The sequence below is a fragment of the Pinus tabuliformis genome, chromosome 7, assembly GCF_031772625.1.
Source record: "Pinus tabuliformis cultivar Carrire ecotype Pingquan chromosome 7, CPIR1, whole genome shotgun sequence".
Lineage (NCBI taxonomy): Eukaryota > Viridiplantae > Streptophyta > Pinopsida > Pinales > Pinaceae > Pinus > Pinus tabuliformis.
In genome coordinates this window covers 157691422-157835600 of record NC_142293.1, presented here as the reverse complement: position 1 = coordinate 157835600, position 144179 = coordinate 157691422, and positions in this window count along the sequence as shown.

The following is a 144179-nucleotide window of genomic DNA, read 5'->3' as shown; positions in this document are numbered from 1 at the left end:
ATATTGTCGTTGTATGTAGATAACATGCTTGTTGCAGGTTCTAACATGCAAGAAATAAATGTGCTCAAAAGAAAATTGGCAAACTCATTTGCAATGAAGGATTTGGGTGCTGCAAAACAAATCCTTGGTATGGGAATAACTAGAGACAGGAAGAATTGCAAACTAACATTGTCTCAAAGTGAGTACATAGAAAAGGTGTTGAGAAGGTTTAATATGCAGAATGCAAAACCAGTTAGTATACCTTTGGCTAGCCATTTCAAATTAAGTAAGGAGGAATGTCCCAAGAATCAAGAAGAAATGGCTCATATGTCTAAAGTTCCATATGCATTAGCAGTTGGAAGCTTAATGTATGCAATGGTCTGCACAAGGCCTGATATTGCACATGTAGTGGGAGTTGTAAGCAGGTACATGAATAATCCAGGGAATGAAAATTGGATGGTGGTGAAGTGGATTCTCAGGTATTTGAGAGGTACCACAAATCAAGCATTATGCTTTGGTGGTTCAAACGTTTCTCTACAGGGATATGTTGATGTAGATATGGCAGGTGATAGAGATAACAAGAGAAGCACAACAGGGTATGTGTTTACCGTAGGTGGAACAACTATCAGTTGGGTCTCAAAACTGCAAAGTGTTGTTGCACTCTCAACAATAGAAGCAGAGTATGTTGCTGCTATAGAGGATAGTAAAGAAATGATTTGGTTACAAAGGTTTCTGGATGAATTGGGTAAGATGTAGGAGTTGGGCAAGTTATACAGTGATAGCCAGAGTGCCATACATCTTGCAAAGAACTCTGCATTTCATTCCAAGACTAAACATATACAGATCAAGTACCATTTCATATGGTCAGTGTTGGAAGATGGACAGTTGAAGCTAGAAAATATACACACTTGCCAGAATCCTGCAGATATGTTAACAAAAGTTGTAACCAGGGAGAAACTGAGAATTTGATTAGTTTCAATTAGTCTTCAAGTATGAGGAAGAAAATGAGAAACAACCAGGTCCAAAGTGGAGTCATTGTCCAGCAAATGAAGCAGCGGTGAAGTTGCTATAATCAGTCTCCAAGTGGGAGATTGTTGGGTGTGGAGCCTGATTATCTTTTGTATTCAAAGGTATCACCGCATTGGACCCCAATTCATAATGGGGCGGCAACGCCACCCATAAAATATTCGCTGTAGGGGGGGGCAACTATGACCTTTGGGAGCCCCCCCTGGTGGGGGGATTGGGGGCGCTACCCCTGAAGCTAAGAATAGATGTAAAATTGCCTTGTAAAATGTTGTAATTTCGTAGTCAATCTGGGTTGTTCATTAGGTTGAGATATGACGGTAGAAGTTATGTTTAATTAGGGTTTGTTGCCCTATAAGGCAACCCCTCGCTATATATGAGGGAATTGTATTACGTTTATGTATATCTGTATTCTAAGTGAGGAAGAGAGAGGAGATTGAGAGCAGAGGGAATTACAGTGGATCTACTGTAGGTTGTATCTCTTCAGTTTGTTGGATAATATAAAAAGAAGGTCTGGATGTTTCCCTGTGGACGTAGCCCAAACTGGGTGAACCACGTATATCTGTGTCTCTCTTGTTTTATGTGTTTTCTGTGTTTATATTTCTGCAATATTTTATGTGTTCCATTGCTCTATAATATATAATTATCTAACAGGAAAGGGTGTGTTCCAATTACTTTGAGATGGATGTGCATAACCTCGAAATTGTGAATTAGGTTATTGCATCATACTAGGTTGACTAGGCTACCATGGTCCTCTTGGAGCTACATAACATAGCTACTTTGGTGACTGACTTGCTCCACTATCTTCTTGGTAAAATTCCTTCAACCTTGGTAATGATGGACAATATTTAGCAACATGTGATTCTACATGGATACCACAATTATCAACATCTTCTTTTTTCTCATTTTGCATTCTTAACATTTCTACTTTTTCACTTAGATTGCTAAGAATTTTATTTTAAAATTATCAAGCAAATATCCAAGTTCATCTTGACTTACCAATCTTGATTCTAATTTTCTTACCCTTTCCCTTCCTCTTGAAATGTGCTTGCATGTTTCAAAAATTTCTTCAAATGATAATTGGTATACATCACCTCTATTCATGAGATTAAGGGGATCAATCCACTCATCCATAATTATTCTAAGTAAGAGGGTTTTTAGTGTGACAGATCCTAAATGATGTAATTTTTCCCTCTTAGCATTAAACATAAATCTGTCTATTAGATCCTCAACGCTATGTTTGCAATGATTTGGTCTGACCCAGGTTCGCTCTATACTACACATCAAGAAAACTATGAATCACTGGCCCTTTCGGCAACAACCTGCAAGCAGATCGAAGTCTCACTCGAAGTGACTATGGGAGTATGTAGAACCAGGTTTCTGCAGCCTTGAGGGAGGTGGAGATGTGGTATTATTCTATGTTCTTACACTTAATATTCATAAATCACTTCGCTGCATTCATTTAATCACATAAACATATCATATAAACCCATAATCATCACTATGTTGTAATAAAATGCAATTGTAAGCAAATATACACATAAAGACACCAATTTTACTGTGTTTCACCGAATGTTAGACTATGTCCACAAGAACTGTTGCTTATAGTAATAATTCCTACAAAACAAACAGTTCTTGACCTACACACTAAGCTGCAGGTCATCTGCACACTCAGCTACAGAGCCTTGCCTTCTCTTCCAAACATAGATCACAAGAATACAACCATTCAATTCATTCCTAGATTATCAAATCATTGTCGTCTTTATTATTGACCCTATATGTTCTTTGTGTTTATATTTATTTTCACTCATTATTTTTGCAACTCATGTATTTATTGTGTATGAGTAAAAAATACATCTATATCAGCCTTGGTGCAACATTTATTGATAATCTTTCAGCCACCTTAGCATGAGAACATTAATGCAATGACATGCATATCGTGATTCGAGGGATGGACCAACCATGAATGGGTTGCTATATTCCATTTATTACAACGATGTATTTACCATTGTTTCATTATTTCACATTGGTATTGGGTCCACTCATTAGTAAGTTGATTCATTATGGTGATAGGCATGTTATTGAGGAGTCTCATGAGTCATTTTGCAGTCATATTTGTGGGCTAATGTTGATATAACAACCATGATGTGTCATATTTTTTTGTCGTTGGTCCATAGGAGATTATCATAGCAGCCATGTAATTCATTGATAAATCCATGTAAAATTCTCATGAAGACATGTACTTGTATTGTATTGATCATTGGGTCATTTATTCATTAGTCATGAGGTCAAGTTATGGTCATATGAGAATATGTATGCGGTCTTATGTTGCTACTGCATCCATGTATTTATCAATGTATATTTCATTTAGTCATGTTCATTTGGAGTCTTGGTTCACCTTATGCTTCTTTCCTTTGACAAGGAAGCAATGTTGTAGCGGAAGTGGTTCACTTCAGGATGGATTAATGTTAGATATGACATGTGTTCAGGGGGGGGAATCTATTTTCTCTTGTCAGTTTTAGCCATACATTGTTTGAATTATGATTCGCTTGGACGTGTCATGATGTGCTTCATGCTATGCTATGACAGTTGGGGTTCTTGGCCTCATGTTATGTTCAGATATGTTTGGTAGTTGTTGTTATGTAGTTGTCATGGAGAGTTGGATTATTTCCTCATGTGCATATTGTGATTGATGTTGCTTATGGTTGCCTCATGGTAGCATATTCTTGTTTCTACTAGAGGTTATTGGTTGGACATGTTGCTCTCTATGCTGCTTGCTTCATATGCTTCTGGTGCTCCAGTGCTTCAGTACTTGTGTTCTTGCTACCTTATCAGATGGATTTGACCCTTTGCCATTGATGTCAAGGGGGGAGTGATAAAGAATGTTGGTCTGGATATTCAGTGTGGTTTCCAACAATTCCAAAGGAGGAGATTGTTGGAATTATGGTGTGCATGGTTCCAACTAGCTAATGTTGCCATTGGTTCATGATGGAAGCTAGCTCATGTTGGCATTGTTTTCAACCCTATGGTAGCCTAGTTAATGTGTTCATGCCATTCTTTTAGCATGGTTACATCTAATTAACTTGACATTTGGATGGTTGTGTTGGAATTGATGTCAAATGTATGATGTCACACTCATCATGGTCTAATGATGGCATTGGTGTGGTAGATTGTTGTTCTTGTACTAGTGGTGTTTATGCTTATGTCATAACCTAGTGCAGGAATTGGAGGCTGAGTAAACATGGTTGCAGGACATGTTATGATGATGTGTTGATGCTACTACATATAGATGTTATTGCTACAGGTGTTGGAGATTGTTGATCATGTTGTTGAGTTTCCACACTTGATGATTTGGCATGATAGGTCTTCGTCTAGGTCTTCAAGCTTATGGTCATGAGGATGACTTGTTGAAGTGATGGTTTGGTCTTATGATGATGATGGATATGTGCTATAGCATGTTGCGGGTCTGTCAGAGGTGTTACAACTTGTGCAGATGTTTGTTGGAGAGTGGAGGAATTGTTGGCATTCTTGCCAACCTTGTTTGTTGGATCTTTAGATCAATTTGGTAATGGAATTTAGGACAAGTTTTACCCATTTGCAGAGGTATCAAAGGACTTGGAAGAGCTTTGGAGGTGAGTTTAGAAGCTAGAAACATAGTTACCGATCAAATGGGAACTATTAACTCAAAACAGGTACTCGAGCCCAAAAATCCCAAAAAAACATGAAAAAATAACCCAAAAAATAAAAAGTGTTGATTTTGCATCACCATTTTTTTCAAAGTAAATTTTCAATATTTTTTAAAAATAATAGTAGAAAACAATAAAATCCATTTTGTTTGGTGTAAAAAACACCTTGAAATCGAAAAGTGTTGATGCCTGAATGACATCTTTTTTTCAGGGTACATTTTCAACATTTTTTAATAATGACGTTAAAAATAAATATTGTCACTTTGAAAAAATTTAAATTTCCAACGATTTTCAAGCATAACATTACTGATAAAATATCATGTCTTTGAAAAGCCATAAAATTCCAAATATTTTTAAGCATGGCATTAAATTTAAAATATCAGTTCTTTGAAAAACCTTAAAATTCCAACAATTTTCAAGCATGGCGCTGAGAAAAAATACTTATAATTGTTTTCAACCATAACATTAAAGATAAAATATCATGACTTAGAAAACATTAAAATCTTGATAGTTTTTCAATAATTGAATTAAAACCAAAGATTATGACTACAAAACAATCTTAAATTTTCAAAATATTTCAAGCATGACATTTTGGAAAAATTTTATGATTAAAAAAACTTAAAAAATGAACACCTAAATGAAAAGGTTATTATACCGAGAGTAATTTTTTTCAAATGCTAAATGTATAGCTTTTTTGAAATCTTAGCCTAAGACAACTTGATACATTACAAAATAAAAATAAAAATCAATTATCAAATTGACACGCAGTGTAGGTGAGCTCCATCCATTGTAATGAAAACTTAAAGACCAACCATGAACTTAACACATTGTGGGGAAGACTTGATTCATTATAACAAACAATTTAAAATCAACTATCAAATTGCACATAATGGGATCAGGTTGCTAGACAAGCATCGGCATAGACCCTACAATATATATATATATATATATATATATATATGTGTGTGTGTGTGTGTGTGTGTGTGAAAGATACATAAGAAAACAAAAATTCAAGTATTGAAAAAAAAAAATTAAAACATAATAACAAGTAATAAAACATAAACATCAAAACAAAAAATCAAATATAAAAAATATATAGAAATGCAAAAATTCAAATATTGAAAAAAATAAATAAATAAAAAACACAAAAATACAAAAGAAAACAAAAATTCAAATATTAAAAAAATAATGAAAAAATATTAAGTAATAAAACATTAAAAAAGGCCTACGGGGCTTTGGATTGATGGTGAATGGGTGCATTGTTAAGGCATTCCTTGCGATAGGTCACCGGTTCAAATCCCCCGTGGGTGCTTAGATAGTATTATATATATATATATATATATATATATATATATATATAAAACAAATATAAAAAATATATAGTAATGACATATAAAAAACTATAAAATGTAAAAAAATTAACCATGCCATATAAAATTAAAATAAATAAATAAATAATTACAAAAATAAAATACAACATTAAAAAAATTTAAAACTTACAAGAAGAAGAAGAAGAAGAAGAAGAAGAAGAAGAAAAACCTACAAAAATGTAAAAATAAACATAAAACATAAAAATAAAATATAAAACATGACAAAAATAAAAATAATAAAAACATGTTAGTAATAAAACATATATATATATATATAACAAAAATAGAAAAACATAAAACATAAAACATAAAAATAAAAAAAAGGATGACAAAAAAAACACATAAAACATGTTAGTAATAAAACATAAAAATACAAAAAAAAAAAAAAACATGACAAAAAAAATCAAATACAAAATAAATATATAAAAAAAGAAAAAAAGAAAAAACCTATAAAAATGTAAAAAAAACCAAAATTAACTTGTAAAAAAAAAAAGAATAAAAAATTAACGAAAACAACAAAAAAAAATCAAAAAATAAATAAAAAATTGAATATGTTTCAAAAATATATATATATATATATAATTTAAAGAAAAACAAATTGAACCACAAAAAAAAATCTAAAAACATTTTTTGAAGTTAGAGAAACAAATAAAAAATAAAAACTTACAAAAAAAAAAAAATCGAAAAAGAATTAATTAAACTAAAAATTTAAAAGATATTTAAATTAAATAACTTATATAAACAAAAATAAAAATAAAAGATAAAATAAAATAAAAATTTAAGAATTATTTTTTTAAATTAAAATTATAAAAATAAAGAAATAAAATAACAAAAATTTTAAAACTAAATTAAAAAATAAAAAAACAAAATTTCAAAAAAAACCATTAAAAAAAATTCAAAACAATTAAAACAAAATTATATTATAAAAAAAAAAAATTAATTAATTAATTAATTAAAATTAAAAAAACATAAAAAAATAAAAATAAAAACAAATACCCTACCTCGTCGCTCCGCCCCTCCCCTCTCCCCTCCTCACCCTCGGCCCTCCCTGTCACGCCCCCAGGTCTACGGTTAATTTTTTTTCCGTGCCTGGCGGGGTGCGGCACCACCGAACGCTCCCTTTTTAACAAGTTAACGTTTATGGACTACGCCTTAACCAATATAATCAGTGTTAAACCGATATAAACATGTCTTCACTTATAACCATAAGCATTAATCTTCATCAATCTTCATAAACCATTCTTAACATTACCATATGCAATTTAACCGAATAACAATTGCAAAACAACCGAGAAGAATGGGAGGGGCAACTCCCGAAAGTCTGCCCGAATATATTATGATCTTTTCCAAGAATACAAATGTACAAGTGTGTCGGGCCAATCCCACGACCAACCCTTAGAAATAATACAATAAACAAGTGTGGCGGGCAAATCCTCGGCCAACACTTAGAATCTTTTCCAATATATACAACGAGGCATAAGAAGCCTTTTTATATACACCTTCATGTACCTTTTGTCCAAGAGCGGACCCCCACACGGGTCACCAAGACGCTCCTCCAAATCCTACACAAGACTGTGTACAAACTCCCTCAACCGAACCATGAAGATCTCCCTTAGTTGAGACCTTACTCCACATAAGCTAAGCTGAAATATGCGAGACCTTTTACCCTTCATGCGCATGAGGAATGCGCATCCTCTTGGAGACCTTCGCACCTTTTCTTATCACCTATGCGAAGATGTGTTGAGCGAAAGTCGATGGATGAAATGAGGCTCACTTCCATCCATTTATACGTATGCTTCCTTATGTTTACAAGGGGGCTTCACTTTATGACTGACCCCACTCATTAGCATATAAAGCCCACGTATCATGTTATTATATTATATTTTAATCTTATTAATCCACGCATGTTTGTATATGCGTACTCCTCCATATAATATGCCTTCTTTTCATGTTTTAAGGGGTGCTCCACTCACGGCTGCCCCCATTATTACATAAAAGCCCTCACATATTATATTTTAATCTTCTTATTATTCGCTTATATTTATATGTTTCCCAACATATGCGTATAAGCTCTCACAACATGTGCTTATGTGTTTTAATATGCTCGTTCAACACTTGGCTGCATTCGGCCCAAGTGTTACTTCGTCATATCCTTCGTCGCACTACGCTTGCTGTTTTGTCGCACAGTTTCGTCGCACGCTGCCCGCCACCGTCCCGTCATCCGTCGTGTGCCGCCGTCCATCGTGCGCGCCTATGCTGCAACGCACCCGCCCATCGAACCGAGCCCGCGTCCACACAACCGTGTTGTTCATCGCTTGGCTCATCCGTCCACCGGGTGCGGGTCGCCCATGGGTCGTCCGCTACGCGGGTCGCCCATTTCGTCGGGTCCATCCATCGTCGGAGGTTCGCCCATCGCTCGTCGTCATGTCAAAATGCACCCACTGTCGTGCACAAGGGCGCGTGCCCATCGTGCACGCCTGCCCGAGACTCGAGGGCGTCACACTCTCCTCCACCCGAAAACGTTGTCGTCCCGACAACACACCATCTTAGTGACTCTTCACCAAGACTAGTATCGACCATGATGTAGACCCCTCCATATAAGGCAACCATCACTGCCACATACATAAGGCCCGTCTCCATCAAGTCACCTCCATGTGCAAACTGCCCATGCATAAGTGCTACACATCTCGGTCATGTGTCAACACCCATAATCCATGCCCAGGTCCATGAAAACTCCATCCATCACATCTGCAACATGCTGTCCACGAAGTGTTGGTGTCAATGTGTCATAAGTGATCAGCCACACCTATCCCCAACATCATCATGTGTGTAAAGTGGTTGAGTCTCGGCTCAACCCATGCCCAAGTACGTCCACCAAGGCATCATCATCATCATCGTGACCCCATCACCTCAAAGTGTCCCATATCGGTCCTCCTCATCAAGTCACCCTTCCAAGCCATGCCCATACATGTACTTTGGAAGTATGCATCCCATACTACATCAAAGTCTCTCGACCTCGGCTCCTCAATGCATCAGACCTCTAAGTCCACCATGTATGATGTCCCAAAAGTCACAACGATCTCATGTCATCATGAGCTCCTCCACCAAAGGTCCACCAAGACTATCTCTTGGTCTCGGCCATGAGAAGTCCATCTAATCATCATCCAAGTAATCAATCTTCGGTTTAGTGAACTCGGTCACCAACCATATCACCATGTCATCACGAGTCCCTTCTCCATAGCTCCTTCACCAAAGGTTCGGCCATGAGAAGTCCACCCAAGGGTGTGCCCTTCAACCAGTCCATGAGTCATGCCGGGCACTTAGCCATGTGGCTAAAGCATGACCCAAATCATCCATAACGATCATCAAGTTCCACCCTTGTCTCGGGCCCTTGCACCTTCAACCATAAGGTCACAAGTAACCCCAACAAGTCCTTCATCCGGTAACAACCCTTGCTTCTCCATACAAGGTTCTATCATGGTCATCCATGGCATGATCCTCCATGGCATAGGCAAACTGATTTTGCCCTTCACTACACGCGATCCATCTACCAAATGATCAAATGAAACACAAGCATCCATACTTACTTTATCAATATGAGGCTCCTCCACATGAGTGACCTCACCCTTCCATGTCGATAAGCTGCACGATCCTGGTTCAACCTGATCACCTTCAAGTTCTGCCTCCATCGAGTCCTCATCATCATGCTCCATTGTCCAACCAAGTTGAAGAAGCTCTTCTTCAACGTTTTTCTCCAAGGCTTCAAGTTCTTCTCGGATTCGGGGCCTCTCTTCCTTCAACCTTTTCAACCTGCATAAGGTAAGCAAGAGCTTCCCTTCACCTTCTCCCAAACCTGCCATGCCTTGTACCTTGTCATCATGTGGTCCATCCATGTGAGTGTCCGTCCATGCTGCCAACCTGTATGAATCTGGTTCAACTTGATTAAACTCAAGTTCGGCCTCCATCATATCCTCATCATCACATGGTCCTTCCATATGAGTGTCTTCATCGGTCCATGTCCACGAGCTACATGATTCGGGCTTAGCTTGATCATCATCAAGTCTAACCTCCATCATAGTTAAGTCTTCAACATCTTCGGCCATCAAGACTTCCTCTTCTTGGTCTGCAACCTCATCTATTGCCTGACTGATTTGAAGAAGTCCATCTCGTCCAAGCATCACATCAATGCCATCTGTATTTATCACCACGAAGTCCAGCTGACCTCTACATCTTTCCAACTGTACAGGTACATCTCGTATCATGCCCACTGCCAAATTCCATGAGGTTATTTCCCAGTTTTCCATAGTAGATATCAGCCCCACTTCTTCTATCAACCGTGCCGATATAAGGTTATATGAACCACCTGTGTTTGCCAACGCTTGAACATCTTTGCCACAAATCTTCAAGGTTACAAGACCTCGGTTGTTCTCCATGACCTTATCTTCACCTGTCAACTGTCACGAGCAATCTGCTCACCAGCTCTGACCGAGCTCTGATACCACCTTTACTCCGGTAAAGGTGTGTAGCAGCTTCAACACCTAAACGAGCAACCCTGCTCTGATACCACCTGTCACGCCCCCAGGTCTACGGTTAATTTTTTTTCCGTGCCTGGCGGGGTGCGGCACCACCGAACGCTCCCTTTTTAACAAGTTAACGTTTATGGACTACGCCTTAACCAATATAATCAGCTTTAAACCGATATAAACATGTCTTCACTTATAACCATAAGCATTAATCTTCATCAATCTTCATAAACCATTCTTAACATTACCATATGCAATTTAACCGAATAACAATTGCAAAACAACCGAGAAGAATGGGAGGGGCAACTCCCGAAAGTCTGCCCGAATATATTATGATCTTTTCCAAGAATACAAATGTACAAGTGTGTCGGGCCAATCCCACGACCAACACTTAGAAATAATACAATAAACAAGTGTGGCGGGCAAATCCTCGGCCAACACTTAGAATCTTTTCCAATATATACAACGAGGCATAAGAAGCCTTTTTATATACACCTTCATGTACCTTTTGTCCAAGAGAGGACCCCCACACGGGTCACCAAGACGCTCCTCCAAATCCTACACAAGACCGTGTACAAACTCCCTCAACCGAACCATGAAGATCTCCCTTAGTCGAGACCTTACTCCACATAAGCTAAGCTGAAATATGCGAGACCTTTTACCCTTCATGCGCATGAGGAATGCGCATCCTCTTGGAGACCTTCGCACCTTTTCTTATCACCTATGTGAAGATGTGTTGAGCGAAAGTCGATGGATGAAATGAGGCTCACTTCCATCCATTTATACGTATGCTTCCTTATGTTTACAAGGGGGCTTCACTTTATGACCGACCCCACTCATTAGGATATAAAGCCCACGTATCATGTTATTATATTATATTTTAATCTTATTAATCCACGCATGTTTGTATATGCGTACTCCTCCATATAATATGCCTTCTTTTCATGTTTTAAGGGGTGCTCCACTCACGGCTGCCCCCATTATTACATAAAAGCCCTCACATATTATATTTTAATCTTCTTATTATTCGCTTATATTTATATGTTGCCCAACATATGCGTATAAGCTCTCACAACATGCGCTTATGTGTTTTAATATGCTCGTTCAACACTTGGCTGCATTCGGCCCAAGTGTTACTTCGTCATATCCTTCGTCGCACTACGCTCGCTGTTTTGTCGCACAGTTTCGTCGCACGCTGCCCGCCACCGTCCCGTCGTCCGTCGTGTGCCGCCGCCCATCGTGCGCGCCTATGCTGCAACGCACCCGCCCATCGAACCAAGCCCGCGTCCACACAACCGTGTTGTTCATCGCTTGGCTCGTCCGTCCACCGGGTGCGGGTCGCCCATGGGTCGTCCGCTACGCGGGTCGCCCATGGGTCGCCCATTTCGTCGGGTCCACCCATCGTCGGAGGTTCGCCCATCGCTCGTCGTCGTGTCAAAATGCACCCGCTGTCGTGCACGAGGGCGCGCGCCCATCGTGCACGCCTGCCCGAGACTCGAGGGCGTCACACTCCCCCTCTTGACGCCTCCCATCCCCTCTGCCCTCCCCACCCCCTGACCCCCGCCCCCAACCCCCTACCTCACCTCGCTCTACCCTCCCCCCTCCAACCCCCTCTCACCCCCCTCCCCTCCCCCCCCGAGCCCCCAGGCAGCGGCCAAGAGGCTGTAGGGGTTCGGGAGGGAGGGGTCGGGTGGCAGGAGGGAGGGGGAGGGCCGAAGGTGGGAAGGGGAAAGGGCTGAGGGTGGGAAGGGGAAGAGGCTGAGGGAGGGCCGAGGGGGGAGGAGAGAGGGTAGGGGAGGGGGAGGGAGGGGAATGGATGAGGGTGGGGAAGGAAGGAGGCTGAGGGAGGGCCGAGGGTGCAGGGGAGAGGGGTGGTGTCGGTAGGGGGGGGTGTGGGGGGATGATTTAATTTAATTTAATTTTTTATATTTGTTTTGATTTATTTTGATTTTTACTTTTTTAGTTTGTTTTGAATTTTTTTTTGTAATATGTTTTGATTGATTTTTCCTGTCTTTTAATTTTTATATTTTTTTTAATTGTTTTTTCTTTTTTTGAATCTTTTTTTGTAATATGTTTTGAATTATTTTTTTGTAATATGTTTTGATTTTTTTTTTGTCTTTTAATTTTTATAATTTTTTTTTAATTGTCTTTTTTTTTTGATAAAAAAAATGTTATGTTTTGTTATTTCTTTATTGTTATAATTTTAATTAAAAAAAAAAATTCTACTAGCCAGACCCCGGATATTGGATGGAACAAGGAATCACCTTACATGTATTAAATCATCGATTTTGATAAAGAAAACAAAGAGTTTGACAACCCGGTGGATGAAATTACTCTGAACCCAGATCAAAATTTTTATTTTATTTTTATTTTTGTTTATTTAAATTATTTAATTTAAATATTTTTTAATTTTTTTTTTTAATTAATTCTTTTTTTAATTTTGATTTTTTTCTTAATTTTTTATTTTATTTTAATTTGTTTTGATAATTATTTTAAGTTTTTTTTTTTTTTTTTTTTTTTTTTCTTTTCTAGCGAGGTTTTTCTTTTTAAATTTTTTTTCCAACTTAAAAAAAAAGTTTTTAGATTTTTTTTTGTGGTTCAATTTGTTTTTCTTTAAATTATATATATATATATATATATATATATATATATATATATATATATATATATATATATATATATAGATATCATTTATTTATTTATTTTATTTTTTGTTTTTTTTGGTTAATTTTTTATTCAGTTTTTTTATTTTTACAAGTTAATTTTGGTTTTCTTTTTTACATTTTATAGGTTTTTTTTCCCTTTTTTATGTGTTTTTTTGCATTTGATTTTTTTTTTCATGTTTTTTTAATTTATTTTTAGTGTTTTATTACTAACATGTTTTATGTTTTTTTTGTCATATTATTTTTATTTTTATTTTTGTGTGTTATTCTTTTTATTTTTGTTATGTATTTTATATATATATATATATATATATATATATATTTATGTTTTATTGATGATGATGATGACGATGATGGTTAACGTCCACTGAGACCAAACTTTGGTTTGATTTAAGATTTTATTCCTATGCTCAAATAGCTTGGAGAGAAGCCTCCCGAGCTCACTGTAATTTTCACAACGTAAAAGGCTAGGAAGGTCAGTATTGCAACAAAGATTTTGAAACTGAGATCTAATGTGGTTGTACACGGGGCACTCTAAAAGGAAGTGATTTTCATCCTCGATGTTCATATTCTCACAGAGATGGCAGAACCTTTTCATCCATGGTGTTTTAGGAACTGCAAAATGACCCGTTTCACTATGGAGCTCATGAGAGTTCGTTCTAATCTTGGCTATATTAATTTTCTTCTTTGAGCTAGTTAAAACAAAGAGATACTTTTGATTTTCTAAGGTGGGGTTGATGACCTCCTTATAATATCTTAATTTTATTTTAGTTGCTAAATCTTTCTCACACCACATCTTTCTTTGAACTTAGAAGTAACAATATTTTTAATGTTATTAATGTTTTGCAATGCAACATTCTCGTCGATCTCCCAATGGTTTAACTAGGCCTTGGTGTCTTTATACCAACCTCGTTTGAGCCTTAGGTGGTTTTGGCTAGAATTTAAAGGTAGCTTAGGAAGTCTATGGTCTCCTATGTTATTGAGTTTGTGCTTGTACAACAGAAGCCTAGTCATAGCTAGGCTCTTGATAGGGGAAATACCCACTTCTATAAGGAGAATAGGATAGGGTGTGTTGCTTTTAATTTTGAGGTTATATGTTATAAAATGCTTCTGGATTTGCTCAATCTTTCTCCAGGATTCTCTAGAGATGCTACAACCCCAAACTTCACATCCATATAAGATAACTGGAGTGACTAAAGTTTCAAAGAGGAACTTCTTTCTATCCCACATTATGAGGTTTTTCATTTTACAATTATTTTCAAGACAAAAATAAGCTTTCCATCCCCCATTAATCCTTTTCTCAATGCTATAGTTCCAGTTGAGCTTGTGATGAATATCAATTGCTAGGTACTTGTAGGAATACACTTCCTCCAAGTTACTATTGTCATACATAAAATTAGCGTAAGTATCCTTCTTGGATTTGATAATCATAACTTTTGCTTTGTCAGTGTTAACAATCATACCCATGGTAGAGCAAAAATCCTTAAGATGTATAAGTTGCTTATTAAGATCAGATGGGCACCTTGTGAGAATAACGATATCGTCAGCGTAGAGAAGAAGGATGATGACTATCCTAGCTAAGATCGTGCCAACACATCATGCTTCCTCTAAACAACCTTCTAGCTTGTCGATGTAAATGCCAAATAGGGTAGGGGAGAGGGGGAAACCTTGTTTAACTCCAATATTACACTTAATATCTTTCGACCACCCCTCATTTCTCTTTAACTTGGCAATTACATTCTCGTATAACCTTATAGCAGCAACTCTCAACTCAAAAGGAACCTTTAGCTCTTCTAATTTGTTCCAAAGGTTGTTTCTAGGAACCGTATCGAAAGCCTTTCTAAAGTCCACAAAGCAACAAAAGAGATTGGATTTATCATTGCGGCATTCCTCCACAATGATCCTAAGCGTAACAAGGTGGTATATTTTTGAGTGTTGCTTTCTAAAACCCGCTTGGCCTTTAGCCCGCTTACCTTCACTTTCAAGCCATATGCTCAACTTCCTTTCCAAAATAATACCATATAACTTGGCTAGGAGAGGGTTGATCATAATTGCCCGATAATTAGAGGGGTTATTTGTATCCCCACTTTTAAAAATAGGGATAATGAGGCTTTGAGTCCATGGTTTAGGAAACCCTTACTTGACTGCTTGATTAAAAGCTTGTGAATGTGGGGGATGAGATAGGACCTCCAATTTTTAAGATTTCCGCCTGGTACCCTTCAATGTCCTTAGCTTTCCCATTAGCCAAGCGATTAACCCCAAAATCAATGTCTTCTAACGAGAAAAATTCTTTCGTTGTGAGCAGGGTTTCAAAGTTATCCATGAAATTTGGAGATTCATAAAGCTTTTTAAGATAGAAATTCCAGTCGTGTAAAGCAATTTTATTATTATCTTTAGTTTTCCTAGTTAGAATCAGCCTCCAAAATTTCTTAGGAGCTACCTTAGAGAGGTGTACAAGATTCTCTTGTCTTTTACGAATATACTGCCTTTTCTTCCTTTTAGTTAGGGCTTTGTATATTTTTATCTTGCCAATTTTAAGAGATTCATCAACAACTTCCTTAATTGCTCTCCTCGCACTTTTACAGTCTTTGTCATAACATGGTTTGGTTTTGCTATTTCTTTTATTACTTGAAACTTCAATTGAGAACTTGTTAACAGAATATGAGAGGGTTCAGGTTGTAGTAAAATTATGATAGAGATCTTCTATGTTGTCTATACTAGATAAAGGAAGCAACTTAGTTTTTAATTCATTTAGAAAGAGATCTTTTTTATTTCTATCAAATATTAACTTCTTTTGGCTATAAGGATTATCTTCTATGGGATCTTTATGCATGAAAAAATTGAGAGTTATAAGTAAAGGCCTATGATCAGAGTCAGGTTCGTGGTCATTTAAGATGTCAAAATTTGTATTTCGTTGTATAAAGGGAGATCGGAGATAACATGGTCTACCACGTTGCTACCAAGACCATGGATGTAGGTCATTTGGCTAGAATTGGGCCACTTCTTTAGAACGATGCAAATTATGAGATCTTGAGCACTACAGAGCTTGACTAGCTCTAACCCAAACAAATTCTCCCCGAGGTCTTCAGAGCTCCTTTTGTACCAGCTAGCCAGAGGAAGGTCTTTGTCTAACCAAAGAGGATTAGGGTTGGAATGATTGCTTAGAAGAATAGCTTGGTTGCTTGAAGTTCGAGCATTAAAGTCACCCATTAAAAGGATATTGCCTTCATTCCTTAGGCTAGAAATATCATTCTCTAAACCATTGTAAGGACTATTTTTATCTAGATTCTTTTTCTTATAGAAGTTAGAATTTATGGGGGAGAAATGACAGATTGCTATGTAGGTCTTTTTATCATAAATGTCAGTAATTTCTATCCAACTATATTGGTTGTAAGGGTCGTTTTTATAAATCCTAGCATGGGGAGAGATGTTCTTCTTAATGTAACAAGCTATACCCCCAATGCCTCTATGGGAGGATCACTTATTCCAGGTAGACCATAATGTAAAGAAATATATGTTAGGGACCTTAGATTCTTCGTGCTCCCGAGTTTCAAAAAGCAAAATAATATCAACATCATTCGAGATCCAACTTAGCTTGGGGCCTTTGTTCCATGGAAAGCCCCAACAGTTCCAAGAAAGAATCCGGAGCATGTTGAATTGCTATTTATTATTATCTTTTTGGTTTCTATCTCGAATAACGGCTTTTCTATTTCTGATTATTTCCCATTTTCCTTCCTTCCTAGGTCCTTTACCTTTTGAACCTCCTTTCTCAATTCTGCTTGATCTTCTGGTATGAGATCTTCATTTATAAATATTCCCATTCCTTTTAGACTTGAGGTTTTATTAAGTATGTCATACTTATGGTCAATAGATCTCACCTTTATTCGGATCAGCCTTCCTTTATTGTTAGTTAGTTTCCCCAACCTTGTTGCTTCTGTGAGACACGTTGTTTCAATTTGTAATCTGTTATTACTAACATGTTTCTACTATTTTTTTATTTTTTTTTAAACATGAAAATCACCAATATTTAAAAAAAATATCTACACTTAATTCATTAGAAAATTTAAAGTGTAAAAAATTGGGCTGGGCTGGGCGGGGCGGGGCGGGGAGGGGAGGGTAGGGGTCGGGTGGTGGGAGGGAGGGGGACGGTCAAGGGTGGGGAGGGGAGGCGGGTGAGGGAGGGCCGAGGTAGGAGGGGAGTGGAGAAGGGAGGGGAGGGGTCGGGTTGGGGGAGGGTTGAGGGTGTGGAAGGGAGTGGCGTGAGGGAGGGCCGGGGGGCAGGGGAAAGGGGAGGAGGGAGGGGGAGGAGGGTTGAGGGAGGGTGAGGAGGGAGGGTAGGGTATTTGTTTCTTTTTACTTGTCTTTTTTTTAATTTATTTCTTACTTGTTTTTTTTAAGTTGTTGTTGTTATTGTTGTTTTTTTTTTTTTTTTTTTTTTATTTAATTTTTTTAATTTTTTAATTTGTTTTGATTTTTTTTATTTTAATTTTATTTTAATTTGTTTTGAATTTTATTTTGAATTTTATTTTTTTTTATTTTTTTCATAATTATTTTAAGTTTATTTTTTTCTAATGAGGTTTTTCTTTTTTATTTGTTTTCTTGACTTAAATAAATGTTTTTAGATTTTTTTTGTGGTTCCATTTTATTTTCTTTATTTTTTTTTTTGAAAAAAAAATCTTTTATTTATTTATTTATTGATATTTTTTATTAATGTTTTGTTTTTTTTTTCGTTGATTTTTTATCATTTTTTTTTCTTACGAGTTAATTTTGGTTTTCTTTTTTTTGACATTTTTATAGGTTTTTTTTCCTTTTTTATATATTTTTTTGTATTTTGATTTTTTTTGTGTTATGTTTTTTTATTTTTATTTTTATGTTTTATTACTTACATGTTTTTATTATTTTTAATTTTTTTCATGTTTTATGTTTTATGTTTTATGTTTTATATTTTATGTTTTTTTTTTTTACATTTTTATAGGTTTTTTGTTTTTCTTTTTTTATATATTTTTTTGTATTTGATTTTTTTTGTCATGTTTTTTTTATTATTTTTATGTTTTATTTCTAACATGAAAATCACCAACATTTAAAAAAATTTATCCACACTTAATTCATTAGAAAATTTAAAGTGTAAAAACTAAGCCCTTTAAACAAAAAGGGTTGATGCTCATCAACACTTTTCAAAATCAAGATGAAAATCACTAACAAAAAAAATGTTCACACTTGATACATAAAAAAATTTAAAGTGTCAAAAATAAGCCCTCTAAAAAAATGTGTTGATGTTGCATCAACACTTTTCAAAATCAGCATGAAAATCACTAACATTTAAAAAAATTGTTCATACTTGATACATAAAAAAATTTAAAGTGGAAAAAATATGCTCCAAAAAATAAGGTGTATTATGAATCATGATTTTTCAAAATCAAGTGATTTTTTGCTACCTCAAAAAAAGGGTACTAGGTCATTTTCTCATTTGATCGATAACTATGTTTAGAGAAGATGTCCAAATAGTTGGCATATGCTCTGAACTGAAGGTCCATTGATTTTCCTTATGCTCTACCCCAGTGGCTCCCATGTAGGCTTATGCATGTGGCTGAAAGGCTCCAGTCACTAGAAACTTGTCTTATCCATGTGACCATAGTCGATATTAGCTAGTTTTCTGCCTGTGAATGTGGCCTAAAGCAATTTTTTCTCTACATTCCTCATGCAAATCAGATGAAAATTGGCATGGAAATTCCTAGAGACTTCTAAATGAAGTTGTAAAGGTCGAGAATGGTTTGAAAAGGTCCTCCAGTGATGTGAATACCATTAGTGAACAAGTAATGGTGTTACTGGATTGATTTTGTCAAGTTTATGCACCTTTGATCCCAATCCAAAAGTGCAATTCACCCTACATGTTTTATATTCTACATTTTGGAGCTCATGGATGGTTGGTTGAGGTAGTAGAGCGAGTTAGAACATTGGAGAGGTTGTAGAATTCTTCAAACCAAGTTGTGAGAAGGATTTCTTTCATATGTGGTTTCTAATCATAGTCAATGGAGCAGATTGTTAAAGCAATGCATCAGTTTTCAGATCAGATTGAGGTTGTTGTAGCATAGATTGTTTTAGAGAGTTTTGCATGCTACTGGATAATGTTTTTGTTGCCGATTTGATGCATTGATATGGGCCACTATTTTTCTTGTGTTGAGAACATGTTTAAGGTGGTACTTTGTTTTTTTTATTGAGGGTGTCTTTTTCCTAGAGATTGTGTTGCAGAGCTGAGTCTAGTTGAGAAAATCGTCTTGTATCTAGTTTGAAGATAGATGAAATGAGGTCTACATAGTGTAGAGGAGAAATGACTTCATGAGAGTGGAGCAGTGATACTAACTTTTCAGCAAAAGGAATAGTTTCTCCATCCAATCGGAGTTGGATAGTCCAATCGGAGTTGGGTGAGGATCGTTGATCGTGGTGGCTTTCAATGGATGGTAGATTGTAGATCTATGTGAGAACAAAGTTTCGAGCTGATTAGTAGTATCGAGTCTCCTAGCTGATTGGTGTTGGCCTATTGTATTGAGAGCAAAGAAGCAATAGAAAGGGTGGTTTTTTTCTCGGAAGGGTTTCCACCAGAAATCTTGTGCCTCATGTGTGATGATGATTTTTGTGGTTATGCTTTAATGGTTTTCTTTCAGTTCATGATTCTCATACGTTTACATGCTTATCATTTACTTGTTGATGATCTATGTGAAGATGCTAACAAGTGTGTGATTCAGATTTTTAATAGGTAAAATTGTAAAGAACACACTACGCATTCACCCTCCTCCCCCCCAAGTAGTGCTCAAAGGTTTCCAACAACACACACACACACACACATACACACTTTTATATGAATTATCTCGGTTGATCCTACCTACTCTGCAATTCAATTAAAACACAACTTTGCAAAAAAAGAACTTATAATAATTAAACACACGATGTATAGGAAATAAATGCAACATAGGACCTTACTCAAGTGGTCTTGACTTGGGGTTTGGCACCTAAGAACTCACAAATTCACCAACACAACTTCAGTAAACAAGCCAACATATCCACGAGAAAAAATGTATTAAGAGTAATCAAAATTATGATATATTTCACACTCTATATATATATATCAATACTTAAGAGTACATATATTTATATGATGGAGGGGAATCTAAGTCCCATTATACCATTTGAAATTACAGGTCCCTTAACCAAAATGGTTGACCACATGATACATCAATTGTCTAGGTAAAGAATAAACATAACAAAGAAATCCCATGAGTAAGAATTCATTTTCCCTTGGCACTATATCGACTACTATGTGTCACTACATCTCAGACAATCATTAGTCATTTAACGCAAAAACTTGCTAAACATAAAATGACCTTCTCGGACTTGGATAAAATTCATAGAAAATACCGGCTTGTGATTAGTATTATCCACAATGTTCATGGAATGATATGCAGGTGGCTACACCTATGTGTTCATATTCCTTGTAGATGCTTCAACTAAGTTGTTTCTTCTTTATAACATGTGGTTAAACCTATAAGTGCCATTTGTTATGTTTACTACATGCCTGTTAATTTCATAATACTAGTTACACACTTTTAAAATTTTAAGTTAGCACCACCTCATTTGTTCTATGCATGTAACATATATATATTGAAGTACTCTTTTAACACCCTATAGTTATAATTTATAATGTGATAAGAAAAATAGTAAATGCATATTTCACATACCTTAAGTTGCCCATGGTGTATGTACAATATTTAATGATAAATTTGAGGGAAAATGAGGTGGATAAGTAAAAAAAAGAGTAGGTAATTTCGCAGCAAAAACCTTAATTCTGTAGCTTGTCGCCATGCTCGTATGATCATAGTGTTGTTAAAATTCATCATGTCTTTATTGTACTCCTATAAATTCTTAGGAGATTTTCTTCAAAGGGATTATCAATATTCATTTTCTGTGCTGACTAATGAGTACTTCTGGTCAATAGTTTTCTATTGAATATTCACTTGGGCAACTTTGGTATTTGGGAATCTTGTAGCCTGTTAGGCCATTTCTATCTCTTCAAAACCCTTGTATCTTTCTCTACAATTTCTGTGGGATTGTGTACCTAAATGAATTTGTTTTGGTATACCATTATATTCTACCCAGAATTATCTTTCTTTTGATTTGTTATGGGTCAAATTCTGAGTTCCAAGCACAAAGATATGGCCCTACAAATCCTGGCCTCTGTTTTTCCCAATCCTTTAATGTTTTCAACCTGTGTTTATTTATTTATTTATCTATTTTTTAATAATTCGGTGTTGGTGTTGGTGGGCCCACAAAATTATTTACTATCCTCAAATCATTGGTATATTTATCCACATCGGCTACCACATGGTTGACATGACCTTCACCTTAACATCGATTACACAACCCAAGGTCCACCACACTCCCCAACCCAAACCAAAACCAAAATAAGAATAAAATATGTGGAGAGATCCCCTGAGTGAGTCATATTTTATTTAATAACAAATTTTATAATACATCATATATATAAACCACACCAAAGTTCACCATCAATCAGTGACAAAGTCCTCAAAAATTATTGAACAGAGAGGCTCATTCTACACCCTAGTATGAGGGGATGTGTAATGAATGTGTAAGTTTGTCTGTCCATACATCCTCCTTTAAAAGAAAAATAAAAAAATACAAATTATGTTATAAATACAAAAATAATGTTGTCTATAATAATAATAAAAAATGAATAGAAGTAAAACAATGTATGAGTAAAATGTTTAAATCTTATACTTTTCAAAAATATCTCGAAAAGAGATTTAAATAAACTATCTGAAGATCTATATTAACTAATTTATGAGGATGGATGATGGATCCCTGTTGGGATTTGAAACGTTGGAAAAATATGGCTATTACAGTGGATAGTCTAAAGCATAACTCAACAGAAATGAACCGTAGATGTCTAAAATCCAGATTTATGAGGATATCAACTTCATATATATCTATATATATAGAAAAAAAATGGTTAAAAAAAATATTTTAATGTTGTATATAAAAAAAATATTCAATGTGAACTACCAAAAATATTTTGGTAAAAATTACTATTGACATATACTCACAAATATATTAATAATAAAAAACCATTTTAATTGTAAAATATTTTAATATAAAGTATATATTATATATCATTTAAAAAAATTATTTAGTCTTATACATATTATATTTAGCATTGAAAAATACAATTTAAACAATGAAAAATAACATATTATATTTTGCACTCTAAAAAAATGGGTGAAGAAATTGGACACCTCTCCACTCATGTTAGATTCGTATTTAAAGATAGATTTATGTTGGATATACACACTTGCCAGCCGGGCATCCATTGCACACATATTATTTAACCATTTAGCTACCATATCCCATGTGGGCGTTTCCACTCGCTTCGTGGCCCGTGGCCTGCCACTATGGCCCATTGCATCTTACACTCATAGTTTACAAAATTTGTGGCCCTACCATAATCCAGTGGTCCTGTCGAGGATTCCTTCATACGATGCCTCCAACGCACTCAATGCTGAACAAAACCTTTCCTTCATACGATGCTTCCAATGCACTCAGTCTTGAACAAAACCTTATGGCCTTCGACAAAACCTTTCCACATAGCTACAAGCATACATATATTCCGATAGGCCTGCTCAACGTCGCCCATGGATACCACCTTTATAACCTGTGTTTGTATTTGACCTGAAGACTGTATAAAATGATAGGCTTTGTCCCACAACATGCTTAAAATGAAACATCATAATCTAATAAAATATCAATATGCCTAGCAAACAATACCCCAAACATATTCAACCATGTCTTCATCATCAAAGTTGTATGACTTAGTGAGGAAATCCCCATCATTCGAACTTAGTCCTCTCGTCAAACTTTATGGACTATTGCATTCAACATGTGATCGTAATTCTTGTCGGATGATATATCTTCTCAATGGTAAGCAAGGTAACATTATAAAATCAACTCCGCACACCAAAACAAAAAGCAATGAAAATGTCTGCTACATATTTTGATTGGGAAATAAAAATGCAATTTTCTGTTTGCTTCACTTCTATGCCCAAAAAATACCTTAACAACCCCAATTCAGTCATTTCAAATTCATTCTTCATGAATTCTTTGAAATCAGTGATGAGGATATCATCATTGCCTGTAAAAATCAAATCATCTACATATAGGACAAACAATAAGAATCTTACCTTTAATCTCTTTGATGTAGAGAATAGGATCACCATCACATTTGTCGAAACCATTGTCCAACAAGTAAGCATCTATCTTGCTATGCCATGCATGCAGTGCTTGCTTCATCCTATAAAGAGCTTTCCTCAACCGATGCACTTTGTCTTCTTGGCCTTCTACCTCATAACTAGGTGGTTGCACAATATACGCTTCCTCTTTCAGTGCTCCATTCAAGAACGATGATTTTACATCCATTTGATACACTTTCCATTTATGTTGTACAACAGTCCCCACCACTGTATGCACTATCTCCATCCTCGTGACTCGCGCAAACATCTCTGCATAATCTCTTCCATGATTCTTCTTGTATCCTTTGATAACTAGCCTTGCTTTATGCCTTTCAATCTTATTGTCGACATTGCTCTTGGTCTTATAGATCCACTTCACTCCAATAACTTCTTTTCCTTGCAAAAGGTTCACTAACTCCCATGTGTCATTCTTTTCTATTGCTTCTATTTCTTCCTCCATTGCTGCAACCCATTTTTCTTCTTTGACTACATCTTCAAAATGGATTGGGTCATCTACATGACAAAATAATGCAAATAAGGAATTTAGAATAGCACTACTATCAACTTCATCTTGCTCATAAATCTCATTTAAATTTATAAATTTTGGTCATCTTGTGATTTCTGAAGATGGGCTTGACATGTCACTTGGTGTTGCACTTTGCAGCATGCTTAGAGAAGCACTTACTTGACTGCGTGACATTGTCCTATTATTTCTTGACGGTGTTACTTATTGCCTGCTTTGTTGCACTTGGATAGGAGTAGAGGGAGTCATTGTTGATGAATTGATTGATGTTGTCAATTCATCTTTGTCCTCATGTGGTATACATGATTTGACATTGACTGTCTTATCTAAAATTCCATCCCATGCTTCCTCTTCTATGAACTGCACATCTCTATTGATCATGACCTTCTTGGTTGATGGATTGTAGAAATTGTATGCCTTGGGTTCATCACTGTATCCAACAAATATGAATTTCTCCCCCTTGATGTCTAACTTCTTCCTCAACTCATCCTGGACATGTGCATATGCCACACATCCAAAGACTCTCATGTGAGTGACACTAGGCTTTCTTCCACTCCATGCCTCTTCAGGAACCAAGTTTTGGAAACTTTTGGTTGGACATCTATTCATGATATATGTTACACAAGCGACAGCTTCAACCCAATAATCATTTGACAAATACTTTGCCTTCAACATACTCCTTGCCATTTCCATAATGGTCATATTCTTCCTTTCCGTGACACAATTTTTATGAGGTGTATACCTTGTTGTAAATTTCTTGTGAATTCCATGCTCCCTACAAAATTGAAGGAATTCATTTGAGATGTACTCCTCACCTCTGTCAGTCCTAAGGACTTTGATGTAGTGTCCACTTTTCTTCTCAACAAGAGACTTGTATTGACGAAAGTGCTCAAACACTTCACTTTTATGTTTTAGGAGATAGAACCATGTCTTCCTTCTGTAGTCATCTATGAAGGTCAATAAATAATGGCTTCCACCAATTGATGGTGTTTGCATTTGTCCACATAAATCTGAATGCACAATCTCCAAAGTTGCCTTTTCCCTTACTCACTTTCCTACTATAAATGTCTCTCTATGTTGTTTGCCCAAGATACATCCTTTGCATAGGCTGTCCGAATTTTCTATGAGTGGCAATCCCTTCACCATGTCTTTCCTATGCATCAAATTCAAACCTTCAAAGTTGAGATGACAAATATCAAGTGTCGTAACCAATTTTCATCTTTGATCGCTGCTTGATAGTTCACTTGTGTAACAATTGGAACTTTTCTTTCATTCTCTTGTGAGTTCATTGATATTTGTGCTTGTGCACCCTCTTCCTTCAAATCTGATCTTATCTTTAGGGGAACATTCTATTGAGGCTTATCCAAAATTGTGCACTCACCATTTATGAAAAACACATTGTAGCCCTTTTGCATGAGTTGTCCAATGCTTATGAGGTTATTCCTCAAACCAGGGACAAAGTAAACATATGAGATGTATTTTTTCTCCACCTTCTTTGTTATGATATTAACTCTTCCTTTGCCCATGACAGAGACTTTTCTATCAGTCCCTAATGTCACTTCAAATTTCACACTTTCATCTAGATTGGAAAACATTTCTATGTTCCCTGACATGTGGTTGCTACACCCTGAATCTAGATACCATATAACACTTTGTTTTTCTTGTGCTACATTACAAGCTAAAAGCATGCTATCATGGTTCTAATTTTCTTTTGTGAGATTTACACTTGGTTTGTTACTAATGTCATATAGCTTATTTCTACATTCATTTGCATAATGACCATACTTATTACAGTAATGACATTGGACTTGAGATTTATCATACCTCTGACCTTGTGCTTTATTTTGGCTTGGGACTTGACTTGGATTTTGATTGTTTTCCCTTCCACTTGAGCTTGAAGGGCTACTTCTTCCACCTCTATGTAGGCTTCTTCCTCTTCCTCTAGCATATGATCTTCCTCTGCCTCGACCTTGACCAAATGAAACTTGTGTCTTGAAGGCATGCTCCAATGAGGAGCTTGTTGCTCTATTCAATCTATGTTCATGAGAAATCAGTGATGCATGAAGCTCATCCACTGAGAACTGTGAGAGATCCTTTGTCTCTTCTATGGCCACAACAATGGCATCAAACCTTGTTGGCAGACTTCTCAAAACTTTCTCAACTATTCTCCTTTCCTCAAGTGTCTCACCATGAGACCCGATTTGAGTAACCAGTCCAATTAGATTTGTAAAAAATGATTCTACATTCTTAGACTCTTTCATACAAAGTGTCTCAAAGTCTCTCCTTAGCATTTGTAGCTTTGTTGTCTTCACTTTTTCCATACCTTGGTAGGTTGTCTGGAGGGTGTCCCATGCTTGTTGGACTTTATTGCTGCTACAATCCTTGGGAAAATACTTTCATGAACTGCTTGAAAAATGTACAAGATAGCTTTTGTATCCTTCTTCCTGTTTTCCCTCAACAAATCCCTTTCTGCATATGAAAAGACATTGTACATTGTTGCATCTGCTCGTTCTTGAAAACCATTCACCACCAAATCCCAAATATCTTGAGACGAAAAGAGGACCTTCATTGTAATAGCCCAATAATCATAATTTTTTCCATTAACTTGAGGTATCTGAGGATTAGTCAAGCTTGCGCTTGATGTTTCCATTTTTTAGTGTAAAAAAAACTTTCTACCTCCTAGTAAATACGCTCCAAAGGAAAAAACAATCTGCCCTAAAAAAAAAAATTAATTGGTAGTAAAAGCACTTGTTTTTACACTAACAAAGTTTAATCTGCTCTGTACCGTGTTAGAAAAATTTTACAGGGACAAAGAAGAGGGGTCTCGCTTAGAAATCAGTTGTGCAAGTCAAAACTTTAGTTGCCGCATTCACATCGCAATTGAAACAGAAATTAAATGCACAACAAAACAGAGTAAAAACCAAATGGTTGTGGTAAATCTACTCATGAAGGTTTAAGGCCACATTGCAACAAACCAAACTTTGGATTATATTATAAAGCATATGTAAATACATTCGCATGACAAATTGGAGGCTACTTCTCCAAGTAAAAACACAAAAAACTTACTGCGATTTACGCTTCACTAGGGTTGCGGAGTAACAATCTGTAAAACTCCATAAAACTTGTTTTCACTCGCCCACCAATATTTCTTCCACGATTTTCTCCTCACTACCTCTCAGAATTACACACTCGACTCCTCTCAACTTGCTCAACCATACAAATGACTTCCACATTCATATTTATCAAAACATACATTTTTTTTTTTACATTAATACATGACAAAGAAAATCATTTAAGACATAGGTTGGGCGATTTTACATAATAAATGGTTTTCTGAACTTGTAGGTGTTGTGGATTGGATATAATAGTCGTGGAGTGAATGTTTGCCCATACATATTTACCAAAATTCATTAAGTTCCTTAAACTCTCTGTTGTGTTGCGTAATAGTCAGCATTGTACTTCTGCTCAGACTTTAGTCCTTCCGCCTACAAACAAAATCGCAACCCTGCAGTAGTTGACTCGAAAAGCATGGTATTTGTTAGTGTGTTTAAGGGGGTGGTTAGGATTAATATTTCCAACACCCACGCCAAAACAAAAAGAAATGAAAATAAAAACTATTATGGTATCTCGAGATCACATTAAATGCCTATATACTTTGTTCCAATTCTTCAATATACTCTTTGTGGAATCATATTGAAGAATAAGCGTTGGAGCACCAATCCGATAAGGGTCGTTAATGCAGTGAGAAATATGCTAGTCTTTGCATCTAGTATATTGAATTTATAATGCATATCTAGTATATTGAATGTATAATGCATATTTGCAGTAAGAAACAAGAAGGAACAAGGACGTGGTTATACAACTCTGAAATACAGCCAAGTGTGGAATATTATTATGAAGACATTGGTCTACGAAAACAAGAACCTCAACATGTGTTGATGGTATGCGCAATTGAATATGAACTCATCGGTGATGATAAGAATCGGTGATGTGTATCACTTATATTATTTATTCAGCCATCGTCGGACCGATTCATGGTTCCAACTATAAAGGGTAGGTTGAACACTGCATACAAAGGACTCTGGTTTATCAAGGTGGTATTTAATATTTAATTATTTTCCTGACCGATTTGTGGTTCCTCCTTAGGTAAATAGTAAGCTCTCCTTTTGATCCAGTTTTTATGCGAATCATTTGGAAAGAGACATAGACCATTGGCCCTCGCTGCAAAGAGGGAGGAATATGTACTACTTTTGAAGTCATCGGTCATCAGCATCACCGAGAGGTAGTCATCGGGCATTATCATCACCGAGCAGGCAGACCGTTTCACTTGGAATGGCCCCATGGTTAACGGGCAGCACATCGTCAAAGGAATTTATGCATATTTGACACGGGGACAGTCATGTGACTCAACTTTTGGTTGGTTTCGAGCATGTGGAAGTGGGACATCCTACTGAAATTGACTTGTTTTGTATGGTTGGTGATCCACGACAAAATCCTAAGATGGACAAATTCGCTTAAGAGACGATATATGGGGACTGGTAGATGCCCTTTATGGAGGGTATCATTGGAGGATACTAGCCACTTGTTTTTACAGCGCTCCTTTGCAACCGCAGTTTGGAAGGAGGTTCTTACAATTCTACAGATCTACACTGTGTGGGAGCAAGCAATCTATACTGTGTGGGAGCAAGCAATCAACAGGGGGCAATTTTTTTTTATCTATGTGGCTTAGGGAGAACAAGGAATCAGTAGTATTTAGGGGATAGAATTTGGGTTTGAGGAGATTTTTTTTTTTGGGTTTAAAGGATATTTTGTTGTTCTATCTAGATGTTTATTATATAGGTGTATGTAGATGTTTATTATATAGGTGTATGTAGAGTTATGGTCATTTTAGTATAGTTAAAAATGATGATCGTCTTATGGTCACTTTATTAAAGTCCTATTCTATTTGTAAATTTTTCATTATCAATGGAAAATTAGTTTTTTCTATGATAAAAAAAAACTCTCACATTTTTGTTGGAAATACATAAAATCCACACACAAATAATACGAGTTGAGACTTTTCTATTGATCACACAAAAACTTGATTACAATGAACCCATCATGGGGTATTTATCCTATAGCGGTTTACTCAAAATAATTTCAACATGTAAACACACACTATATTTGACTTTATCAATTATAAGATTGAACTCGAACTAACTCACAGTTGACTCGGTTAACTCACTCTCTAAATTTAGACGACTTTACATGCCATAGTAATTACAATTTACAATACTCCACTTTAATTAAAACCATATGACTCAACATAACTCAAACATGACTCAATTATGTGTGCTAGACTTGCAATAGAAATTAACTCAATCATCACTTAAACATGCATATTAGTCTAAGTCTCAGTGAGGCTTACAATGACTCAAAACTTTTACAATTTTGGATTTTCTTTTTCATTTCTTCCAAATTGTATATCCTTGAAATTGCTTCAGTCTCTGTTGCACATTCTTGTTGTAGATTCCATATTTCTTTACTTGTTGTTGTTGCAACGTTTCTTTGACTTGTCTTGAATTTGTGTTGAAAATTAATCTAATCCTATCTTCTACAACTTCCTCTTCAAAGATTCATTCAACTATGTATTTTTGCCACAACTCTCCGTCTTCAAATTGTCTTCTTTTCTCTGCTTCTTGTGCTTCATATCCATGACTTTATTTCTAACATATTTCTAATTAATAGTAGAATCTTATCTCTTCTTGAATCCATTGCCAAAAAATGGTTTTAATGCATTCTTCCTTGTTTTCATAAACTTCCATGTCTTTCTATTCACTTTTATCATCAGGTGTTGTTGTTTTTTGCATGTAGTCTGCACACTCAAGATCATCATTAGGCTTACATGTAAAATCATAATCATACTCCTTTTTCTCGTTCACCACTTCATTTAATTCTTTTATTCCAAGTCCTGCTTTAAGATTATCATGAATTTGTTTAATTGGCTTCTGAATCCATTCTTTAATAAGCTTCAAATATGCATCAACATATTATTAACTTTTGTTTTAACTTCCTCTCCCATGCTATTTTGAACAACTGCATATGCAAAAACAATGTTAAAAACATCTTTGTTATGCTCTTCAGTGAGAGCTTCCTTCTCTACCTTCTTTGCCATTGCATGAAGGTTGTTTTCCACTATTATGTTGTGAGTGGATATTCTCATCAAAATATTTTTAATCACTTTATCCTCTTCTTAATCATCATCTACTATTAGATTGCATATTCATGAGAAATTCCAACTACTCCATATCTTATTGCTATAGTGACATCTTCAACCTTCAATTTTTCATCAAACACTATTTCAAAAAAGAAACCAATCAATCCCTATTTCAAAAAACAAGCCACACATATCATCAACATAATGCTCATCCACCTTATGGTGGGATATCTAAGCATGCATGTGCTCATTCACAGTTTCAACTTCACCAAATCCGTTAACTTCGATTAGATTCACCAATTCACAACTCACTTTGCAGTCACCATCCATGTGTTTTTTCACTGTATGGTTCACCATCATCTGCACCGTCTAGATTACAGTGGATTCCCTGAGCATTTATATTCTCTTTCTCTTCTTCACACACAAAGAATTCAACTTCTCTCTGCAATATTTACTACATATTTTTCATCCATATGTTTATCTGCATCATGGGTTTCACTTTTATAGTCTTAATGACCATGATCCACTCTTGAGCGAGATTCTCTAAGCTATGTTGTCTTCCCAGAGTCTTTCTCATCTACTCTCACATCTATGGTTGAATTTTATATTGATTCTTCAACAAATTGCGACACATTTTGGTGTTGCAAGTCACTTTCTTTTGTACCAAATTCTTCTTCCAAGATCTTCCATGCTTCCTTGGAAGATGTAGCTTTTGCTACCTTGCACATAATTGTTTCATCCATTTCTCGTTGAATGAAACTCATTGTCAAGGCATCAATAAACATAGGAGGTGGTAGAAGATCCATGCTACACCAATCAACCTCGATTTCTTCTCTATCTTCTGCTAGACTTCTCAATTCCCCGACTCTAAATATGTCAACAATCTTTGCCTCTTCTTTTCGATTCATTTTCTTAATCTACTTCAGTAGTGCTTTATGACCCATTGCTATTGTTTTTCTTGTCTTATGGATGTTTCCCTTATTACACCATGTTTCTCTCCATATTACCACAAAAAAATATTATTTTTAATTAAGACACAATCTTCAACCAAAAAATTGTCATATCCAGCAAAATAAAAAAATATTCTACAAACAAATACAATTTTACAAAACTTTAAACTCTCCTTGAAATAAATAAATAAAACTAAAAACCACTCAAACAAAAAAAATTCCAAAACACTAGTTCAATATTCTTTTTCCTTCCTTCCTTAATCACCCTTTTAAGATGATAACTCAAAATAACTTTTAAATAAAACTTCTAAAAGTTATCACTCCAAATATATATCATAACCAACCCTTTTGCCCTTCTATAAATCTTTTCATAAAAACAATCATTTTCAAAAAGGTTGTCACGAATTAAAAAAAACCACTTTAATATAACTTTAAGAAATAACCTTTTGTGACTTCGAAAACTTTTGTTGACTTTTGACACTAACGGGCCGTGGAGTTCACTAAGGTCTCGTGTTAACGCTATCCACGATGGGGAACACCTGCCTTAATGCTCTAACGCTTTCGTGATTGCATATTGGACCTGTAACGCGGTTAGCTGTCGAGCCCTCCTGCCTTATAACGTTTTGAATACCGCTGGTAGGAGGTGTTATGTTTTCAATGAAGAGAATACCATAAAATTCACACACAATTAACGCGAGCTTGGACTCTTTTATTGAGCACACAAAAATTTGATTTGATTGCAATGAACCCATTGTAAAGTATTTATTGTTTTTTTATCAATAATTTACTTGAAATAACTTCAATATGCACATTGCAAACCTACTCTATTTCACTTTACCGATTATAAAACTGAACTCAACCTAACTCACAGTTGACTGGGTGAACTCACTCTAAATACAATCTCTTACAATTTTGATGATCTAATAACTTGATCCATAATATTCATTCATTCAAGTTGAAGGGGGCACATGCAACATTGCAAGAGTAGTCTTGACCAACTCAAAAACAAAACTAGCTGAGATGCACTGAATTGGAAGCGGATTCGATAGGAATGCAAGAATACTGCCAAGTTTTGTAAAGTACATGGGATACCATAGAAGAAATTGTTATAGCAAAGTTTTGCAGAACCAAAATGGCTAAAACGTTCTCTAACCTAACTCCAAGGCACCATTTGACATGACCTGATGTCAATGAAATGGAGCAGATCAATGTCAAATTTGAAACCATTCAGGGGCTGCCAAACTACGGTGGTGCTATTGATGCCGCACTCATTATCATGACTTTGCCTTCTATTGATTCCTGCATGGAGTGGCATCTTTGCCACCGTGTTTTCAATTGAGGAGACCGTTGCTACTAGACTGCGAACCCAAAACCCACTATACATTTTCTAAATCTAAGACAGCTTTTTTATATATATGCTAAATTACGGCTTTGGAACAGATCCCAATTAAAACAAAATCTCCTTTCTATGTGATTTTCACAGAAGATTTTCCAAAAAAATTGATATGAATCACAGACGTCTCAATTCAATAAGAAAATCTATTATTAATCTCTCATACAATACCATTATATCCCAAAAAAAAAATTAAATAAAGGGACATCTGTTACAATTTGCAGGATCATAAAAGCCAAGGCTCATCAATCAACAGTGGAAGCTGCCATTGCAGATTTCTATAGGAAGGCTAATAAAGCTGTTGATTATTTTATGCCTAATATGTTAATCAAGAATACACCCCAGGTGGTAGCATATGTAAAAAAAGAAAGACCACCTGGCGTGAATAAGGCAATGATGGTTTTTTAGTCAACTTGAAGAATCCCCTCTTACTGATATACATAGGTGCTTTCAAGCCTTTGAAGATTCTTCGGTGGCATATATCAATGAAATTTTCACACCACATGTGTTGTACCACGCCATCTAACGAGTGATCCTCGCTGGTGATTAACCAAGAGAAACAACTCGGTCTATACATCCATGTTGGTTGGCCTTTGTACAGAAGATATGGACATGCTTTGAGGCATCTAAGGTGATAGCTACAGATCCAGATTCAGTGATAGGCCATCTTGCAAATATACATTCTGTGCCAAAGCAAAGCTTAATACAAAAGAAAAAAAGCACATGAATGCAAGGAAATTAAAGGTGCGTTGGTCTGAACCGAACCGTTTATTAAACAAGAAAGAAATGAAACTAAATAACTGATTGAAAATCAAAAGAATGACACAAGTAAGTAAACACAGGATTTTAGGTAGTAAAATTTTCACAGTAGGTCACCGAAACATTCACCGGAAAAGATTAAATTTTTTATTTGATGAAGAATAATTCTTTATGATTATAATAGTTTGGGCATTCATCAGTTTTATAATAACTTATACTTTTTCTATAAAATTAACTTGAAAATAACTAATACAATTTTTACACATATTTACATAGTTAATTGTAAAATTTCAAACAATAACTTATACTTTTTCTATAAAATTAACTTGAAAATAACTAATACAATTTTTACACATATTTACATAATTAATTGTGAAATTTCAAACAACGTGTAAGACACCTGCTGAAGAGAAGCAAACTCAGTCTAATTGGTCTCTGTTAGAATGTTTGTAGGTCAAATTAGGGTCTGGCAGTCATGTATTGCATGCCATGCTACTAGTGTGCATTGTAGGCGACTCTTATTTCAGACCCTATAGCATTTTAAATGCGGCCTGAAGAGAAGCAAACTCAGTCTAATTGGTCTCTGTTAGAATGTTTGTAGGTCAAATTAGGGTCTGGCAGTCATGTATTGCATGCCATGCTACTAGTGTGCATTGTAGGCGACTCTTATTTCAGACCCTATAGCATTTTAAATGCGGCCTGACGTGGCAGCTCGATACCCAGAGCATATTGATCTCCATTTCTTTTTCAATGGCAGTGACATGGCAGCCTGTTATAGCGGCTATGTCAGGCTGCATTTAAAATGCTATAGGGTCTGAAATAGGAGTCGCCATGGCATGCAATGAGACTAGTGAAATAAAACGATGCAAACTGTTGAATAAATAAATACTCAGCATCATTGTTCAAGCAGTACCCGGCTAATATTGGTATCCCACATTCAATTATTTCCTTTTATTCGTGCAGAAAATGTGTTCAGCTTCGGCATAGCCCTCATGGAGTTGTTAACAAGGAGAAGAGCCACCAGTATCATTGACTCGTTCGAAATGGGTTTCGATGAAATGAGAGCAACTAGTTTCCAAGAATGGGTAGAAAATAGTGTCAATAATGGAAGCCTAGTTACCGTTATTGATCCTGCTCTATTGCCTACAGAAGAATAGGAAATTATGGCAGAGAGCTTATTTGAAGATGTCGTTGCTGTGTACAAAACCAATTCACTGTATTTAATAACCAAAACTCGTTTGTATATGGTGAAGCAATTAATGGCTCAAGAGGTCGATGCAATGAGATCTACAGTAGGCGGTACCTCCAGGCTCGTCAAAGTTTAACGTGGGGGTCGTGCGTTAAATGGTTTGCCAAAACCACCATTGTACAAGATTGATGGTCGTGATTGAACGTGGGGGTTAGCCCATTATTTGCAAAACCACAAGCAGGTACCATAATACCACTTTTGGTTTTTGTGCCCATGGGGCCCGCAAGATTCTCCACTTTAGGTTAAATATTGTTTTATACATATTTTTAATATATTGTAATTTTTTTTATAGAGGGGCGGGACATTATAAAAGGAGATTTTTAATATTAAATATTTGGTTATAGATATAACATTAAATACATTGAATTGTAATTTTATTTGTAAAGAAGAAATAGTTTTATCACCGTTAACTGAATCAATCTTATAATTGATGAAGAGAGTTAATCTGGCCCAAAAATAAAAGATAAAAAAAAAATGCAGAGGGGTTCAAAGATTTTGGGTCAATTTTGGTCTATGGTGGTAATGTTTCGTTTTTTTTGGGAGATTAATAAATACGACTGATTTCCGAATATGTTTTTACTCTGTTTATTTTCAAAATTGGTTTTGCTCCTATCAGTTAATGTACTATGCAACAAGTTTTTATAAGAGAAGTGTAGATTTATTAATGTTATAGTTTGTGATAGAAAATACCTGTTTTTTTTAATAAGTTTTAAAAAGTTTTCCTTTATCTTTAATACACTTAATTTTTTTTGTTTTTATATATTTACTATTTCTTACTCAGAGTTCAAGCATTGGATTCTTTTAGTCTAAGTAAAAGCCTTGCTCACCTTCCTTAGGATGGAAAAGCAGAGGAGGAAAACAACAATTTACAGACACAATATAAATTTATATTTATAAAAATTTCGCACATAAACAATTACTGCCTTGCAATTCTTGGCTCTTACCTCATACATCTCACAATGACCCAATCACAAGTATATAGGGACCACACTTACTAAATATTGAATCATGCAATCTCTAACTAGAGTTGACTCAACTCAAACTGACTTGTTCATGCAAACTCATACTCAACTTCTAATATTGGACTCACCTTAATTCAACTGATCTCTTCATGCATTACATGTATACGTGAGAATTTTATTATTTCTAACACTCCACCTTAATTATGACTGTATGACTCAACATAACTCAAACATGATTGAACCTTAACTTAATCATGACTCTACTATGCTTGTTAGGCTTACAATAAATATTGACTCAATCATAACATAAACATGTTTGTTGGTCTAAGTCTCAGCTAGGATTACAATGACCAAAAAAAAAATAAAAAAAATACAGTTTTGAATTTTCTTTTTTTGTTTCTTCCAAATTCTATACCCTCGAAATTGTTTCATTCTTTGCTACACTTTCTTGTTGTAGGTTCCATATTTCTTCGCTTGTTGCTGCTACATTTTTTCTTTGATTGCTCATGTATTTGGTCTAAGTTTGTCTTCTACAACTTCCTCTTCAACAATTATTTAATTCATGGATTGTTTCCATTTACGCACACTATCATCAAACTTATAACCAAAATTCAATTTATCATTATCATACACTTGATAACTCGATTGCTGCCATAATATTAGTTCAAAGTAAAATTCAATTTCTTCAAAGATCCAAAATTGAAATATTTCTTCAACATTTTTTTCTTCTTCTCCAAAAATTGTCATGTCTTTCTCTTCACTTTCGTCATTAGGTATTGCTACTTGTCAATCCTGATCAACCTTGTTAGTTGTGGGTAACAATCATCAACCATCCTCAACAAATGTTAACCTTCTTCAACCATCATGAAGCATGGTCATCCATAGTCAACACCGGTCAACTTTAATCAACCTTAGTTAGTAATAGTCAACCATCATACACCAAAGGTAACTTGTGAAACCATGGTTAATTAAGGTCAAATGTGCTCCGTCCATTTTCAATAATTGTCTTCATGGTTAGTATGGTTAATAGTTCTCACCCATGGAAAACATGGTTGAACATGGTGGACCATATTCAATCATGTTTCACTAGCTCAGTTATGGTCAAACATAGTTAAACAAACTCAATCATGGTCATACATGGTCAGACATTGTCCCTCATTATCTCCCATGTTCAACAATACACAACCTTAGTTACTCATAGTCAACCATGGTCAACCATACTAAACCATGGTCACCATTGGTCACCCATGATCAACCATAGTCAGCGTAGAAAAACTAATGTTATACCCATTCCTAATGGCCAACGATGGTTATCCATAGTCAAAATGGTCAAACATGGTCAACCAAATTTTCTATGTTTGAATATGGTCAGCCATTGTGAACATGGACAACAATAATTAATCATATAAAAGTATAATCAACCATGGCCAAATATGTCAAACCATGGTCATCATGTCGAACCATAGTTAACCATTATCAAGCATGAACAATGGTCAACCATGGTCAACCATTTTCAATCATATTCTATCATAATAAATTGTCAACCATGGTCAAACTTTTCAAATGATGTTACCATGGTTGACCATGGTCAACCATGGTTGGCAATGGTCAACTAAGGTCAACCATGGAAAACCAACATCAACCATACCAACCATAATCAATCAAGATCACCTATAATCCTTCCTCTTTATCCTTCATTAACCATGAAAATCATAATCAACCATAATCGACCAAGATCATCCTCAATCCACCATGCGTTAATGAGGTTTACCTGTTGGAAAGGCAGAGAAGTTGTTGGGATGGGGTCTCCTAGGCTCAATTTTGGGGCAAAAGCCCAGGTTTTGTTGTACAAAGATGTAAAGTCTCTGCAAGTTGTGGTCACAGAGCGTGTAGATGATTAAAGAATCATAAAGGGTTTTACCCATATTTTATGTAAGTTGAGTCAGCTTTTGAAGATCTATCCATAGTGTGCAGGCCATGGGATTGTATAAATAGGTGTGTTTTAGGATGTCTAAAGTAGAAGAAGAGAAATAATGAAGTTTGGGTTATGAGAGAAGTCTAAAGAGTATCGAAGAATAGTAGGAAGAAAGGCTCTGTAACTGTGTGCGCAGAGGCCCTAGAGTAGAGTCCGTAGCTGAGTGCACAGGGAAATCTTGAGTCTGTAAGAAGAATTGAGTATTAATAAAGAAGATTGTTGCAGAGATACTTGTGTTGATCTCTTTACTTATGTTTATATGAATGTGCCTTATGTTATAATGGGTTTATCAAATAATGATGTATTGATGCGCGATTTTACACGACTTATACTGTTATATGAACACAATTACTGTTAACTCTTTATGCAAAAATTATCTTGTTGTATGTTGAAGTCATCAAACACTTAAATCGATCTGAGTCATTACAGGGTTATAAGTAATATTTGATGCACTTAAGTAGTGGATTTTCCTATTCAGGGTCCATGAAAGACAGTCATAGACCTTTGCGGAGGTCTAAAGGCTAATTAAAAGAAGTTACATTGATAAGCCTTAAAGGCTTATTGATCTAAACGAAGACAAATTTAGGGCATAAAATGACATTACACTGATCTCTCAGTGTGGAAACTTGGTTCCAACATCCCCCCATACTGCTTTAGGTAATACTTTAGTCCACGCTTTGCGGATTGATGTCGAAAGGGCCAGTAGTGTAGGGATTTGTTTGGTGAAACTAACTATGAACCTGGGTCAGAGCCACTAAGCCAAAAAATGGTTCCGTTGTCATGACCAGGATCTGCATAAAGAGATGTGTGGTGTTGCATCACTGGAATCTGACCAAAAAGGAAATTGAGAATTGGTTGGATAGAAAGATCCACGAATTCGAGGCACAAGAAAACAGAAATCCACACCTGACGAAAGAACAATGGTTGGACAAATACCTATACACAGAGATACATGAAATATTCTTCTGCACCTTCCCGATCGAACTATATGAGTGGATCGCTAAATTGGTAGATGACCAAAGAAGGTGGAGGCTTGATGATCCAATAGTGTGGACCTTGGAGCTAGTACGGAGGTTGGAAGCTTCTAAAAATAAGATCGCATGTTTTATTGATCACTGGCTTGATCGAGTCATAGGAGGATTCGTGACATAATTCACGGTCGATACTTCAGTCAGTTACAACGAACCAGAGTGACGATTTTTCAAGGGATTGCAAGGTAAGTATTTAAGATCATTGAATACTTAGATTAAGATTCTCTTGTGTGAAAAGCGGTTTATGCCATTACCTTAATTTTTGGAGCTACGCGGAGTGGAAAGTTCTTGTGGGATAGAGGGAGAACATGCCCTGAATATAGCCCTCTGATCGAGCCTCCTCTGAGTGATGACGAGGGAGAAGCACAAGCTTCACCACAGAGCATTGTCTAGTTATAAGGCAAGGGTTTCCGCGATACCTCATCCTTCCACACCACCTCCACCTTCACCTCCATAACATAAACCTTCACCCACACCACCACCACGTCCACCATTGTTCAATATGTCAAATACAATGAAATTTCTCATTTTCAAGGGCTTGGGAAATGAGGACCCAGACCAGTTTTGGTTTGTTGTGAAGGTCGTGTGGAAAAAACAGAATATTATAGATGATCATATAAAGAAAGCACAGTTGGTTATTGCTCTACAAGATCGAGCGTTGACATGGTACATTAATTACTGCACTGATAATCTGGTGGGATCATTAGTGGACACTCAGAATGCTCTGAATAAGGAGTTCAGTAGGCCTAAGTCTGAAACACAATTGGTAGTGGGGTTCAAGTAAATTGCAATGAGAATCAGTGAAATGCCCTGGGAGCTAGATCAGAGACTGAAGTATGAAATCCATGAAGCCAATATGAATCTCACAGATAGTTAGCACCACGATTGGTTTATAGTTGCTCTCGTGCCTCACTTGAGGATTGCTTTGTCACAACAAAAGATAGGAACTCAAGCAAAATCACTGGAGATTGCAATTAGATTACATGAGACATCTATCTAGGATATGACATTGGGAGTTCAACAGATTCATGCTGAGTTGCAGAACCTCTGCTTAGAGTTTCAGAGCTTGACAAAGGAGAAAGCGGCTTGGCCAGAGGTGCACGAAGAAGTTTGGTGCCTAAAGTGTAAGAACCAAGGGCATGAAAAGGATCGTTGCCCTGTTTTCACAAATTATATGGCAAGAGAAGGGCTCGTGCCTCTAAGGTAGGAAGCCCCAGCAGGACCAAGTATAGGATCTGCATTGTGGTGCGCTATCTGTCATGTAGAAAGAAAACATGTAATAGACAATTGCCACTTACTGCAAAAATTTGTACAAATGCCACAACAATTATTATGAAACTTCTTTAAATCGGTAGGCCATGATGAGCGTAACTGCCATAGCTATGAATTAATGATGGAAAGAATTCCCACGTATCGGATGCAAATAGAAACTTAGCCTTTGGATCAAGGTGTTGGGGGAGCACACATAGGATATCAGGGACGTGGACGGGGCCAAGGAGGAGGAGGATCTAGGAGAGGTCGAGGGAAAGTTATTTTCTATAATTGTGGAGTGCCATGACACTACGGAGGGAGTGTACGAGCCATACACGCCCATCATTATGGTATTGTACTCAGTTTTACCACACAATAGAAGAATACCCTATATTGATAGTGAAAATGTAGGAGAAGAAGGCGCAGCCTCAGAAGCCTACTCAAAAACTTTTTATGATGAGGGTAGAGCCTGGTGAAGAGAATCCCAATGTCAATATCGTGCTGCGAAGTGGTATGGCGACTGGTGGCGATAAGGGAAAACAACCTAAAGAAGATGGATGGGTCTGGAAGGCTCCAAAAAAGAAGTTGGGTTTGATCTGGATCAGGCAAAGGAAATCTTCATGGAAGCAAAGAAAAGCTTCGTTGACACCTCTACCTCAGGAAGTCAAGATAGGCTATCTAAAGAAGTTGACTTTTCCATGCTTACTACTTTCTTGGAGACTTTCATGAAAATACTGCGCGACAACAGGGTTGTGAAAGGATTACAGGAGTTGATAAACAAATGTGCTGGTAGGGATAATGCTTCTGATGGGCACTGTGTGGTTAGAAAGATCGGCAGACATAAGACAAGAATAAGACGCGAGATGAGGCTCACCACGCAAATAGGAGAATACGAGATGGATCAAGTTATTTTGGATCTAGGGTCAGATGCAAATGTTTTTCCTAAACAGACTTGGGAAAAAATGGGGAGGCATGCACTGTAATGGTCTCCGATTCAATTAAGAATGGAAAATCAACAGAAGATTATCCCTATGGGGAGATTGCATGGGGTAACTGTAGATATAGAAGGTACAAGCACGTTGGTTGACTTTGAAGTAATAGAGATTGTTGATGATAGTAATCCATATCTCGCACTCCTTCGAATTTATTGGGCCATTGACATGGATGGGGTAATCAATTTGAAGAAGCGGACAATGTCGTTTGAAAGGAAAAAGGTCTACATGGTGGTACCATTGGACCCTACAGAAAGACCGCGCTATACTGAACCGGTCTGCGACTATGAGGAAAGGGGATGATGATTGGACCAAATCTATAAGATAACAGAATGAGACCAAGATTGGGTTAATCCGACAGTTGATGGATGAATTTCATGGGACTGCGAAAGCTCCTGTACATCAGATTGGATGAAGAATTGGAGCACTGGCAGAATAGGTTACATGTAGTATCTACGCTGCGATGTAATATGATGACTAAATCGTTTTGTTGTGTATCATCTAAGGTAAGAATTTTTCCTTATTATTATGGTCTAACTGATGTAGATAAATTTCTGGATTCATTTGAAAGGGAAGTTCCTGAGAAGCATCGCTTCCAAGCCCTAGATTTGGCGTTGCGCGCTATGCCTGCCCAGTGGTGGGGTACGCATAAAGATAGCGTTGACTGATGGCGCGACTATAGGAGGATGATGAGGATGCGACTTGGTCACCCCAAGTTACGGCTGACTGAGAAGTGTGATGGGAGAAATGATCCATGCAATCATTTGGAAAAGTAGACTAAGGTTTATGGAACCGAGCTTTAGCTATAGTGGGTGCATATTTTCTATCACACTTTGGACATCAACCCTATGAACTGGTATTTGGAGACAGAGCTCCGCCATAGCACTATGGAATGGGATATCTTAAGAGAGGGGTTCATGAGGATGTTCAGCTTTGAATATGGATTTGAAAGTATTGATGAAGTGTTGCAGGAGGTTAAGGCAACAATCTTCATAATTCCACAGGATCCCTTGGAATTGATTCAACCGGATTGGAGCACCTAGCTATGCCATGCACTGGAATGCTAAAATTTGACTATCGAAGGAGAGGATGAGGACCCAAGGAATATTAACATCCCCAAAGCAGAAGGCCACCATGAAGTAGAGGGACCGCGGATAGAGAACCCTGACATCAATGCGCCACTGAAAACTAAGCAAGTGAACATTGGTACAGAAGCAGAACCGAAGTTTTCAAAGATAAGGGATTTCTGGGATGATGCTACAGTGGACAAAGTCGTTGAGTTTCTTCGCAAATATCAAGATTTATTTCCTACCAAATTATCGGACTTGAAAGGCATCATAGGCGATTTGGGAGTGATGAAAATAACTTCGAAACTAGATGTGAAGCCTGTTAAGCAGAGGCCATATCACCTTAATCCCAAATACAAGGAAAAGGTCTGCTTGGAGTTGGACAAGATGCTTGCAGTGGGTATTATTGAAACAATGGAGGAATCTGGCTGGGTGAGTCCAATGGTCGTTCAGTAAAAGAAGTAGAAGGATGAAATAAGGATTTGCATAGATCTGAGGAAACTCAACTATGCTTGCGTTCATGATCCTTTTCCAACTCCATTCACAGATGACTTACTGGATAATGTTGGCGGGTAGGAAGCCTATTCATTCACTGATGGGTTCTCTAGATACCATCAAATAAATATCACGGCAAAAGACAGGAGTAAGACCACCTTCACGACAGAGTGGGGGCGTTTCTAGTATACAATGATTCTTTTTGGACTTAAGAATTCATTGGCGATTTTCTCCCGTGTGGTTATCGCGACATTCAAAGAGTTCATTCACAAGTTCTTGGAAGTTTATTTTGATGATTGGACAATGTTTTGGCTACTTAAATGCCATTTAGACAATCTGTGCTTAATGTTGGATACATGCCGAAGGTATCAAAATGTGCTAAACCTGAAGAAATTCTTGTTTCGTGTCCATTTTGGGATCTTGCTGGGTCATGTGGTATGTAGACAAGGACTTATGGTGGACCCTGCTAAGATCTCTGTAATAATCAATTTGGAATCCCCAAGGAGTGTTAAATAGTTGTGCGCTACACTGGGCCATACTAGATATTATCGGAATTTCATCAAAAGTTATGCTCAGATTACCATGCCTATGGAAAAGCTACTGAAGAAGGATGTTACATTCTGTTGGGATGAAGAGTATCAGCGCAGTCTAGATGTACTGAAGGATAAAATGGTCACCATGTCAATCCTAGTCTTCTAGGATTGGAAGAAAGAGTTCCATGTGCATGTAGATGCCTCATGTATTGTGCTAGGAGTAGGGCTGACATAGGCTGGCGAGGGAGAGCTGGATCACCCTATAGCATTTGTGGGCAGGAATTTGTCTAAGCCTGAAAAGAATTATTCGATGACAGAGTGTGAAGGCTTGGAAATGGTGTGCACGTTCAAGAAGTTCAGACATTACCTGCTAGGTGGACATTTCAAGATGTACATAAACCATTCTGCATTGAAATACCTAGTCAATAAGCCTGTGCTGGAGGGGGGGGGGAATATGCTGATGGTTGTTGTTGTTTCAGGAATATTATTTCGAGGTGATTGTGAAGCCAGGAAGGTTGAATGCAGGTCCAGACCATTTGTCGAGCATTAACATGTGGGAGGAGCCTACCAATTTGGAGGAAGAGTTGCCTGACACGCAACTCTTCATGGTGTGCATAGCGGATAATCACTTTGTGGAAATTATCCACTTTCTGACCACAAGGATGGCTCCAGAGGGATTCACCAGTCAAGAGAAGAAAGAATTGGTGGTGCACGCGACACACTTTTCAATTATTGCAAGCCATTTGTATAATATGGGATTGGATGAAATACTTCAATGCTATGTGCTCGACTTTGAAAGAAATAGTATCCTCACTGAAGCTCATGGAGGAGCTGTGGGAGGGCATTATGTAGGAAAAGTGAGAGTGTAGAAGATTTTGCGTGCTAGGTTGTGGTGGCCAACGCTACATAAGGATTCTAAATCATATTGCAGGGCATGCGATGCATAGCAGAGAATGGGTAGGCCATCACGAAGGGATGAGATTCCTCTAAATCTGCAAGTTTCATTGTAGCCATTTGAGAAATGAGCAATTGACTTTGTAGGACTAATTTGGCCTCCAGGCAAGAAAACAAGTGCTCGATATATCATCACCGTGACCAAATATTTGATCAGATGGGCGGAGGCACAACCTTTGAAGGATTGTATAGTGGAAACAATAGTGAAATTTATTCGAATATGTGTTGACCAGGTTTGGTTTCCTGAAGGTTTTGATGAGTGACCATGGTACGCATTTTCTCAATCAAACGATCAGCGTGCTGACAGAGGAGTTCCAAGTTTACTCGCAGAAGAGTACGTCATACCATCCTCAGGCCAATGGAATGGTTGAGGCTTTTAATAAGATATTTGAGAATTCACTGATGAAGGTTTGCAACTTGCAGGAGAATGATTGGGACGTGTGCGTACCAACAATGTTATTGGCTTAAAGAGCTACTTGTAAGAATCTTACTAGTTAGACACCTTTTCGGTTGGTCTATGGTGTAGAAGCTGTAATGCCTATGCAATACATTGTGCCTAGTCTATGCATAGTAGATTTCACAGGAATGGTGAACCTTGGAGCCTTAGAAGAAAGGCTCGTGCAGCTAAGAGAGCTCGAGGAAAATAGGTTTTCGGCTGGATTCCATCAGCAGGTTCAGAAGGGACGTGAAAAATATTGGCACAATCGGCACATCAAACACACACCTTCAAGGTAAATGATTTAGTTTTATTATATGACAATAATTTTGATAAGTTTCTAGGAAAATTTCAGATACACTGGCTGGGGCCATATGTTATCAAAGAGATTAGATATGGTAGACAAGTTCAGCTCGTGAAGTTGAATGGAGATCCATTTCCGGGAAGGGTAAATGGAAGTCGACTAAAGCCATACACTAGAGATTGGGCCTAATGACTACATGACGATAGCACAGTCTTAGCGCTCCAGGAAGCTACAAGGAGGCGCGAGACTCTAAAATACACTGCCCAGTTGATAGAGCTGCACGACAGGGGGTCTGCGTGAAAATGAATGTTGTCACAGTACCAAAAGAAGCATGAAGGGAGTTGTGCTATAGGGGGAGAGACCACATAGCACAACCAGAAAGTAACCATTACAGTCACTGTTCATGATTTTACTACCAGGAGATGGTTAAGAGGAGCAGGGGGCGACATTTAAAGCTGAATTTAAGAGTGAAATCTTTGGAAATATGCTACCAATTCAACATTTATGGACGGATTTTGGGGTTAACGATTGAATTTGAATTTGAATTCACTTATAAATTACACATGGCTGTCCAACGAAAAACACTTTGCATCCTTAGAATTTATGTGTTGAGTTGTCAACTGTTTATGAATCCATAGTTTTTCGTTGATTTGCTTCTGTATTTGATAAGTTACCCGAGGATACCCAGTGGTTCATTCTTAGCACCATGTCTGGACCAGGAGAAACTACTAGTATTGGGGAAGTTGTCGCCTCTGAGGGAGCTGCTCTAGAGTTGATGAGCATGGAGGCCCTAACTAGAGTGCCTATGGTGCTGAGGTCGCCTAGGCCGAAGTTGACGCCGGTGAGGGAAGTCCCCAAACCTAAGAAGGAGAGACAGAAGAATCCCATGCCAGTGTGTGAGTCACCAAGGAAGCATGGAGCCACCCAGGCTTAGAAAAGAGACAAACCAAACGCGAAAGAGAAGGGGAAAGTGGTGGATTTGGAGGCTGAAGAGGGCGCGAAGGAAATCGAGACCGAGGGGGTGGATCCAATATCCAATTTTCTGGATTACATCCCTCCATGCAAGGGGAAAGTGAAGGTCCCTAAGGACCCAGATGTAGGAAAATTCCTCCTTAATACACCCCTACTACCAAAAAACATCACTTTCTAAGGTCCGTACTTGTCGCGGATTCCCCATCTCAAGCTGGAAGAATGGGATTTGGTGAACCATGAGAGGTTCCCCCACTTGGCCACAGAAAATTACATGAAGAGGGTGTTTTACAAAGAATCAGGTGTCACCACACTAGAGTTGGTGGAGTGGATTCACGGAGTGAATCAGTCGGGGTTGCTGAACCTGTTATGGGTGCCCCACTACCAACACTCCAACATCAATCTGATTGTGATCAAGTAGTTCCTAACCCGTGTGCATGACAATTATTTGTGGCTGAGCGCGCCAATCCCCATCACTGATATGTTGATCCGTTGGATCATGTTGTTTTCTCATGTAGGGTTGAATCCGACCAAGGAGTTAGGTGGAAAGACGAGTGAGCGCGACCTCTCTGCTAAAATGAAAGATAAATTCAAGCTCAAGAAGAAGTCGCGTGGGTACTCTATAACCTCAATCATTGACCCCGCGATGAAGGTTTCCACATAGATTCTTGCAGGAAAAGTTATGAGGAAATGTCGTGCGGATGAGGTTCCGTCGCCAGTGATTTATTTGGCTACCCAGTGTGCGGAGGGTGTATAGTTCAACTGGGCATGCTAGCTTTGTAGCGATTTCCTCGCAAACTATGAGGAGGTGCAAGAAGAGAGTATAAAATTCCACTATTCGTGGTTTTTTATCTTTATTGTGCTCATCAATTGGGATCTGTTGGAAGACAGTCAGTTTCTTCCTGTGGATAAGGATTTTCTGGAGGCTACAAAGTTTGCAACTCTCTAGGCCACAAAAGATGTTGCATGGGTCACAAGGACCAAATTATTTTGTGTGCTGATGGAGGTGAGCATTCGCATGGCCATCAACCAAAAGCCGCGGTTGTCACCAACCATGTTTGAACAACGTTCAGGTATGCAGAGTTCAAATATGACTTCCACCACGTATACATCGGGAGCAGAATTCAGAGCACGGGAGCAGTGCGTGCTCAGCCTCATCAACAAGTATAAAGTGAAAAAACACTGAGAAGTTAGAGGCGCTGGAGGCACAAAAAAAAATCCAAGTGCAGAATGAACAGCTTGCAGCTGCATTGGTAGAAGCCTGCAGAACAGTGCTCGAACTACATATACCAGAGGAAGCGTCATTGGAGGTGAAGATTAGAAAGCTAGCTATAGGTGTGCACGATGCCAAGATAGAAGTGGCTAGAGTTCAGTTTGAGCTGAACTTGAAGATCATAAAATTAGAGTTGAAGTCACAACCTTCAACTCTTCCATATGTAAGGGAACAACGCGAAGCTGCTGTGAAGGATGGAGTCGTGATAATGGATGCTGCGGTGGTAGACTGCACCATGCTTTTCGAGCAGACAATGGAGGTAGTCACATCTCTACAGAAAGATCCCACCCTGAAGGCCTCGAATACATAATCTTATGAACTCCAACAATAGTATGATGAAGTAAGGGAAACAATGCATACCGTTGCTGCCACACAATGCCTTTCTAAGCTGTAGAAGGCAAGGCAGCTGCATGTACATGTGGAAGCAGCATATAGCAAAGAGGCAGTCCTAAAGGTCAGATTGGGGCCTTGGTTGGATGAGGACTACATCATCTCCACCAACATTCAAGAGAAATTGGTGAACTTGTGAAGTATGCATCAGAAAATATATCAGGACAGTGCAGTACCAACCACAGAGCAGCTAGTGGAACATATCAAGTAAGAAGCCACGTAGAGCATGGATAAAGTTGCAATGGTAAGAGTGGAGTTGGGGGATCTTCACGGTAAGATCTCCGTACCAGAAGAGTGACTCAAGGGTGAGTCACGATCTTTGTGTTGGGGGCTTGTTCGAATGGGGTCCCCTAGGGTCAATTTTGGGGCAAAGGCGCAAGTTTTGGGAGAGTACGAAATGGACCAAGTTATTCTGGATCTTGGGTAATATGCAAATGTTTTGATGAAACAAACATGGGAGAGAATGGGGAGACCTATGCTACAATGGTCTCCTATTCAATTGAGGATGGCGAATCAGCAAAATATTATCACCATGGGAAGACTGCAGGGAGTGACAATCGATATTGAAGGCATAGCACATTGGTGAATTTCAAAGTAATAGAGATTTTCAATGACAGAAATTCCTACCCTGTGTTCCTTGGGATTGACTAGGATATCGACATGAACAGGGTGATCAATTTGAAGAAGTAGATGATGTCATTTGAAAGAAAATCTCTCTGCGTAATAGTACCATTGGACCCTGCAAAAGGACTGCGCTATACTGAACTGATCCATGACTATGAAAGTGACAATGATTTAGACAATATTTATAAGATAAAAATGTGAGATCAAGATTGGGTGAATCTAACAGCTGATGGACGTATTGCATAGGACTATGAATGTTCCTACACATCAGATTCAGAGGAGGAGTTGTAACACTGGCAAAATCGATTGCACGAAGTGTCTATGCTATGTTGTAACATGATGACCAAATTGCTACACTGTGTATCATCAGAGGTAAGAAGTCTGCATTATTATTATGGTTTAACTAACATTGATAAATTTTTGGATGCATATGAAAGGGAAGTGCCAGAGAAGCATCACTTCCAAGGCTTGGATTTGGCACTGCGCCATATGCCCGCAAGATGGTGGGGTATGCATAAAGAAAATTTTGATGGATGGCGTGGCTACAGAAGATTGATGAGGGTGTGGTTTGGTCACCCAAAGGTGCGATTAATAGAGAAATACAATGGAAGGAGTGATGTGCGCGATCAATTGGAAAAATGGATTGATGCTTATGGAGCAGAACCGCAACCGGAGTGGGTGCATTTGTTCTGTCACACTTTAGACGTGATACCAATGAATTGGTACTTGGAAACAGAGCTCTGCCATGGCACGGATGAATGGGATATTTTGAGACAGGGATTCTTGATGACATTCAACTTTGAATATGGATTCGAGTGCATTGATGAAGTGTTGCAGGAGGTCAAAGCAACAATCTTCAAAATCCCACAGGATCCCTTGGATTTGATTCAACCAGATTGGACCACCTAGCTGCGCCATGGGATGGAGAGCTACAATGTGACTATTGAAGAAGAGGAGAATCCAAGGAACATTAATATATTAGAGGCAGAATGTCACCACGAAGTTGAGGGGCTGTAGATCAAGAATCCAGATATCACTGTGTCATTGAAAACTTGACAAGTGAACATTAGGACAGAGGCGGAGCCGATTTTTTCGAAGATAGGGAACTACTAGGATGATGCTACAGTGGATAAGGTCACCGAGTTGCTCTGTGAATACCAGGATTTTTTCCCTACAAAATTTTCAGACCTGAAAGGGATAATAGGCGATTTAGGAGTAATGAAGATAACATTGAAACTAGATGCGAAGCCTATGAAGCAGAAGCCATATCGCCTTAATCCTAAGTATAAGGAAAGGGTCCATTTAGAGTTGGATAAGATGTTGGTAGCAAGTATCATTGAACCAGTGGAGGAGTCTGACTGGGTAAGTCCAATGGTCGTTCAGGAAAAGAAGTAGAAGGATGAAATAAGGATATGCGTAGATCTCAGGAAGCTAAACGATGCTTGTGTGCATGACCCCTTTCCAAATCCATTCACCGATGAAGTGTTGGATAATGTAGGAGGACATGAAGCATATTCATTCACTGATGGGTTCTCAGGATACCATCAGATCAAGATTGCACCGAAATATAGGAGTAAGACAACCTTCGTGACCAAGTGGGGATGCTTCCAGCATATAGTAATGCCTTTTGGACTGAAGAATGCGCTGGCAATATTTTCACGCATAGTCATTGCGATGTTCAAAGAGTTCATTCACAAGTTTTTGGAGGTATACTTTGACGATTGGATGGTGTTTGGGCTAGTAAAACGCCATGTAGCTAGTTTTCGCTTGATGTTTGATACATGCGGAGGTATCAGATCACGCTAAACTTGAAGAAGGTCTATTTTGCGTCACTTTCAGAATCTTGCTGGGTCATGTAGTATACAGACAAGGATTAATGGTGGATCTAGCTAAAAGCATGGTTATAATTGATTTGGAGGCACCAAGAAGTGTTAAACAACTACGCGCAACGGTAGGGCATACTGGTTATTACCAAAAGTTCATCAAGAGTTATGCCCAGATTACCGCGCCGATGGAAAAATGTTGAAGAAGGATGCTACGTTCTGTTGAAATGAAGAATGCCATTGGAGCCTAGATGTGTTAAAGGAGAAGATGGTCACCGTGTTGATCCTAGTATTCCGGAATTGGAAGAAGGAATTTCATCTGCATGTGGATGTGTCATGTATTGCGCTGGGAGAAGTACTGACACAAGCTAGTGAGGGAGAGTTGGATCACCCTATCATGTTTGCAAGTAGGAAGTTGTCTAAGGTTGAGAAGAACTATTCGACGACAAAGCGTGAAGGTTTGGTTATGGTGTACGCGCTCTAGAAGTTCAGACATTACTTGCTAGGTGGACATTTTAAGATGTATACAAAACATTTTTGCATTAAAATACCTGGTAAACAAGCCTGTGTTGGGGGGGAAATATGTTGATATCTATTGTTGTTTTAGGAATATGATTTCGAAGTCATTGTGAAGCCAGGGTGATTGAATGCAGGACCGAATCATCTGTCACACATTGAAATAGGGGAGGCACCTACCAATTTAGAAGAGGGTCTTCCCGATGCGTAGCTCTTTGCAGTACGCATAGCAGACACTCATTTTTTAGACATCATACACGGTCCGACTACAGGAACGACTCCAGAAGGGTACAACAGCCAACAAAACAAGGAATTGGTCGTGCGAGTGACAGATGTTTCTCTTATTGCAGGTCACTTGTATAAGATGGGAGCGGATGAGATATTGCAACATTATGTGTGTGAGTTTGAATGAAGAAGCATCCTAGCCGACTCATGGAGGAGCTACAAGAGGACATTATGCAGGAAAAGCAACAGGGTAGAAGATTTTACACGCTGGGTTGTGGTGCTCGACACTACATAAGGATTCCAAAACTGATTTTAGGGCATGTGATGCATGTCAAACAATGGGGAGGCCATTGAGGAGAGATGAGCTACCTTTGAATCCGCAAGTGTCGTTGCAACCATTTTAAAAATGGGCAATTGATTTTGTAGGACTGATTCAGCCTCCAGGAAAGAAGATAGGTGTGCGGTATATCGTCATCGTAATTGAGTATTTGACCAGATGGGCAGAGGCACAACCTGTAAAGGATTATACAAGGGTAATAGTAGCGAAGTTCATTTTCGAATATGTGCTGAATAGGTTTAGTTTCTTGAAGGTGTTGATGAGTGATCGCAGCACACACTTCCTTAATGAATCGATTAGTGCACTAATGGAAGAATTCCAGTTTTATCATCAAAAGAGCATGCCTTATCACCCTTAGGCTAATGGGACAGTGGAAGCATTTAATAAGGTATTGGAGAATGCACTAACAAAGGTTTTCAATGTGCAGAGGAATGATTGGGACATGCGTGTACCAACAGTGTTATGGGCTTATAGAACTACTTGTAAGACGCTGACTAGACAAACACCTTTTCGACTAGTCTATGGCGTAGAAGCTGTGACACCGATGGAGTACATCATGCCTAGTCTACAGATAGAAATGTTCACAAGAATGGCAAACTGTGGAACCTTAGAAGAAAGGCTCACACAGCTAACAGAGTTGGAGGAAGATAGATTATTGGTTGGATTCCATCAACAAGTTCAGAAGGAGCGTGAAAAGGCATGGCATGATCGACACATCAAATTGCACACTTTCAAGGTAAATGATTTATTTTTATTATATGATAGAAATTTTAATAAATTTCGAGGAAAATTTCAAATGTATTGGCTAGGGCCATATGTGATCAAGGAGATTATCGATGGTGGAGTAGTTCAGCTTGTGAAATTGAATGCAGACCCTTTTTCCTAGGAAGGTAAATGGTAGCCGATTGAAGCCATACACCGAGGATCCGACCAAATGACTATATGGCGGTAACACAGTGTTAGCACTCTAGGCAACTGAAAGGAGGTGCAGGACTATAAAATACACTGCTTGGGTTGGAGAGATGTCGATGAGGGTCCTATGTGGAATATAAGGGTGTCACAGTGTCAACAGATGCACGAAGGAAGCTGCGCCATAGGATGAGAGACCCTGCAGCGTGGCTAGAAAGTGACCATTACTGTCACTGTTCATGGTTTGACAGTGAGAAAATGGCTAAGAGGAGTGGGGGGGGGGGGTGGGATTTAAGGCTGAATTTAAGAGCGAGATCTTTGAAAATCTACTGCCAATCTAGCATTTATGAGCGGATTTTGGGGGGAATGGTCAGATTTGAATTCAGTTTTTTTTATAAATTACAGATGGTTTTCTAGTGGGAAACACTTTACATTCTGATATTTTCTGAGTTGTGCCATTTGTTGTGCGTGAACTGTAAGTTCTTTGAGGACTTGGTGGCTAATTCTAAGTTTTCAAGGTTACCTGAGGATACCTAGCAGCTCATCAACAGCTTGATGTCTGCACCCATGGAAACCGCAAGTGCCAAAGGGTCTATTTCCTCTGAGGGAGCTACACCTAAGTTCGTGTCAGGCCAGGTTAGCTCAGAAATTAATGAGCGCAAGAAAGAACTGGATCATTTTATTCATTAGACTATTATTATTTATACATTTACAAAACGGATCAGTTCATCTTCTAGATGACTGTCCGGCTTCACCTCATCCGTTTCGGATTAGGTGTCAACATTCCCCCCCTTAATTTGAAGGGATGTTGGTGAGTCCAAGCATCGTTCTGAATCTTTCAAGATTTTCTCTTCCAATCGCTTTGGTGAAGATGTCTGCAATTTTCTCGTTTGTGGAACAATGACGGAGATGGATTGTTTTGGCCTCAACATGATGTCGGATAAGATGATATTTAGTATTGATGTGCTTAGTACGATCATGGAACTTTGGGTTCTTGGCCAACTTTATTGCAGAGGTGTTATCAATCATGAGTGGAGTAGATTGTATTTGTTTTACTTGAAAATCTTCAAGAATTTTCCTGAGCCACACAATTTCTTTCGTTGCTTCAGCTGCTGCCACGTATTCTGCTTCTGTTGTGGAATCTGCTGGTACTGATTGCTTGCGTGATCTCCAGGAGACAACTCCCAATCCAATACTCATAGCATATCCTGAAGTAGATTCCCCAGTTTCTTTGTCTCCATCGAAGTCTGAATCAGAGTATCCAATCAAGTTGAAGTCGTCCACCTGTGTATACTTGATTCCAAGGTCTTGAGTTCCCTTCAAGTACCTTAGAACTCTTTTTGCAGCAGACCAATGTCCCTCACAAGGCTTTTGCATAAACCTGGAGAGGATTCCAACAGCAAATGAAATGTCTGTTCTGGTAGTAGTGAGGTAGATGAGACTTCCTACAAGCTGTCTATACTTTGTTGCATCCTCAAATTCCTTTCCTTCAATAGATGTGAGCTTCAAGTTTTGTTCCATTGGAGTAGAAAGGGGATTGCACTCTGTCATGCCAAATCTGTTTAACAAATCTCCAATGTATTTCTTTTGAGAAAGAAATATGGACTTTGGATGTTGGGTTACTTCAATGCCAAGATAGTAATGAACATAGCCCAAATCAGTCATTTCAAAAAAATTTCCTAATTCTTTCTTTATGGATGCAATATAGCTTTCATTGTTCCCTGTCATTAAAAGATCATCTACATATACCACAAGATATACAACTGTTTTGCCAACTTTCTTGACAAATAAAGTTGCATCATCAAGATCAAAATGTTTGAAGTTGAGTTTCAGAAGATGCTCAGTTAGTTTTTCATACCAAGCTCGTGGTGCTTGTTTGAGGCCATACAAGGACTTCACAAGTTTGCATACTTTGTGTTCATGTCCTTTCACAACAAATCCTTCAGGCTGGGACATAAAAACATTCTCTTTTAGATCTCCATTCAAGAATGCAGTTTTTACATCCATTTGATGGACTTTCCAACCGTTCTGAGCAGCTAGTGCAAAGAGTGTCCGGATGGTGGCCCATTTTGCTGTGGGAGCAAAAGTTTCCTCATAATCGACCCCTTCCTTCTGTGCAAAACCTTTTTCCACAAGCCTGGCTTTGTGCTTGTCAAGTGAGCCATCAGCTTTGTACTTGTTCTTGTAGACCCACTTACAGCCAATTGGTTTGGTTCCAAATGGAGGATCAACCAGCTTCCAAGTGCCATTCTTTATGAGGGCATCATACTCCTTCTGCATCGCTTCTTTCCATTCATCATGAGAAGCAGCTTCTTTGAAGGAAGTTGGTTCAAAATCTATAGACAAGTTCAATTCACAATCATAAGTAACATCCATATCAACAGGTGAATTAGAGTTATCTACATCACCTCCATCTTGTCGGTTTGAATTTCTGGTTCCTGTTTTTCCAATTTCATCAGGATGAACACTTTCAAGTGTCTTTGTCAGCCACTTTGGGGGACCTTTCTGAGATGGTCCAGGCTGTTCTGTTGATTGAGTTGGGTCTGAATCAAGATTGAGTCTCCCAATTCTATCAATTACATCACTTAAAGCATCATCCGTTGTTGGAGTGTCATGCAGGGGAGATTGTTCTTCAGAAGAAGATTCCACATGTTGATCTAGTATAGGAATCCCCCCTTCAAGATGTGGAATCTGATTATCAAACTCTTGAAATGATTTCGGTTTTGTGAATCTATCCAAGCGATCAAGTTGCCGCTCAACAACACTGTCAGATTTGGATGATTCAAGAAAGATGACATCTCTAGATAAAACAAACTTTTTATTTACTTCATCATAAAGGCGGTATGCTTTATATGTGTTTGAATACCCCAGGAAGATACACTTACGACTTCTAGCACCAAGTTTGTTTCTATGTACCTTTGGTATTAAAGCATAACAGGTGGAACCAAATATCCTGAGATGTTTTACCGAAGGAACATGTCCATACCACAATTCATAAGGAGTCTTGTTTCTTATAGCACTAGATGGACATCTATTCTTTATATATGCAGCACATAGAACAGCATCAACCCAAAACATTGTCTTTACATTTTTGAAGAAAAGCATGGATCGTACCATATTCAAAATTGTTCTGTTCATTCTTTCAGCTACACCATTCTGTTGCGGATTATAAGGCACAATTGTTTGATGTTTAATCCCATGTTGGCGAAGATAGTGTTCAAATTCATTTGATGTATATTCTTTTCCATTATCAGTGCGAATAGACCCAATATGAGATTGTGCATCATTTTCAATCCATTTATGAAAATTCTTGAATGTTTGAAAAGCATCAGATTTGTTCTTCAAAAAATAAACCCAACACATTCTGGTGTAATCATCAATAAATGTCATGATATATTTATTTCCATTTGCAGAAGGAACAAGCATTGGACCACATAAATCTGAATGAATAAGTTCAAGCTTCCTATGTGCTCTTGAATGTGAATCATGAAAATACTGTTTGCTATGCTTTCCTAGAATGCAAGCATCACATTGTTTATGTTTTCTAGGAATTGTAGGCAAACCAGCAACACCATTTTTCTTCAACAAGCGGAGACTATCATAGTTTAAATGTCCAAATCTAGCATGCCATAATAAACTTGATGGAAGTGCACCTTCTTCATGATGAGAAATATATGAGAAATGCTGTGCATGAGCAGAGGTTCCTTGCAGTTTAAGGAGTCTTTCTTCTTCTATACCCCTCATGACAAGTGAGTGGTCAGATGCCTTTCTTACCTCAAGCTTGCCATCAAACATGTGAATGGAGTGACCTTGCTGGCGGATGTGGACCAGGGACAGCAAGTTTCTCTTCAGCTGTGGGAGATATAGAACATGATCCAGAAGAAAGTCTGGAAGACCAGGCAGTTTAAGCCTGATTGTGCCAAGCCCTGATGGCTTGATTTTTGACTGATCTGCAAAGTATACTGCTCCATCAACATTGTCAGTGAAATCTTCAAAGAAATCTCTCCTATAAGTCATATGACAGGTTGCTCCTGAATCAAGCAACCAATCATTTTTCGAAGAAGCAAGTGAAGCATTAAACAAATCTTCATTTACTCCAATGTTACATTGTGCCTCAATATAGTGAGCGGATTCAGGTGCTTTACCTTTGTCTGAGTCATCAGTTTTACCTTTCTGCTGGTTTCTTCTCTGCTCAACCTTGTGCCATGGTAGCTTGCATGTAGAAGCATCATGTGATCCATTTCGTTTGCAGCGAATGCAATGCAGATCTGCCTTTTCTGCTTGGGAATGTCTGCCCCCCCTGCCTCTGAAGTATCTTCCTCTTCCTCTTCGTCCACCTCTTCCTCTTGCAGAATCTTGAGCAGGATGCTTTTCTTTGTGAGCAAGGCAAACAGTCTCTTCAGAAGATTCAGGGACTGTTTTCTTTCCAAAGGCTTTCTCTCTTTTAGCAAACTTTTTCACAAGAGAGTCAAAGGTTATATCTTTAAGGTTTCCATTTGCTTGTAAAGACTCAAGATAATTAGAGTAGGTAGGATAGAGTGCTTTGAGAAAGGCAATAAGAGAGATATCCAGCTCAACCTTAGTGGATTTAATATCATGCACTATAGACTTTATTTCAGATGCAAGAGTAAGAGGATCATTATTTTTCAGTTCAAGAGTGAAGAGTTTAATCCTGAGCTGAACAACTTCAAGTGCAGAATGTGTATTATAGAGTTCTTTCAGCTTTTGTAAAGCTTCAAAGGCAGTGGAATAGGATGAAATATGACGACTTACTTCCTCACTTACGGATGCTGCGATCAATGCAAAGGCTTTGCTGTTCTTGTTTTCCCAAATGGCGAGTTCTTTGTCTGATGTGGGCTGCACAGGGTCTCTGTCTTCTTCTCCGACACACACACCTTTCCACAACTCATTGTAGATGAGGGTGTGTTTTACCATCCGAGACCATTCAGAATAGTTCTCCTTGCCAGTGAGAACTATTCCAACCATTGAAATGATTGAATGCATTCTGTAAAAATATCTCTGCTAAAAAAAAAACTTCTGTTGATAAAAGACTTCTGCTGGAGAAAAAAAAAATTCTTATGCCACAGCAAGACTTCTGCTGAGAAAAAAAAAATCTTATGCCACAGCAAGACTTCTGCTGAAAAAAAAAATCTTATGCCACAGCAACACTTCTGCTGGAAAAAAAAAAATCTTATGTCATAGCCTTATGCATTCTGTAAAAAAAATATATCTCTGCCAAAAAAATCCTTATGCCATAGCCTTATTTTCTTCAAACATACATCATTTCTTATATCACCGCCACAATATTATGTTTTGAAAAAAGGAAGGCGCTCAAGGGATCTCATATATCATTTCAATATATATATTAATGCAAAAACTGTTCAAGAGGACAGCGTAATAAAACTCTGAGATGGTCCAGGCATTTGTATTTGTTTAACAAGATTAAAACTCTTCTCCAAGTATACTATAAACTCCGCTGCTAGCACATTACAAATGGGTTATTCAAAGAAACAACCCTCAAAACACCGTCAGGCACCACACCACAGCCTCGACTTCGTTTGCTTTCCAGATGTGCAGAAGCCACAAAGGTATCGAATACCATGAGATGTCTGTCTTCAAAAAAACGCAGTCCACAGCATTTAAAATGCGCATATACCCACAGCATTCAGTCTTCAAATAAAAATGCAGTTAACCATTTCAAGTTTTAAAAAAACGCAGTCATCTTTTCAGTCTTTAATAAAAACGCAGTCACCATCAATACGCAGTCTTCATGTCATCAATACAACGCAGTCATTCTGATACCTCCATAAAAACTAACACTCTTTTTCAAAACAATTCTTCAAGTTTTTCGAAAAGGGGTACAACACTAACAGTCCCTTGGAAATACGGGCTGCGTCTTGGGAAATCGATACAGCATTTACAGTATTAAGTAGCATACAAAAATGTCAGCCATTCTTCAATACAAAAACAATATCAATGCAGCAGCAGCTTCAATGCAGCTTCTCGGTGGAACCTCCATGTCATATACTCAAGCCACTATTACATAAACGCAGGCCTCAATACCAACTCAAGCCACTATTACATAAACACAGGCCTCAATACAAACAACGCAGGGTTTCCAGCGAAAATACGATGGAAGGAAGAAGAGTTGTTGTAGTAAAAAACGCAATAAAAACGCAGTGAATAAAAGACTGAGCGAATAAAGACTGAGGTAAAAAAACTGAGTGATACCACAGTCACCATTGCAGTTACCATTGAAAAAACGCAGTATTCAACAGCGCATTCCACTCATCAACGCATAGAGCTGGACAGTCATGTCAGTCCAGGGGCGCTCAGATCACCGCCAGAAGCACGCAGTCTCAGGACAGAGGTAGGTTTCATGAGGCAGTAGAAACCTGGAAGAGGCAGGAGCTATTTCTGGGACCTGTGCTCTGATACCATGTCAGGCCAGGTTAGCTCAGAAATTAATGAGCGCAAGAAACAACTGGATCATTTTATTCATTAGACTATTATTATTTATACATTTACAAAACGGATCAGTTCATCTTCTAGATGACTGTCCGGCTTCACCTCATCCGTTTCGGATTAGGTGTCAACAGTTCGTGAGTATGGAGGTTCCCACAGTGGTACCTAAGTCACCGAGGTCACCTAGGCCGAAGCCTACGCTGACAAGAGCGGTTCCCAAGATGAGGAAATATAAACAAAAGAAGATGCTTCTAGTGCATGAGTCACTAAGGAAACATCAGAGAATAGAAAAGCACACCACGCAGGAGAAAGGAAAAGTAGTAGACCTGGAGGCCAAGGAGGGCATAGAGGATATTGATATTGAGTGGGTAGACCCTATTTCAAAGCTTCCAGAGTACATCCCTCCGCGCCAGGGTAAGGTGAAGGTCCCAAAGGACCCAGATGAGGGAAATTTTCTCCTTTATACACCCCTTCTACCAGAGATCAAGTTTGAAGGTCCACGCTTGGCATGTATCCCACATCTGAAGCTTGAAGATTGGGACTTGGGGGACACTAAGCGGTTCCCCCACCTGGCTACCCATACTTTTATGAAGCGCGTGTTCTACAAGGAGTCTGGTGTCACTGCGTTGGAGCTAGTGAAGTGGATTCGTGGGGTGCAAAAGGCAGGATTGTTGAATCTTCTATGGGTGCTGCATTACCACCGTGCCCTGATAAATTTGATTTTTATCAAACAATTGTTGTGCCTAGTGCATGACAGGTGCCTTTGGTTGGGAGAGCCGATCCCTATAACCGACATGGTGATCCATAGGATGACCATAATATCACATTTAGGACTAAATCCAACCAAGGAATTTGGCAAAAAGATGGGCGAGTGCGACCTTGCCGAGAGGATGAAGGACAAGTTTAATCTTGTCAAAAACCCATGAAGGTATTCAATTTCGAGAATTATGGACCCCGTGGTGAAGGTGGCCACCTAGATCTTGTCTGGCTAGGTGATGAGGAAGTGTCACACAGACAAGGTGCTGATGCTAGTGGTTTCACTAGTGGCCCAGTGCGCGAAGGGCGTACAGTTCAACTGGGCGCACTACTTGTGTAGCAAGTTCTTTGTAAACTGCAAAGAAGCATAGGACCAAAACAAGACGTTTCACTACTCACGGCTCTTAATTTCCATTGTGTTGGTCACGTGGGAGTTGTCGAAGGATAGCCAATTTCCTCCGAGTGCTCTAGATTTTTCAGAACCAATGAAGTTTTCTTCGCTATGGGTCACAAAGGACTCTGAACAGGTTCAGGAAAGCAAGGTATTTTGGGTATTGATGGAGATGAGCATTAATATAGTCATCAACCAAAAGCCACGGTTGTCACCAACCGTCTTCGAGCAGTTGTCTGGGTACGCGGAGTTCAATGTGGAATTCCACTGTATCTCCATCCAGGTTCAAAAGGACCCAAAACAGAAGTGGTATGATTTACTATACCTCATGACGGATGATGCCATTACAGTGGTCCTCGAGAGTTGACCAGCAAATTGGCACACAACATCTGATTTGTCCATTGGGTCTAGTTAGTCCACGATAAATCGGAAAAAGGAAGCGGCCCGGTTGAAGGTTCAGAAGTTGGCTGAAAAGAGGAAGAAGGAGACTAAGGAGAAGGCATGCACAAAAGTAGAGCATGCTACCAAGGAATAAGTATAGTAGGAAAAGCACGGCTTTGATAGGAACTAGAAATCCCCTTCAACATAGGCGGAGGAATAAGAGAAATTAGAAAAGGGTGGTAGAGATCTAGAAATAACTTCCTTCCAAGTGAAGTGAAACAAGGAATAGGAAAAATAAGGACCGCGGAAGAAGACCAAGGCCTCTAAGTCATCACTTGAACCAATCACCTTGAAAGAAGGTGACTTAGACGACATTGGTGACAAGGTAAGGGATACGATAGCAAAACTTCTATAGCAGTTTGAGTAGCAGTAGGCGCAGACATTAAGTGACATCCAAATGGGTCTGCGCGAGCTACAAATCCAAACAACTAGATTGCAAGCAGGTGTAGAGAAGAGCAGCGCGACATCAACTAGTTTGGTGTCGGGGACCACTCGAGACGTAGAGTTGGTTTGATCCTTGGATCTCCAGGAATTCACTTTTTTTTACCAGATGGAGCTCTGAGCACAGAGGTGGAAGCTGACAAGGCTACTGTTAGTGTGTTGAGGAATGTCGGCTCAACTTGGCCATGCTCCCTATTGAAGTTCTTCACACCCTACAAGAAGGTGTGAATGAAAAGCTTAAGGCCCAAGATCAATGCTTGTTGAGCATGATCAGTGAGCATAAAATCAATAACAAACATATATTCGTTGAGAAGACAGCTGCGCTAGAAGCCTAGAAGAAGGTTCAAGAGAAGAATGAGCACACCACAGTAGTAGTAAACGAAGCATGCAGAACCGTTCCAAAACTGTATATCCCAGAAGAAGCGCTGATGGAGGCCAACATCAAGATTGCCAAGGTTCAGTTTGAGCTAAACCTAAAAACTACAGAGCTTGAATTGAAGACACAACCTTCAACTCCACCAAAGGTCAAAGAAAAACGTGAAGTTGCTGTTAGGGATGGAGTCACTCCAATAGATGTCACAATGGTAGAATGCATTGTGCTCTTCGAGCAGTCTACGGAGCTAATCATGAGTCTGTAGGAAGATCCTAACCTACAGAGGTTGAATACAAAGGCCCGATAATTTGAGTACCAGCGTGACGAAGCAAAGGAGACAACATGCACCTTCGCTCTCCCGCAAAGACTGGCAAAGCTATAGGAGGCAAAGCAACTGCAAGAACAAGTGGAAGCAGCGTAGTGGAAAGAGGCAGTCCTCAAGGGTAGATTGGGGCCTTGGTTGGAGGAGGCCTATGTGATCTCTGCCACCATTGGGGAGAAGTCGCCGAGCTTATAGAGAACATAGCAGAATATCCAGGAAGATAACGAAGGACTAGCAACCGAGTAGCTGGTGGAGCAGGTCAAGCAGGCAACTACGTAGTGCACAATTGAAGTTGTAGTGGTGCAAGTGGAGCTAGGAGGTCTTTGAAGTAATATCTTTGAGCCAGTAAAGTGACTCGAGGGCGAGTCACGATATTTGTGTTGGGGGCCTGTTGGGACAGGGTCCCCTAAGGTTAATTTTGGGGCAAAATCCCAAGTTTTGGGGCTGAAAGTGCAAATTTTTGTATATAAAGAGTAAAGTCTCTACAAGATGTGGCCATGGAGCACGTAGATGTAAAGTGTCATAAATGGTTTTTACCCTTCTTTTATGTAAGACGTGTCGGCTTTAGAAGATCTACCCATGGTCTGTAGACCATGGGATTGTATAAAAAGGAAAGTCTTAGAAGAGTCTAAGGCATAGGAATTGGTAGAAAAAGATATGAATGTAATGGGTCAGTAGAAGTGATGAGTGAAGAGTCTTAGAGTAGAAGAGAGGCTCTGCATCTGTGTGCATAGAGGCCTAGAGTAGAGTATACAACTGAGTGCATGGACCCCTGCAGCTAAGTGCGTAGGGTAGTTGGAGTCTGTAAGAAGATCTGAATCATTAATAAAGACATTGTTCGATAAATATCTTTGTTTCGTCCTTCTACTTCTATTATGTGTTATGGAAAAAATCTACCTTAGGCTGAGAAAGGTAGGTCTAGGGTAACATCAAACCACGCTTAACCTGGTAGCTAGCCCTACCAGGTTGGGAGAGGGCTGTCTCCTTGTCAATCTCAGGAAAATATGATCAATGAAGCTTGAGATGACTGATATAAAGACTAATTTTAGGCTAGGTATATGCTCAGAGGAGTTTTATTGAATTTAATTTTGGTTTGCTCGCTCAAATGTAAAAGGCAGATTTGGGTCTGGGGAATGGACACAATCTTGTAGATATTTCTGTGGGGCAAGGTAGGCAAATGGTTTAGTACTTTTAAATAAGTGAGATGGAGAGTCTTAAGACTGGTGAGGAGCTGGAGAGGGCATGAAAGTCTCAGGGATCCTCTTCAAACAGTTGAAAACATAAATAACCAAACAAACCCTAGGTAGAGCACTGCAACATCAATGAATTCTACCTTTGTCCTTGATTCATTTAGTTAAGCTGAACATAGAGAGATAATGGCATTCATAAACACATGTAAACTTGAATTACAGAAGGAAAAACAATACCAAATCAACTTGCCACAAGAATCCCACAAAATGCTGCAAACCCTAGTCTATTCCTTTGCCAAATTGTAGAGATGAATGTACATGTTAACACTACTATATGTTTGAGCATTTTTTAGGGTGAAGGATAGCTTAGCCGTGGTGCTTTCTGAAAAGGAAGGGCTGGCAGCAGTTCATTTTTAGCAAAAGCCCACCTAAACCCATGTTCCTCTAACCCCCCGGGCGCTTTTGTTTATAATAATATTAAACCCCTCTACCCTTTATAAATTCCCAAAAACCATTATAACCTGTTCAAAACCCATATATCCCATGTAAACCTCGTTTAAACGCATTTTTGTTTAATCCCTGTCTCTAAGGTTTTAATCCATAACCCCACACATATAATAAAGTTTATAACCCTAAGCTTTAAATAAAGCCCGGGCCCGCCCCTCGATTGTCACATCACCTCAAGACATGTGCGTTAACCGTGCCTTTCCCGTCGGCCGTCCGATTGCACTCCCCATATGATCCAACGATGTTCGCAACCCCTGCTCCCATGAAACTCTCGTCCATTATGTAGCGGGGAAAGCGGTTTCCCCGCCATCGCATCTGCTACACATCTCCATTCCATTGCATTGCTGCCCGCGGTACGATTACCACCGCAGCGCCATAAGCGGTGCGATAAAACCTCTCTCCGCCTTCTTGTATGACTCTCGGCAGTTAATGCTCTTACTCCTTTCACTCTTGATCACTGTCGGATCTGCCGCATCCAGATCTGATGGGCCTAATTCCTTCATCCGCCTATCTTCCGATATCCCCTGTCAATCGTTCTCTGCCATTGATTTTAGCGATCTGATGGCTGCTATTGTTCCCCGCATCCCTGTGTCTTCTATTGCCTCCCGCTATCATATCTGGGCCGTACATTTTACCATCCAATGGACAGTGTTATTCCTCGGCTCTTTTTCCATTTTTTATGTATTTCGCTATGTTTTGAGCCTATTTTTCCCGCACGAAGAAGCAAGAGATGATCCGGTTTTGAGTGCACAAATTCCTCAGCTACCACAGTTAAGTAACAACATGGTCAAGGACTAGAAAGTACTACCTTCAGCAGATAAATAACTTCAACAGTTATGGATATTTATCCATGAAACATTCCACCTGTTCAAGGAGTACACCAGAGTACAGAAAGAGCCATTTTGTTCATTAAAAACATTCAGATTGTAGCAGAAGACCCATATCTAACTGTAAATGTGGCTGGTGGTCAGTTATGACCCCTCCACGCATAGTCTAACAGAGTAGTTTTGTAAGCAGACTCTATATATACTTAAAAAGAAGATGTAATGAGGTTGATGAGTAGTTGATGAATGTTATTTTGTTGCTAGGTTCAACTTCTGGAGATTGTAACTACCTTGTAACCTACAGCTTCGGGTCTGCATTTCCAGCTAATACAAGCTTCTTTTACTGTTGATTGCTCACTCTTCACTGCTTCTTCTTTGTTCCAAGCTGTGCTTGTTCTGCATTATTCATGCGCTGTTAATATTTAGCATTAGAGGGGCTATCATCCCACCTCTGTGTTAGGATTTAGCATGTATCATTGAATTTTCTTGCAGGTTTCTGTTGTTTTAATGCCAGAGAGCTGTCATCCTATCTGTGTATTAGAAAATAGATTTATAGAGCTTTTAACTGGTTGTAGCTAGCCATCACAGGGTTCTGTGCATCTGCTAGTGTGATCAGTATTCTCCATCATCACATTGTCTCTAAAACTATGAGTAATTGGTGGTTAAAAGCCTTGTAGCCTGGAGGTGTTCACCCATGTCTAGGGTCAATCATAGTAGAAGTGGTTATCTGGCTTGAATATGCAGCATTTATTTCATTCATCCACCTATTTTTCCAACATTTTGTTGAATTTGTAATGTTCCCAAGCATCACTGATATACAACCTAGGTGAGTTTCTTGGGGTGATAACATTAATTGGCACCATTGCCGGGGAGAGGAGAGTTGAAGCTAGCTTCCCTGGGAGAATGACACAGCTTCAAGCTTTGATGACAGACAAGGTTTGAACATATTTTCTGGTTGTAATCATCTGTTTGGCGACTCCACTGGAGGAAGACTATCCTTTGGCAACTCCACTTTGAAGTTCTGGCTTAGTTTATGAGACACACTTGAAGAAATCCTCAAAAATTACCAGCTGAACCAGTGCCTGAACCTGAGAGGACTGTAAAATCGAAGAAATCTTCACAGAAAGGGGAATTAGGATCAGGTAAGTCTAAGAAGTTTCATTCATCTCTGAAAGATAAAGTTATTGCTGAAGATTTACAGTTTGAAGAATTAGAACACAACACTATTAATAAGGAAAAGTCTAAGAAGTTTCATTCATCTCTGAAAAATAAAGTTATTGCTGAAGATTTACAGTTTGAAGAATTAGAACACAACATTGTTAATAAGGAAAAGTCCTTAGAGATTAGTGCGGCCCCTTGTACAATTAGTTCCCCTCTGAATCTCAGTCCAAAGAAAGCATCCTATTCAGTCCAAAAAATCCCTTTATCTCTGCCATCCATCACATTACTCCCTACTACTCCATCTGCTAGTATTCTCCCAAATATTCCACTCATGGCAGGACAACAAGCACCTACGAGGATAGAAAGAATTGTAGCTGCCAGATATGGACCATTGGTATTGCCTGTGCCTTTAAATCCTATGCCTGTGGGAGAATATCAGAAATACATGCCTAAATTCACTGGTACAGAGGGAGTAATAGCAGAAGAACACTTAGAATCTTTTTACAGTTATGTTGATAATTTAGATATAAGTGAAAATGATGTGTGGATGATAGTTTTTGTCCAGAGCCTTGATGAAGAGGCTAGAAAGTGGTTTAGATAATTGCCCCAGAGATCTATAACAGATATTGATGCATTAGACGATGTGTTTTTGAAGCAATGGGGAGATAAAAAAGACTTGATGTATTATCATACTGAGTTTGGTAATCTAAAGAGGGAAAATGGTGAATCAATACCTGATTTTAATAAAAGATTCGATCGAATGTATAGTAAGATACCAACTGAGGTAAAACCTACTCCTACCTCTGCCAAACTCACTTATGCCAATGCTTTTGACTCTGATTTCTGCTTGTTATTGAGAGAAAGAATATGTGCTACGCTGGCAGACATGCAGGATGCAGCCTTAGAAGTAGAGTCCAATATCATGGCTGTAGAGAAGCTTAAAAGTCAAGCTGATAGGAGAAGACAGAGAAATCAGGCTTCTACTTCTTCTGCATCATCTTAAGAGCCTAAACTAGATAATATGACCAAGATGATAGAGTCATTGGCTGCTGAAATTTCTAAGCTGAAAGTTGAGCAGAACTTAGGAAAAACAAGGCAACATAACACATTTGCTCTAAGAAACCCCAATCCATTCAGAAGAGCAAATGAGCAGTTACAAATTATGTAGAGGGGTGAAGATTCAAAAGAAGATTAGAAAGTTAAAGCGCCCTTCCAAAATGTAGTCTTGGAGGAGAAACAATTTGAAGAAGATGAGGATGAAATTCACTGCATGGAAGATAAAGGTAGTGCTGAATTTTTGACATTGGCTGAGTATGAACAATCATTGCTGCAGGAACAAAATAGTCAGGAGTGGGATAGAGGAGCTGTTCTACAAACTGGTGAGAAGCAGTAGAGATATAACCTGAGGTCTAGTGCAAAGAATGTCAAGGAGGATGCTGCCCAAGGAGCTGCTGTCCAAACAGAACCACATAATATCAAGCAGAGAAGACCAACAGTTGATCCAGTCATCCTCAAAGATCCAGTTCAAGAGGTAAAAAGCTCTAATAAATCTTCTTCTTCTTTCAGCTTTGAGTTAGAAGTTCAAAAATTGAAAATATCTTTGCCTCTGGTTGAGTTGGTGAAGAGTGAACTATTTAGAAAACCTATCCTTGAAGCCCTTGAGCTAGAAACTAAACAAACCTCCACTGACTCTGTTAATTTGCAAGATGACAAGCCTGCTATTGTGCTTAGCCCTATGATTGAACCTGCTGATAATAATTCTCCATCTTTTTATGTCTCATTGACCATTCATGACAAAATCCTTCACAACTGCCTACTAGACACAGGGGCCAGCCATAATTTGATGCCTAAAGCTATCATGGAAGAGTTAGGCCTTGATATCACGAGACCCTATCATGATTTATTTTCTTTTGATTCAAGGAAGGTGAAATGTCTTGGATTGATTAAGGATCTAGCTATTACCTTAACTCAGCTGCCAATGAAGAGTATGATGATGGATATTGTGGTAGCAGATGTCCCTCCTAAGTTTGGCATGCTGCTGTCTAGAGGTTGGATTAAGAGACTAGGTGAGACATTACAGAATGATTTATCTTATTTCCTGTCCCAGTGTTTGGAGGAGAAAGCAGGAGATTATATAGAGAAGCATAGTTGGCATACATCATCAGTGATGAGAAGAATCCTACAAATCATCCTATCTATGCGGTGGAAACTGATTTTGGAGCATGCATTCTTCAAATAGAAGAATCTCAGAAGGTCGAAATGCAAATCAGGAAACCAATTGTTCAGGCTAAGAAAGAGCAAGAAGGTCAGGGTTGGGAGATGTTCTTTGACGGAGCATGTTCTAGGGAGACTGCAGGAGCAGGGGTGGTGCTAATATCTCCACAACAAGAAAGCATTCAGTTGTCTTTTAAGCTAGTTTTTCAAATGACAAACAATATAGCAGAATATGAAGCACTGTTATTGGGCCTTAATGCAGCAAAAGACAGAGGAATCAAGAAGCTGAAGGTATTTGGAGATGCTGATATGATAATTCAACAAAAAAATAAAACATTTCAAGCAAAGCACCCAAGGCTGAAAGCGTACAGAGATGAGGTATGGAGAGTCAGATATTCTTTTGATTTTTTCTGTATTTCATACATTCCTAGAGCCCAAAATCAACTTGTTGATTCCCTTGTTGTGTCTGCTAGTCTGTTTATACCTCCCATGCCTTTCAAACTAGTGAACAATGTAAATTTGAAACATGAAGTGATTATGTTACCCGTTTTGTACAACTAGCAAAAAAGTGACCCGATTTTGAAAATGGGTGATGCAGAACACATGTTTTTTTTTAGACCATAGTTTTTGGCAATATAAATTTTTTTATGTACATTGAGTTTTAGAATGGTAGTGATTTTGATGTTAATTTAAAAAAGTGGTAATTCTACACCATTACCTTTTTTTAAGAGGCCTTTTTTTTTTTACTTTTAATTTTATAATCCATGAAATGTAAATAATTATTTTGTAAATTTAATAACTTTGGAAGTGGTCTTCTTCTTCATATTTTCTTATTTTTATTTTTATTTTTATTTTTTTTGTAGTGAGGTTTTTATTGTTTTGCATATTTATAGAAGGTTGATATTTTGTATTTTTGATATCCTACATATTTATATATCGTTAATTAATTTTTCAATCCACATGAAATAATTGTCTCTAAAACACATATATATATATAAATATATATAAAAAGAGACAAAAATTAAAAATTAAAAATGTTAAAAAAAAATTATCTCATAAACCATAAAAGAATTTGGGAATATATATATATATATATATATATATATATATATATATATATATAAAATAGAGAAATAAAAAAAAAACATTGGCAAAAACTAGGAAAAATAAAAAAATAAATAACGAAAAAAAAATTAAAAAACTAGTAAAATTAATATTTAAAAAAAACAAAAATTAACTCAAGTTATATAAAAAAAAACCAAAAAAATATGAAAATATTTTAAAAAAACCAAAAAATTCTTAAAATATAAAAAACAAAAAAAATTTAACATTAAATTTTATTTTTTTAAACAATTTCTTTTTATTAAAAAAATTATTATTATTAACCTTTTTTCTAAAACAATTTTTTTTTATTATTTTAAAAAAAATATTCATTAATTTTTTTTATATTTTTTTTAAACTAAATCAAATTTTTAATTTAAAATTTAAAAATTTCAAAAAAATTATTTAAAAAAAAAAATTTAAAAAAACAATTATGGTTTTTTTCAAAACATTTTATTTTTAACTATAAATTTTAAAATATATAATTATAATTAAAAAAAAATTATACATTTAAAAAAATTTAATTAAAAATCTTAAAATATATCATTATTATTTAAAAAAAAAAATTAAACTTATGAAATTTTTTAATTGTCAATTTTAAAATTTATATTTATTATTAAAAAAAAATTAAAAAAAAAATGTGTTTTGCCCACGCCCAGCCGCCCGTGGTGGTGCAGCGGTGGGCGAAGGGTCCTGCACGCAAGCCCTCCGCCGACCACCGTGCTACCATGGGTGGCCGGGGGGGGCAAAAGACAATTTTTTTTTAATTTTTTTTAAAATAATAAATATAAATTTTAAAATTGAAAATTAAAAAAATTCGTACGATTAATTTTTTTTAAATAATAATAATATATTTTAAGTTTTTAAATTAAAAAATTTTAAACGTATACTTTTTTTTTTTAAATAATAGTTATGTGCTTTAAAATTTATAATTAAAAATAAAATGTTTTAAAACAAAAATTTAATATAATACATATTTTGTAAAAAAAAAAAAAAAAAAAATTAAAAAAAAGCCCATAACAAAAATTTAAATTTTAAATTAAAAATTTTAATTCATTTAAAAAAAAAAATTAAAATGTTTTTATTGATTTTTTGTTTTTTTTAAACCAGAAAAAGAATTTGTTTTTAAAAAAAAGTTAACAATAATAATTTTTTTTAATAAAAAAATTGTTTAAAAAAAAAATTTAAATGTTAAAATTTCTTTGGTTTTTTTATATTTTAATATTTTTTTGGTTTTTTTTTTAAATAATTTTCATATTTTTTTGGGTTTTATTTTTTTTAAAACTTGAGTTAATTTTTGTTTTTTTTTTTTTTTATATTAATTTGACTAGTTTTTAAATTTTTTTTTAACTAATTTGTTTTTAATTTTTTTTTTCCTAGTTTTTGCTAATGTTTTTTTTTCAATTTCTCTATTGTTTACTCATATATATGTGCTTTTGTTAAGTTAGCCTTCAGAAGGAAACCATGAAATTCAGTTACTTCTCATGAGCAAGTACCTAAAGAGAATTTTAGACATCTTCCACATGCTTGACACCTAGCCTATGTAGAAGCACCTGCCCAAGCTATAATCATCAACATTCCTACATTCTTGGTGTAGACTTTGGGGTTATAATGACATCTTCAGAAGTTGGTGTCAAGAAGAAATCTATCCATTTTTTCATACCAAGCTTGAGGAGCTTGTTTAAGACCATAGAGAGATTTCTTAAGGTGGAAAACAAGGCTTGAGTCACTCTAAACATAGCCAAGAAGTTGTTCCATTTATATTTCTTCTTGTAGATCCCCATGCAAGAAGGAAGATTTAATATATGTCTGTATATATATATATATATATATATATATATATATATATTCCAAATTCTTTTATGGTTTATGACATAATTTTTTTTTAACATTTTTATTTTTCATTTTTGTCTTTTTTATATATATTTTTATATATTTTTTTTAAGTAATCAACATTTTAATCTTAATTTTAGTAGTTTTTATTTTTTTGGGTTAATTTTTTTTTTTTTTTTTTTTAAATCTAGTTTGTTTTTAATTTTTATTTTTAATTTTTAATTTTATTTTTTTTACCTACATAATTTTTAGTTTATTTTAAATGTTATTTTTTCTTTTCTGTATTTTTGTTTTTTTCTTTTTGCCATTTTTTTTTATGGTTTAGAAGATTTTTTTTTTTTTTTTTTTTACTATTTATTTGTTTATATTGTTGTCTTCTTCTTCTTTTTTTTTTTTAATTCTTATCATTAATTTTGTTTTTTTTTTTACATTTTTATGATTGATTTTTTTTTGTTAATTTTTTTTTTTTATTTTATGTTTTGTTTTTAGTATATATTTTAATTTATGTTTTGTTATTTTTTAAACTTTTTTTTGTTTTGTGTTTTTTCGTTGTTTTAATTTTAATTTTAATTTTTTTTATGTTTTCATTATTTCTTTTATATTTTAATGTTTTTCGAGGTCATGATAAAATACTTTAGGCCATTATTTTGAAATGTTGAAATTTTACTTTTGAAAAAAAAAGTGTTTTCCTAACATTAACACTTTTCGTTTTGAGGGTGTTTTTTGGACAAAAGAAAAAAAAGAAAAGAAAAGAAAAGAAAAAGAAAAAAAATTGTTATTCCAGCATCAACATTTTTCGTTTTTAACACTGTTTTTGATGTTTTTTTGAGGTTTTTTGGCAAGAGTTCCTGTTTCAAAGTTTACATTGTTAGTGTATGAAGTTCAAATAAAATATAGACCTTCCTTACTTGATAATGTCCACCATTGGAAAGTTTTTGAAGATGATGATGAGTTGAATAGATTCCTTCAAGTCATTGATGAATTTTCTGAGATGCAAATTGACAAAGAAAATGATGTCTTGTTAGAAAATCACCAGTCCAAGCTTAGAAATAAAATTGGTAAAGACAACATTGTCCAGCTTCCTAGTAACCATATTCCTAAGGGCCTAATTCCTCTTGAAATATTGTTTGACCAAAATGATGTGCCTTACAAAGCTTCTCAAAAAGAAGACCAATTTGCAGTCTGTAAGCATGATATAGGAAGTTCAGGTCAGCCTAGATATGTAAATCTGTCCACTCATTTGTCTGCTGATCAAAGTGTTAAATACTGCAATTTAATGAGGCAATTTGTTGATGTGTTTGCCTGGAGTATAGTGACATGAAAACATATGACAAGAACATAATTCAGCATAAAATCCCTCTGGAGAAAAACATTGTTCCTGTCAAATAGAAGCTGAGACCAATAAATCCTATGCTTCTTTCACTAATTGAAAAAGAAATTAAAAAATTGTTGGCTGCCAAGATCATTGTTCCTCTCAGATATTAGAAATGGGTAGCCAATCTAGTGGTGGTGAGGAAGAAAAGTGGTGAAATTAGACTGTGTGTTGATTTCCGAAATTTAAATAAATGCTCCAAGAAATACAACTATCCTCTACCAAAGATGGAGCATTTATTGCAGAAAGTCTCACGAGCCAAAGTGATGTCATTTTTGGATGGATTTTCAGGCTTCAATCAAATTGCTGTGCACCCAGATGATCAGGAAAAGACTGCTTTCACCACTCCTTGGGGCACTTTTATGTATGCCAAAATGCCATTTGGACTGATGAATGCTGGAGCTACCTCTCAGAGAGTTATGGATATAGCATTTGTGGGAGAGAAGGACAAGTTTGTGCTTATCTACCTTGACGATATAATAGTTTATTCCAGTAGCCATCAAAATCATTTACAGCACTTGACAAAAGTGTTCTTGAAGTGTAGAAGGTTTGGAATATCAGTCAATCGCAAAAAATCTCAATTTGCTTTAAATGAAGGCAAGTTGTTAGGACATATTGTATCTGCTGCAGGTGTTCAGCTTGACCCAGAAAGAGTCAAAGCAATACAGTCTTTGTCTATCCCCAGATCAAAAAAGGATATCTAGTCCTTTCTGGGCAAAATAAAATTTGTAAGGAGGTTTATACCAAATTTTGCTGAACTAGTTAAGCACGTGACCTTCATGTTAAAGAAAGGAGCAGAGGTAAGATGGACTGATATAGCAAGACAATCATTTGATTCCATCAAAAAGGCTATTATGGAAGCTCCCACACTGACCAACCTAGATTACAACAAGGAGTTCCACATATTTTCTTTTGCCTCTGAAAACACCATTGTAGTTGTTTTATTGCAGCAAGACGAAGAAGGTTCAAAACATCCAATAGCATTTTTCAGCAAGAACTTGAGGGATGTTGAAATGAGATATGATATTATATAAAAACAGGCATATGCTCTTATTAAATCCTTAAAGGCTTTCAAATTTTATATCTTGCATTAAAAAATAATTGCATATGTGCCCTCCACTGCAATAAAAGATGTCTTAACACAACCTGATGCTGATGGAAGAAGGGCAAAAGGGATTGCTAAAATGATTGAATTTAATATAGAACTGAAGCCCACCAAGTCGGTCAGAGGTCAGGGGCTGGACAAGTTATTGGCTGAAGAAAATTGCATGTATTTGGACATTGATTTCCTATGCACAATGGCAGAAAATGGTCAGGTAGAAGAGGAGAAAACAGCTGAAACAGAGAGAAATCAATTAGTGGCCGAAAATCTAGCTTCATGTAATTAGTATGCCGAAATAATTAATTTCTTGCTAATGATAGAAATCCCTTCAGAATTTACTCAAAGTCAAGCCAAAACCTTAAAGCTTAGAGCAGCAAAGTATTGCATTATGGAAATTTTGCTCTACTGGAGGGATCTATCTGGAATATTTCTAAGGTGTCTGGACAAACAACAGTCAGTTGAAGTTATGCAGTAGTTTCATAACAACATGTGTGGAGGGCACCATTATTGGAAGACTACAGCCCACACAATTCTCAGAGCTGGGTACTATTGGCCCACTTTATTTTCTGATGTATTTGCTTTTGTTAAATCTTGTGACAGGTGCCAGAGATTTGAAGGTAAACAGCAGTTGAAATCCCTGCACCTAAAACCTATACTTGCAAGGAGACCTTTTTAGCAATGGGGTTTGGATTTTATTGGTGAAATCAATCCACATTCCAGTGGCCAGCATAGGTGGATATTAGTAGCCACTGATTATTTCACTAAGTTGATTGAAGCAGTCCCTACCAGGAAGGTTGATCATAATGTGGTCATCAAGTTTTTGACAGAGAATATCTTCAGCAGGTTTGGTTGTCCACATAAATTAATAACAGATAATGCAACAACTTTTAGGGCAAAAGAGTTGGTGGAAATATGTGATTCAATGGGTATCAAACTTGTTCATTCCACTTCATATTATCCACAAGGAAATGGTCTAGCAAAATCCTCTAATAAAAGCCTGATCAGGATAATTAGAAAACTGTTAGAGGATAATAAAAAGAATTGGGATTCAAAGCTCAAGTATGCACTGTGGGCTGACCGAGTGAACATTAAAAAATCCACAGGGAATTCTCCTTTCAAGTTTGTATATGGCACTAAGGCTGTATTTCCAATTCAGCTAACTCTCCCTGTGGCAAAATTTCTTCAAACAGAACAGGGTGAGGAAGAAGATATGGTAAAGAGGATCACTGATCTAGCAGAAATCCATCATATTAGAGAACAACTGGTTGAAAAAGTTGTAGCACATCAGAGAAGGATCAAGGAAGCCTTTGACAAGAAGGCAAAAACAGATAACTTTCATATTGGTGACTTGGTTTTGAAGTGGGATGTATTGAAGGAAAAGAAAGGCAATCGTGAGAAATTTGATGCTTTCTGGACAAGGCCTTTCATCATTTCACAGGTTCAAGGGAACAACACCTTCATACTGAAAAGTATGGGAGGAGAGACAGTTTTTGATGGCCCAGTTAATGGGTGGTTTTTGAAAGTTTATGTTGTTTAAGGTCTTTGGCGTTAAAGGTTATAAATATTGTGTTTTTATTAGCTTTGATTCAGATACAGTAGACTCCATACCCAATGGAACACTAGGAATTTTGATTAGTTTGCTTTCATCAGGAAGGCATTGGTCTGCGGGTTCTTGAGACCTCAGAGGGAGGATCTCATCCCCAGAAGGAGCCAAATGTTAGCACTGCTATATGTTTGATCATTTTTTAGGGTCAAGGGCAGCTTGGCCGTGGTGTTTTCTGAAAAGGAAGGGCTGGCAGCAGTTCATTTTTAACAAAATCCCACCTAAACCCATGTTCCTCTAACCCCCCGGGCGCTTTTGTTTATAATAATATTAAACCCCTTTACCCTTTGTAAATTCTCGAAAACCATTATAACCTGTTCAAAACCCATATATCCTGTGTAAACCTCGTTTAAACGCAGTTTTGTTTAATCCCTGTCTCTAAGGTTTTAATCCATAACCCGCACATATAATAAAGTGTATAACCTTAAGCTTTAAATAAAGCCTAGGCCCGCCCCTCGATTGTCACATCACCTCAAGACGTGTGCATTAATTGTGCCTTTCCCATCGGCCGTCCGATTGCACTCCCCGTATGATCCAACGATGTTCGAAACCCCCGCTCCCATGAACCGCTCATCCATTAGGCAGCGGGGAAAGCAGTTTCCCCGCCATCGCATCTGCCACGCATCTCCATTCCATTGCATCGCTGCCCGCGGTACGATTACCACCGCAGCACCATAAGTAGTGCAATAAAACTGCTTTCCGCCTTCCTGTACGACTCCCGGAAGTTAACGCTCTTGCTCCTTTCGCTCCCGATCACCATCGGATCTTCCGCATCCAGATCCGACAGCCCTAATTCCTTCATCCGCCTATCTTTCGATATCCCCTGTCAATCGATCTTTGCCATTTCTTTTAGTGATCTGACCGCTACTATTGTTCCCCACATCCGTGTGTCTTCTATCACCTCCCGCCATCAGATTTGGGTTGTACATTTTGCCATCCAATGGACAGTGTTATTCCTCGGATCTTCGTCCATTTTTTATGTATTTTGCTGTGTTTTGAGCTTGTTTTTCCTGCGTGATGAAGCAAGAGATGATCCGGCTTCTAGTGCATAAATTCCTCAGCTACCGCAGTTAAGTAACAGCACGGTCAAGGACGAGAAAGTACCACCTTCAGCAGATAAATAACTTCAGCAGTTATGGATATTTATCCATGAAACATTCCACTTGTTCAAGGAGTACACCAGAGTACACAAAGAGCCATTTTGTTCATTAAAAACATTCAGATTGTAGCAAAAGACCCATATCTAATTGTAAATGTGATTGGTGGCCAGTTATGACCCCTCCACGCATAGTCTAGCAGAGTACTTTTGTAAGCAGACTCTATATATACTGAAAAAGAAGATGTAATGAGGTTGATGAGTAGTTGATGAATGTTATTCTGTTGCTAGCTTCAACTTCTGGAGATTGTAACTACCTTGTAACTTGCAGCTTCTAGTCTGCATTTCCAGCTAATACAAGCTTCTTTTGTTGTTGATTGCTCACTCTTCACTTCTTCTTCTTTGTTCCAGGCTGTGCCTGTTCTGCATTATTTCATGCGTTGTTAATATTTAGCATTAGAGGGGTTGTCATCCAACCTCTGTGTTAGGATTTAGCATGTATCATTGAATTTTCTTGCAGGTTTCTATTGTTTTAATGCCAGAGAGTTGTCATCCTATCTGTGTATTAGAAAACAAATTTACAGACCTTTTAACTAGTTGCAGCTGGCCATCATAGGGTCCTATGCATTTGCTGGTGTGATCAGTGTTCTCCATCATCACATTGTCTCTAAAAATGTGAGTAATTGGTGGTTAAAAGCCTTGTAGCCTGGGGGTGTTCACCCATGTCTGGGGTCAATCATAGTAGAAGTGGTTATCGGGCTTGAATATGCAGCATTTCTTTCATTCATCCACCTATTTTCCAACATTTTGTTGAGTTTGTAATGTTCCTGAGCATCACTGATATGCAACCTAGGTGAGTTTCTTGGGGTGATAACAGTACAATAATGCTCAAAGCATTCACAAGAGTCCAACCTTTTCTAATGACTGAAAAACTACTAGATATAGGTAACAAACAACTCATGCTAGGCCTTAGGGTTCAAATTCATGAGTTTAGGAGCTGTTTCAACAAAATCTAAACTAAGAACTGAAAAGTAGGCAGTGGAACATCTTGCCTCTAAAACCTAGGAAACCGATTCATTCAGTTTCAAACTACCTTTTCATAATGTATCTACCTCCATGAGTGAAATTTTAACATATTTACATCAAATTCTATCAAGTTACATCAAATTACATCATGATTTTGACTATGAAAGAGAGAAAAGTCAAACTGAGAAAAAACTAGGCAAAAAAACAGGGTTTTTGGGCAAAAAAGTCAATTTTCCATCTTGTGCGCCGTGCCCCTGTCACTGTGTGTCGCACCTTTTTGTAGCTGATTTTGGAGGTCTTCACGTGCACCAAATTTTCTCCAAGTGGGATTGTTGGAAAGATCTGTCTGTCTACTTTCCAGAACAGGTGAAATTTCTAAATTTGGTGTCCATTTCCCCTCCAAAAGTGAGTTCTCCCAACACTGCTTCCTATGTGGCTAAAAAGGGGCAGTGTCACACGGAATGAGTCATTCTTGCATATAAGACCGACCTCCCTAGTATCTAATGATATCTAGTGACAAGCAATCCAATCAAATTCTATCTTTCTCTAAATATGCAATTTATAAACAAAGGCAAACAAGTGTTTTAGGCCTACCATGGGTCCAATGCAAGTTTGTGGAAGCCTTGCTCCTTTGATCCAAATGAACTCCCTTGTAGCGAATATGCAAACACAAACAAGCACACAAATTAAATAGCACCTGAAAAGCCAATATAATAAAGCGTACTTATCATGATGATCAAGGAATTCATGAAACAAATCACATAAGACAATTTGTTGAGAAAAATGAATCTAAATCTTGTATTAATTCAAATCAAAGAATAACTTTACAACCTGTGCCTTAATGTTGTACAAGCTCCTCCCAAAGTCCAACAAGAAGTCTTCTCTACTTTGACAAGTTTCACTCTCTTCCCAATGAAGCCAAAAGGTATGTGATCTCTCCTCTCAAGCTTAACTAGGAAGTCTCAATTCCACCAGCATTTACCCTAAAAAATGTTCAGCTTCTATCCTCTCTAGCAACCAGCCCAATGCCTTAATTTATAGTGCAATGGAGGGAAGTTACTAGGTCCACCTTCAAAGGGATAAAGCCCTCCTTCAAAGGGATAGCTCCTCTCGTCAAGGGATTATCTCCTTCACTTTTGGGATGCATGAACCACCTAGGAGCGAACCATCCATGTCAAAATTCCTTCTAGAATCATCTAGAATTAACCCAAAGTGAGTTTTTAAGAATAAACTTGCAAATTTTTGACTTTCACAGGGGTCCGAACCCACTCCTTTAGAGACAGAGCGGGCAGGTCCGCAGGTAACATGAACAAAGGGTGCGGGACGGTAGGCAATAGTGAGAGAAAGTGCGGAACCAGAGCTTTAATGATTTTTTAAGCTATTTCTCTCATTTTCAAAGCTTGACATGAAGAGCTGAGGTTTGAGACTTGCTTAGGAGGACAGTATGAATGATGATAGACCCGTAGTGACTGCAAATAGTCATGGTGAAAATATTTTGTGTAACGGATTGCCCCCTAAAGTGCGAAGTCTGTAGTAGATGAGGATTTCATTTATCATCTAGGAAGAATGAAGTACTTTATCATTTTGAGGATCATCTTGTGGAGAGCCCGGTTGGAACCTGTAAAAACATTCAATGAAAAATATATATATGAGATCATATCATTGCTGAGGTAGTCATTCCCATACTCAGATCAAAACTGACTAGAAAAATAACTACTGCTTTGATATAGGAATGATCTTGTAATACATCACAAGTATAGACACATGTAGACACAGTATGGACGCAACCATCTGTTTATGAATAGTCCACTATATAATGAATACAAAATTCCTCGCAGCCTGGATGGTAGAAACTAGATCTAGGGTCTTCATTTCTAATTCCCGAAATAGTACGATTCTAACCATGTGAATGAATGTGTCGAAGTCGAACATGGTCAAAACCACTTGATTACCAGTCAATGATGTAAACGGTTAACAAGAGTGAGAGAAACCACCAATAATGTCAATGGCTCTCAAAGTACTCAGTAAAATCCATGAGATGTGAATAGATGTGTTGATGTCGAACATGTCACAGAATCCTTTGATCGAAGGTCAATGATGCAACCTATTATCGAAGGCGAGAAACCTGCCATTGAGGCATGCAGATCCCAAGGTACTGACAATTTCTAGATCATCTTTCTAGATAATGAGCTGAAGTCGATAGAAAGCGATCCGTCATAGGCAAGCCCACAACATGAAATCATAGATCAAGGTTGAAGAAATTTAGTTGCAAGGACTGACTCAGGGATGGTCAAAATGGATGACAAATATTTTGCATATGAATGTCTTATTTGCACTGACCTCTTGAACACATAATGACACAGCAGATGGTTTGGTGACGATTGACCCAAAGTTAATACCCAGAAACTGGCTGAAGACTTTCAATATGGTTTGATCAACTGTTAGGCAAAGAATTTCCCAACCCAGGTGAATAAAAGTGTCGTGTTCAAGAGTGGTTACAAAGTATGACAAACATGCTCATTTTTCTCTCTTTTCCCCCACCATTTCTGGCAAGTACCTATTTATTTTTTACAAGCTTGAGGAGGATAACATTTGCTTGATTATAAGCTCATCCTTTTGATGAGTCCAACTTAGTTTAAATTCGAACCCTAAGAAGGAGTGGTCCGTTCCTGTTTGTAAGTGAACAGGTCCTTTACTGTTAAATTTTAACGAGTCTAGTATAGGAGAAACTCGGCGTTTTTAAATTTTAGAGAGTTTGAAAAAACTTAAGCAGACTCCATGGTTGTCCTTTTTTGTAAATTTGTGTCTCCCAAGCCCGAAAAAAGTATAAAATAATACTTGAGAGAACCGCTTGATCATTACGACCAAGGAGTAATTTTCGTAATTACTACCTCTAATCCGAAAAATTAAAAAATTGATCAATGACACGTCATTTTATAACCAATATCGAATTTGAAACGACAAAAATCCGACAATCTTTTCATTTTTTTACGGTCATAAAAGAGCTGTAAGTGGACCGTCTTTTTAGTTCCGTTTTAACGAGCTTAAAAAGAAAAACTCGGCAATCTTTTCATGTTTTAGGAGTCAAAAAAGAGCTTAAAGGTGACTCTACTGTTTTTTCGTCGAAAATGACCGATTTCACCTGAAAAATCCGTTATCCTAAACAAAAACTCAAACATTACTCATACCTGTTTAAAATGGATAAAAATGCTTCAAAAGTTACCTCTTTAAAGTGAAACATAAGCAAATTAAAAACTCATTTATTCAAAAAACTTATAAAAATGGCTTTTGTAAATTCGTTTTTACCGTTTGAGTTCTGGGTGAGAAAATAGAGCTTTTGGTCAGAAACTTCCCATGAAGATTGCGGAAAATCCGTCCGTTGGAATCGAACACCGTCTCCTCCAGGTAATCTACATCATCCAACTCTTTAATTTCATCCATTTCAAATTTATTTTTAGGTTTTAATTTATTTTTTTAAGGGATTCTTAGGTTAGAAACCCGCACGCGGGGGCCTGCAGGCACAACACAGGTAACCTGCAGACCCCAACTTTTTTGTAACGGGAAAAAAGTCAGGGGTCCAAACCTGCCGTGAAGGCAAGGTGCAGACCCATGCACTGTCTCTAATAGAGAGGGTGCGGTCCCCACAACAATGGTTTTTAAACCTAAATTTCTCAAAATTCACCCAAAAACTTTGCTTTTAGACATTCTAATTCTCCTTTTTGTTGAATGTAGAGTATACATCATGCTTGATTGGCGAGAATGGGAGCATGAGGATGTAGATCTTGCCACGATAAATCATCAACCTCCGATTGATGCATTGAAGGCATGTGGCTTATACAAATTCTGGGCCATACCTGGCATGAGGGCCCAGGTGGACTTCTTGCAGTGGCTGGTAAACAGGTGGAGCATACAGGACCAGTGCTTCTTCATTGGTGGTCACCAGCTCGAAATGGAGCTGGCAGAAATTTACTTTTTGACTGGTTTGCCTAAGAGAGGTGAACACTTGACTCTATTCAGGACTAGGCCAGGTGGCCAGTCTGTCGATAGCCTCCGGCTAGAGTTCTGTAACAACTAGACTAGAGACAAAGGGATAGATATCAAAACCATATCCCTTCCTAAACTCAAGGTAATTGCGTTCATTGTTACCAGGCTCAACGGGAGCGCAACACTACATGTAGCCACTGGATCCCATATGTGGATTACAGTAGACTGCTTTCGAGGCACCATATTCAACTGGTGCGATGTCGTGTTGGCTAATATAAAAAGCCAACTGACTATAGCAAAGAACGGACAACTGAAGACCTTTGGATATGGTGCTTTAGTCGTGAGCTTTGGTTTGGAGAGGGTTCCAATGTTGGTCCCACAACAACTCACTGTTGGAGTTGGACTTCCTCGAGAGCCCAAACTAATGCGATGGGTTGCAGTTATGGCCCGTCATCCCGAGGAGGGGACAGAAGTCGTTCGATTCACTCCTGAGTATTTCCATTGGTTGGAAAACCAAATTTTTGCTATTCAAGACTTTCCTTACGCTGGGGTAGATTTTCGTGGTGACCCAGACATGGCTCTTCCACCAGGAGAGCAATGGGATGACTCAGGTAAAATCATTTTCAACATTTTGTAATTTATTATTATTTTTTTTTTTTTTTATCTCATCCTAAAATTGATAGTAAAAGTTTCAAATGCAGATGTAGGTCCATGGTGACCAGCCGCTCTCCGGCCTTACGAGAAGAAATGACCAGCTGCAGTAGCACCAGTCCCATAGGATGAATCAGCAGAGACCTTGGCTGAATTGGAGAGCCATCTAGAGAGTTTGATAGTAGACATTCCGAAGACCAGCATAGATGACATTCCTCTTAGGCTACAACGCTATGTGATTGGGGTCCCAGGACCTTTCCGGAGGTTCCTTTGCATGGTGGCCCGTACAGTGGTTTCTTATCGAGATCATCGCCAGTGATAGGATGATCGCCTGTTGTAGACACATATGACATTTTTGCTTTTTGTACTATCATTTTTTCCGATCATAAGGTGTTTTTCAACGTATGATCGAAGACGATGTATATTTGACACACTCCTATGTTATACTATATCACTATTACCCGCTTATCTTGTAAAACATGTTATGGAATGTTTTTAGATTTACTTGTATGATTATTGCAAATGTCTATTTAACATTCTAGAAGCAATTGCATCTGCTAATGTATTTAAATATCTTGGAATATGCTGATATTCAATATAGTCAAATTCACGTTCCAAGAGACGAACTCTCAAAAATAATCTTAATAACACTGGATTTCTATTAAGCTGTAATACAACAAGTTCAGAATCTAACCTCACTATCAAACTCCAAATCCCAAATGAAATAGATTCAGATAATAACTCAATCACTGCACTATACTCGGCAATGTTGTTCGTTGTTTGACCAAGGCTTACCCCATGCATAGATACCAACTCGTCAGAGGGCGAATAGATAACCCAAGCTGTGGAAGAAATGTTTCGTGTATTACGACAAGCACCATCAGCAAAACCAATGTATGTTTGGAGAGGCGTCGATATCTACAATATCAAGAGTAAAACCAAGATAAGCAGGAATAATGAAGAAAAACACTCTCTAAGCTAAGCACACTTTTTAAACTAAAACACACCAGCTAGAAAGAAAAACTAACCTAACTAAAAATCTCCACACCCAGATTTAAGCATAATACCTCTTCAGGTAAAGACCATTTCTGGGTTTACCTAAAGAGACCCCATCAAAGTCTACCAATTCATAGGCCCCTTTTGCTAGCTTTCGCTTAACAACATAAGGACCATGCCACATGGGTACGAATTTCCCAGCGCCTAATTTATCATTTGCTTGATCGCCTAATTTATCATTTTCTTGATCATACAACAAGACTAGGTCTCCTTCCGAAAAATTTCGAGGGGTAACATTTCGATCATACTGAGCTTTAATACATTTGCCATGAGTTTCGATCGCTAATGTAGCATCACGTCAATTCTCATCTAGTTGAGCCAAGTATAACAAACATTTTTCCTCTTCGGAAGTGGCTGGAAATAACTCGATGGCCATTTTCAATGACGGGATTTCGCATTCAATGGGTAACACAACTTCCAGACCATAAACTAGTTGTAAAGGAGTGAACCCAGTTGACGTTTTTACTGAGGTTCGATACGCCCAAAGCGCTAAAAATAGCATGTTATGCCAATTCGACCTATGAATCCCAATGATTCGTCAGATCATGATGACTAGAACTTTGTTGATGGCTTCAACCAGACTATTAGATTGTCGATAATATGGAGTTGAACTATCGTGATGCAAGCCAAGTTGGCCTGTAAGTTCAATCATCATAATGTTTCGAAAATGACGCCCATGATCAGTGATAATTGCTTGTGGAACACCGAACTTAGTAATTATATGATTGAACATGAAAATTGCAGCAGTTTTGCCGTCTGCCTCAAATGTAGGCATCGCCTCGGCCCACTTGGTAAAATAATCTACTGCAAGAATGATATACACATGCCCCCCGGCCGAGTGAGGGTTACATGTAATAAAATATATACCCCATTTCGTAAAAGGACCGACGGAAATTATAGGGTGGAGAGGAGCAGGTGGAGCACGCATCTTTCGATAAAAAATTTGGCAGTTGTCACATTTTTGGGTGGCGTTAATACAATCTTTAAACAAAGACGGCCAGAAATAGCCAACGCGCAATATCTTTTGGGCTCTGGAAAACCCAGACATATGACTGCCACACGCTCCAGAGTGATAGTCATTTAGAACCCTTTCAACTTCCTCATGATTTAAACAACATCGAAAAACAGAGTCCGCCCCACGGCGATAAAGAGTATCTCCAATAATTTTGAACTGTTGGGACTGGAATCGTATTTTTCGACGTTCTGACCTTGAAATTTCTGGCCGAAAGGATTGGGTCTAGAGATAAACTATGATATCCCCATACCATGGATCTAAAGTGCTGATTAGAAACAAGGATTTGTCCGCGATGGGCTCCTCCACCACAGTTTTTGTGTCAGCACGTGGGAAGTCACACATTAACTCCACAAAAACTAAAGATTTCTTCGACTTAGACTTTTCAAATTCCAAGTCAAACTCCTGCAGGATCACGATCCATTTGGAGTACTTGACCCCTAGCAATTGTTTGGTCAAAATATAGATCATAGGGTTGCAATAAGAAATTACTGTAGTTTTGTGTAGTAAAATGTAATGACGAAAACGTTGGACACCTTGAACAGCTGCCAATGCTAATTTCTCCACATGTGAGTATTTTAGCTCAGTTGGATTTAAAGTTCGACTAATATAATATATCACATGTTCAGTACCGAACTCATCTTCCTGAACTAACACCATTCCGATGGTGGAATGGGAGGCGACGAGATACAAGAAGTAGTCCTAGTTGTAGTTGGGAGGATGCAATAACGGTGCATGGGTCAACGCATGTTTTAGTGCATCAAAAGATTTATCAACTATCTCATCCCAAAAGAATGGAGTATTCTGTTTCAACAAACGGGTAAAACCCTTTGTGATCTCGGTGTAGTTAGGAATGAATCGACGTAAAAGTTTGCTTTCCCTTGCAAACTTTGATGTTGGCGACGACTCGAAGGAGGAGACAATTTGACAATAGCTTCAACCTTCGAGGGATCGACGTAGATGCCGGCTTTCGAAACAACAAACCCCAGTAACCGACCCATTTCTATACAGAAAACACACTTGTGTGGATTCAACCTAATTCGATAATGCCTACACCTCATAAATATTTCTCGTAAATGGATGAGATGATCAGCTCGATGTAATGAATGAGCAGGTAAATCATCGAGATAGGGTTACACAATGTTCTTGATGTCATGAAATGCGTAAGACATGGCTCTTTGAAAATTTGCCCCGACGTTCTTGAGCCCAAAAGGTAATTTGCAATAAGCAAATGTCCCCCATGGACAAATGAAAGTTTCTTTTGGTTGATCAGCAGGTAGAATATTGATTTGATTGTATCCGGAAAAACCATCCATGAAGGAGAATATTTCACTACCGGCACAATCATCAATGATTTGATCGATATAGGGAGTTGGGTAATTGTCTTTTGGACAGGCTCGATTAATGTCCCTATAATTGATACATATTCTTATTGTCCCTTGCTTTTTGTTAACAAGAACAATATTCGATACCCAATCCGTTAATGGAATCGGATAAATGAAACCTGCTTTGAGTAATTTTTCAACTTCTGCTTTAATAGCAACAGCTTTTCGCGGGTGGATCTGACGCAAACGTTGCCGGATGGGTTTAGCATTCAGGTAAGTTTTGATTTCATGAACAACAATTGCTGGGTCAATTCCTGGCATTTCCTCATATGACCAGGCAAACACATCGCGGAATTCCTGAAATAGGGCCTTATATGTTTGAATTTCATCTTCCGTACAAGAGGCACCTATATGAATGTTTTCAACAATTCCAGGCTTAACCGAAATATCAATAGGAATAGTTTGAGAAATGTTTCCCGAATTTAACTCTGAATCAGGATTTTTCATTGGATTCTGAGGTTCCTTGACATATTCAGTCGTAAAAATAGATGAAAAATCATTTTCCAAACGATCACTCTCGGGTAAAAACGAAGATCTATGATGAAGATCTTCCCATGGTAAATCATCGACACATAGGATTTCACAAATTTTCTCATCAGTGTGAACAAGTTCGGAAAACGTTGTTGAATCCGAGTTTGATGTTGAAAGTGATTCCTCATGGACCACATTCATTAAGTCAATTTTGGTTGAAGATGGGTCAGAAAACGACTGCACGGCCTGATACACAATTTCATATGGACTCAAAGGCATAACATCACCAAATGAGTCTATCTCAGATTCGGAAGGTACGATCCAAGGATCATCATAGACAATAGTGTCTAACGAAATCATATGAATGGTTGCAGTAGAAGATGACACGTTGATAGGAGGAAAAGGAAAAGTTCCTAGTAAACCAGAATCTTTAACTAGTCCTACTCCAACATCCTTATACGGGATAGTTGTTTTGCCGACATGCTGAATGCTTTCAGAAGAGGCTGGGTTGGATGAAAAGTAAGTCAACTAGTCTATAGTTACGATCTTTCCATTATGAGGGAACTTTATAAGCCAAAATACCGATGAAACGATAGCTGTCATAGCGTAAGACCAACTACGACCCAAGAGAAGGTTGTAATCTAGAGGGGCATCAACCACCTCGACATCTAGATTAACAGTTTTGTCTTCAACCCCTATAGGTAAATCCTGTAGAATGCCAAAAGGATGAAACCCACGACCATCAAAGGCCTTTAGAATCGTCAAGGATTGATTTAGCGTAGGAGAACCAAGCGATCTCCAACAATGTATCGACATAATACAAGTTGAGGCTCCCTCATCAATCACAGTCCTATAACAAGCTCTGTTTTTTACTAACACTGAGATCTGGAAAGTCATTTGATGAGGTAAGCGCGGTGTACTATTTTCTAGATTGAAAATTATAAGGTTTGAGTCCTGAATGTCAACAGCTCCTATAGCCCACAATAGTAATTTACGCTGTGCTGGACATGATTGCAGCACTTCCAAAGCCGACATTGCTGAAGGTGAAACAACCAAATCTTCAACAATGTTATAGTTCAGAGCCGCTCTCGCATGTGGATTGAAAGCTAACTTTTGAAGTATACCCTTGGCGGGCAGTTTGATTACTAAGTCTGGGTTAGGTTTCTCGATCTGTAGTGGATCGGAACCGAGAGGTGAAGTTGATGGGTTCGAATGAGAAGATTCTGCTTCTTTACCATCAACAGGAATTTTACTTCCATAATCATGCGATCGAGTCGCAATCCTAACATGGGACATCATCATTATGGGTTCTTCAAAGGCATTTGAGGAAGAACCTATCATCTTACTGTCTTGACTAGGAAAAGGATCCTTCAAAACAATAGGCATTTTGGAACCTTTGACAATTTTCGCAACCTCTGCATGATGAGGGCAGTCTCTTGTAAAATGCTCTTCGTCACAAATGAGACAAGGATAACGAGGTTTGCATTTATCATCAGTTGATTCCGCTTTTTCTGGTTTCTCTTTCGAATTTTTATCTGTTTTATTTTTCTTCTTCCCTTTCTTTTTACCGCCGGATTTTGATTTGGCTGTAGATGACTCTACAACATGAATATCGGCGGAGATTTCTGCGAAAGAATCTCCTGTCGGGGAATCTGGTAAAGTTATGATAGGAGAAGAATTCTTGGAAGATTTATTCTTACTTTTGGTATTAATCGTACCAATCATACCATCAGCGGCATGAGACCCTGAAGGAGTTGTAGTTATTTGATTTTGTTTAGGAAGATCAGGGATTTTCTCGTGTAATGTACCTGACTGCGTATAAACTAAGTCAAGGTACTGAGCTTGAGCAATTACTTTTTCTTCAGTAACGACTCTTGCCTTCGCTACATCCTTAGTGATCTTCGGTAATAAAGATTTTACCAACCATTCAGCTAAGATTTGATCCGGAATAAAAACCTTCACTAAACGCCGTCGACGTCTCCATTCATGAATGTGATCTGAAATGTAGGTGGACGTTGACTACTTTAATGAAGTTAATAATTCCGTGCCATTGTCATATCTGACTGGCAACTGAAAATGAGTTAAAAATGAAGTAGCTAACTGACTAAAGTTATAAAAAGTGGCTCGTGGTAACTCAATGTACCACTTGGCCGCAAGACCAATTAGAGTGCGCTGGAAAAGCCTTAAACAGATTGAATCATCTGAAATGGAATTAGACGCACACCAGAGGTGATAAGTCATCACATGGTTTATGGGTCCTCTCCTAGTTTGCCTTCAAACTTAGGAATATCACTAGGCAACTTATTCGGCATTGGCGGCCAAAATGGAAGATAGTTAATTGGATCGTTCATAAAGCGCGACAAGTCAGGTAAGTCCAAAGTTGCAATGAACGGTAACTGACGATTAGAGTCCCTAAAACCCTGGGTCATGAGACCAGCCCCACGAGGAGGATATCCAGGATAACTAGGAATTGGAATGGCATTTGGGATATTATATCCTCCTGGAAAACCAGGATTAACCGGACCGTACTGGGGTTGTTGAGGTTGTTGATATGTATACCCAGGGTATGGTTGACACTGATAGACTTGCTGCTGCACAGCAGGACCGAATTGGTACTGTCCCTGGTATGATTGATAAGTAAATTGAGGTTGATTTGTGACAACCGTACTTGGACCAGGTTGTCCTACAGGCATTTGAACCAAAGTTTGAATTGTGGATCCAGACTGAGGTAAAGATGTCTGAAGAGTTGATACAGGAACAATAGAAACCGGAGCTGTCAATACTCCAGAAGTAGGTGGGGTAGATTGAACAGATGTTGCAGCAGTTGCAGCAGTCATTTGAGGCGGAGTACGAGGCGTACTAGGCCCAGACTGAGAAACTACAAAAGGTGCAGAAGTTTGAATAGTAGACTGGATAGGTTGCTGGGGTGAACCAAAAACCAAGGGTTGTGAAGATTGAGATGACAACTGCACATTCGGTTGCAAGATCTATTGAGATTGAGATGGATCCCACACTAAATTCATTCTAGGGTACGGACGCATAACACGTTGAGAATATTGAGGACCATAACCGGGTGGAGGGTAGGGTTGATAATTCAAAGGTACATTTCCAGCTCCTTGGACGAATGATTGACCAGAAGGTGGTTGGAAACCTTGGGTTGGTATTGACCTTGAGGTTGATAACCTTGAGGCACGTACTGATACTGGGTTGACCTTGAGGTACATATTGATACTGGGGTTGACCTTGAGGTACATATTGAGTCTGGGGTTGACCTTGAGGAACATACTGTCCCGTAGGTATGTACTGTCCTTGAGGTTGCCCCCTAGGCAGAAATTGGGTACCCTGAGGTTGTCCCCCAGGAGATAATTGAGGACTTTGAGGCTACACCCCAGGCAGTAACTGGCCACCTTGAGGTTGAGGATTAGGAATAGTACCTGACATCATAAGAATATCTTCTACACTCAACGGCTTAGTTCCATTATTTCCAGTTAATAACCCTTGTTCAATAGGTTGAGGAGATGCTCCCGAAAAAGTACCAGTAAGTGACTGATACCCAGAGGGAACAGAAGGACCACCGTATAAAAAGGTTTCTGGAGATTGAGAAAACATGGACGACTATATTGACATATTTAATAGAGGATAGTAACCCCTAAGTGTTGGGTGAAAAGGAATGCGAGGTGGTGAAAAACTTAGTCCCGGGTTTTCCAAAAAATTGGTCAATGAAAGATACCAAGCATTGCTCCTAGGTGGACTATAAAATATTGATTCACGCTCCCTAAGTTCTATAACTGGCTGATTTTCAGGGATAGGGATACCTTCTTCTTACGGAGTAGCAAGTTCTTCAATAGCTATAAGTCCAGAAGGAAGATTTTGGGTAATTATTCTTTCTACCCTGGGTGAACCAAGACCACTAGAAGTTGGAGAGGAAAATCCCAATGTTGGCATAGTAGCAAATTCAGTTTCAGGTTCATATATTTCAGGTTCCTCACCTAAATCATTAGTAGATGAAAAACTACCCGTAATTTCGGAAAATGAAATAGATTGCAGATTATAATCTGTTACTAAAGCTTGATAATTAAGATGTACAACCAATGAATACTCTCCTTCTTCAGGTGACCCAACTCTACTGTCTCTAGGAGTTATAAGGGCTCGTAACCCTTCAGGCTGGCTCAGTGAAAACTCAGGAGGTTGGCCCCGAAGTCTACGGGACTTCCTCTGTAATTCAACCACGATTAAATATTTTAACTACTTCACATGCAAACGAAGAAAAATCTCAATGAAAATCACTTAAAATCTCTAAAGAACCAAACAATTTTGAATCACACGCCTAAAGAATCTAGGAGATCAAACCACACACAAACAATAACTTTACGCACTGAAAACACTAGTTGGTGATGAAGTCCAACGTCGCAGAGTTCAATACAGAAATGGCGGTTGGAACAGTTACCCCGGCAACCTGCTTAATGAATAGACTGGCACAGGTTTCTCCACTAAACCGTCTCGAGTGAAGAGAAACCCCCAGAAAATCCAAGTGATTCTAGCCGACATCTGCTCCAGGTACAGTAGGATCTTCCCTCCACCGTCACCTTAGGAGAGAATCCTATAGAACATGGTCACTATGGTTACCAACGGAAACAAATATACCTGGGGGAACAGTCTACGATCCGATACGCACGCAAGGGCAGAGTAACAAGCTCAATCCCCATGGAGGCTCCTTGACATAATCCAAGGTTTACCAACAAGTGACCCCAGGCTCCTCGATAATGGTTAATCCGAGGTTTACCATTTTTAATACATGAATATCTTCTATCGTTCCCAATGAGGAAGGATTGATTCCCACACTGGTTCATATATGATCTCGTGCTTCTCCTTTAAGAGGAGCTTTCCCAGAGCATAGATGTAACAATTGGATTTTATCTCCTACCGCAAGATACAGCTACTTGTTTGTTTTACTATCTTGGAGAGTTAATTACTCCCTACTCCAAGATACTAGGCTAAGCTATGTTGGTGATATAGAGCCCTAGAAATAAAAAGATTACTAGATAGATTTTACTTTAAGCGTTATTTTTATTGTTTTTTTTCTTAATTCAAAAGGTGCGGAGATGAAACTTATGGTGTGAAGACTCGACTCCAAATCATTAAAAAATGCACTTAAGATGATAATCAATCTTTTCCCTTCAATGAATTTCTAACTAGGAAAGAGTTGAGAATGCAAATGCTTGTAAAAACAAATCTTTCTTTAACAAACAAATCAAAAGAAGAGCTTTTTTTCTTTTCCAATACACTCAAAAACGAGACAACTAGTTATGCTCATGAAAATTTCCCTTTTCTTTCAAACACTCAAATACTACAAAAACAAACTTTTTCCAAAAGAGATTTTTTTTATTTTTTATAAAACACTCAAAACTATGGAAAAATCTAATCTTGAGATCTATAAATTCTAAGACTATTTGAAGTAAAAGCTTACAAGATTTCTTTTCAAGGATGTTTTACTTAGTTATAAGCAAACTAAGGACTAATTTGCTCAGAATCACAAATCAGTCAAAAAACAACCAATTTTTGTTTTCTTTTCTAAAAATGAAATCCAAAACTTTTAACACAAGTCTTTTCGAAGTTTCGCAAAGAGAAACACAATATGGATTCGTCAACAAAGGCAGATTTTGCAAATGGTCAGACTCATAAGAAGGCTAGTAAAAACCAAGGTGATCTGAGGCTTCTAAGGCTTCTAAGCTCTGAGCTACTACAAGATCAAAATGAAAATCAAGCCCGGTAACCAAAACTTCTAGGAATTTCACCTAAAACCCTAATGCCAATGGAATTAACCTAAGAAAAGTTCCTGACAAGTCACATGCAGGTCTGGGCAGGGACAAAAACACCAAAACAAAAACTAAGCTGACTGAAAAAGAAAATCTTAAGTTTCCAAAATTTTGACAGGGTCCACAGGTCCGTAGTCCACACAGGTGCGGTACCGCTCTGTGTGTAAAGAAAAAGTGCAGATAGGTCCACACTGTGTTACAGGTAGAGGGTGCAGTCCTCTCCCAAAAGTATGAAAATCAAAAAATAATCCAAGATCTACTAAATCTATCCAATTCCACACACAACAAGCCAAAAACATAAACAAAAACATAGTTTCTCAAGTCAAAGTAAAGCAAATCAAAAAATCAAGTCCCCAGCAGAGTCTCCATTTTTTCACATGGAATGAGTCGTTCTTGCGGACAATACCGACCTCCCTAGTATCTAATGATATCTAGTGACAAGCAAGCCAATCAAATTCTATCTTTCTCTAAATATGCAATTTATAAACAAAGGCAAACAAGTGTTTTAGGCCTACTGTGGGTCCAATACAAGTTTGTGGAAGCCTCGCTCATTTGATCCAAATGAGCTCCCTTGTAGCGAATCTGCAAACACAAACAAGCACACAAATTAAATAGCACTTAAAAAGCCAATATAATAAAACATACTTATCATGATGATCAAGGAATTCATGAAACAAATCACATAAGACAATTTGTTGAGAAAAATGAATCTGATTGTATTAATTCAAATCAAAGAAGAACTTTACAACCTGTGCCTTGATGTTATACAAGCTCCTCCCAGGGTCCAACAAGAAGTCTCCTCTACTTTGACAAGTTTCACTCGCTTCCCAATGAAGCCAAAAGGTATGTGATCTCTCCTCTCAAGCTTAACTAGGAAGTCTCAATTCCACCAGCATTTACCCTCAAAAATGTTCAGCTTCTAACCTCTCTAGCAACCAGCCCAATGCCTTAATTTATAGTGCAATGGAGGGAAGTTACTAGGTCCACCTTCAAAGGAATAAAGTCCTCCTTCAAAGGGATAGCTCCTCTCATCAAGGGATTAGCTCCTTCACTTTCGGGATGCATGAACCACCTAGGAGCAAACCATCCACATCAAAATACCTTCTAGAATAATCTAGAATTAACCCAAAGTGAGTTTTTAAGAATAAAATTGTGCCTTTTTGACTTTCACAGGGTTCTGCACCCACTCCTTTAGAGACAGAGCGGGCAAGTTTGCAGGTAACATGAACAAAGGGTGCAGGACCATAGGCAATAGTGAGAGAAAGTGCAGAACTAGATCTTTAATTATTTTTTTAAGGTATTTCTCTCATTTTCAAAGCTTGACATGAAGATATGAGGTTTGAGACTTGCTTAGGAGGACAATATGAATGATGATAGACCCATACTGACTACAAATAGTCATGGTGACAATATTTTGTGTAACAGGCATAAATGACATTTTTGAGGTGTTTTTGACCATTTTGGAAGCTCAAAACTTGGCAAAATTTCTTGGCCATTTGTGGGCATTCATATTTTTGCATGAGGAGTCCAAAAATGCTGAGTTTTCCTCCAAAGGAGGTCCCTAGCAAAAGCGCACGCTAGGTGGTGCAACGCACAAGGCAGAAAAACTTGTGTTTTGCTCCAAAAATTCAAAATTGACAAAAAGTGTGCCAAATGTTAGAGAATTATATATTACAAATCAATGAAACACATAAAATATTGCAGAAATATAAACATAGAAAACACATAAAACAAGAGAGACACAGATATACGTGGTTCAACCAATTTAGGCTATGTCCATGGAGAAATAGCCAGTCCTTCTTTTATTATATTATCCAGAAAACTAAAGAGATACAACCTACAGCAGATCTACTATAACACCCTCTTCTCTCTCAATCTCCTCTCTCTTCCTCACTCAGAATACAGATATACATAGACGCAATACAATTCCATCATATATAGTGAGGGGTTGCCTTCTAGGGCAAAAAACCCTAAATTAAACATAACTTCTACTGTCAGATCATCCGCCTAATGAATGGCCCAAATTGACTAGAAATTACTAGACTTTTACAAGGCAATTTTACATCTATTTTTTACCTTCGGGGGTGCTGCCCCCGAACCCCCGCCAGTGGACCGCTGGCCCCTGGACCCCCCAGCTGGGGGGTATTAGCCCCCCCGGACCCCGGCGTGGAAGGGTGTACAGTCTTCCTAGGGTATACATCCGGCTGAAACCTTTGAATACAAAAGATAATCAGGCTCCACACCCAACAATCTCCCACTTGGAGACTGATTATAGCAACTCCACCGTTGCTTCATTTGCTAGATAATAACTCAGCTTTGGACCTGGATATTTCTCATCTTCTTCATCATACTTGAAGACCAATTGAAACTGAGTAGATTCTCAGTTTCTCCTTGGTTACAACTTTTGTTAACATATCTGCAGGATTCTGGCTAGTGTGTATCTTTTCCAGCTTCAACTATCCATCTTCCAATGCTGACCGTATGAAATGGTACTTGAGCTGTATATGTGGTGGGCTCCAATATTGTAGCAATAATGCTGCAACTCCTGGGACTCCCTTCTTTACTTTTATCAACCTGGTAGTTCATAACAAACTTGGAAGTGACGGTGCTATATGCACAAGTACTAGCTCTTTCCGCAAGTTGTCACTGGATTAGCTGGCACAAGTCCGCTAGGAGCTTAAGCCAACTTCTATGAGCTCCTAGAAGAAGATTTTAACTGTGATGGATGAAGGTAACTCAAAGGAAGCTAATCTATTTGCAGAAAGAGGCTGAAAGATGAAAGGAAATGCAAACCCTAGCAAACCTGGTGCAAAATAAAAAGAGGATGAAACTACAGAAAGGGATGCCATTGGCTCTTGGGGAGGTAAAGTGCATGTGTCTAAGCTACTTCTGAAGTGAAATCTGAAAAGGAACATCGTTTTGTATTTTTGAGTGATTTTGTAAAAATCATATGTGCATGTTCTTTAACTGTTTTTAACTATGCAGAGGTTGATTGGCGAAAGGAAATGGGGTAGGTGCTTGTAGGAGGTTGGGAAGGTAAGAAGAGGGACTAAGTGGTCCCTAACACCCTTCTAGAGAGTTTCACAGTGTTCAGACCTCAAAAAACCTCTCACATGATCTTCTACAGGAAGTCCGTAGGGGTTCTACAAGATGTTTCGAAAGGGGATTTTGAAGGGTTGATGGTGGAAGAAAGGTGGAAAAGTGGAGATGGAGGTTGGATGAGGATGTGGAGGGGTCTAGGACCTGGAAAATGAAGCTGAGAAGTGATGAGGATGGTTGGATTTGTTCAAGGATGGATAGAGAAATGTTGCACAAAAATATGGAAATTAGGTCAAAGTGAGAAAATGTGCCAAACGAAGGGCAAGAATCTGAGTTAGGGGATGGAGCAGGTTGCACTGATGGAGGAATGGTATGCAAGGAGGTATCATAGGTGTTCTACACACTATTTCTTGAAACTGACCAAACAAAGACCATGCAAACCAAATATCTAGCTATTCTAACCTACTTTGACCTAGGAACCAGCAACCATGATGAACAGAAATTCATTGGTAGAAAATCATGTAAAATAACTATGAAAACCAAGCAAGAATGGATCTAATCATGTAATCGCATCTGGTATCAAATTTTGCAACTTAGAAACTAACACTAGCAATTGCATGAAGAAGCAAGAACAATGTTTTTGTGGCAGCAAGGACACCTTGGTCTCAGCTCATGGTCCTGAGGAGGGAGAGGTGAGATCCAGGGTTGCTTGATGGACTTTTTCGAAGATCTTTTCTGTTACCAGTCTATCAAATCACTCTGAAACATGAAAAGCTTTTTCAATCATCAAAAATGACCTAGGTAACCAAGCACGATTTTAATCTACTAGTAGAAATTATTTTATGAAGACAGCAAAAACATATAACAGTACACAAAGGAAGACCTGGCACTTGGGTTGGGCCCAAACCCAAGAGCTACAGGCTCCTAAGAAGAAGCTCAGAGCTGATGCAAACTGAAACTGATTTCCATTACTCAGAAAATAACCATGTCACAAAAAAATGTTTTACAGCAGAAGCTCCAAAATGAGCTGAAAGGCAGAGCAGCACTAAAGTGCAAAATACAAAATGTTCCAAAAAGTAAACTACGAAGGCTGGAAGCCTTCCTACTTATGCACTACGAGGACCTCCAACAGTCCTCCTTAATTCAAGGGGCTTGGTTGCTCAAAACTGCAAGTACTCAGCCACTTCACAAAAGCTGCTCGGCTGCCCTTGGAAATCAACTTCGGTGGGCTGCTGAACTCTGAGCTGATGGTGGAGAACTCGAGGAAGGGCCATTTAGTGCAGGAGACACCCTTCCTATGAATCCTCAGCCTTGTTCCCTTGTATTTGGCTATCAAATGGCTCATAAATGCTTGACCTTGGTCCAAAAGTTGTCCAAAAATCTGCGATAAACATATATTAGCCTTCATGGTCAAGTGACTATTCTCATTCATCCAATTAACATAAATATACTCAAAAGCATGCATAAACTATGAAGAATGGTGGATTTATGGAGAATAATAGGGAAAATGAGCCCAATAAGTTACCCATTTTTGGGGCTCATCATCACCCCCCTGCTAAATGGGTTGTTCATCCTCTTAGCAACTAATCCAGCTCATCATCTTTGATTGCTTTGACTACCTCTCTCACATCCCAGGCCTCTGAGGTGATGTATTCTTCTCGGTCATGAAATCCTACTTTTCTTTCTACTTCCTCTCACTGCCTGTGTTCCTCTTCTTCTTTGACTCCTTCTAGTAGTCCTAAAAGCAAGGGAGGACTGAAATTTAGGCCGATCCAGTTGGCCTGCAGATTTTGCATTGACTGTTATAGAGGGGTACCCTTGCCAAGGCCTCCGTCATCCTGGTTGGGGAGTGGTATTCTCTTATTTTCAGAATATTGGGCAGTGTGTTCCACCTCCTTGTGCAAGCATGAATGCAGTTATCCCCCAACAGTCTTTCCATGTCTTCAACGTGAGCAATGGCTTTAGCTTGTCATTCAATATGTAATCTGGTAAAACCTGAGGGTTGTTGGCCAGGTGCTGATGGGCATATATTAAAGTTGATGTATCCTTTGGTTCTACCCTGATCATGAGTGGTTCACTTAGCTCTCTATTCATAATATTCCGAATCTCCGCTGCCCTCTTTTCCTCATGATTTAACCAAGAGGCCATGGCCATAAGTTGCACATCTCCCAATGTAGCATTGGGGTCCCACAGAGTCATGTTTGGAAGCGCCAAGTTGTGTAAATAGAATTCAGATAACTTTGCCTTATCTTCTGCTGAGCTGATATCACGCAAAGTCATGAATTGATGGTAATTTTGAAATGGAATGGTGCCCCTTTGGGCCAAGGTGTTAATCTGGAACTGCAACCATTGATCTTTAAGATATAAGGCATATGATTTGGTAGGTTTCCTACATTGCAAGGCCTCTACTACCCAGCTGGCCATGCAGGCCAGTTGGGCTTCCTTCTCATGTACATATTGCTTTAGAGATTGTATTTCCTCTGCCGCCCGTGACTTCTTCTCCTGTAGCTATTTTGTTAACACCTCAACCTCAGTCTGCAGCCCATCCACTCTCTGTTGTTCATCAGAGGTTTCTTTGTCTACTGGAGGCTTTTCCTATTGCTGCTGTTCTCCTAGAATGGAGGGCATGTCTTCCTTTCACTGTAGCCATAGCCGCTGTTTCAACAGCTCGTTCTTTTCCTGTAGTTTGGCCCTTTGACTGCTTCCCACATGCTTCACAATGCCCAATTCTTTCCTGGACTCCTTGAGTTGTTCTTCTAGGTGGCCTATGTCTGCCACACCCTTGGACTTGGCAATCCTCATCCAAGTGTGAGTCCTAATTCTTTCTTCTTCCAGTGTAAAGAAGAGTGGCACCGAAAATTTCTGGGGAATTATTTTCCTGGCTTCTAACAAGTTATAGTATGAGCCCAAGCTAGGGTGAGGGCTTGGTTCCAATATTTCCTCTATATTTTCTTCTTCCTGTGATTGTTTGGCCGCCTTTTCCTCCAATTTATCGGTCTCTTTTAGCTTAGCCCGAGTTTCCTGTAGAGATTTGTCAGCTTCCTATAGCGCTGTCTTTGAGTCCATCACCTTAATTCTCTCTCTCTAGGTGGAGGTTTTTGGGCTTCCTCGTTCATAGGTGACATATATCTTTGAAGGAGACCCTTCTTTTGGTTTAGGTGTTGTGTCCTTAATGAAATTTGGCTCCTTTGACTGTGGCTGGGGTCTACCCACTTTGATCCGTGTGCTCCTCCTTGCTTTAAAGTACATGGAGGTTTGCCTCTTTCTCTTCCCTTTTTGTTTTGGAGGTGTGCTTAAGGCAGCAAGCATAGCTGCTACCTCTCTTGCCAATATTTCAGGTGATTTCCCCTTTTGCTGTTATTTTTCCATGCTTCCTATAGAAGTCCCTGTGTCAACTGTTTTTGTTTGTATTGCGGCCATTTCAGGATGTGTTTTTCCCTTTTGTTTCTCTGTGTCTGCTTTGGCTGTGACAACTTTCATTTGGGGTTTTTCTGCCTTCTCTGCTCTCCTCTACATTCTCTTTTCCCTTGGTGTTTGTGCTGTTGTTTCTTCCTCTGTTTTAGGCTCAATAATCTGGCCCTTTCCCCCTTTTTCTTTCTGTCCTTATTGTGCTTGAATGTCCTCTGTTCCTTCACCATTTGTTTTCTTACCTTCTTCAGTGTGTTCTCCCTCCTCACTGCTTGATGAGGTGATGTCTTCGGCTAGAATTCTAATATCTTCATCTCGGGACATGTTTCAGAAGATTTCCCAAGATATGGGGACAGCGTAGGTGTGCAGGGCATCTTCCACTAATAGCTTGAGGAGCCCATGATGGGCCAACTGATTTGGGATCCCTTCATTTGATTTTGTACCACATTCAATTAGTGACTTAAGAAGAAAATAGGGGATGCTCAGTTTTTTTTCTGGAGGTAAATCAATTCCATGTCGTAGTTCACACAACAACTTGAAATGATAACCATAAACAATGCTAAACCTCCCTTCACATGTAATTTACTTCATAGTTTGGAAACTGACCTCACTCCATAGAGGAGGCAGGCTAGTTCTTCTAACCTCGTTTTTGTCTTCTACAGGATGTTCCTCGAGTAGGAAGAATGTTTTCTTGGCAACTTGGCCCAATGACCTCTCTTCTTTGCTCCAAGGGAGCCCTAATGGTAGACCAGTAACACGACTGATGAGCTCAGGGGTAAGTTCTAGGGTCAAACCCCTAAAACTTACTGTGGCCTATGTCTTTGATTGAGGTCTCAGGGACATTAAAAGTTCCTCCATTATCTCCTCATCATGACCCCGAATTTTTTCAAAGAATGATATCCAATTGGCTCGGGTGAAAAGGTCCATCACCTCAGGATTCTCGTGCAGTTTGTTGGGGTCCTAGGGTTCTTTCCTTATGAATCCCCCTGGCATGGTGAGAGTGCTCTTTTTTATGCTTTGATCAGGAAAAGGAATGTTTTTTATGGTTTTCCCCCTGAACTCAAGAAGGGATTTCTCGAGTATCCAATATTAATTAGCAACTATTCCCTGGTTTTCAAGACTGTTGTTGCCCAGAACTCAACTGTCTGTTTATGAAAGGAAGAATTTTGTTTCTACAGACAGAGCACATAGCTCAATTTTTCTTCTCAACACACATACAGATATACAAATTCAAAATTTTTCATACACAAGCTGGCCCCCACAGTTGCATATCTTCCCTATAGGTGAATTTTAAAAATAGGAACGTGGAGGAGAATCTTAATGCGGAAGCAACTGAGAAACCCAGTGCAGCACACAGGCAAATGTTTTACTTCCAATTCCCAAGAAGATTTTTCTCTGATTCCCCAATCTGATACCATTCAATTCACCACATTTTCAAATCATACCATGCATAGAAGAGTTTTTCGAGCCTACCTCATTTCAAGCTTCTTTGCTCCGGAAAGCTGTGCAAGGTTTCTTGTAGAAACATTCCTGTAGAAGACCCCTCGGTTCCTGTAGAATGTATCTGTGCCTCTGAGCGAACCCGATAGGTGGGAGATTCTAGAAAACAGGTAGAAAAATCGGTGGAGGATGACTGGTTAACTGTTTTTGGAAGTGAAGGATGCGTACTTCAGTCGAGGACGTTGCAAGTGAAAAATGAACATAAGGTAGTGTGAGTTTTAGCCGAGCATCTATTAACTGCGGCATGATTCGTGGTGAAGGGATGAGGTGGCGGGACCAAACTATTGATCTAACATCATGGCCATAATTTCTTTGTGTGTTTCTGACTGCCTTCACCTCCCCTCTGCCGTTAACCATTGCCACCACTACCAGTCCCGACGATTTCTTCCTGAATGGACACTCCACATGTGTTGGCTGCACACCTTGTCGACAATTTTGAATGTAGCTAGCTTGTTCGGATCCTACGAGGCTATGTAACTGGCCAAGGGTGGCCAGTTGACTAGCCACCGATTCTATTCAATCTGAACCATTTCCATAGGCATGCAACTCTTAAAATATAGTTTATGCAATTGACGAATGAGTTTAGACATTTACCTGCATGGTCACAGCCGCGTTATGCAGATTTCGGGTCTTGGAACCACTCCTTCATTCGCTGCTACTTTGTGCACGGGTGTTAGAACCCATTCCTTCCTTCGTTGATGTTTCATGCACGGGTTTTGGAGCCCATTCCTTCATTTGCTATTGCTGCATGCATAGGTTTTTCTTAGCTTCGACTGCTGATGATATTTTCTCATTCAAGATGAACCCTTTGCATGTTCCCTTTGTCATTTTCGGATGTCCTTGTCTCCAGAGTATGTCTCCTAGAGGGATCGACTGCTACAGGATTCCTGTAGGATGTTTTGTAGCTGCTTCTCCTCATGGGATGCAAGCTAAAATGAGCAGGGCTATACTGCTGTCGAGGGGTTCGGCTGACGAGGAGTCCAAATGGAGATTGACAGGTATGGTAAGTGAAAAAAAAAAACTGCTCTTGATTTGTCAATAAAAGGTTTTACTGGTAGTATGAGGAAAACAGGGTTTTTTTTTTGTGTGACTATGCAGGAACAAATAATAGGATGGGTGCAATGGAGGTGTAAAGAGATGAAACAGGGTGACATGTGGCGATGGACGGAAATAGGGGTGTTTGCAGGCCTAGCAGGCAGATTCCAACCTTCAGATTCCCTTCCAAGATCAATTTTGGCCTGTCTGAAGGTTCTACATGATCTTCTTGTAGAAGACATGGAACTTCCTGTAGAAGGCCCTGAACTTCCTGTAGAAGGTGAAATCTTAACCCGAATGTGATCAAATCCTAGGAAAGGGGAGTGGTCATGGAGGAAGTGTCTGTGAGGGATGCTTGCAGCCTATTGCTGACCTCTGCCCTTGTTTTGCGTGACCCTCCTAACCTGCAATGTCTTCCCTGCAACCTACAATTATTCAACATAAATTAGGCCTATTTCTTTCTTCTTTTTTTTGGTGAGACAGCTGGGGCACCTCCAAGAGGTTTTCACCCTCACTGTCTGCGCCAGGCGCCTCTAAAAGGTTTTCACCCAAGGATATTTTTATTCTTTTCCGTTTTTTCTTTTTTTCTCTTTTTTTTTTTATGATCAAGGTGTGGGTGGAGTAGAGACAGGGCCCTACTACACTACCAACACTGATTTATCCAGAGTTTCAATGAACTCCTGCTTGGAAAGGGGCTTCCTGTAGATTTTCAATCGATGCCCATTGACAAGCACGGGGATGGCTTCTTCATCAATGGTCCTGATAAGGACTGAACCATTGTCGTTGCATTTCTCCACTGAATATGGTCCCAACCACCTTGTCCTCATCGTCCCTTTGAAATCCTTGTATCTCGAGTCATGTAACAACGCCCAATCTCTTGGCCGAAATTGCTTTTCGTTAAGCTGTTGGTCATGCCATATCTTTCTCTGGAGTTGAACCACTTCTGAGTGGAGGAGTGCCTGCATTCTCTGTTCATCTAATTCATTCAGTTGTAGTAACCTTTCCTGTTGTGTATGGCTGAGATCCAGGTCTAGCTGAGCTGCCAACCTTAATGTGTTGTACTCGAACTCTATGGCCAGTAGAGCCTTCTTCCCATAGAACAGCTCATAAGGTGTGAAAGCTATTGTGGTTTTCCAAGTGGTGTTGAAGGCCCAGGTGGCCTCAACCAAGCAATCTGCCCAATCCTTTCTGCTGCTACTCACCACTTTAGTCAAAATCTCTTCTAAAGCCCTTTTAGTGACTTCAACCTGCCCATTTGCTTGCGGATGATAAGGGGTGGAAGTTCTGTGCTTGATCTTGTGATAAGCGATCAGGTCTTCAATTAGGTTAGAGGTGAACTGACTTCCTTGATCTGTGACTAATTCTCTTGGGTAGCCAAACTTGTAGAAGATATTTTCCCTTAAAAACTTAGCCACTTTTTCTTCTGTCGCTGCCTTGATTGCCTTTGTTTTTGCCCACTTTGTCAGGTAGTCTGTGCACACAATGATGTAAGACTTTTTCTTTGAAGGAGGGTTGATAGGACCCACAAAATCCATGCCCCACTTCTCAAATGGCTCAAAAGTCACTTGAGGTTGGAGGGGCATTTCATCCCTCGGAGTCGGTTTCCCCATCCTTTGACATCATTCACATTAGCTGATGTATCTTCTGACATCTTGATGAAGAGTGGGCCAATAGTAGCCTGCCTATAGAATTTTGAAGGTAGTCCTTTTTGCTGCAAAGTGGCCTCCACAGGGTCCATCGTGACAAGTTAGGAGAATGTAAAAAACTTCCTCCTCCCTAACACAATGCCTCAGGATCTGATCTGGACCGAGTTTAAACAAGTTTCCCCCAATCCAAGTAAAGGGGGCACTTTTCCTCACAATTCTGCTCTTCTTTTTTGAGGATGGGTGTGGAGGGAACTGTGTTGAGACTAAGTAGTTTGTTATATCAGAAAACCATGGAGAGAGTGCTGAAATAGCAAACAAGTGTTCATTTGGCATCTGGTCATCCACCATCCCTTCTTCACCTGCAGGCAAATCTAATCCAGACAGAAAATCAACAACAACATTTTCCTTTCCTAGCTTGTCAACAATGGTTAAGTCAAATTGCTACAATAAAAGTAACCATCTAATGATACGAGCATTCACCTCAGTTTTATTCATCAAATACCTTATCACAGCATGATCATTGTGTAAAAATGTTTGATAACCAGTGATGTAGTGTCTAAACTTGTTTAAGTAATGGACTATAGCTAGGAGCTCTTTTTCGGTCACAGTGTAGTTTAATTCTACCCTGGACAGGTTTTTGCTGAAAAAGTATATGGCATATGGTAGCTTCTCTTCAACTTGTCCTAAGGTTGCCCCTATGACTTTGTTCGAGGCATCAATGTGGATGTGGAAAGGTAGGGCCCAGTTGGGACCTCTCAGGATTGGGGCAGTTACTAGCTTATCTTTCAACTCGTCCACAGCCTCTTGGCAGTTGTCAGTCCATTTAAACTCAACATCTTTCACCAAAAGACCAAACAATGGCGAGGCTAGCTTACTAAAATCTTTAATGAATCTTCTATAGTATCTTGCTAAGCCTAGAAAACTCTGAACATCTCTTACCGCTTGAGGAGGTGGAACCTTTTGGATGATAGCAATTTTGTTAGGATCCACCTGTAATCCTTGCTGAGAGATTATATGACCTAGCACGGTCCCTTCAGCCGTCAGGAATTCACATTTTTCAGGACTAGCGGACCAGTTCATTTCAATACACTTGGTTAAAACTTTTCCCAGGTTAGTCAATGCTTCTTGGAAGTTGGACCCATAAGGAGTAAAGTCATCCATATAGATTTCTACCGAATCATGAACCAGCTGAGCAAATATGCTCAGTACTTCTCTCTGGAAAGTGGCAGGAGTGTTGTATAGCCCAAAGGGAAGGACTCGGTAGGCAAAGGTACCCATGGACAAGTGAAAGTTGTCTTATCTTGGTCTTCCGGGCTGATTTGGATCTGATTATACCCGCTGAACCCATCTAGGAAAGAAAAGAACTTCTTCCCTGCTAGCCCATCTAGCACTTGATCTATGAAAGGCAAAGGGAAATGGTCCTTCTTGGTGGCTTTGTTAAGTTCTCGATAATCTACACAAATTCTCCACTTTCCATTTTTCTTGGGCACAAGCACCAGAGGAGAAACCCATTCGTTGTCCGAGATGGGGTAGATGAATCCTGCATCCAACAACTTTTGCAATTCTTCTTTAACAATGTCCTTAAGGGCTAGATTCATTCTCCTCTAAGGCTGCCTGACTGGTTTACAATCCTCTTTAATGTAAATGTGATGGGTACAGACTGACGGATGGACTCATTTCATCTCCTTATATCTCCAAGCAAAAGCATCCAAATGGCTGTTCAATAAGCTACACAACTCCTTCTCCTGAGAGGGAGATAAGGATGAGCTTATCTTCAAGGTTCTTTCAGGGCCAAATTCCACATTCTTTACTCTGGGAGAGGTCGGATCAGCCACACAGAGGTCCACTAAAGCGCTGGCTTGGGTACCTTCCACCAACTCCTCTAATGGCAGCACACTGGGAGGTGGATTTTGAATCAAATTCTCAATTAGGTCATCCTCAGTTTGAGGACCTCCCCGGGTGGCTTCCACTGTGCAAAACAGTGCAAAGTAGACTTCATCCTCATCTTCCTCCTCCAGCCAGAGAGGTAAGTCATGTTCTAGCAGAGCTTGGGTAGGAGGATATAGGACTAGATGTTTGGATATAGGCCCATTCTTGATGGTCATGATCCCAGCTCGACAACTGATGTAAGCATGCATAGTAGCTAACCAAGGCCTTCCCAAAATGAGGGGGTATCCAGTGAGTTTTTCCTTTGGCTGAAGGACCAAAAAGTCCGCAGGGTACTCCCAAGAATCAACAGAGACTAGGATATCCTCCACAGTCCCTTTGGGAGTCACGGTGGAGCGGTTTGCTAACTGAAGTACTGTCGAGGTCTTTCTTAAGGAACTCTAAAGGTTGAATTTGAGCATAGTGTCCGTGGTCATCACATTAATGGCAGCCCCTAGATCGATCAGGGTGTAGGGGATTATGGTGCCATTGATGTGGACATCAACTACAGGACTCCCAGGGTCCAAATATTTTGGACAGATTATTTTCCCCAACATCAGATTGGACAGTTGTCCTATGACATTGATAGTCGGGGCATCTCTCTTACACCTACCTGGGTGCCTAAAACACTTCTCCTTGATCAATTTGTTGTAGATTGGTACATCTTTTATGGCCTCGAGAAGTGGGATTTTCACACACAACTGTTTAAATTCTCCTAAAAGTTCAGTCTCCTCTAGGTTTGGCTGCGTGGCTACTGTTAGTCTCTCAGGAAAGGGTGGAATGGCTTTGGGTTCACTTTCCTGTTTCCCTTCCTCATCCTCTAAGGGAGGAGGTTGGTGATCTGGAAGGACCTTTCCAGATCAAAGGTTGATCTCCTGAATCTCCACAGCACAGGTAGGGCATGTCGTCTCTCCAGTGTATACCTGCTGGGCCTGTTTGTTGTTAGGGTTCGGGTTCGGTTGAGCAGGCATCTGGGGTTGTCTTGGAGGAGCAGGAGGTAATGATTGTGGTTGAGAAAGCGGTTGAGGCAAAATAGCGGGAGGAGGGTTGTATTGGGGACTCCACCCCAGTTGAGGTGTATTTCACTGAGGTTGTGGCTGAACATGAGAGTGAAACGAATGAGCAGCAGGTTGAGTATGGTATTGAGATGGATAATACCAAGGAGGAGGTGTGGACCAGGAAAGATGAGCAAGGGAGCCCCAAGAACGCATGTGGTCAGATTGGTTGGGGTTGTAATAAGTTTTGGATGTCCCTTGCATCCCATGCTGGTAAGGTCTGGATCCATGCAGTCTCCTTTGGTTGAGGAAGTAGAGTGGTTTAGTAGCTCCTTCAGCCCCTTAGTACATGGCTTTAAGTCCGGGTAAGGTTGGGCACTGGTTTGTTGGTTAGTCTTCCTCACAAACGAAACATACCTCCACTGAGTGCAATGGACATTTATTCTTAAGATGCTTCCTTGTACATCTAGGACAAAATATGGCCAAAACCTTCTCAACTTCCTCTTTCCTCTGTTGGATTCAGAAAGTATCGAGTTGCATGGCAATGGTCTGTGTAATCTCACTTTTGAGGTCTTCCATCTTATTTACAAACTCATGCTTGGAGAAGGTGGCACTAGCTGAAATTGGATCCCCCCTACCTCTTTTTCGGGCTTCCCTAGAGTGGTTTCTAAACACAGTCTTTACGTCCTCATAAGGTAGTTGGTAGAAGTCTCCTCCAACTAGAAAATGGAGGATATTGAGAAGGTCTTCAGGGACTCCTTGGAGCATAACCAGCTTCAGAGATTCGGGATCAAGTGTGCACCTGGCCCTTTTATAACTAAGTTGGAACCTTTCTTCATAGTCTTCTAAAGACTCATCACTTCCCATGGTCATCCGAAAGATCTCTCCCTTCGTTTCCTTTGACCTGCAGTGGTCTTGGTATTTGTTGTTAAAGGCTTACTGCATCTGAGCCCAAGTTGTGATACTATTTCCAGGTAACCCCATGAACCAGCATAGTGCTACATCCTTGAGGGTAGAGGGAAAGAGTTTCAACTTTTGCTCGTCTTCTACATAGTCATAAGTTCGACAAAGGACAAAAAACTCAAACAGGAAGGTATCAGGGTCTTTAGTGGTTAATCCATGGAAGTTAGGTAAGGCTGAGGGACTTATGTTTTTCATTTTCATGTCCCAGTTGGTCTCTCATATGGGAAAGGCACCTTCTATTCTCTCCTCATCTCCTATACCATTCTTGTGTTCAGCCATGGTCTCTAGAGGAATGTTTTCTTGCTCTTCTTCTGTTATAGGATCTTCGTATATCTCTGGAGGTTCACCTATAGGTTCTTCTGGATCACTGCCACTGAAGAAGAGAGAAGCGCGACTCAGTGATGTGGTGGGGGTGTTGGGTAAGAATTTCCCTGTATTGTCTCTATTACTACGAGGCATGAAATGGAATATTTTTGGTGGAGTTTTGGTGTTTTTTTTCTTCTTGTACCCACAAAATTGAAAGAGATTGAACTACAACTAACTAAAATCTATCTTACTGAAATGAAAATGCAGAATTGAAATAAAAGCAGGAAATGACTAATCTATGTTGCTGAAATGAAATTGCAGAAATGAAATGCTAAGCTACGCTTGCAGAATTGAAATGCTAATCTACGCTTGCAGAATTGAAATTGCGGAATTGAAATGTTAATCTATGAAAGTGGGAAATACCTAATCTATGCTTTCTGAAATGAAATGAAAACAGGAAATTTCTAATCTACTTTGCGGAAATGAAATTCCAGGATGGAAATGAAACAACTACTCTATGCTTGCTGAAATAAACTACTTAACAGAAGATTGAAGTAGAAAATAGAAGAAAGCAACAATCACGGATACTCTGATGCTTCCCCAGCAACGAAACCAAAAATATGGTGGGCTCTAGTATTGTAGCAATAATGCTACAACTCCTGGGACTCCCTTCTTTACTTTTATCAACCTGGTAGTTCGTAACAAACTTGGAAGCGACAGTGCTATATGCACAAGTACTAGCTCCTGCGGCAAGCTGTCACTAGATCAGCTGGCACAAGTCCACTAGGAGCTTAAGCCAACTTCTATGAGCTCTTAGAAGAAGCTTTTAACTGTGATGTACGAAGGTAACTCAAAGGAAGCTAATCTACTTGCAAAAAGAGGCTGAAAGCTAAAAGGAAATGCAAACCCTAGCAAACCCTAGTTTTACTGACTACCCTTACTGGTGCAAAAAAAAGAGAGGATGAAACTACAGAAAGGGATGCCATTGAATCTTGGGGAGGTAAAGTGCATGTGTCTAAGCTACTTCTGAAGTGAAATCTGAAAAGGAACATCTTTTTGTATTTTTGAGTGATTTTGTAAAAATCATATGTGCATGTGCTTTAATTGTTTTTAACTGTGCAGAGGTTGATTGGAGAAAGGAAATGGGGTAGGCACTTTTCAGAGATTGGGAAGGTAAGAAGAGGGCCTAAGTGGTCCCTAACACCCTTCTAGAGAGTTTCACAGTGTTCAGACCTCGAAAAACTGCTCATGTGATCTTCTACAGGAAGTCTGCAGGGGTTCTATAGGATGCTCCAAAAGGGGATTTTGAAGGGTTGATGGTGGAAGAAAGGTGGAAAAGTGGAGATGGAGGTTGGATGAGGATGTGGAGGGGTCTAGGACCTAGAAAATGAAGCTGAGAAGTGATGAGAATGGTTGGATTTGTTCAAGGATGGATAAAGCAATGTTGCACAAAAATATGGAAATTAGGTCAAAGGGAAAAAATGTGGCAAACGAAGGGAAAGAATTTGAGTTAGGGGATGGAGTAGGTTGCACTAATGGAGGAAGGGTAGGTAGGGAGGTATCACATGTGTTTAGCACACTATTTCTTGAAACTGACCAAACAAAGAGCATGCAACCCAAATATCTAGCTATTCTAACCTACTTTGACCTAGGAACCAGCAACCATGATGAATAGAAATTTATTGGTAGAAAATCATGTAAAATAACTATGAAAACCAAGAAAGAATGGATCTAAGCATTTAATCGCATCTGGTATCAACTTTTGCAACTTAGAAACTAACACTAGCAATTGCATGAAGAAGCAAGAACAGTGTTTTTGTGGCAGCAAGGACACCTTGATCTCAGCTCATGGTCCCGAGGAGGGAGAGGTGAGATAAAAGGTTACTTGATGGCATTTTTCGAAGATATTTTCTGTTACCAACCTATCAAATCACTCTGAAACATGAAAATATTTTTCAATCATCCAAAATGACCTAGGTAACCAAGCAAGATTTTAATCTACTAGCAGAAATTATTTTATGAAGATAACAAAAACATATAATAGTACACAAAGGAAGACTTGGCACTTGGGTTGGGCCCAACCCCAAGAGCTACAGGCTCCTAAGAAGAAGCTCAGAGCTGATGCGAATTGAAACTGATTTCCATTACTCAGAAAATAACCATGTCACAAAAAAATGTTTTATAGCAGAAGCTCCAAAATGCACTGAAAGGCAGAGCAGCACTAAAGTGAAAAATACAAAATGTTCCAAAAAGTAAACTACGAAGGCTGGAAGCCTTCCTATTTATGCACTACGAGGACCTCCAATAGTCCTCGTTAATTCAAGGGGATTGGCTGCTCAAAATTGCAAGTACTCTACCACTTCACAAAAGCTACTCGGCTGCCCTTGGAAATCAACTTCGATGGTCTACTGAACTCCGAGCTGATGGTGGAGAACTCAAGGAAGGGCCATTTAGTACAGGATACACCCTTCCTACGAATCCTCAGCCTTGTTCCCTCGTATTTGGCTGTCAAATAGCTCATAAATGCTTGACCTTGGTCCAAAAGTTGTCCAAAAATCTGCAATAAACACGTATTAGCCTTCATGGTCAAGTGACTATTCTCATTCATCCAATTAACATAAATATACTCAAAAGCATGCATCAACTATGAAGAATGGTGGATTTATGGAGAATAATAGGTAAAACGAGCCCAATAAGTTACCCATTTTTGGGGCTCATCAATATGTTTAGTCTTGGAATGAAACGTAGAGTTCTTTGCAAGATGTATGGCACTCTGGTTGTCACTGTATAAAATGCCCAACTCCTACTTCTTTCCCAATTCATCCAGAAACCTTTGTAACCAAATCATTTCTTTACTAGCCTCTGTAGTAGCAACATACTCTGCTTCTGTTGTTGAAAGTACAACAACACTTTGGATTTTTGAAACCCAACTGACAGTTATTCCACCTACAGTAAACACATACCCTGTTGTGCTCCTCCTGTTATCTCTATCACCTATCATATCTACATCAACATATCCCTGTAGAGAAATGTTTGAACCACCAAAGCATAATTCTTGATTTGTGATACCTCTCAAATACCTGAGAATCCACTTCACCGCCATCCAATGTTCTTTTCCTGGATTGTTGATATACCTGCTTACAACTCCCACTGCATGTGCAGTATCAAGCCTTGTGTAGACCATTGCATACATTAAGCTTCCAACTGCTGATGCATATGGAACTTTATACATATGAGCCATTTCTTCCTGAGTCTTGGGACATGCCTCCTTACTTAATTTGAAATGGCTAGCCAAAGGTATACCAACTGGTTTTGCATTCTGCATATTAAACCTTTTCAACACCTTTTCTATGTACTCACTTTGAGACAATGTTAATTTGTAATTCTTCCTGTCTCTAGTTATTCTCATACCAAGGATTTGTTTTGCAGCACCCAAATCCTTCATTGCAAATGAGTTTGCCAATTTCCTTTTGAGCACATTTATTTCCTGCATGTTAGAACCTGCAACAAGCATGTCATCTACATACAATAACAATATAATATAACTGTCATCATTTTGCCTTTTGAGATAAACACAATGATCAGAGTGACATCTAGTATAACCTTGTTCAAACATAAACATGTCAAATATTAGATACCACTACCTTGGAGCCTGTTTTAAGCCATACAAGCTCTTCTTCAACCTGCACATACCTCATATCCTTGTGGCTGCTGCATATATATCTCTTCCTCCAACTCCCCATGGAGAAAGGTTGTCTTTACATCTAACTACTTAAGGTGCAAACCTTTAGCTGCTACTAGACTAGTTCTGATTGAAGTCATTTTAACAACAGGAGAAAATATTTCATCAAAATCAATACCTCTCTTTTGTGCAAATCCCTTCACCACAATTCTAGCTTTGTACCTCTATTTTCCTCCATCTTCTTCCTTTAGCCTGTAAACCCATTTATTCTGCAATGCTATTTTACCTACAGGCAACCTGACTAAGTCCCAAGTTTGGTTATGTGCTAAGGCATCCATCTCTTCTTTCATGGCTTTCTCCCACTTCTTCCTAGTTTCTACTTGCACTGCTTCTTCATAACATTCTGGTTCACCAGAATCAGTCAGCAATACATAATATAATGAAGGAGTGTATCATTCAGGGGGTCTACTTATCCTGGTAGATCTTCTAACACCACTTTAAGGTGTTTGAAGTGCTTGTTTCTGTTGTGGTTGTTGTTCTGGCTGTTGATCATTATGATTTTGAGGCACCATCACTTTTCCTATGATATCGTCAAGCACTGTGTATTCTCTATTTTCTTTTTCTTGTTTCTTTTCCTGCAATTGATTCTTATACAAGAACTTTTCATTGAATATTACATCTCTGCTCCTAATGATTTTGTGATTTTGATAATCATATAAGCGATAACCAAAATCATCAATACCATATCCAATAAAGGTACATTTCTTTGATTTTGCCTCAAGTTTTGTTCTATTTTCTTTGTTAATGTGGAGAAAAGATTCACAACCAAAAGTCTTTAAAAATGAGTAGTTTACCTTTTTACTTGTCCATCCCTCCTCTGGAATACCACCATCCAAGGAACTTGAAGGCCCTCTATTTATTAGATAAACAACAGTATCTATAGCATTTGCCCAAAATTGTAAAAGAAATCCTGCATGCAATATCATGCACCTTGCACACTCCGTGATTGTCCTGTTCATCCTTTTGACACACCATTTTCTTGTGGTGTTCCTAGAACTGTCTTCTCTCTATGAATTCCATTCTCTGAATAGTACCAATCAAACTCTTTGTTGCAATATTCACCTCCATTATCTGATCTGGGACACTTCAACCTTTTCCCTGTCTCATTTTCAACCAAAGCTTTCCATTTCTTGAAAGTATAAAATACATCAGATTTATATTGAACACAATAAATCCAGGTTTTTTTTGGTTGCATCATCAATAAAAGTAATATAATAATGAGAGCCACCAAGAGATGATACCTGAGCAGGTCCCCATGCATCTGTATGCACAAGCTCTAATTTTTTGTTCCTCTTTTCTTTCCCAACTCTAAGGAATCTAACTCTCTTCTGTTTTCCATAAACACAATTCTCACATAATTTTAAATGAACATGCTTCAAACCTGGAAACAAATTTCTTGAGTGAAGAATCTGCATCCCATTCTCACTCATGTGCCTGAGCCTATGATGCCACAATGCCATATCTTCTTATGTAGAGGTTAAAGCATTAACAGAATTAGAAATACCATTGCATAAATACAATGTACCAACCTTTTCTCCTTTTGCTATTACTAGGGATCCTTTAGTGGCATTCCAGGTTTTATCTGTGAAAGTAGTTACGCAACCTTCACCTCCCAACTGCCCTGTTGAAATCAGATTTTTCTTCAAATCTGGAACATGCCTTACCTTCTTCAATATCCACTGATTTCCATTTTATTGTTTTATGAAAATTGTACCCATTCCAACAATTTTACAGGTTTTATCATCACCCAATCGAACTTGTCCAAAATCTCCTTAAACATAATCATGAAATTTTTTCTTATCAGGTGTGGCATGGAATAAGGCCCCTGAATCTATCACCTAGGCATCAATAATATTTTCTAATGAAAGAATCAAAGGATCTTGCAACACATCACCTGTTACATTCGCTTCATGATTAGTTTCTTGCTGCGCATCTCCTTCTTTTCCCTTCCGAGACTTGCAGTCTTTCTTCAGGTGTCCTTTCTTCCTGCATTTCCAGCACACTATCCCCGATTTGGACTTGGATCTACCTTTTCTTGACTTACTGCGATATCTTGGGCTCTTTCCTCTTTCCATTTTTCTTCCCCTAGTCTTTGCATTCAAAGCATTACCTGATGTCTCACTGGAGCTTTTCCGTCGCATTTCTTCGCTAAGGATTGCACCAACAACATCATAAAACTTTAAAGTACTAGATCCAGAGACAGAGTTACTAACAGCCATAACTAAACCATTCCGACTTTCTAGAAATGAGCACAGAAATAACAAAGCCCTAACTTCATCATCAAAATTTACCCCTACAGAACTTAACTGACTTGTAACTTTATTAAAATCATTTAAATGATCTGCAACAGATCCACCTTCTAACATATTCATATTAAATAAACACTTCATAAGAAATACCTTATTTGAGGCCGAGGGTTTTTAATACAGTTTGGCCAATGCCGACATTAAACCCTGTGTTGTCATTTCCTTTGAAATATTAAATGTTACCGATGCCGCTAGGCACGACCGTATTGTTCCAAGTGCCTTTCTTTCCAGAATATCCCATTATGTGTCTATCATACTCGTCGGCTTCTTTGTCTTTCCGCTCAATGGTAGGTACATATCTCTCTGATACAGATAATCTTCCACAACTGGTAGTTTTGGCTGTTGAATTTTTCGACCCTAAACCTACCATCTTCCACCATTACTCCCACTCGAACTAGGAACCCTTCTTTCCTGCGAGTTTATCAACCAAATAGACTTTCGGCTCTGATACCAGTTGTTAGAAAATTATATATTACGAAGCAATGGAACACATAAAATATTGCAGAAATATAAACACAAAAAACACATAAAACAAGAGAGACACAGATATACATGGTCCACCCAGTTTGGGCTACGTCCATAGAGAAATAGCCAATCCTTCTTTTATTATATTATCTAACAAACTGCAGAGATACAATCTATAGCAGATCCGCTGTAACACCCTCTTCTCTCTCAATCTCCTCTCTCTTCCTCACTCAGAATACAGATATACATAGACGCAATACAATTCCCTCATATGTAGTGACGGGTTGCCTTCTAGGGCAAAAAACCCTAAATTAAACATAACATCCACCGTCAGATCATCCGCCTAATAAACGGCCCAAATTGACTAGAAATTACTAGACTTTTACAAGGCAATTTTACATCTATTTTTACCTTTGGGGGCGCTGCCCCCGAACCCCCGCCGGGGGACCACTAGCCCCCAGACCCCCTAGCCGGGGGGGATTAGCCCCCCCAGACCCCCGCGGGGGGGACAAACGCACCCCCCCACTCGCATGGAGGGGTGTACAGTCTTCCTGGGGTATACATCCAGCTGAAACCTTTGAATACATAAGATAATCAGGCTCCACACCCAACACCAAATTTCTTGAAATTTAGGCTGAGTGACCTGCATCAAGTGCTATGTTGGGCTAAGGAAGCTTCATCCAAGATCTTGAGCTTATCTTGCTATTTCTTGCTCCTCAAAGTATTCATCAGCTTGGCTTTTAGGATCCTTATTCTCGCTGTGCAAATCTTGTTTCTTGCCAAAGTGCTGCAACATGTCCTTCTCCTTGTTAGCCTTGTCCAGCAGCCTCTCCAAGTGCATGTTCATCTTCTCCAACCAAGATTCCTTGTCATTATCTATCTATTGTTCCATATAATTCAAAGTGACATGGTCCTCTTCATCATTTTGCTTCTTCAGTTTCAACATTTCTAGCTCCATTAGGCTTTGCTTATCCTCCAATTGTTTGTTTTCTTTCTTTTTTTTCATCTATATCATCCTCGTGCATCTTCTCTTTGCCTTTGCTTTGCTGCTTATGCTTCTCCATAGAACTATCACTAAGTGTCTCTTCCTCATAGTGCTTGTCTTAGGAAAATGATGAGAACAAGGTATGGTGGAAAAATGATGATGAAAGAGGGATGAAAGAGGACAATGGTGATGAGTATGAAGAGATTGTACTCTTGGGAAATGAAATTTGGGAAAGAAGGGAATAGTTTTGGGAGATTAGGATTTAGTGAGGGATTTAGGGTTTTATAAGGGAATTAGTTATTTTAGAAGAGTGGGATATGGGAAAATAGGATAAATGGAGTGTATTAGGGTAATAAAAGAGTGAAAAGGGGTTTTGATGATGGATATAGTGGTTTTTAGGGAGTGATAGGGTTTGGGGATGCCAATTAGGGTTTGGGAGTAGTGGGATTAGGTATTAGTGTTTAGGGGATAAGGGGTAGGATGATTATAGGTGAGAGATGGGTAAGGGGAATGAAATGAGGGGAGTGTAGTGAAGAGGAAAATGAAAAATGGTGGAGGGGACAACACCAAAATGCAAACCCTACAGTTTTTCAGTGAAACTGTGCAACAAACTAGGGTTTGATATTTCACCTATCAAAACACGATAGAAGATGATAAAATGCATTGAAATGGAAAAATGGGAGGTTTAAATTACTTTAGGAATGCTATTTGCAACATTTGGAGCTTTATAAGATCATTTGCGAGAGTTTTTTGGCTTGGCAGACTAGTGCGTCGCGCCAACACATAGGTGCACTATGCCTACTTCAGACTCACTTTTGACAGCCTTTGCGATGTCCAAATTGGGTGCACGATAGCTATTTTGAAAGCTTATCAAGTCTACTTTCCAGAAAATTTTGAATTTTCAAATTTGGAGGTCATTTTCCCTATCAAAAGTCAAATCTTACAAGACTAGTCAAAATGTGCAAAATGAGGATGCCTAAAGGCAGAGTGCTATTGCAGTCAACTTTTGAAGGTCTTCCTCAACCCCAAATTGAGCTCATGATAGCTTATTGGAAAGATATTTGTGTATAGTTATCATTTGACTCATCAATCAAGTAATTTAGCCAACCAAGCTATGAGAAATATTGATTTTCCCAAGGTCACTTCATAGGTGAATCAATTCTCCTGAGGCAACTGTATTTTTGACATTTCTCTAAAACCATGACACCTGTGTAAAAAGTGAAGGATATTTTTCTTAATTTCACTATTTTGGACAAAAACCTCTCTCAGGTTTCCCAAATTCATGTTTTCTTGCTCAAAAACATCATTGGCATAAAACCTATCCCAATGTGTGGAACAGGGGATTTTTCGAAATGAAATGAAATGAAGGGGATAAGGGGCTTCTAAATTCTTGAGAAAATTTTGGGAAGTAGGGAGGGATGTTAGGAAGCATGGGAAAGTGAAATTTCAAATTTTTAGTGAGGGGAAGGGGTCCAAAAAGGAAAAACACAGGCCTAGCCTAGAAAATTGTCAAATTATAGCAAGAAACTAGGGTTTGTGCGAAAATGAGGAATTTGAGGGATATTAGTGATGGGAAGTGTTTGATAAGGTACATTAAGGATAGGGGAAGGTGTATGAAAATCAGGATACAAGTTTTGTTGATGATTTGACCATCAAAGAGAAATTACCTTCAAAACCCTGGGAGAGGGAAATGAACCTTACGTAGGCACAACTGAAGCATGAACAAGGTGTAAAATGACCCATTTGAACCTGACATGATGATGAAAACCCTCTGAATGATGGTACACTCAACTGAATGGTGACATGGACTGACATTTGGAAAAATTTGAAAGGAGTGAAAACAAACCCTAGACCTAATACCTAGTGACCAAATTTTGCTTGAAGACTCACTGAAATGACAAAATTTGACCTTGACACCTTAAAATCACATTGTAAGAGCATGTTTGATCACTGGAGGAAGGTTTCAAAGACTGTCACTAACATTATGAATGAATGCGGTTATGTCTTAATGTTGTATTGATGCGTGAATCTATATGTTTTACATTGTTATATGAATGCAAGTAATAATATCTGTTTAAGTGAAAGAATATCTTAATGCATGCTAAAGATATCAGATACTTAACGCTGAACCTAGGTTAGGACCCCCTAAGCCAACATGTTGTATAAAGATGTAAGGTCTCTGCAAGTTGTGGTCGCGAAGCGCATAGATAATTAAAGAGTCATAAAGGGTTTACCATTCTTTTATGTAAGTTGAGTTGGCTTTTGAAGATCTACCCATGGTCCATAGACCATGTGATTGTATAAATAAGTGTGTCTTAGGATGTATAAAGTAGAAGAAGATAAGTAACGAAGTTTGGGTTGTCAGAGAAGTCTAAATATTAGTGAATAAGAGTAGGAATAATGGCTCTATAATTGTGTTCATAGAGGCTTGGAGCAAAGTATGCAACTGAGTGCGCAGACCCTTGTAGCTGAGTGCACAGGGAAGTCTTGAGTCTGTAAGCAGAACTGAGTATTAATAAAGAAGATTGTTGCAGAAATATTTGTGTTTATCTCTTTACTTCTATTTATATGAATGTGCCTCATGCTTTGATGGGTTTATGAAATAATGATGTATTGATGCATGATTTTACACGACTTATACTATTATATGAATGCAAATATTATTAATTGTTTATGCGAATATTATCTTGTTGTATGTTGAAGTCATCGAACACTTAAACTGATATGAGTCATTACGGGGTTATAAGTAATCTTTGATGCGTGTAAGTAGCGGATTTACCTATTCAGGGTCCGCGAAAGACAATCGTAAACCTTCGCAGAGGTCTAGAGGATGATTAAAATAAGTTACATTGATAAGCCTTAAAGGCTTATCGATTTGCGAGAAGACAGATTTAGGGCATAAAATGCCATTACATTGATATCTGGGTGCGGAAACTTTGTTCTAGCATCCCCCCATATTGCTTCAGGTGAGACATCAGTCTACACTCCGTGGATTGATGCTGAAAGGGCCAGTAGTGTAGGGATTTTTTTGGCGAAACTAACTCTGAACTTGAGTCAGGACCCACTAAGCCAACATAAGCTAAAACACAAATTCACCCAAAACACACAAGTTGTGGCTCTTCTATTGATCATACAAAACATGATTCTTACAATGAACTCGGTGAAGGGTATTTAACCTTTTCGATTAGAAACTCGCCTAAAATATTTTGACTTGCAACCATATGCAACCACACACTAAAAGTCATCTATCACTGAACTCGACTTGACTCAACACTCAACACTCAATTAACTGACTTTCTAAGTTTATCCAACTCCTCATGCAGGAGCAATTTTCTTATTTTAACACTCCCCCTTAATTATAACCACTAAACTAATACTGACTCATAACAACTCAGACATGTCTGCTGGTCTATGCCTCGGCTAGGCTTACAAAACCCAAATTTATTCTATGAAACTCAAACACATATTTTGTTAATGACTTGGTAAATATATCAACCAATTGATCACTAGATTTACAAGGCTTCAAGTATCAATATGCTTGTATGTTTATATATAGTATCAATATGCTTACTCTTTTGATGAGACACACTATTCTTGGATAGTGCAATCCCTGACGTGTTGTCACAATATATTGTTGTTGATCCTTGTTGTTTCTACTTGAGTCCATCAAATACTCTTCTTAACCAAACTGCTTGACATGTTGTTGTTGTTCCTACTACATATTCTTCTTCTACTAACGAAAGTGTCACAATGGGTTGCTTCTTAGATTCCCATGAAATCACACTGGAACCAAGATGGAATACAAAACAAGAAGTGCTCTTCCTATCATCCAAGCTTCCCGCAAAATCACTATATGTGTATCCAATCAAATCCTTATTTTCTGTGCTTGCATACATTATGCCATAATCTCTAGTTCCTACTATGTATCTCATAATTATTTTTCCTCCATTCTAATGTGTGCCTTTTGGAGTCTCCTTAAATATGGAAATCAAACTTACTCCTTGCATGATATCCGGTCATATAGCTTTGAGATACATGAGGCTACCAACCAATATTTTGAATAGAGATCGATTGACATTTTTTCCTTCATCATCCTTGCTTAACTTTGTACCTGTTGCAACTGGTAGGGACAGGTTTGCAATTTTCCATCCTGAATCTTTTCAACAAATATTTGGCATATTTATTTTGACAAATAAAAATTCATTTTTTGGATTTCTCAACTTCTATGCCAAGAAAATATTTCACGAGACCAAGATCTATCATCTCAAATTCTTTCATTGTGGCTTATTTAAATTCATCTAACTCAAAATCACCTATAAAAGTCATGTCATCAACATAGAAGAAAACAACCAAAAGTTGTCCATCCTCATTTACCTTTGTGTACAAGGTAGGTTCAATGTTGCTTCCGCAAAATCCATTCTTAATCATGTAGTTGTTGATTCTGTTATACCAATCTCTAGAAGCTTGCTTCAGTCCATAAAGCGCTTTCTTCAACCTATAAACTTTATCTTCGTTACCTTCAACTTCATAACCTAGAGGTTGTTGCACATAAATTTATTCTTCAAGAATTCCATTCAAGAAGGTTAATTTCACATCCATCTAATATACTTTCCACTTGTTATGAGATGTTGTGGCTAGAAATTCTCTTGTAGTATCCAATCTAGCTACCAAAGCAAATGTTTCTCCAAACTATATTCCTGGTTGCTACAAGAATCCTTTTGCTATAAGTCTTGCTTTAAATCCTTCCATTTCACCTTTCTCATTCAAATTTGTCTTGTACACCCACTTCACACCAATGATATTTTTTTCCTTTAGTAAATCAATCAAATCCCATGTATTATTCTTTTCAATAGCTTCAATTTCTTCATTCATGGCTTGCACCTAATTTGATTCTTTGATTTCTTCTTCAAACGAAGAAGGTTGAAATGACAACAATGCAAAATTTGAACTAACATCCAAATAATCATAAATATCTTTCAGAGTTATCATATTTCTCTTACCATTGCTTGATTCATCACCTGATTGATTGCTGGAAGAATCTTGATCTGTTGATCTGCTTGAAGATCCATGATGCTCATAAAATCTTGGAGTCCTTGTTGGTGTGTCTTTGTTTGGTGTCTTCACCTATGATTCTTGCTGCTCCTTTTCTACTATATTATCTTATTCCATCAGTGGCACTTGTGCATCAACTGTTTTGTCTATAGTTCCATTCCATGACTCTTATTATTTGTGGTGAGCTCCAATATTGCAGCAATGATGCTGCAACTCCTGGGACTCCCTACTTTACTTTTATCAACCCGACAATTCGTAACAAACTTGGAAGTGATGGTGCTATATGCACAAGTACTAGCTCTTACTATAGGTTGTCACTTGATTGGCTGGCACAAGTTCGCTAGGAGCTTAAGCAAACTTTTAAGAGTTCTTAGAAGGAGCTTTTAACTGTGATGGAAGAAAGCTAACTCAAAAGAGGCTAGTCTACTTGTAGAAAGAGGATGAAATCTGAAAGGAAATGCAAACCCTAGCAAACCCTAGTTTTACCCATTAACCCTACTTGTGCAAGAAAAGAGACGGAAACTACTGAAATGGATGCCATTGACTATTGGAAAGGTAAAATGCATGTATTCAAGCTACTTCTGTAGGGAAATATGGAAAAATCATCTTTTTGTATTTTTCAGCAATTTTACGTAGAATTATTATGCTTGTGTTTTAACTATTTGTGATTGTGCAGAGATTTAGAGGCGAAAAGAAATGGAGTGGGTGTTTGTAGGAGGTTAGGAAGGTGTGGAGGGGACCTAAGGAGTCCCTAGCACCCTTCTGGGGATTTCCACCTCGATATGACTTCAAAAAATTGCTCGCATGAACTTCTACGGGAGGCTACAAGGGATCTATAGGAAATTCTACAGGAAGAGGCCGAAAGTGGTTTTTAGAGGGTTGAAGATGGAAAAACAATGGGAAAGTGGGAATGAAGGATGGATAGAGATGTTAAGGGGTCTAGGATCTGGTAAATGAAACTTATGAGTGAAGAAGATGGTTGGATTTGTTCAAAGGTGAAGGAAGCAATGTTGCACAAAAATGTAGAAATTAGGGTAGTTTGGGAAAGTATGGTGAATGAGTGAAGGAAATCTTGAGAGAGGGACTAGAGTAGATTGTATGATGGAGGAAGGATAGGCTAGAGTGTCTTACAGGTGTTCTGCACACTTCTTTTCAAAACTGACCCAAGCAAAAGCCAAGAAAACAGAGTTTTACTGATTTTGACCTGACCTAAAAACCAGAAAAGTAATGAACAGAACTTTATAGACAGGAATTTATGCAAGAAAGCTATGGAAACTGAGCAAGGATAGATCTAAGCATGCAAACACAACTGATATCAACTTTTCCAACTCAAAATCTAACACTAGAAATTGCATTAGAAGGAAAAACCAGTGTTTTTGTGGCAGCAAGAGTGCCTTGGTCTCAATTCATGGTCCCAAGGAGGGAGAAAGGAGGTCAAGGCCTGCTTGGTAGCCTTTTTGTGGATGTTTTCTATTATCAAATTATTAGATCAACCTGAATCAAGAAAAACTATCTTAATCATAAAAAACAACCTAAGTAACAAAGCAAGATTTAACCTAAATAATAGAAATTATTCTATGAATGCAATAAAAAAACATAGAAGTACAAAAAGGAGGTATTGGGCACTTGGGTTAGGCCCAACCCCAAGAGGTATAACCCCCTGGGAAAGATCAGTGCTGGTTCAAAGTTGGATTCATCTTCATTGATCAAAAAATAATAGTTACACCACAAAACTGTCTACAAAAGGAGCTCGAAAATGAGCTGAGTACAAGCTTGCACAAAAGTGCGAAAATAGACTATCAAATGGATAACATCTAACTAAAATCTGACTAAAAAAACTGAGGCCCTAAGCCTTCTTATTTATACAAATGGAGACTCCCAACAATCTTCCTAAAATTAAGGAACTCGGCTTCCTAGAACTTAAGATAACAACAGTCCTACTTGACTTACTCGGCTGCCCCTTGGAAATTGGACCTTTGTGCTCCTAGTTTTTGATGGAAAATTCGAGGTAAGGCTCATAAATGAAGGGGACACCCTCCTAAAAATCCTCTCCCTTGTTCTTCCATGATTTTGGCTGCCAAATGCTCATTAAGCCTTTGATTTGTCTCAAAATTGACCAAAAATCTGCATAAAACACACATTAGACTTTTTGGCATAATTACTAACCCAATTCACTCTATTAGCATAAATATGATAAAAAACATGCATTAAACTAATGAGAATGGTGGATTAAGTCGAATTAAGAGGTAAAATGAGCCCATATAATTACCCATTTCTGGACCTCATCATCACATCCCTATTGATGGTGTTGCTCATCCTCTGAGAAACTAATCTATCTCTTCATCTTTGATGGCCCTGATGGCCTCCCTATCATCCCAAGCTTTTGATGTGGTCCACTTATGTGTGCCATAAAATTCTGCCTTCTTGTGCATGTCCTTCCACTGCTCCTCCTATTCTGCTTGTTTGAATTCTTGTGCTTTTCCTAGCCTTGTTCTTCTCAGCCTTTGTCCTTTTTCTCTTCTCTGTTTTTCCTTCTGTTTGAATGTCTGGTGCTTCCTCATTACTATTCTTCTCAAGTTCTTCAGTTTTCTCCTCCTCTTCACTGCTGGTTTGCTTCTACATTGCAAGGCTTCTATTGCCCAGCTGGCCATGCAGGCCATTTGGGCTTCTTTTTCCTGTAACTGTTGTTTTAAAATCTGCACTTCATCTGCTGCCTGAGACTCTTTTTCTTGCAGCAGTTTCATTAGCATTTCAACATCAGCTTGTGGCTCTCCCTCTTGCTGTTGTTTCTCTATTGCTTCATTGTCTGTTAGGGGACCTTCTTGCTGTTGCTGCCCTCCCAAGATGGACAACCTATCTCCCTTATGAATTTCCTACTGCTGTAACTGCTTTTTCAGCAGTTCATTTTCTTCCTGTAGCTGGGCTCTTTTACTGCTCTCTATGTGCCTTACCATGGCCAACTCTCCTCTTAATTCCTTTAGCTTGTCCTCCATGTGGTGTTGAGTGTTTTTTCTTTAACAAAATGCTCAGGTGAGAAAGCAGGCAGAACTGAAAATAGAGGGATAGCTGAATTTTCGTCTTTTTTCTGAAACCAAATAAGGAATTTCCCGTGTGCTTCTCCTTACAACATCAAATTGCAATATTTCTCTTCGTTTTAAACTGCTTTTATCCTGAATTTGACTATAATTTTGAAAAGGATTTTTTTTTTTGACAGAACAGAGGATAAATAACACAGGTTCTTTTCAGAGAGTAGATAGATATGCAAATTCATTTTTTTCACACAGGCTGGTTTCTACGATTGCATGTATTTTCCTTGTAGTATAATTTGAGAAAGAAGGAAGCAGATTTCAAATGCAGAGAAGAAAACAGAAAACTATGTAGAACTCGGGGAAAATATGCAGGCAGACTTTTAAGCTTCACTCTCCTTTTTTCAATCCACTGTTGTGTTTTTAATCCACCACCTTATTCAAATAAGTCATATGCAGAGAGGTTTCCCAAGCCTACCTCGTTTCCAACTCGAAATTTGACAAAAATCTCAGGTTTTCCTTCTACAGAGTTGTTCTCTGTCCTTCCTGTAGAAATCTTCCAGCTCCTGTAGACTGTGTTTGCCATTCTTGTAGAACCCGATAAGCAGGAGGGTTTTGAAAAATGGCAGAGAACGACTGGTTCGCTACTATGGAGGTGGTATAGAGCTTGCTACCTACCACTACTTGACTGTTAGATTTTTCCATGAGTTGACTAGAGACACGTGCAGTGTGATCTCCGGATGAGTGCGATCGAACTAGCTAAGGGTGTCCAGTTAACTAGCCACCTTTCGGGCTTAATCCAACCATTTCATTCATTTATGAAGTTTCGAATCATACAGATGTAAATAGAGGAACTGGTTTAGACACTTACCTGTGAGTTGAAATGTGCATGCTGCTTGGTTCTTTTGATGATGCATTCTCATATTCAATTGTTGCATGCCTGTATCCCTTCTGCTATATGCTTTTTTGATCCGGACTTAAACAGGAACGCAACAAATTACAGAGATAACCATAAACATAGATATGCAGCAGAAGTAATACTTCATTTCATTAATGTAAAATATTGAAATATGCTTACAAACAATAATGGAAATAAACTAGCTAAGGCGATGGTAGCTTATCTCTGAGAAGAGATGTGGTGGCTACATGCCTCTGAACTGTGTTACAATGAGGCTCGAAGGCCTATTTATTTTTGAGAAACAATGGAAAACCCTTAACATTCCAAAACCTAACCCTAGAAGATGAAACGCCAAACTGTGGGCCCCATTTGGGTAAATTGGTACACCAACTTTCCAGGGTCGTAACTTTGGCATACGATCTCCATTTGACACGTACAATAGCTCGTTAGAATTATCTATCCGAGCACTACCACTTTGGGAGGTAACATCTATCCATAGACCCATTTTGCCCCATATTTCCCAAAAAACGTCGTTTAGGGCCTCAAAACGGCTCCGGAAGTTCAGGACCTGAAAAACTGCTAAAAATAGTAAGTTGTGCTACAATTAAGGAAACTGAAAATGCTGAGAGAAACAATGGTGGGGGTCAAGGTGGCCACCAATATCCACGTGGATCATTCCTCCCTCTTTAGGAAGCAATGGTCCCCATTGCGTTGAGTTCCTCCATGAGATGAGGAAACTTTTGCTGAACTTGTTCCCTGGTGAGCCACTTGCCCTGGTGAAGGAGTTGGCCTGCTTTGACAACTCGATATAGTTGGATATTCTGTTGGCGAGTGTTCTTGATCTGTGTGTCCGTGATCCGATCAGTTGCAGCTTGTTCCATGCAATCTAGATTTAATTTTGTTGGTGTGAGCTGTTCTGCAATGTCGGATGTGTCTAGCAATGGTGGAAAGTATGGCCGAAGGCAGTCCACATTGAACATTGGGTGCAGGCCAAGGAATGGAGGAGTGGTAAGCTCAAATGCGTTTTCTCCCATAGCCTTAGTAATGGTGTAAGGACCATATCAGAGTGGTCTCAGTTTCCGATAGGCTCCAGTAAGGCGTTTCTTTTGCAAATGCAACCAGACTTTGTCGCCCACCTGAAACTTGTGTGGCACCCTATGTTGATCATGTCATTGCTTGTACTTGGCATTTGATTTCTCCAGAATGTCATGGACTTGCTGGTGAATATGTTGGATGCGCTCAATGAAGCTAGTGGCCTTATCTGTTTCAGACTGGACATGAGCTGAATTTATGTGAGTAGCTGCAAGTGGCATGGCCACATCAATGGGGGAAAGTGACTAGAATCCCAAACCCACTTGAAAATGGCTATGGCCAGTGGAGCTGTGAAGAGCTCAGTTGTAGCTGTGCTGAACATAGGGGAGGCTCTTGTCCTAGTTGCATGGATGCTTTGAGTTATACATGCACAGAATGTGCACAATCATCATATTGACAACCTCTATCTGGCCATCAGTTTGAGGATGGAAGGCTGTGGACTTCGTGAGTTTGGTGTCCAACATTGAACAGAGACTGGACCAAAATTTGCTGAGGAACCGACTGTCCCGATCTGAGATGATAGACTGTGGGATCCCAAAGTGCACCCAAAATCGTTCAAAGAAGAGTTTAGCAGTGGTTTCTGCTGTGATATTCTTCTTGCAGGCCGCCATAATGGCCATCTTCGAGAACCTGTCGACGACCACAAAAATACAGTCATTTCCATGCTTAGTGGAAGGAAGGCCTGACATGTAATCCATGGAGATGGATTCCCAAGGTTGACTAGGGGTAGGCAACGAGGTATAGAGGTCATGCTTCTTGATGGTCGGTTTGGGAATGGAACAGGTAGTACATGATCTGATGTACTTCCCAACATCCTGTCGAAGATTCCGCCAATAGAAATAATTTTGCAGTACTACCACTATTTTCTCGACCCCGAAATACCCAACAGCCCAACTGTAGTGTGCTTCCCAAATCATCTTGGCACGCTCGCTTGAAAGAACACAAAGGTGACCCAGGTGGTATAACAGGGCATCCTGGAGGTGAAAATCTGGAACATGCCAACCCTCCAAGAGTGTCTGGTATGTGTGGTTGAATTCTGTGTTGCTTTTGTAGAGAAGTGGCCAATGAGAAGTCTCATGCCCACAAGAGTTGAGCACGGTGGTTAACGCCATGATCGGTCGTCGACTGAGGCAATCTGCAAAATTATTGGTGTTGCCCTTCTTATACTTGATATTCAAGTGGAACTGTTGCAGGTATGTAGACCACTTCTGATAGCGATCACTCTGCAATTTCCCTTGGGTCTGTATGAACTGCAGGGGTTGGTGGTCTGTGTGGATGACAGTTTCCTTCCCCAAAATGTAATGCTTCCATTGTCGGCAGGCCTGCACAATCGAATACATCTCTTTATCATAAGTGGTGTACTTCCGGACTGTGTCTGAAAGTGTTTCACTGTGATATGCCACTGGATGTCCATGTTGAGTAAGGACTGCCCCAATAGCATAGTCAGAGGCATCTGTCTCGACCTCAAATGGTTGTTGTAAATCTAGTAACGCGAGCACTAGTGTCATGTAGAGGTGATCCTTCAACTCTATGAATGCCTTCCGTTGAGATTCAAACCAAAAGAATTTTTCTTTCGCTCCTCCCTTGGTGACTTGACTCAAGGGCCAAGTAATATGAGAAAACCCCAACACGAACCTGCGGTAGAAGTTGGCAAGACCTAGAAAGCTGCGGAGCTCTGTTAGAGTGGTTGGAGATGGCCAAGACCGAATGACTTGGATCTTCGCTGGATCCACATGCACCCCCTCTTCATCAATGATGTATCCCAGATACTAAACCTGGGTCATGCCAAAAGTGAATTTCTCCAAATTGGCACATAGCTTGTGTTGCCGCAGTGTTTGGAGAACCTGTCGGATGTGGTGGAGTTGCTCTTCCCAACTCTGGCTGAAGATCAGAATGTCATCCAAGTATACTATTACAAATGAGTTAGTGAATGGCCACAAGATGTCATCCATTAGCCTCATGAAGGTTGCAGGAGCATTCGTCAATCCGAAAGGCATAACCAACCATTTGAAAAGGTCGTCCTTAGATTTGAAGGCAGTCTTCCACACATCAGAGGGTTCGATTGGTACCTGGTGATATCCTGACTTTAGATTGATCTTGCTAAAATATTTCGCCCCCTTTAGTTGGTCCAAGAGGTCATCAATCCGCGGGATCAGGTACCTATTACGAACAGTGATCTTGTCTAGTGCCTGATAGTCAATACGGAGTCTCCATGTCCCATCCTTCTTTTGTACCAACACGATCGGGCTCCCACAAGGCGATGAACTTGGACGGATGTGACCTTTCTGCAAGAGCTCCTCAATCTGCCTCTTGATTTCATCGTTCTCCAAAACGGAGCACTGATAAATTGGTCCATTTGGTAGTGGCGCACCTGGGATCAGATCGATGGAGTGCTTGACCTGACAGTGCAGAGGAACCCCTGCGGGGGAGGTGAAGATGTCCTCATACTCCTCCACGACCTTGTCCATCTGTAGTTGTCGTACGGAGGGGCCCTGTCTGGAGGCCGCGACCACCGTCTTCTTCTTTCCTTAAGGGCGTATCACCAGGAAAACAAATTTCCCGATTTTGGAAATGAGCTTACTACATTGTTTTGCAGTAATCAAAGAGATGGTAGTAGGTGGTGCTACCTCTGGTATCCTGTACAAATTATTTCCCAATGTAATAATAATAGCACGGGGCCTTGATTCATACACAGCATGTCACTTCCACAAGCATGGCTGTCCTAATAATACATCACAAACTTCAAGGGGAGCAATGTCACACAATACCTCATCCGTGAAGGGCTTGATGTTGTATGGAAGGTGACACTGCTGGCTCACGCGAAGATCTCGTCCTTGGTGAAGCCACCTGATGGTGTACGGTTGTGGATGTGCTGTGGTCGATAAGCCCAACCGCTTCATGACCTCTGCCAAAATGAGGTTCTTTTGGCTCTCGCTATCAACAATGAACTGTATCAGGGAGCCATTTACCCACATCTGGGAGTGGAAGAGATGCTCCTCCTCCTCTGGATCTTCGGGTTCATTTTTCTAGACCTTGGCGGTAGCAATAGTGGCGTTGGGATCCACATCAATAATTTGCTTCCCTTTGTCATTCCCCTTGTCAAGTTATGACTCAGAGTCAGAACATGCATTTGATTCTGAAACCTTTAGCTCAGCCACTAGTGACTGCTTGGCCCGACACTCACTTGTGTTGTGAGTGGAGCTCTTATGGAACTCACACCATTTTCCCATGTCCTTTTTCGGCTTCGCGGCGCTGTTCTTTGATTGTAGCTTTAGCAGGCTGTCTTGGGCTGCCCCGCCTTGGCTTTGTCCTTTGTTTTGTGGTTTAGGGGCACCTTTCCCCTGCTTTGGATTCGTAGATCCAAAGTCTCACTTCTTTTGTTTAAACTTCTGCTCGACCTTGACGACATATCGATATGCTGTGCTGAGCAAGGAGATGTTCAGGAATTGTATTTCTTCCTAGATGTACTTGTGCAGGCAGCAACAGTATTTGAGTATCAAATGCTGCTCCGAATCCTTGATACCCAACTTTGTGCGAAGGGTATGGAAAATATTGGTGAACTCTGACACGTCTTGGTCCCTTCCCTGCCGTAGCGTGGTCCACTTTATGTATTCATCCTCATAGCTTCCGACAGGGTAGTACTACTCCTTGATGGCATCCCGGAATAAATTCCAGGTGGGTGCGGTTGAAAATAGTGAGCCAGTACTTTCATACTTCTGCTCGCAGTAGGTTTCCCACCAGTCCTTGACGTGGGGTGCTGCTTTGAGAAGAGCAAGAACAATCTTTTCTCGACTCGAAAATTCATGAACAAAAAAATAAACCTCTAGCAGATTTAACCATTTATCTATGGCATCTGCATCTATCTGACCCTCGAATATGGGAATTTCAAAATTAGCTTGTACCTTAAAGGGCGTGGCATTTCCAGAGTAGCTGCTGCAAGCCGATGCGTCGCTTCTGGGTAGCCGCTGAAGGATCTGGGCAAAGCTGTCCATCATCGCGTTCCATTGTCGCTCGAGGGCTTCTTTGAGCAAGATTTTGATAGGATCTCCTATCCCCTCATCTTTCTTCTCATCTGCCATGGGAGGCCGTCGAGATTTGCGAGGTTGGTCTTGCAAAGGTTCGACCAGTTCAAGCCCTAACTCCTTATATCCCGACCTTGTTGGGGACATGCAAAGAAAAGCAGAGAAAAAGCAGACCGCTCTGATACCACTGATCCAGACTTAAACAAGAATGCAACAAATTACAGAGATAAGCATAAACACAGATATGCAGCGGAAGTAATACTTCATTTCATTAATGTAAAATACTAAAATATGCTTACAAACAGTAATGGAAATAAACTAGCTAGGGCGATGGTAGCTTATCTCTGAGAAGAGATGTGGTGGCTACATGCCTCTGAACTGTGTTACAATGAGGCTCGAAGGCCTATTTATTGTTGAGAAACAATAGAAAACCCTTAACATTCCAAAACCTAACCCTAGAAGATGAAACTCCAAACTGTGGGCCTCGTTTGGGTAAATTGGTACACCAACTTCCCGGGGTCGTAACTTTGGCATACGTTCTCCGTTTGATGCGTACAATAGATCGTTAGAAAGATCTATCCTAGCACTACCTCTTTGGGAGGAAACATTGGTCCATGGACCCACGTTGCCCCAAATTTCCCAAAAAACGTCGTTTAGGGCCTCAAAACGGCTCCAAAAGTTCAGGACCCGAAAAACTACTAAAAATAGTAAGTTGTGCTATAATTAAGGAAAATGAAAAATGCTGAGAGAAACAATGGTGGGGGTCTAGGTGGACTTGGCAGGTGGCCACTAATATCCACGTGGATCATTTTTGTTGTCTGATGTGTGGCTATTTTTCTTGTGCAGGTATCCTCTGGCTGGATCTAAGCTGCAGGAGTCTGTTTCAACCTTCAGATTTGCACCCTCATGCTGCTGATGCTAGATTTTTGCAAGATAGTGACTTGTTTTGTCCATAGCTCCCAAACAATACACTGGATTGACCTGAAATTTTTTGATCATGTTTCTATCATCATTATACACCTCCCATAGAAACATTGTGGTCAATGGATGCATGGATTTTGAGAAAAACTGAAAATGGCTGAAGGTGACAGAGGTCAATTTCTTGGAAACCATGCACTGGAATTGGCTGAAATTTCTTGGGCAAGTTTTTATCACCCATATGCATCTCCCCATGAAACAAGTTTTTAAATGGATGGACAGATATGGAGAAAATGAAAAATAGTTGAAGGTGATGTAGGCTGATTTCTTGGAAACCATGCATTGGAATTGGCTGAAATTGCTTGGGCATGTTGCCATCATCCCTATACAACTCCCCATGAAACAATTTTTAAATGGATGCACAGTTTTCAAGTTAGGGAAAAAACAAATTTCTCCTCTATGTATTTTTGTATCAGAGTATTCTGCAGTTTTTGCACAGTAAGAAAAAAAATAAGCTTGGGCTGTAATGCAAACTTGGAAATGATGGCAAAGAGGTTTGAAAATTGCAGGGGAATTTATAAACCATTTATGAAGCTTACATGTTCCTCAAACTACTTTTGAAGTCCATTTCTAGCTCTCTGTAATTTCTATACGATCGTCCTATAGAAAACACAGTTTTAAGAAAAGAAGCATAGTGAGGTGGAAAGGATGTCAAGAATGATGGAGAATGGTGAGAGAAGGTAGGATAGGTGTTGTTATTGGTTTTAGAGCTTTCTTGACACCTACTGCTACTTCCTGAAGTTCTCTTGTAGACCTGCAATAAAACTGGAAATTCATTTTTCTTTTTTCTTTTCATCTTTTTTTCTAAAACAACTAGGGCGCCTCAAGGAGGTTTTCACCCTAATTGTCTGCCCTAGGCACCTCCAAGGGAGGTTTTCACCTAGGGACCTTATTCTATTTTTCTTTTCTCTTCTTTCCAACCCATTGACCACCTTATGGAGGTTTTCAATCAATGAGCCAATTTGAGGTGCCTCCGAGGAGGTTTTCACCTTAGATTTTTATTTTTATTTTCTCTTATTTTTCATTTTTTTTTCCTTTTTCCTTTTTTTCTACCCTACCCTACTTGAAAAACAAAATCATTTCCAGGTATAAGAATACTTCCAATGGAGCCATGTGCACATTGAGATGATAGACAAAATGATGTGGAGGCTTGAAATGCATGCTTTGACAGGTACCCGGATTTCAGAGACCAAATGATTTGAATTTGAAGGGATCAAGCATAGTTGAGGAAGAGAGTATTGCTGCAACTTAGTGACCGTCTGGAACCATATCTCAATATAGATGTGGTGTCCTTGGTCCTTTTTCTGATCTGGATCATTCTTCATGTATTCTTCTATCATGACCTTCACATCTTCCTCTTTTTACAGATTTTTCTCTTGAATACATAGAGGATTTTATGGTAACCATGAGGGAGCTCTCTCAATCTCTAATTTTGATGTATTCTCTTCATCAAGTGCATCCCATGGTCCTTCGATCTCCTCTTTTGAATCTTCTTTTGCTAGATGTGGTCCTTCAATGCTTTCAATATAATCTCTTTTTTGCAATACTCTTCCTAAGCTATGGTGAATATCATTGAGCTCAAGAGGAGTTGTTTGGAAATCTTGTACCTCAGCATTGTAATTTGGTTGAGCTACTTCAATGTGCGGGTTTGGAAATGGTGGGAAAGGAAGTTGAGTGGGGGTGCATATTTGAGATGGATGTGGATGGGGTTGTGGTTGGGTAGGTGGTTTCCCACTATATACTTGCTGAGCCTGCCTATTATTTGGGTTCAGGTTCGGTTGAGCAAGAATTTGGGGCTGCCTTGGTGGAGTAGGAGGCGATGTTTGCAGTTGAGCAGGTGGTGGAGGCAAAGGAACAGGAGGAGAGCTGTACTGGGGCCTCCACCCCTCATGAGGTGCATTCCGCTAAGGCTGTGGCTGAGCATAGAGGTGAAATGAATGAGTAGCTGGTTGAGCATGATATTGAGATGGATACGACCAAGGAGGGGGTGTGGACAAGGAAGGATGAGTAGGGGGACCCCAAGAAGGCATGAAAGTGGCTTGATAGGGGTTTTAATAAGTCTGGGATGTTCCTTGCATTCCCTATTGGTAAGGTCTTGGTCCATGTGACCTCCTTTGATTCATGAAATAGAGTGGTTCAGTGGCACCTTCGGCCCTCTCATATGCAGCTTTAATTCTAGGCAAGTAAGGGCACTAATTTGTAGGATGGTATTCTTCATAGACAAAATACACTTCTATGGAGTGCAATGGACATTCGTTCCTAGGATGCTTTCTAGTGCACCTGGGACAAAAAATGGCCAAAGGCCTCTCTGCTTCCTCTCGATATCTTTTGATATGCATGGCAAGCATCTGCCTCATCTCGCTCTTGAAATATTCCCACATGTTTTCAATTTCACCTTCAATGGATGAGTTGGAAGAAAAGGTACTGATCCCAACATTTCTGTATTCAGCCATTGGCTCCAGAAGAATTTTTTATTCTTCTTCTCCCCTATAAGTTCTTCAAATATGTCTTATTGTTACCTAAGGGTGTTTCTTGATTGCAGCCACCGAAGAAGAGAGAAGGTTGGCTATGTGAAGCAATGGGGGTGTTTGGCAAGCATTTTTCTGAATTATCTCTACTTCTACGAGGCATGAAAGGAAATATTTTTGGTTGGTTTTTTTTTCTGCTTGTACCTACAAAACTGAAAGTGATTGAACAGCAAATTACATCTAACTGAAATCTATCTTGCTGAAATGAAAATGTAGAATTGAAATGAAAGCAGGAAAGGACTAACTTATTTTTCTGAAATGAAATTGCAGAATTGAAATGAAAGAAAGAAAAGACAAATCTATTTTGCTGAAATGAAATAGCAGAATTGAAATGAAAGCAGGAAATAGCTGATCTACGCTTGCTGAAATGAAATTGTGGAATTGAAATAAAAGCAGGAAATGTCTAATCTATGCTTGCTGAAATGAAATTGCGGAATTGAAATGAAAGCAGGAAATGGCTAATATACTTGTGCAAAATTGAAATTGCAGAATTGAAAGGAAAGTATGAAATATCTAATTTACGCTTGCTGAAGTGAAATTGCAGAATGGAAATGAAACAACTACTCTACTCTTGCTGAAATAAACTACTTAGCAGAAGGTTGCAGTAGAAAATAGAAGAAAAGTAGTAATCACAAAATACTTTGACGCTTCCCTGGCAACGGCGCCAAAAAGATGGTGAGCTCCAGTATTGCAGCAATGATGTTGCAACTCCTGGGACTCCCTACTTTACTTTTATCAACCCGGCAGTTCGTAACAAACTTGGAAGTGACGGTGCTATATGCATAAGTACTAGCTCTTACTGCAGGCTGTCACTTGATTAGCTGGCACAAGCTCCCTAGGAACTTAAGCCAACTTCTGTGAGTTCTTAGAAGAAGCTTTTAACTATGATAGAATAAAGATAACTCAAAAGAGGCTAGTCTACTTGCAAAAAGAGGATGAAAGCTGAAATGAAATGCAAACCCTAACAAACCCTAGTTTTACCCACTAACTCTACTTGTGCAAGAAAAGAGATGGAAACCACTGAAATGGATGCCATTGACTATTGGAAAGGTAAAATGCATGTATTCAAGCTACTTCTGAAGGAAAATATGGAAAAATCATCTTTTTGTATTTTTGAGCAATTTTATGCAGAATTATTATGCTTGTGTTTTAACTATTTGTGACTGTGCAGAGGTTTAGAGGCGAAAGGAAATGGAGTGGGTATTTGTAGGAGGTTGGGAAGGTGTGGAGAGGACCTAAGGAGTCCCTAGCACCCTTCTGAAGATTTCCACTGTGATCTGACTTCAAAAAATCACTCACATGAACTTCTAGAGGAGGCTGCAAGGGATCTACAGGAAATTCTACAGGATAGAAAGAGGACGAAAGTGGTTTTTAGAGGGTTGAAGATACAAAAACGGTGGGAAATTTGGAATGAATGATGGATAGATATGTTAAGGGGTCTAGGACTTGGTAAATGAAGCTCAGGAGTGAAGAAGATGGTTGGAATTGTTCAAAGGTGAAGGAAGCAATGTTACACAAAAATGTAGAAATTATGGCAGTTTGGGAAAGTATGGGAATGAGTGAAGGAAATCATGAGAGAGGGACTGGAGTAGGTTTTATGATGGAGGAAATATAGCTAGAGTATCTTACAGGTGTTCTACACACTTATTTTCAAAACTAACCCAAGCAAAAGCCAAGAAAACAGAGTTTTACCAATTTTGACCTAATTTTGACCTAAAAACCAGAAAAGTGATGAACAGAACTTTATAGATAGGAAGTTATGCAAGAAAGCTATGGAAACTAAGCAAGAATAGACCTAATCATGCAAACACAACTGATATCAACTTTTCCAACTCAAAATCTAACGCTAGCAATTGCATTGGAAGGCAAAAAAGTGTTTTTGTGGCAGCAAGAGTGCCATGGTCTCAATTCATGGTCCTAAGGAGGGAGAAAGGAGATCAAGGCCTGCTTGGTAGCATTTTTGTGGATATTTTCTGTTATCAAATTATTAGATGAACCTGAGGCAAGAACAACTATCTTAATCATAAAAAACAACCTAAGTAACAAAGCAAGATTTAACCTAAATAACAGAAATTATTCTATGAATGCAATAAAAACACATAGAAGTACATAAAGGAGCTACTGGGCACTTGGGTTGGGCCCAACCCCAAGAGCTACAACCCCCTAGGAAATATCAGTGCTGGTTCAAATATGGATTCATCTTCATTGATCAAAAAATAATAGTTACATCACAAAACTGTCTGCAAAAGGAGCTCGCAAATAAGTTGAGTACAAGGCTGCACTAAAGTGCGAAAATACACTATCAAATGGCTAACATCTAACTAAAATCTAATTAAAAAAATTGAGGCCCTAAGCCTTCTTATTTATACAAATGGAGACTCCCAATAGTCCTCCTAAAATTAAGGAACTTGGCTTCCCAGAACTGAAGATAACAGCAGTCCTACTTGACTTACTTGGTTGCCCCTTGGAAAGTGGACCTTTATGCTCCGAATTTTTGATGGAGAATTCGAGGTAAGGCTCATAAATGAAGGGGACACCCTCCTACAAATCCTCTCCCTTGTTCTTCCACGAATTTAGCTGCTAAAAGCTCATTAAACCTTTGATTTTGTCTCAAAATTGACCAAAAATCTGCATAAAGCACACATTAGACTTTTTGGCATAATGACTAACCCAATTCACTCTATTAGCATAAATATGATAAAAAACATGCAATAAAATAATGAGAATGGTGGATTAAGTCGAATTAAGAGGTAAAGTGAGCCCATATAATTACCCATTTCTGGGGCTCATCAATTTGAACACAACATCTCTACTAATTATGGTCTTCCTGGTGAGAGGGTTATACAATTTGTAAGCTTTTGATTGCTCATTATAACCAGTAAATATGAATTTTGCACTTTTATCATCCAATTTTCCTCTTCTCTCTTTAGGAACATGTGCATAATCTACACATCCAAATACTCTAAGATGAGATACACTGCACGGCATAGCTGACCATGCTTGTTCTGGTACTATGTTCATCACACTCTTTGTAGAAGATATGTTGATCAAATAAATAGCACATGCAACTGCTTCTTCCCAATACTCTTTAGACAAGATACACCTTGCATGCCCTGATGGTATGGTCGAGGTCCTTGAGGCCTCCTTTGATTTCTAAAGCAGAGTTGCTCAACCCCACCTTTTTCCCCTTAGTATACAACTTTTAAACCAGGGAAAGAAGGGAATTTATCTGTGGCATGGTTTTTTTAACATACTGAGCATACCTCTATGAAATTTAATGGACATTCATTTCTAGGGTTCCTTCTAATGCATTTAGGGCATAAAATAGTTAGGGTTCTCTCTTCTTCCTCTTTTTTCCTCTCGATCTACATGGTATCCATTTGCAAAGAAAATGTCTGTAGCATTTCAGTTTTAAAGTCCTCCAACATGTTTCATATCTCATTCTTGATGGAAGTTGTGGAAGGAGAGGAACTGAACGAGCCTTGACTAGCCCTACCCTTCTTTCTAGCATCCCAAGAGTGATTCTTGAACACAATTTTAATTTCATCATAGGATAAATAATATATATATCCCCCAGAAAACATGTTGAGGGTCTCAAACATGTCCTCTGTGCAATTGTGCAATTGTCCCTCTTATAACTGAGTTGAAATCTCTCCTCATAGTCTTCTAGGTATTCATCAAGTTCAAGAGGCATTCTCAATATTTATTCCTTGGTTTCTCTGGACCTACAATAGTCCCTATACATTTTTAATAAGGCTTGTATTATTTGGGCCCAGGTAGTGATGCTACCTCGAGGTAGACCCATAAACCCACGTAAGGCCACATCTTTAAAGGTATAGGGGAATAACTTCAGCTTCTAGTCATCAGAGGCATAGTCATAGGTCCTACAGACAACATCAAATTCAAACATGAAGGCATCAGGATCTTCATAAGCTAAGCTATGGAAGTGTGGAAGGGTCGTAGGACTTATATTCTTCATTCTAGCCTCTCCATTAGTCTCTCTTATAGGGAAAACCTCATTGTTCCTATTTTCAGCCATAGTTTGGGTAGGTGAAGTGGGTTCTTCTTCTTCCCCAAAAGGTTCAAATATTTTAGGTTGCTCACCTAGAGGGCCTTCTAACTCCCCTGTGGTCAGAGAGGGATGCTGACAGTCACCGAAGAAGAGTGAAGGTTGACTATTTGAGGGTGTGGGAGTTTTTGGTAATAATTTTCCTTGATTATCTCTACTCCTACGAGGAATGAAAGAAAAATTTTATCTTTATATTTTATGTTACTTCTTCAAAACTGCATGCAAAACAGAAAACAACGCTCAAGAAGAAACAACATCTACCTCGACACCTCTCTGGCAACAAAGCCAAATATTGGTGAGCCTTGGTATTACACCAAGAGTGTTGCAACTCCCAATGGCTCCTCAACTCTATTTATCAACCCAAGATTCACACAACCTTCAAGGTGACAGTGCTATATGCACAGTAGATGGGATTCTACTCATGCCACCCTCAACTAGGACATCTAATCAATAGTGCTCCAAGATCATTCCTCCTACTGAATTAGAATGAAATATAGATAATGAAGATGAAATTTAGAAGCTACCTATAACTATGACAAGAAAAATGCTATTAAATTCAACTTGTAAATGCCATTAAAACCATTCTTGAAAATACAAAAGCTAAACTACTTGTAGAAAAGAAACGACATTATCTTGCAATCATCCATCGAGTTATCAGATCTACTTGCAAAAAATAAGCTACTCTCTCTTACACAACCTACAAAAATGTAATTCAATATTCTATGTACCATCTAACTAGCTCACACTTTCATGTCAATCAATATTCTAGTTGTGCCAAATCTGTGATAAGAAAACTAACACTATTACACTTCTATAGTGAAGGAAAAGGAGGGTTTGGAGTGGCCTAGGAGTTTCCCTTGATCATGAAATCACAGCTGGGGGTCAACATCCTTTTAAACTAAGTCCAAGTTGGAGTAAGGATAAAAAATTGTGGAGAAAAAGGCCACTACAGGTGTGCTACAGGAGGCTACTACAGGAGCCCTGTATTGCTACATGAGGGCATGTAATGCTACAGGAGTGCTACATAGAAGGCTTAATAGGTGAAAATGGTGGTTTAAGGTTATTGAAAAGGTGGATGGAGGTTGAGGTAAATGAGTTAAGGGTGGCCAAAGCCCCTAGACAAGCTTAGAGCCTTTTGAAAGCCTGTGTTTCACTAGTAGGGATGCTCACTGTGACCCTAGGAAAATGATCTCATGAAACAAAATTTTTGGGACAGAATTTTGGGTTCACGAGAGAGGTGAGGGAGTCCAAGATGGAGGTGGTGAAGGTCCCATTTCCTGCATATCCAAACAATCCTGCAATCATCACATGCATACAACCATTTATCATTGATAAAAATGAAACAACTAGTAGTGGAAATGATGAGTTGAATTTAAATGTTATCTAATCTATGCCAGAATTATGATCTAATCAATAAACCAACTCCTAGGCTACAACAAGCACATTAAAAATAAGATGACTAACACAAATATTCTTTTGGAAATAATATTGAGAGGGGGAGGTGAATCGATATTAGTCAAATCAATAACTTTTTCTTTTCATACTTCGATTTATATATGCTACTTCAATGAAGGTAACTCGTGTGTACATGCACACTACAACAAAATAGGCAATTTACGCCAGATTTAGCACCAGATTTTAGTGTATTTTCTCTCCATTGGGATGAGCAGCCTAACACTAAATCTGACTCTATTGTACAATTTTTAAAGCGTCATTTTTTGCACCAAATTTTGCATCATTATTTTACGCCATATTTTGCATCATTTTTTGCATCATATTTTGCACCAAGATTTGTATTTGGTTTTACAACAAGTTTTGCTTCTAGTTTTGTGCCATTTTTTGCATCATTTTTTTCTTCCTGTTTTGTGCCATTCTTTGCTTCTATTTTTGTGTCATAATTTGCATCGAGTTTTACACCATCTTTTGCATCTAATTTAGTGCCTTTTTTTGCATCGAGTTGTGCCAGTTTTTGCATCTAGTCTTATGCCATTTTTTGCTTCTAATTTTGTATTTATTTTAACGTCTATTTTTGCACCAATTTTTCTGCCTTTTTTTACACCTTTTTTTGCATATAATTTTGCACCATATGTTGAATCTGATTTAGTGCCAAAATTTTCATCCATTTTTGCACCATTTTTTTCATCCACTTTTAGTTTCATTTGTCTCCCTTTTTTGCATCCTATTTTGTAGCTAATTTTGCATCATTTGTTGCATCCAATTTAGCATCATTTTTAACAACATTTCTTGCATCCAATTTTGCATCCTTTTGAGCATTTATATTTTCACCCTATGTTGGACCATGTGTTGCATCCACCTTTTAATCCCATTTTGTGTCTAATGTTATGTTCAATTTTGAGCCATTTTTTTGTCTACTTTTGCATTTGTTTTTGCACCAAGTTTTGAATCATTTGTTGCATCTCATTTTGCATCCAATGTTGCATCCAAATTTGCATCATTTTTTCTGCCACATTTTGTGTCCACATTTGCATCTCATTTTGCACCTAGATTTTAGTTTGAATTTTCATCTAGTTATGCATCATTTTTGGCATCCTTAGTTTCACCCTTTTTAGTCCCATTTTGCTTCTTGTTTTGTGTTTTTTATTACATCCTTTGTGCACCCAATTTTGCATCCTAATTTTACACCATTCTTTGCATCCTCATTTTGGTGTCCATTTTTGCATCCTTGTTTGCGCCCAATTTGGTATCTTTTTGTATGCCCTATTTTGTTCCCTTCTTTGTGTCTAGTTTTGCACCCTCTTTTAATTCTACTTTAAAATCCTTTTTGTCTCATTGTTTGCATCTTGTTTTGATGGCTAGTTTAACATCCAATTCTACTCCCAATGTTGCATTGATGGTTACATCCACTTTTGGTTTCTTGTTTAGATTTTTACTTTTACTTCCATTTTACTAATTTTATTACATAGTGAAATATATTACAGTTTCTAAATATCATTTTGTTGTAGGATTTAATGCACAGTTAAATGAACATAAAAACCTCTGAGTTTATCCCAGAAACCTAAGATAGACTGATTAAGATAAAGGTTGTTCTGAGGCTCAGGATTCTTAGTAGATCAAGATGTAGAGTATAGATTAAGAAAAGAAGAATGAATTCATGTGAGTCCTCGCATGTAGGTCTTGTTGGAGTTTTTAGTGTAGTTGGGAAGCACTCCTAGATAGCTCCAAATCGTGGTCCTACACACAAGATAGAGAACAAAGAAAACTTCACAACATAATATCTTGATAATTGAAACTATCATAAACATATAAATATTACTAAATAAATAAATATAAACCAAAATCCCATACATTCATTAGTTAAATAGAGTAATTAAAGAATGAATAGTAGCATATGGAAGGAAGAACAACTAATCTATATTAATAAAGGAGTTGGAGGAAAATTACAACCATCAGATGCAGTTGCAACAACACCTCCCCCAACTCCTAGCTCCAAAACCATCCCTCTCAAGATAGATCTCAATAGCGTGACAATACACGAATTCCCATCATTTCCTCAATGGCCAAGCCTCCAATATATAGGAAAGTGAAGGCTATGAAGATTTCCCAAATTCCTCACTAGTTCAATTTTGGCAAAAGCTTTTGGGTGAATAATGTTTCCTCATATAAAAATGGCATTTTCCACTTTTTAGATGCTTTTGTGCTTAGGAAAAATCTTCCCCATGCTTTATGGCTCTTTCCCACATTTGTATACTTTTATTTTTTAGGAAAAATCTAAAGATGAGGATAAAGAAAACACCTTCCACCATATGAGTTTCCGAAAGTGAACAAGAGTGTCAAATTCTAGTTAACTCGAGTTTTTTTCCTCGCATTAGAGGAATTTTCATTTTAAAATGTTAACATTGAATTTCCATGTCATAATGTGTAAGCCAATCAAAATCCTTTAAAATTTAAAAGACATAAAGGTGTGACTAGGCAGTGGATTTTTTTTAATAATATAATTTACCTAATTTAACTATGAATGGTGGAAAACTCACCCAAAACTACATTAAACATTAAAAATAAAATTAATATCTTGATCTATAAAAATTAGAATATCAAGAATATTTTTAATGAAGGGTAAATCATGGCGTGTTAAATAAATAAATTTAAATATAAAATCCTAAATCCTAAATTTAATTTAAATTTTGTTAAATCTTGTATTGATAAATTAATTTAAATGTAAAATATAAATATATGGTTATTTTGATAAAAGTGCATTTATTTGAGTAACTTAAATTTATACTTTAAATTTTCCTTTTAAATTTAAATTTTCTTAAATCTTGTGTTAATAAATTAATTTCAATATAAAAACGTAGACAGTTATTTTTGATAAAAGTAACATTTATTTGGGTAATTTAAATTTAAATTTAAATTTCCTTTAAATTTTGAATTTGTTTTTTTAATTTAAATTTAATTTTTTAATTTAAATTTTATTAAATCTTGTGCTAATATATCAATTTAAATATAAAATACATATACAATTATTTTGATAATTGTGACATTTATTTGGGTAATTTTAGTAAAAGAATAATAAAAATGATATATTAAAAAAATGTCTACATGGCATTATTTTATTAGTTTCTTAATTTTTTCTTAGGTGGTTATTTTTTGAGTTGAAAATTCCTCTAATGTGAGAATTTTGGTAACAAAGGTTAGATGAAGGGGACAAATTGTTATAGACTAGGATATCGTGGTCCTCAAGGTACATAACTTGTATTATAGGCTTATATAGTTTAGGAGAAATGGGTATTTCAACCAACAACATAGTATTCTCCTCCAATATGATCAGGTGGTATTTTCATGTATAACACATTTAAGAACATATCGCAATTTAAATTCATAACTTAGTATTTGTAAACAAATTTAGGGGTAATTGACAACATTCATAAAAAATATAGCAATATCCTCATATATAACAATTCTACATCAAAAAATCATTGACAGTTTTCAATATCAATATATTACTACTAAATAAACATTCATCGCAGATATCATTATTCCAAGGTCAATTCACAACATTACATCCAAAAATAGTAATATCATCATACATAATCATTCTCTGTAAAAAAAGTATTGACATGTTTAAACACATATATAAAGTAACAAGATAATACTAATAATATCCTCATCATCTTTAATCAAATCAACTAAGATTCAAATGTGTGATTATCATATTAAAATATTTCATGAACACCATTATTCTAAGGTAAATTCACAACATCCATCAAAATATAGTAATATCATCATACATAATAATTCTCCATCAAAATAATGTTGATAATTTTCAATATATACATAAAAGAACAAGATGAAAATGATAATATCATTATCATATTTAATCAAATAAACTAAAAGTAAATGTAAGATTACCAAATAAAAATGTTTCATAGATATCATTATGCTAAGGTAAATTCACAACATCCATAAAAAAAATAGGAATCTCATCATACACGATAATTCTTCATAAAAAAATTGTAAACAATTTTCAACATATTCATAAGGTAACAAGATAGTACCAATAGCATCATCATCATTATTCAAATAAACTAAAATTCAAATGTATGATTACCATATTAAGACATCCAACTAAATATAAAAAACAATGCATGGCTAGCTAGCACCACGAAAATCATAGTCAATCTCATCCTCATGATCATTTCCATGATCATCATCCTGACCATCCTGATAATATCATCCACATAATCATCACCAATTCCATCGCCATCCTCATCATCATCATCTCCGATATATGATGTAATCTAAACATAGTCTATATCATCATCTTCGTCGTCATTACCTATAGCGTTCTAGAAAAAAAATCAATATTACATGTTAGTACTAATTCTATAGCAAAATGCATATTTTTATTACAATGCTAACAATAAAATGAGATAGGACATAATAACATTTAATAGTACTAAAAATAAAATGAAAATATGGCTTAAGATATATTGGAGATCCAATTAATATTACACTTGTAATTCCATTAAGTAGTAGAAGCATTTTTTTAATCCATATGAAGTAGGTACCCATTTGTTCTTCATATTATATTGTGAATGATTCTTATGATTTCCATGTAGAATTGGTAAATTAATATTTACTCGAAGCTTTATTTCAAATTACAATTGTAATTCAGATTAGAAATAGAAGAAATTTTAACAAAAAAAGAACTTACATGAAAAAGTAAATTGTCTTTAATGAAAAATATGTCGCATACAATATGGATGCCACATGAAATATTGAGTTGTTTTTAGTGCATGTACTTTTCTCTATAATAAGATGGATCCTAATGTTCGTTCAAGAACAAATTCTCACAAATAATTACTACATTTTATCCATTATACCTAGTGATGACAATGATTCCATTCAAATTTCTTTGAACTCCCTAAATATAATTTAAAAGAGAAAACTCCACGACCACGACCATGACCACAATCCCCTCCCTTGCCTTGCCCACCATCAAAGACAATGAACTTGGAGTTATGACCATGATAGCAACCCCTCCCTTGCCTTGTGTCCACCATTAGAAGCATTGAACTTGGAATTAAGAGTACTCATGTTTTCTTTGCTCTAATTAATCTCCAAGGAATCAAAACTTGATCAATATATCAAGGACACCATCAAGGAATAGATATATCATAAGAGAAGCTCAATAGGCTTTGCCAAAAGAGTGTGAAATAACACTTATCTCTATCTTATGAAATAACTCGAGTGAGTGGAATGAATGGTGGGAAACACTTACGAAGGAAAGGAATATTTTTGGTCTGTCCTTATTTCTATTATTACTTTTGCTTCTTAGAATGGAGGGAAGTGTTTATAAAAATTCTAAAAAAATATTTTAAATTAATATATATATATATATATATATATATATATATATATATATATATATATATATATATATATATATATATATATATATATATATATATATATATATATATATAGATATCTTCTTAAGTTTAGTTTTTTGTTAATATATATTCAGTTTAGTATTTTTTTATTTTCTAAAAAATTATATTTAGTTTCTAGTTTTTTTTTTATAACAAAAATTATATTTTCTTTTTATAAAAATGGATTTTAAACATCCATTCATGCTATTTGTGATTTTATGATATAAGTTTAAATTATAAATAAAAATTAACTTAATGCCATGCATTGTGTCACTGAGATGGGTATTATACATCTCTTCCTTGCTAAGTTATAGAATGTGCTTGGGTTTTCTTAATGCAATAAAATTAATTCTTCTCTTCATTATATCTTGAGATGTTCAACTTGCACCTAATAAAACAATAAAGTTAAAATAGGTTTGCCTTTGTCCTTTGTAGATTTCTTTCCCCATAAACCCTTGCCTTAATAGATTAATTGTCTTATGGTGGCCTTGAGTGGTCACTCCCATTAGTTGCATGCTTTTTAGTTTTATGTTAGTGACATTTCTTAGGATTGATAACATGTTATTTAATTTATGAAAATGTATTATTTTCCATATTATTGTTAAATATTAATATTAAATATGTTGGTTTTGAACATGGTTTAGCAAAAAGTTCCCAAAAGGTTTATAGATTGTAATTTATAATGTAATTCTTCATTTCTTGATGAAATTGTTTTAAATATTTTTTTTAAAGATTCATTGATTGATGAAATTTTTATGGATATTATTTTGAGTATATTAACTTGTATGTGATAAAGTCAAAAGTCACCTCTTTTTGAGATTTTCATTGGTTAATTTCCCTTAAGGCTATCAAGTTCACCATTCAATCCCAGGTTAAGGAAATATAGGAGTCATGAAGTGGCATTGTCTAATAACTTAAATCTTGGAACATGTTTTTTTTAGTCACATTATACTTCCTTTCTGTGTAAATTTTCCATGAAAATAGTCTCATGTAACATGAGGGACCTCAATAGTAAAGGAAAACAAATACTCCTAAAATAAAAATGGTATGCAAAGCACCCATCAATAATGTTTATATAAGAAAGAAAAATATTAAGTGAGGTTCCACCTCATATAATTAGAAAATGGGGGAGGAATTTCCAAGTAGTAGTGATTGATGATTAGATATACTTGGGTGGAATGACTATTATTTGGAATGATCAGGACATCAAGGTTACCAATATGTTTACCTCTTTTCACATTATGACAATATAATTTTAGTTAATTGACATCTAGGAATACTACCATGTATCCAATGTCTATGACTCCAATATCACAAATGGAAAGCCTATATTTCTCAATTATATTTCCAGCACAAGTAATTTACACTCCCCATCTACGTGGATTATCGAGAGTGACTTCAATATTATCAAGTGTCTCGAGGAAAAGAAAGGATGAATCACAATGTTTACCAAGATATTTTGTAAGATATACCATCAAGGCCCTAAAGTAGTATCCGTTAAATTTCTCAAGCAATGAGTCTCCAACCCACACATATGGATCAATGACATGTAATACATGTGTGTGTGGTGACTAACTTAATACACTGTTATAATAACTCCACAAACTTAAGTATTTCATTCCGTCATATGATTGACTGTAGTGTGACATAAGTAAACCAAGAGTAGACATGAAACCGTTAGGCGAAAAATTCCCTATATCCTCAATTAGGTTCTTAAATGATGAAGTGAAAATGAAATGGGAAAAGAGGACTCATGATTTAACCATCACACACATATGATCAAGTGTGACTAGGAGTGTATAGATTCATATGTTTTCCAAAGAGGGTGTGAATACATGAGTTACCATTCATTGGGCCTTATTTTTCTTTCTTTTGATTTTTCTTATATATAGGAATTAGGGAATAAGGTTTTCATACGTTTTGAACAACTCATAGATATAATATCTACATAAATTTTCACTTTAACTTTAGAGTTTAGACTTAGATAAATCATTATAGTGTATCTTTAATGATTTTGGCTTTCACTTTTTTATTTTCTTTCATCACAAATGACAAAAGGGGAAATATTTTTCCACAAATCTATGAATGCTCAATCATAAAGGCGTCATACGATGAAAACAAACTAATGATGTTATTCACTATGAAAATGATGGTTATTCTTGAGAAACGCTTATGCTTGTGGATGTCTCCTCCCTGGTTGAGAGGGAGTGAGAATTGACACCATATTATCCATTTGTCATGTACTATGGCCGAGACCAACAATTGTAAGCCTACTAAAGACACCAGTAGGGAGCATGGTGGATTAGTTAAACATCTAGAACCAATATTATTTGAGAATTTGTGCTTTGACTAGGACTAACCACCATAAGTCAATTACATTAATCCAAGATAAGAATAGTCATGAGGATCGACATTTCCTGGTGTCAAATATTATGACAGTGGATTAGAAAATGATCATGCGAGGACATGCCTGATGAACATCCTAGTGCGGTAAGCGCCTAAAGAGGTAGTGGTGTCCAAATTTATGCCTCCCAACATTGTCCTATGATCTAATGGAGAGATATAACTTGTTAGTCAAGGCCTTTCTATTTTGACAATGTTAGATATGATGATGTAAATCATCGTTGATGATTATCAATCTAGATCCCTTATTATATGAGTATTTCAACTTGAGAGTACTTTTTTATTTCATTATGAATATCTCCCTAGTTTAGAGGGAATGTCATCATCTTAATTATAATCATCATCACCAGCATCAATCTCATCATTGCATTATCTTCATAATCACCATTCATGTCATCATCATCATCATCATCACATCATCATCATCATCATCATCTTTATGGACATTTTTGTCAATTTTTCATAATTATAGGTGTCGTAAGAAATATCATCAACCCAACAAATATCACGAGTACTCAAAAAGGTTTGTTAGGACACATGATATATGCAAGAGAAATGACAACTTTATATTTAGAGATGATCGATGATCATCATCATCGCTACCATTATCATCGTCATTATAATTTTCATCATCCCC